The sequence below is a fragment of the Cryptomeria japonica genome, chromosome 11 (assembly GCF_030272615.1).
Source record: "Cryptomeria japonica chromosome 11, Sugi_1.0, whole genome shotgun sequence".
Classification (NCBI taxonomy): domain Eukaryota; kingdom Viridiplantae; phylum Streptophyta; class Pinopsida; order Cupressales; family Cupressaceae; genus Cryptomeria; species Cryptomeria japonica.
Genome location: NC_081415.1, coordinates 667,592,819 through 667,736,997, shown reverse-complemented (window position 1 = coordinate 667,736,997; position 144,179 = coordinate 667,592,819). Strand labels below are relative to the sequence as shown.

Here is a 144,179-nt window from a genome sequence, read left to right as displayed (position 1 = left end):
TGAGGACTATATAGTTATTTGAAGCTAGATAGTCAATTTCTTTGAAAATATTTTAAACAACAAAGAGGGATCAAGGTTATATGATCAAGAGACTTTCTTGCAATTTATTCCTAATATTATATCCAAGTAGCAGAATGAGGGATTAAATGCCAATATTTCCCTCTTAGAAGTAGAGACTGCCCTGAATCAATTACATTTAGATAATGCTCTGGAACCAGATGGTTTTCCAACAGTTTTTTTCTGAAAGTGTTGGAACATTCAAGGCAAATATATGGCTGAGGATCTAGAAGCAATAAGAAACTAAGGGAAGCTGCTTAGAGAAGTCAATAATTCATCTATAGTTCTCATTCCTAAAAAGGATAAAACTTTGAAATTGGAGGACTTCAGGCCAATTTTACTTTGTAATACATTATACAAAGCCATGACCAAAATAATAGTGAATAGGCTTAAACATTTGCTCCTGGATATTATTTCAAAAGAACAAATAGGTTTCTTCCGAGGTATATCAATATTAGATAGAATTATTATATCCCGACGCAATTCATACTCTTTAGAATACAAGAGAATTTGGAATGCTGATAAAGCTAGATATAAAGAAAGCATATGATAAGGTAGATTGGAGATTCTTACGTAAAATACTACATTCTTTTGGTTTTAATAAGAAATTAATAAATTGAATTTTTGAATGCATCTCAAATCCTAGAGTCTCCATTCTAGTAAATGAGACCCTAAAAGGTTTCTTTGAAGTATCAAGAGGCTTAAGGAAAGGGGATCCTATATCTCCCTTTCTCTTTATTCTGTTGGTGGAGGCTCTAGGGAGAACTATTAAGAATGATCACTCCTTAGGTTTAATAAAAGGTATTAGAATTTCTAGAAATATTGTGGCTACTCATCAACAATTTATGAATGATTCCCTTTTCTTGGGAACAACCAAAAGAAAGAAATCCAAGCAATTTCTAAAAATATTAATATCCTATGAAAAGGCTTTGGGATAGGAAATTAACAAGTAAAAAATAGAGGTTTTCTTCTTCATGACCTATTAGGAAAAGGATATAGATATATTGGAGGTTTAAAATTTAAAATTTAAGAGAGGTCAAATGCCTTTCTCTTGCATGGGCCTTCCAATTGATAAGGGAGTTAGGAATATAAAATTATGAAACCGTTTGAAGGATAAGATAAATAAGAGATTAAAATCTTAGAAAGGGAAATAGGTCTCGTGGGCGAGCAAGCTAGTGATGTTGAAATCAGTGATATAATCACTCCTAATTTATTTTATATCTTATCTGTCTTTGACAGCTGGTGTTAATACATATTTAATCTATAAAATGAGGAATTTTTTCTGGCAAGGAATAGTGGAAAAAGTGTTGGCAATAAGGTAGAAGATTGAGGGGGGGGGTGGGGGGGTTGAATCGGTTTTCTCAAAAAACTTTGCTTAATTCAGATCAGATAATTAATAGTGAAAGCATAAATCAATACCACATCAATAACACACATAACACCAAGATTTTTTACTTGGAAAATCCGGTCAAGGGAAAAACCACAGTGGGTTCCTACCCACAATATGATGATACCCTGTTAGAAGTAAATGAAATATTACAATGCAGAATGCACATGCATTCAGACACACTACCTACAACAAATGGATACAACCTTGGGAAGACTCATTCAAACATATTTGGATTACATTTGAAAGATCATGAACTAATAGAATAGCATCTCCTCATGCCTAGTTACAGTTCTGGTTAAGTACATAACACATATCCTTCTCTTTCTCACTTCTTCACACTCCTTTTCACAACTTTATTGCTTTTGAAAGATCCAAGGATTATTCACACACATAGCTACCTCTCTCACATGAAAATTAGATTTATTTATACATATCATTGAACCTATCTTTCAAGATCAGCTCAACACACATCATAAATTACAAAGATATAACCATACACACTACAATATCACACACGAACCAAAAAAATATCAGCTAAGACATAGTATGGACCTAAATCAACACCTCGAACATGAAACACCTCCAATAATTATACCTTGAATATCTGCAACATGCTACAATCAATATGTCGCCCAAGAACATGAAGAACACCATCGGATCAAGGAAAATCATCAATAACGTGCTCACCGATCAATGTAGACCACCAACATGAATAACACACAATATAGAAACATCCACAAGAATAATAAATTACCATAGAAACAACCACACCAACACCACTTACCAGAATTAAGGTCATCATCATACCAAACTTCAAGAACATAACTACACTAGCTGACAAACTGAAAGATTCACTTGTGGACCAACAGATCATGCACCATCTGAATTTAGGACACACTAGAATGTCCCAAACACTGGCAAATCCGCAAACCAAGATATTTCAATGCGGAGAAAAATCCAGAACACTAATCAATACCAAACAACTGAAAAACCAACCACAATACCGGATCTCATAACTCAATTAAATCTCCAAGCGAACCACTAAAACTTGAGCTGAATCAAGTAGAGATACTTATATCAAAACCCTTTAATCTACAATGACTCATTTGCAACATATTGATGAAATCCTCACTTAATCTAACTACAACATTGAAACACACAAAGGAATATGTTGACATCAATGACAACAACAAATTCTAGCAAACTTCTCGACAATATCCAACAATCTCCCCATTTGGCATTGATGGCAACACATGAATGTGAAAAACAATCAATGCAAAGAAAGAAAATAATCATCTCCCCCCTAGATCATGCACACAACTAAACATAGGTTTTTCACATAGCTCTCTCTCCCCCTTTGATATCAATGCTAAAGGCACATATTGCACAAATCTCTCCCCCTTTAGCAAAAACTCCCTCTCTCCCAAAACTGAACATCTGACTAGTCCCTCTGAGTAGTGGTCACCATTCATCAATCTGTAATACCCTAAAAATGGTCACCCAAACCATGGGCCCCTAATCTCGACAACATCACCAAGGTCCTAACCAAAGGCAATTCAAATTAATCTTGAGCACACAATTAATTTCTAAAATCATCAATGTCACATGGCAAATTAATCACCCTAAATTAATTAAATATTTATTTAATTAATTGATCCTTCCGAGTAAATCATTTTTAAAATCAAATATCTCATTTAGTCAATTAAATATCCTAGTATATTTAATTAAATAAATCAATTTGCCATTAAATCATCAAGAAAGAGGAATTGGAAAATTATGACAATAAATCTTGAAAAAGGGAAACCAATCAAAAAAGGAATTAATTGGAAAAAAAGAATTAAAAATTGAGAAAAGAAATCAAATGGAGATAATCTTGAAAATCAAATTAAAAATTGAAGAAATATCTCAAGAAAGTAATTAAAACATTTAAATATTAAAATTGAATGAAATAGAGAATAAATCAATTTTTTCTGATTTTATCTTAATTTTAGTTCAATTTCCTTTAAAATTGAGAAAAGCAGCCAATCACATCAATTCACTTGGATTGTGCTTCTTCTTGGAAAATCTTGACTGCTCATCAACATTTGATCTTAGCCGTTGGTTTCCTTATGAATTTTCTATAAATTGAGCCTTCATATCTCATTCAAGGATCCTGGTGAATATATTGTTATTATGTTGTTTTTGCTCTAGGTTCATTAAGATCATATTGAGATATTGCATATTAATTGTTGCATGTTTGTTCAATCATTTAGCTTAAAAATTCATTCATAGCCTACATCATGTTAGCTTAAATCTTGCATATCTTGCACTCATCTAGCTTAATCTTGCATTCATTTAGCTCAAATCCATGCTCATATAGATTAAAAATCCTTCATTTAGGTGTTGTCTAGTCACTGGATAGCTTAGCAATTTGAGAGCAATCTAAACTCACATTTACTAGAAGGCAAAAGGTCACTTTCCAATGGTTTATTGTTCATTATTGATTATTGATTTACTAACCATGCATCTAATGACTTATTGAAGTGTTGTGTCTTACAGCTTGCAGATACCTTAGTCCAGTTTTCATACACATTTCTAGCGCCCACTGTGGGGCTCAGAATTCTATCCTTTGGCCTCAAAATCACTTTTTATTATCTTACAGGTCTTGTCCATACAGCCTCTGCTAAATATCGTACGATTTTACTTCCTCCATCGTACAACATTCTGTCAAGACCTTTATTTTGTCATGTGGTTCTGCTAGAAAACTCGTACGATTTTCTACTCCGGTTATTCGACTCTATGTTTTTTCATTCAGGCCTGTGAGAGTACTCGTGTGAGAAGGTATAATCTGTCGTACAAATTTTTTATTTTATCGTTTCAAAAATAGTGTACTTGCCAAGGTTTTTTTGTGAATTAAATTTTGATTTTACTAACGCTGATGCTAACCTTGGTCTATCTTTTGTTTACCTGAGATTTTTACAGCCTAACAAGTTTCTTGTAGGACACTTGGTAGAGAATTTATCAATCAAACATATGCGTGTCAAAGAATGAAAACAACATGACTACTAATGCATTGTTTTTGTAGGTTGCCTCAAAGAAAATGACCAAACTTTGTGTTTTCTTTAAAGTTCATTTTTTTTAGGAACTTAAATTGCTATCTGATTAAAGAACAAATTTGTCTTTCATGTTTTCAGAAAAATCAAAGAGGTAGGAGAGTATGCTCTTGTCTTTTACAAACAATCAGAAATCTAGACCCTCGAATATTTTTCTAACTTTTGAGATTTGTATACCTTTAGTAGGCCTGTCATAGTGGGAAAAAGTAATCACCCTGTGAGAACGACCCAAGTGAGTACAGTTGGACCTGAGCATTCCAACTCACTATAATAAATAGGCCTCTGGTGATTAAAGTCTTAGAGGATGAGATTATTTGAGTTTTCTCTTTGAGATCTCTCATATCGAGCATTTTGTAGGGCCTTGCGGTCTCAATCACGTTTACATGACTACAACTTGTTTCGGTACCTTGTCAGGCTATAGGCCTCAATCATGCTTGTATGACTTCAAGGGGTAATTTCAAATGAAATTCTTGACTAAGAACCATAAGATAGAAGTTATCTAGTTCACCTCTGAAATGGGGATAATCTTTGTGCAAGAGAGATAGTAACTCTCCCAAGACACTTACCATATTGTGCCCCCATTAGCTTTTGGAGTCGACTAATACGACATTGAGAATCCATTGCATGAGACTCAGCGGCCATATTCTGATTAGCTATTGGGTGTGTACCTAAGTCAGCAAGCAAAGGTTTTCTTCTCTAAGCCAACTTTCGTAGGGTTAGTGTGTTGTGATTGGAATTATTATACATCTTGCATGTTTTCTGTGTTTTCACCCCTAAAAATGAAACCGAAATACTAAAATTGGAGGAAACAAATCAACAACTTAGTGATAAAGTTTGTCCATGTTTAAAACTGGTCTCTGTTATTCATCGAAACATCAATCCTTATAAAAAACTAGCCCTTGTCAGTCGTGAAAACTCTGTATGTCAGAATTTCATTTTTGCCTAGTCTTATGCCATACGAGTTTGTTGAATTGTCGTCCTACTACATACTTGATGTCATACAATCTTTCATTGATCCTAATAGTTTGTCATCTGGCTTTACAAACTCTATCGTATGAGTCTGACAAACTGTCACTTGTTCTCTTACAGTCCGTCGTGCGAAAATATATCACAATCAGTAAACTGTCGTCTGGACCTACAAAATCTATCATACAAAATCGGGCAGCAACTCGTATGAAAAAAACTATCTTTATCATCTAGAAATTTCTAAACTATCATCTGGACCTGCAAAATCTGTCGTACAAATTCCTGCTCTTGTCAATCAAAATAGTCTACAACCAGCGGGCACAAAATTGGACATCGTAATTTTGAGCATAAACAATCTTGATACTGTACCCTTGTCGTTGTGTTTCACAATTTTGTCGATCATCTCTCAACTAGTTCAATCAACTTTATCAAACCAAAGTTACCTTAGATAACATCTTATACAGGATAGATTGTTCCTGAAACCAGACCAGATCTTAGTTACTTCCCTCAATCACTATGTTAAACGAACAACTAGCTTCAATTTGATCTTGACTTTTGCGTCACATCTATCTCTTAGTCTCGTTGGTTTTAAATGTCTGTTCAAACCAGAAGTTCTCACAACAAAACTGGCAAAGGTAAAGGGGCATCCTTTTCATCACAAGACAATCCATTCTTTGTAGAAGAGCCCTTCTCCAATAAACATTCATCGTCAAATTTACCAATTTTTATCAGCCCTTATCTCCCATCATGTCCGGAGAAAGGCAAGAATGACAAGCTGCTTATGACAACCTCAGCACCCATGCCACTGATAGTGATTCTTCATCAGACAAATCTGTAGCTTCTAAACCTACATAAAGTAGTATAAATAAATGTCTAAATGATAAGCATTTCTAAAAGATGATGAAAGTCATCATGTCTAGAGAAAAAGAAGACTATTTTCTATAGCTAGCAAAGCAATGCGCCAAACTTCCTATCAATTATAACGTTGTAACCCTCATCACTAAAGAGGAAGATACACCTTTAGGCCTGGTAAAGAAATCGTTGCAAGCGTTATAGACTGAAATCACATAACTGAAAAATAAAGATAAATCATCAAAGCAATATTCTCTGGACACAATATGCCCATTTCCATTTGACTAAAACCTTTACATTCCTCCATTTCCCTCAAAAGTAGAGTTGCCTAAGTTTGACAAATATGATGGAAATGCAAATCCTCAAGACCATGTCAAAGAATTTTGTGCTTTATGTATGAAATTCATGCACGAACAAACATATCTCATGTGCCTTTTCCCGAGAAGTTTAGGAGGGCAAGCTATGGAATGGTTTTCAAGCCTACCTATGGGAATCAAAACTTTTGAGGAATTAATCCAATTTTTTCTACAACAATACTCCTATAACATTCATCATCGAGTCACTATGATTGAGCTTTGCAACACTAAACAAAAAAAAAGAGAACCGTTTGTCACTTTTCTTCAACATTGGAGAAAGATGTTCTCTAGATATTCACGTCCTATTCCAGATTCTGAGAAGATGGATATCTTTGTCAATAACCCGATCCTTGAATTGGAATATAGTATCCAAATGAAAGTATATCCTTCATTCAACAAAATGGTAGATAGTGCCCTCAGAATAGAAGATGTGCTCATAAAGAAAGGAGATATATCACTTTGGAAACAAACGTTGCAAGGTTCCAGTTCTAAAGAAAAGAACAAATACTAGAAATACAACAAAGATAACATCATAAATATTGTTAATGACGGAGTGGTAGATATTTTTCAAGCAAAATCAAAATCCACAATATTTAGTCTAGCTAGTGGCACACAAGCACTCAAAGTAGCTAGAACTGCAACAGAAAATCCTCCGAACAAATCAAAAGAGTGGTTTAAAGAGAAACCTTGGCTTTCAAATCCTAAACGCGAGTTGACTCCTCTAGATGAATCATATGAATCAGCTTTTAAAACTTTGTTATCAAATGATTTGATAACATTGCCAAACAATTTGAAACCATATGACCCAGAAATTAAACCCAAATGATGGAGAGAAAACGAATACTGTGAATACCATTGAAACAAGGGTCATAACACAAACAACTGCATGAAGCTTAAACATGAGATTCAAGACTTCATCGATGCTGGCAAAATTGTAGTTGGAAATCACATGACTAATGTTGATCACAAGGATTTTAAAGATCCCTTACTTGCTTATGAACAAGGTGATTCCTCAAAATCCAAGGGAGGTGCTAAAGTCAATTATACCTACACTAACAATGACAACATGATCAACATGATTGAATCTTCCCAACCTGGATATTGCAATGTGATCATCATCAGAGATAAACAAAATCAAGCACAAATTGCAAATGTTGTGACCGTGCTCAAAGGAAAGTTACTCTCCAAGGAGCTAGTTCCTAAACTCCTGCTCAAACAACATCAAACCTACCAATTTCCTCAAACAAACAATCAGACATAGTCACGGGTAAATCTAAACAGCTGGCTTCATCATCTTCTCCTGGCTATAGCATTGTCTAACAATTGAAAAGAACTAACACTCAAATTTCCATTTTGGAACTTCTTAAGATCTATGTTGCTCATAGAGAAATCCTGGACAAATCTTTGCACACTAATAATGTCCCTAAAGATTTATATGTCGATCGGTTTCAATCTATGGTGGGTCACCTAACTTTGCCTCATTATCTCACATTCTTTGAAGAAGATGATAATTCACAGAATCACTCGCATAACCAGTGATTTCACATCAAAGCTATGATCCATAAACACTGGGTTAAACGTTTTTTGATAGATGGAGGTGTTGGGTTGAATACTTGTACCTAGAATTTACTGACACAACTAGGATTTTCTAAAAATTTCATTGTCCAACAAAGAAAATAACAATCTAAGCTTATGATGAAGAAGAAAGAATCTATAAAGGTTTGGTATTATTATCGATCAGGGTAGGACCTATGGAAAGAGATGTTATCTTTCAGGTGCTCGATCTTCCTCTTTCATACAACATCTTACTAGGTAGGCCATGGATTTATGAAATGAAGGCAGTACCATCTACATATCATTAGTGCTTGAAATTTCCTTATAACGGAGTTGAACTCAGTATTCCTACTAATACAAGCTATACCTATAATACATTAACGTAGAGTACTAATGTTTTTGTTACTCATAACAGGGTAGCCTCTGCAACTGAAAGTTCAGAAACTCTGATGAAATATTTAGAAAAGAAATTGAAAATCACACATACTAGCATGGATGGATACAAAATAGAATCTGTACTTTCACTATTGTCTCTTCCTCCATCACTGAAATAGTCTGGAAAACCGTCAAAGGTTATGAAGCCACAAACTTCAACTCCAAATATCATTTATGATGGTACCTTTATACAATCTTCTACATCCCTTATAGATGAAATAGAAGAGGATGTTGTTCTCGAATGTCTTTTCAAAGAAGATAGTAAAACCACAGAGATACGACATTGTCAAATCTCCCCAACACAATATGGTCCAGGCTATAAGATGATTTAACACATGGGATATTCAGGTACTTGTCCTCTAGGAAAGTATCAAGAAGGTATTGCTGAACCTATTCATCTACAAACTAAGTCTGTAAATGATAAAGTTGGACTCAGATACTATACAAGAAAGTCATCAGATCAAAAACATACTTCTCACCATCAACCTAAGTGGAGGAAAAAGGTATTACCTTCAACATCACAGGAAATCAATACCCAACAAACTCAGAAAGAGTATGACGATGAACAAGAAGAATTGGCAACCCAAAGAGAGGAAGCAAATGGTAATCAAGTTACTATTGTATTAGCTATAACACTACAAGAAGTAGACGTCCCAGACGATATGAGAGAGAGGTAGAAATAATTAGAGAATTATTTGCACCACTAAACATTTTGGTCACATATACTAGTAGACAACAAGTAGATGATTTAGAAATTGATTCAAATGAGTATGAATGGAGTCCAAATCATCTCTCAGATACATCTACTATAGAAACCCCTAAAGAATCCAGTGAAATCACAAATGATGCACAAGAGTTGATGCGCTTAAAACTGCAAAAGGAAATAGAAGAAATCAAATTAAAAAGACAAGAAGATTATGAACAATAACTGAAGGAAGAAAGGACACAAGAAAATTCTTCACCTACTATATCTCCCTCTAATAAGACAAAAAAAATCAGGTATGGAACTACACATGAAAAATTAGAAGCTACAGAAGTAGAACCAGTCATTAGTCCAAAAGCAGTTGAATGGAGTAGACGACAGAGACTCATGGAGCCATCAAGGTTATGCCAACAAGTATGTCAAATACAAGTGATCAATGAACCCAATCATGAAGGAACTTACAACATTAAGATGTAGATGTTGACAATATACACACTTTTACTCAATCACTTGAAGAAGAGTCAGAAACTTCCTCTTATGACTCTGATGACTCTGACATAAGCTCTATTTATGACAATACCTATTCGGCATTACACTGTGACTACTTTTTCATGAATGTTGAGATTCTATTTGTTGACCCTATTACTATCACACCACGATATATAGTCCATTCTAATGTAGGGGATGATGCTAGTGATAGGTATGTTGGGTTAGGTCCACTAAATATTAACATGCACTTCGATAATCATGTTGGAACCCTTCTTGGTCTTGAGACACTTACGCAAGGTAGTCTTCTGGAACTCGACTTGTCGGTCTAAAGTTATGATGATAATACCGTGAACTCCCTTGAACCTATTCAAACTTTATCCTTGGTACATCCTGAACTGATTGACTGTACTATTTACAACCAACCTTTGAATATACATACCTTCGCCAATGACTACTCGTTAGCCTGCTATCTTAATGCAGTTGAACCTGTACGTTAGGAAATAGGAAATCATCACAAACAAGATAAACATTAATCATTAGCTCAATCACAAAAAACATTCATTGCAATGATATATCCTAAACAACACTCAATAGAGACATGAAATAAAAACATTCAAAATTAAAGACATATGCAAACCAATAGCAAATTTGAATGCTCCTTCATGCGGCTCCATTGTTCTTCTTTCCTCTTCAAATGGTTTGGTTGTGGATCTCACCTACAAGTGCACACACACAACTGAAAGCAAGTAGACAAGATTTTTGATCAAGAGTACTAGAAGCGTAAATTCGATAGTCTGATTACCAATTCGGAATCAAGGGGTTTGATTGAAGAAATTCATCCAATTTATAGACAAATTGGAGAGATGGATCAAATTAGCATGATTCAATTCAAATGGAAATTGCAAATCAATTATGTCAATTATGACAAATTATGCACTTTCTATGCAAAATTTGTTGATTGATAATTTATGACAAATTATGACAACTTCTATGTCAAGAATTGATTGATTGTCAATTATGACAAATTTATGACAAATTGTCATGTCCTTTCCATGAATTTAGGAGAGAAATAGGAGGAATTTGAAATTAGGAATTAGAAAATAAGGAAATTAGAGAATTAAGAATTTAGGAATTAAGAAATTGATGGAAATTAGAAATTAGGTAAATTAATTAATAATTTGTCATTTATTAATTAATTCACAAAGAGGAATAATTAGCCAATTAAATGAACATTTAATTGCAATGAGAAGACTTAGGATAAATAAACAATTTATTAATCCTAGAGGAAGAAATGACACACAAGGTTAAATGATGAAATCACGAAACCCTAGAAGACGAATTAGCAATGCGAGAATGACAATTAGGTCATGACAAAGGATAATTAATATCGATTCGATTTGATTTTGGATTGATAAATGACCAATGTGATAAATGATTTGATTGATAAAATGCGCCAATTGACGAGGAACAATGACTAATTGATCCAAATTGACATAATTGAGATAGACAATGATCGATGGCAAATTAATCGCCAAATGACAAAATTGACAAGATGACAAGGGTTGATGATAAATAGATTGCAAGACGACAGGATTGACAAGAGGACAACGATTGATGACAAATTGATCGCAAGATTGACAGGAGGACAAAACCCTAATTAGGATTGACAATGTCCAAATAAGCACGCACATTGATGCAATAAGATAGAATCGATTAAAATCATGATCGGATAGTGTTGTTGACAAGACCAAATTTGAGAGCGAGATAACTGAAGAATGTAGAAGAATGACTCGATGTTCGCAAATGATAAAAACCAAGTACGAATCATAGGAGAAATGTTAATGCAATGCAAAAACCTAAAATGAGGCAATGCGCAAATGTTAAAGTATGACTCCGCAAGCGTTGACCATTTTTAGGTGTCTACATTTTGCCCCTCTTTGAGACAATGCGATTTTAAGCGTTGTTTCAAAGAACAGTAATGAAAATGCCCTAGACAATAATAATGACATATGCATGCCCCCTCGAGGAATTGGTTGGAAACATCCAGAAAAGAGGCCAATTGATCGATAAGAATGATAGAAAATGATAGGATCAAACAGACTGCCAAGATTGATGGAAGAAATGTTAGTAAGAAGAAATTAGACAGAGGACAGGTAGAGATGAAGAAAAACTTGCTTTCAGTAATGCACTTTGTAGGTGAGAACCTTTATTTAATGTAGCAAAGCGGATGCAGAGCATCATGGCATTGAAGGCCAGAGCTGGAATGCAACCCTTTTTGCAAAAGACAAACACAGCATAGACAAATAGCAATCACAAAAAAAAGAAAGGACCATGAACCATCCCGGTCACTCTAAATCACTCAGTGACATCATCGAGTAACATAGGAACATGATCGAAGATAAATCAATAAAAAGATAAGATGCACAAAATTCCAACAAATCAAACAAACACCTTGATCTGCATTGTCAAAAGTTGAAAGTGCTGATAGAACGATCATGTTGTCTGGTTTCAGGGAATGTGGTACCCCGTCTAAGATAGGACATAGTCTGGTTTCGAGTATACCACACCCTATATAAGACCCATGATAGTAGAGACAAGGACAAATGATATTGATGCTGATGTTCGATTGATAAGACAATGTTGATCAGTTTGAATGCTTGGTTGAACAGTTCATCTGTGAATGCGTGATTTCATTAAAGCACAGTGTATGATTGCGTGTCAGTGGAGGTATGCTTAGTGATCTGTCTATGCACAAAGGGATCATTTATTGACAAAATGCAAAATGCCAAAGAAATTGTTTTTGGATGTGGAGTTTCTTTAGGACATTATTAGATTTTTTTGGATTATTTCAGGACATTTTTGAATTTTTATTTTTTTTGAATTATTTCAGGACATTTTTCAATTTTTATGATTTTTTCAGGACATTTTTCAATTTTTTTAATTTTGCCCCCAGTGTCTAGCAAGGCAAGGAATATGACAGGTGAATAAATAGGCTTGCTGAAATGATGGTGGATAGAGGGAAGACAAAGGCCTTTCATCATGGAGACCATACGGATGCAATTTCCAAGGGCTATGGCATGATGGGACAAGAGACTGGATATGACAATGTAAAGCAGTGACATGGCAGAGGGACATGTCAAGAGGTGTTTGAAACCATGTTTAAATTTTGCGTCCTTATGTCAGATCAAGATCAAGGAATGAAATAGAGTGTATGGATAGTGATAAGATATGGATAGGATAAGTAAGACCAAGAATGGATAAGGGACATGGACTGAAGGTCGGGATAGGATACGGGATAGTGGCAGAAAGTTGCAATAAGCTAGGGAATATGGATGAAAGGTTATAATAAGCAAATGGATAAATACCAAAAGCTATGATGGACTAAAAGCTGCAAACAAGATGCATAATGCTCATGATGATCCTCAGCCTTGTCAAGATCAAAGGTGGAAAGAGGAAATGGACATGAGGGACAATAGGATATGAAGGGTAATAGGACATGATAGGATAATGAAGGAGGAAACCTGCCCCCAAGTGTGGTGTGCAAGAAGTTCATAAATTACGCATGATGCCTGTTTGCCAGGTTTTCATCATGGTACTTGCCCAAGGCGCCTGTTTGCTAGGTTTTCACTAGTGGACGAATTATTTTTGCTATACTTTTTTTCTTTTTTCACTTTTTTTTTTTTTTCAATTTTTTTCTTTTCAATTTTTTAACTTTTTTTTTTTTTGATTTTTTGCATTTTGACTTTTTCAATAGAAGATGGACACATGATAGGGGATGGAAGAAGGACTCAAACATCTCTTTGTTTGGATAGTAGCCTTGAAAAAAAAAATGGACCATGACCTTTAAAAGTATGCTCAAAGACATTGGTAGGATAAGGATATGGAAAAAGAGATGAAACTAAGGCGAGGATTTATGCAAAGGATTGGATCAAAAAGGGATGGAAGGATGGAAAATATGCATTGGATAATGGATAGGGTATTGGAAGAATTGGGCTTTAGTGGATGGAAATGAAGGCAAGATCGACGTTGGCACACACCTTGAGGGATGATGGACTGATGGAGGAAAAATGGATCTCAGATTGTGAGATTTGGATGGAGGAAAGGCTATGGATTTTGGAACATAATGGCCCAAAATGGATAAAGAAGGTGGTGGAGAAATAGACTTGGAAGGTTTAGATGGAGGAATAGCAATTTTGGATGCCAAGTTGGATGTTTCTTTAGGCTTTTGTGCTTCAAGGAGCTGCTTAGGGATCCACATGGTTTTTGATTTTTCATGCTTTTGTGGTTCCTTGGAGTGCATTGCTTGCACAAGGGATTTAGGAACCCATATATATTTTGACTTTGCTTTATTTTGCTCAGTGGGCCTTTGTGGCCTTTTGGATATATTTTTTTCTTTATAGATCATATTGTTCTTTGTTTTGACATGTCGATTATATTGGACATGTTGATCCTTGAATACATGTGGATTTTTAGACTTATGACTTTTATGCTTGGCATCCAAATTGCTTGGAGGGGGAAAGGAATGCATGGATGGAAATGAATGAAATGGAGTTATTTTGGATTGATGAAATTTACTCAAGGATGTGTACCTTTTCTGTCCTTGCATAGAGAATGAAGGAATATAAGGACCTAAGATGGATGGAAAGTATGATGGGGAAGGTGTATGCTTGGATTTTGATGGAGGGATACCAACGTCTTGAGAGTGAGTTGTGTAGACATGACCCTTAAGATCTTCTTTGACATGAAGGGATTCTTGCTTATGGAGATCTACTCCTTTGCCTTTATGAATATCTTGACTTGTAGGATACTCTTTGCTTTGAGAAGAAGATGCGAGTCCATTATGAGGTGGATATGATAGGAGAGAAATAATGAGATCTTGAAGTGGACTGGATTGCACCAAAGTGGAAGAACCCATTATGCATGTCGAGGGTTCATGAACATCTTGCACTGACACGTTAGAATCATGAAGGGGATTAGGATCATGAGAGGGACTAGGATTTTCTAGTGGACATGGTTCAATGACAGGCTCTTCAAAAGATGGAATGGGAGAAATAACGGGATCATCAAAAGAAATGCGATCTTGGAATGGATATGCTAGAGCATTAGGACAAGGAGATGGAGGAACAAGTGGATCTTGTGGGGGATCTAAAGGAATGATAGGGTCTTGTGTTGGAAATGAATTTGGAAGGATACTTTGATCTTGACAAGGAGGAAGATCATTGGATTCCTCTTTAAAGGTGCTTTGCTCTTGACTTTCAATGGGATCATCATAAAGGATGGAAAGGATATCTTGATCTTTCTTAGGAAGTGGAATGTCAGTGGGATTTGAAAGGACATTTTTTTCATGAAATGGAAGGGGATCGTTTGGGATTGGATGGACTGGGATATCTTGATCTTGCTCAGGGAATGGAGTGTCAATAGGATCTTGGATAGGATGGACAAGAATAGGGGAATCATCGTGAGTGTTTGGGAACATGGGATCTTGGTCAACAATTGGATGGGATGATAAGGTTTCAAGATTGTGATCTTGATCTGTTTTAAGACACATTTCTTCATGCTCTAAATTACCCTCTTGACATGGGGTTGGACTTTGGATATGCATGGAGGATTCTGACAAGGGCTCAATGTTTTGGGATGAAGGAAATGCACTTTGAACACTTGTGATGGATTCTGACAAGGAATCAATGCTTGAACATGAGGAAGAGGGACTTAGAATAGGGTCCTCTAAAATAGGTAATGGCAATAAAGTGCATGGTGGCATTGGATCTTGTATTTCTGAAACATGACAAGGATGTGCATCATGAATTGGATTCTCTTGGCAATCAATTATGGATAGCTCTTGGATAATTGCATCCTTGGGTGTATTGTTTGATGAGGACAATATGGAAGGTTCTTGTGAAACTTCTAAAGGTATAGGGATAGATGCCACTGGAGAGTCAATTTGTTTATGGGGGGATGAGGCATTGCTAGACATAAGTGTATTATCTTGATCTTCTTCAAAGAACTCACTTGGTAGTTTCCTTAAGATCATTGCAATAAAGCCACCTTTCTTTTGAGGTTTTGACATAGTTGTATCTGGAATTTGAACTTGTTTGGAAAGAATTTGGTTTGATGTCATGTTTTGATTTCGAACTTGGTTCAATTGTTCCGACATGTTTGAAACTTGGCTTGGTGTGGGCTGCAACCTTTGTTTTTGAATGTTTGGTTGTTGTTGTTGACATTGATATGTTGATTGAACTTGTTGATATTCCACCATTGGTTGAACCATTTGTTGACATTGTATAGTTGGTTGGACATATTGTTGAAATTGAACCATAGGTTGTATTGGTTGAATATGTTGAACCATTGGTTGTGTTGGTTGAAAATCTGATTGATAGTAAACACCTTCCTGTTCTTGTTGTGGAGGCACATAATGTTGAAATTGATGTTGTCTCTTTTCTTGAAATTGTTTCATCATCTCTATTTGTGAGAGGAGAGCTGGTATGTCTGATTGTTCAAGAAGAGATCTTACATCAATTGGCTCAATTTTTGGATTTCGACCTGGAAACCTTTTAAACATTTTGGACATTTGTGATCTATTCTTCTCAATGTTTTTCATTCTTTGTTCCAAAATCTCATTTTCTTGAGCTAGTTTCGCCTCTAGTTTTTGTATTTGGAGACTTGTTTCATCATAAAAAGTTTGATCAATGTTGCTTTGTTGTTGGGTTGAATAGAATTGTGATTGCATTGTCGGCTGATATGTCAAACTTTGTTGCATCATTGGTGCTTGGAACCTTGTTTCAATAGACATGTCACTATGCAAATGCAATATTTTTGGAATTTTTCAAGGATAATGTATGATATGCAACTAAATGCAAACTAAAATAGATGAGAATGCAATCTATGGCAAGAATGCAACCTATGTTTTTGTTGTTTTTCAAGATTTTGACAAACTTTTTGGAATGCAAATCTAAGAAAGAGACCCTTGGGAAATTGAAATGATGTCTAGACCTCAAAGGACAAAAGGACCAAGTAACAAAATGACAATGTCTCCCCTATATGCTTGGATACTAAGCTAGGTTTGACCAAATGACATGGATGACAAAAAGACAAAAGTTTGATAAGGTCAAGACTTCCTAACAATGACTTTAGGGTTTATCAAAGATTTGGATTACTCATGTATGACAAAACCTAATTTTGGCACTATATGCAAAGGGACATTTACTATGCAAGTGACCTTAATATGATATGATAATGACCTAAGCTTAATGAAGAGACCTAGGGTAAGCAATGTAAATGTATGACAATGATATGACTTTAATGCAAGAGGACATATGCAAATGGATGACTCTTATTGATATGCAAAGGAGTATGACCTAGATGAAACCTAACCTTGGTACTTGACAATGAACTTTGCAAAATGCAACCTAGGATGAACCTAAATGTAAGTGACATGCTTGTTGAGATAAGATTTTGAACAATGTTTGCTAACCATGTTTGAAGGTGAGTTTTGAAGTTTGTTGGACCTTTGTTGGATGAATGTCTCTTGTGTTTAATCCTATGCTTTGAATCAATTTGCTTTTGCTTTTGAAATGGGATGCAATTCAACTTTTGACAAGCAAAGAAGACAAGATGTTTTAACATAGACTCAAGACAGTCATGCTCATTTCCACATTTCTTATGGTAGGCAAAGACATTAGGTACTTGAGAGGTAGACTCATTATGGGATTCAAGGAGAATACATAGATGCTTGACCCCATGGGCTCCCCTCCACGGCACTCACTTCTCAAGGCAGCTAAGCATCAGTCCCCATGGAAATCTCCCCATGGCGAACTTAGTATCTCTTCCAATTATCCAAATTTGTCCTTCTCAAGCAACTAGAAGGGTTTTTTGGCCTCTAAAACAAGGTGTTTAGTAAGGATTTCTGTTAAATTTTACTCCTTGATGTCACGCAAGCGTGATTGAGACATTAAGCCCATCAAGATACCAAACAAATGTAGTCGCGCAAGCACGATTTAGACCAAGAGGCCCTACTTAGATGTTGATATGAGAAAGAGTTCAAGGGTCATCACTTCCCATGTAACCCTTCCTTCAAAGCTTTCGCTCATCAGGTATTTGTTTATAGTGAGTTAGAATGCCAAGGTATTCTAGCCGTACTCACTTTGGGTCATTCCCTTCTCACGATTATCACTTTCTTGCAAAAGCAAATGGTCGGGAAGGCAGGCCCTCTAAAGGTGACACACAATCAAAAACATGAGCATGGTATTGAAGATCTGGATTTCTGATCACCCTAAGAAGGATGAGAGCATACTCTCCTACTCCAATGTCAAACTCAACAATCAAAGCAAACATATATTGATTCCATCCTATTTAGAAATCATACTAGGTGCCTAAATATTAATTACAAACACAAAGTTTAGTTGTAGTCCAAGGCAACCTACAAAACCACCAAGTTAGAAGTTTGATATGTTTGATCTTTGACTATCAAACCTGCATAAAATTCATTAGTAGTTTGTGAAATAATTCTTTGTCAAGCATTTTGCCACAAAGCTACCAACAATGTTAGAGAATCAAGAGAAATGAATCACCATCAAAATTAATCCATAAAAGATGTGATTCTTTGTCCTCTTAGATTAATCTACGTGAAATTTATCAAATTTACCATCCTAGATTAATCTAGATAAAATTTGCATGAATGCATGATTAATTTGCCAAGCTAAATTAATCTAGATGAAGGTTGCATGATTTTGTTTTTTGAAAATTTTGACCATTTACAGCAGCATTTTTAAAAATGTCATAACTTCCTCAATATTTATCCAAATCACAAACCATAAAATGATTTGGAAAGGTAAAAACGTGATCTAATATACCCAGAAATCATTTATTTTAATTCTGCATGAAATTTTTTACGTGATCAATTGATTATGACTATTTTTTTTTAGAAGAAAAATCTGCAATTTCTCCACAAAAAAATCTGCAACTTTACAAAACATTCAAAAAAATATTAGATCCAAGCATGTTCACGTCGGGTTCACCAATTAATGTACGTTAGGAAATAGGAAATCATCACAAACAAGATAAACATTAATCATGAGCTCAATCACAAAAAGCATTCATTGCAATGATCTATCCTAAACAACACTCAATAGAGACATGAAATAAAAACATTCAAAATTAAAGACATATGCAAACCAATAGCAGATTTGAATGCTCCTTCATGCGGCTCCATTGTTCTTCTTTCCTCTTCAAATGGTTTGGTTGTGGATTGCACCTACAAGTGCACACACACAATTGAAAGCAAGTAGACAAGATTTTTGATCAAGAGTACTAGAAGCGTAAATTCGATAGTCTGATTACCAATTCAGAATCAAGGGGTTTGATTGAAGAAATTCATCCAATTTATAGACAAATTGGAGAGATGGATCAAATTAGCATGATTCAATTCAAATAGAAATTGCAAATCAATTATGTCAATTATGACAAATTATAACAAATTATGCACTTTCTATGCAAAATTTGTTGATTGATAATTTATGACAAATTATGACAACTTCTATGTCAAGAATTGATTGATTGTCAATTAAACCAAATTTATGACAAATTGTCATGTCATTTCCATGAATTTAGGAGAGAAATAGGAGGAATTTGAAATTAGGAATTAGAAAATTAGGAAATTAGAGAATTAAGAATTTAGGAATTAAGAAATTGATGGAAATTAGAAATTAGGTAAATTAATTAATAATTTGTCATTTATTAATTAATTCACAAAGAGGAATAATTAGCCAATTAAATGAACATTTAATTGCAATGAGAAGACTTAGGATAAATAAATAATTTATTAATCCTAAAGGAAGAAATGACACACAAGGTTAAATGATGAAATCACGAAACCCTAGAAGACGAATTAGCAATGCGAGAATGACAATTAGGTCATGACAAAGGATAATTAATATCGATTCAATTTGATTTTGGATTGATAAATGACCAATGTGATAAATGATTTGATTGATAAAATGCACCAATTGATGAGGAACAATGACTAATTGATCCAAATTGACATAATTGAGATAGACAATGATCGATGGCAAATTAATCGCCAAATGACAAAATTGACAAGATGACAAGGGTTGATGATAAATAGATTGCAAGATGACAGGATTGACAAGAGGACAACGATCGATGACAAATCGATCGCAAGATTGATAGAAGGACAAAACCCTAATTAGGATTGACGATGTCCAAATAAGCACGCACATTGATGCAATAAGATAGAATCGATTAAAATCATGACTGGATAGTGTTGTTGACAAGACCAAATTTGAGAGCGAGATAAATGAAGAATGTAGAAGAATGACTCGATGTTCGCAAATGATAAAAACCAAGTACGAATCATAGGAGAAATGTTAATGCGACGCAAAAACCTAAAATGAGGCAATGCGCAAATGTTAAAGTATGACTCCGCAAGCGTTGACCATTTTTAGGTGTCTACAGAACCAATGGACTCTTACACCATTGAAAAAAGTGGGAACATGACTAAAACAGGCATCAAGTATCTTAGTCACAAAAATTAAAAAAAGAAAAATAAGTGATCTGATGGCGAAAACCACATTGTGGCGGTGTCAGAATAAAAAATAGTGAAAATAAAGGACGTACCTAAGGGTGAAAACCTCTCTGGGGTACCTGAGGGTTATATACTTGATATGCTGCCAAGTCACTTTCAAGAAAGGTCTTCAATATTGATTGAACCAACTCAACCAGTAAATATTGGAAGTCAAGAGACCACATATCATCTATCTAGCTCAATCATTACCAGCAGAAGAGTTAAAAGATTTCAGCAACCTCTTTTCAGAGAAGAAGATTAACTTTGCATGGACATACTCTGATATGCCAAGCCTAGATCTTGATCTCATCATGCACCATCTCTTTATTACACCAGGAGTTAAACTAGTCAAGAAAAAACTTCGTAAGATGCATCTTCATGTGGCATTGCTAGTCAAAGTTAAGCTAGAAAAATTGCTAAAAGTTGGATTTATCATAGCTATAGACTATGTAGAATGGATATCAAACATAGTACCTGTATCAAAGGCAAACAAATCTATTAGGGTTTGCACATACTTCAAAGATCTCAATAAAGCATGTTTGAAAGACGATTTTTCATTGCCCAACATTGATATGATAGTGGATATGACTGTTGGGTAAGAGATGTACTCATTAATGGATGGATTCTCTAGTTATAATCATATCAAAATAGCTCCTGGGGATCAATAAAAGACAACCTTCACCTGTGCATGGGGGACCTTTTGCTAGATAGTCATGCCATTTGGGTTAAAAAATGCAGGAGCAACTTACCAAAGAGCAATAACCACTATCTTCCACGATATGATGCACAAAAACATGAAAGATTATGTTGATGACACCTTAGTAAAGACCATGAAGAGATCCACACATATCCAAGAACTAGGCCTCATACTAGATAGAATAGAAAAATTCAAGCTTCAGCTAAATCCTAAAAAGTGTGCATTCAGAGTGACATCAGGGAAATTGCTTGGTTACATTATTTCAAAGGAAGGAATTAAGGTTGATCCTAAGAAGGTCCAAGCCATAATGGAAATGCCTCCGCCCAATAATATCAGTCAAATGAGAAGTTTACAAGGACATCTCCAATCAATAAGGTGCTTTATATCTTATCTAGCAGATAAAGCTCAACCCTTCACAAAAGTATTAAGGAAATGAGTAACATACAACTAGGATGAGGAATGTGAGCAACACCTAAAACAGATCAAAGACTATCTTTCTAATCCATCCATATTGATGCCACCAATTCAAGGTAAACCATTGATTCTATACATATCAGCTACCGATACATCACTGGGGGCACTTCTGGCACAACAGGATGAGAATAAAAAGGAAAGAGTCATATATTATATCAGCAGGACCTTGGTGTCCTATGAAATGAACTATACTATCATAGACAAAGCTTCTTTGGCATTAGTCTTTGCATCATAGAAATTAAGACACTACATGTTAGAACATTCAATCAAGTTGGTGGCTAAGATTGATCCGCTCAAATATCTTCTCAGAAAAGAAACACTTATAGGAAGATTGGCTAAATGGGTCATGGTTCTTATGAAATTTGATATTGAATATGTAGAACACAAATCCATCAAAGGACAGGTCATTGCAGACCAACTTGTTGATGCTCCACTTTAAGATAGCCAACCTTTGCACATAAAATTTCTAGATGAATCAATCATGCACCTTACTCAATAATCATGGAAGATGTTCTTTGATGGGTCTTTCACTCAACATGGTTCTGGTGATGGAATACTTTTTATTACTCCTCAAAGATATTCAATCCCAAAATCTTACAAGATTCTCTTCCCTTGTACAAACAACATTGCAGAATATGAAGCTTTGGTAAATGGGATCAAGCTGGCTATCGAATGGAAGGTTGTTGACTTATACATCTATGGAGATTCTCAGCTAATCATCAACCAAATTAATGATACATATCGGAATCGATATGGGAAACTAATGCCTTATAAGAGAATGGTTGATGATCTCAAGAAATATTTTACTTTTGTATCATTTCAGCAGATTCCCAGATCAACAAACAAAGCAGCAGATTCTATGGCCACCTTGGCATCTATACCAGAGTTACAAGAATCTAATTTTTTCTTTGAATTCCTGGTGGAAGAGTTACATTATCCTGCATATGATTCTCCTAAGTCCCAGATAGTCTGTTCTATTATTGGACATGACTCATCTCGCTACAACCACATTTACTCTTACCTACGTGATCAAGTTATCCCTGATCATCTTACCCATAATGAGAAAAGGAACCTAATCTAAAATGCTTCACGGTACATCATCATCGCTAACGACCTATTTAGGTGAGGTTTGGATAGTACTTTTCTTAGGTGTCTACAAACTAAAGAGTCCCAACGTGCATTATCTGAATTCCATGAAGGTATTTGTGGATCCCATTCAAATGGTCTAACTTTAGCACGGAAACTACTAAGGGTTGGATACTACTGGCTCGATATGGAGAAAGATGCTATAAAGTTTTCTAAAACTTGTGAGAAGTGTCAGCTACATAGGAACCTCATACACAGTCCAGGAAGGGATCTCATACCCTTCATTACACATTGGCCTTTTCAACAATGGGTGTTTGATCTCATTGGCCAAATATATCCCGCATCATCTAACGATCACAAGTTTATTATAAATTCCATTGAGTACTTCACTAAGTGGGTAGAAGCGGTTCCGCTGATTAAAGAAACTAGTAAACAAGTAGCTCTATTCATCCTTAACTATATTATTTGCAGGTATGGGATACCTTCATCCATTGTGACTGACAATATAGGACAATTCAAAAACAAAGATCTAGATGAACTCTGTGAAAAATTCAAAATAAAACAACACTGGTCATCCATATACTACCCTCAAGGTAATGGACAAGTTGAAGCATCTAACAAGAATATGTTGACTATCTTACACAAAACAGTAAATAAATCTAGAAAGGATTGGCATCTGCAGCTCAATCTTGCACTATGGGCTTATAGGACAAGTATCAAAACACCTTGTTGGGACTCATTAAATTTGAGTCAAGTTTAGAGGCCCATTTCAAAATTTTGCTCTGCATTCCCAAATAAGTCAGTTTGAAGGGCCTAGTAGAGAGAGGGTAAAATGGAGCTAGTTGATTTTCAAAGGGTAAGGCTTGGGAAATGTGTCCTACACCTTTCATTTGGCCTATGCAGTGATGTGCAACTTTCAAATTTCAGTATGGATCAATTTATCAGGTACCAATTTCAAGGGGTGAGCTGAAAGTGCATTTTAGGCACAAATGCAGATGTTACTAAGTAGCCTACTTTGGGTGTTTATATATTTTGCCCTGTTGACTGTCATGAAGAAATTAAAAATGGATTGAATTCTATGCATAAAAGTGTATCTCCGTGCAAAATTTCAAGTCTTCATGAATCCATTTGCCTAGTTTACCAAGCTTGATCTGTTTGCAGTTTGTATGTTTTGACAAGTCCCTGTTTCAGGACCTAGTCGGAGCCCTGTTTTGCATAAGTGTAAAAGTTGCCTCAGTGAATGTCATGTCATAATATTTATTTCGGGATATTGTTGGTATAAATGAAAATCTATGTTTCCATTTTCAATCTCCTGCCAGTCCGTTTGATCGGTTTTCAAAAGGGTTTCTTAGGCCATCTATTTCAGTGATCCGTACTTTCATTGCTGTATCAGTTAAAGGTGCTATTTTCATGAGCGCGCCGTTTGCGCCCAGTCATCCTTTTGGTCTAACTGAGTATTCTAAGTTTTAATATGTACTTCAAGGTACCTATGTCTCAAATTTGAGTGTCTACGGAGGTCGTTTGATATTTTTAAGAAAGGCATCATGAGTTGCCTGAGCATTGACTTTAGCAGGTCCGCAGTGCCGACAAACCCAGTTGGTCATTTTCGACAATTAATATCTCTTCACTCGGGATTCATCTTGAAAAACTGTTTGGTAGAGTTCATGCTTGTATGTCAGAGTACACGCCTGTCAGATGGCGAGGTCTAGAAAGGGGTTTTGACCAATTTGAAAATTAAGTCTCCGCGATTAAATGCGAAAATGTGGCGCAAGTGCCCGAAAGTTGCAAAACTCAATTTGATGATCCGAAAATGGCGCCGATTGATTTCAGAGGTATGTTTAAGGTTCTTGAGGCAATTCTAAGGTCAGTTGAATGAAAACAAAAAAAAATTTAGTCGGACCCACTTTGGGGCCCGACCTGGCTCATGCCCGCGCATTAAATTTTATGGTGAAATGTTCTTTTTTCATGACGAGGCATATCAATACTGGCTCAATTGCAATTTTTCAGTTGGATAGTGAGAAAGCCAAAGAAACTTAAGCAGATTGCAAATTGGTAATGCATAAACTCCCCCATTTTGGCGTTGAGAAAGCATTAAAATTCTGAAACCAAATGCATTGGTATGGAGAAAGCCATTAAGCTCTGAATATTTCTGCAGTTTGACCCTTTACGTGGAGTTTTGGAGAGCAACATTTGACTAAAGCAAAGGCAACAACAGAAATTTGTAACCCAAACTCCATCGCTTTGGCTAGTCCTCCCTGCGTAAAGGCTGTTTGGAGGCCACATGAAACTTGCAGCAAGTGCAAATTGGAAGTCCCGCGTGGATGGTGCAGGAGAGGGAATGTGGTGTGAAATCCTTAGAAAGCTTTCAACTATGCAAATAGTAGTCAAAATCCCCCCACGTGTTGCATTCTGAAGCATTTCCCTTTGTGTGATATGTGGAGAGGCATTAAAATAAGCTTTTAACCAATGCAAATGGCAGGTGTGAAGTTCTGTGTGGGGTTTTCTGAGGTCTCCCAACAACTACATCCTTATGCATGGTGGAGGAGAGGCAATGTGAAGCAACAATAAAGTTTTTAGAAACTCCCAAGCAAACGATTTGAATGCCATAAGCAACATCTTCCCCTGCGCTATGGAGAAATGACGACATAGGAACTTTCAGGCAAATGTAATTACCAGGTCTCAGAAAGCTTCAAAATGAAGTCCCAGGTTAAATGCATATATCCCACATTGGTGGTGGGAGCGAAATTTTTTATATTTATAAGCAAGACTTCACACTACCATAGTGTCAAAGCCTTCAAGGCTTTTGACGGATGGTGCTAGCTGGGCACTCGAGTGGACCCCACGCGTGCGGGCATGGATCCCAAGGTAACCAAAGAGGCTGACAAGTGGCGACCAGGTGGACCCATGCAAGCATGGATCTCGAGGCAATGAGTTTTGCAGAGAAAAGGCGAGTTAAAGGTCGAGCAAGTTGTCGGAGATCTACGGTGTGCATGGATTCATGAAGGGAAGACGCTCGAAGAATAACCATCGCGAAATAGCAAAAAGTATGTGAGAAAAATGAAGTGTTAAAGACCCTATAGGTTCAAAATGATCCAACAGCCTGCGTGACTTCATGACCCAAAGATGCAAGCTCGTTAGCCATCGCGAAATGGTGAAAGACAGGTGGCAGGTCTAGGTGGAAGTCCAACTCGCAGGTCCCGTCCAGTGGTGATGATGTGGCACTGAGGTGGTGATGATGTGGTGATGACATGGTGCTGAGGTGGTGATGATGTGGCATACACATGGCAATCCTGTGGCAGTGATGAGGCAGATACGTGGTGGATCAATGAGGTGTCATCTAAGGTGGCACCCAGTGGACCCTATCAGCGAATCATAGGTTGCCACATGGCAGGGTGTCAGGGGTAAAAATGGATGAAAAATTAAAATTAAATGATATAGTTTCAACTATATAGAAAATCCAAAAAATTTAAATGATGGCCCGCATAAAGTGGATTAATTTGCTCAGAGGGTTATGTTTTCCCGAAATGACAAGTATTATATACCGTTGGAAAGCCCTTGAAACGAGGAATCCAATCACGAAGTTTGTTTCAAAAAATATTTGACATTTTGAGAGCAGTTTCCACGAGAAGGAGAATGGAATACTATTCAGCTAGGGAAGAAGGCATCTGGCAATTTCGGTTGCAGACCTAATCTTTTCCCTCTTCTTCTTAGTCTCTATTCTTCTCATTCGAAAGGATCTCAAGAATTTTGTAAGAAAACTCTATCATGAAGTCAGGAATGTTTTCTTTCTGTCATGAGAGTCAATTCCTATCCAAGTGTTGAAAATTTTGCTATCCTTTTATCTTTGTGTAAGTCCTGATCTTGTCATGTTTTATAAATGATTTTATAAATTCTCACAACAGTGAGTGGCGACTCTGAAAGATCTCTGCACTAGTGTGCATTATTGTAAAAAATTTAAAAGATTTGGTGAAATTGCATCAAAGATTTAGCAGCTGCTTGGGGTTTTATGATTGTAGATCCCAAAGAATTTATTGAAGATATTTTCCTCCATGAAGGAGGTGGCAAATTTATATGAAGATCAGTGTATAATGTCAGAAGATCTTAGAAAGATCTTACCAAATATCAGAGCAGCAGCAACAGAAAATTTACTCCAAGTATTCCTCATTGTTGAGGTAGTTATTTGCTCCTTATTAGGTGAAAAAGTCGCCATAAAAAGGAAAATAAATTCATACTTCACATATTTCCTATTTTGAAAAGTTTCAGTTAAAGCATGGGTGAAGTATTTTGAATAATAGAGAAGATAAACTCCAGCTGCAAATAAATTTTATTGGTTGAAAATAGTGAATGTATTCAGGCAAGATTGCAGCTAGTAATGGATTGTTGTAGAAATTTCTCTATTAAAGGTTATGTGCCATTTTGTTTTGATGGCATACCTGGTTACCCAAATCAGATTCCAAGTGACATTAGGAAGTATTTACCATTGTTTAATGGGGACCAGTTACAATCAACAAGAATGCATGTGCAAAACTTTATTGATTTAATGAATGACTATGAAATCTGTCATGAGGATGTTTGCATGAAGTTGTTTGTGCAGAGCTTGAAAGGGGATGCCAGGATTTGGTTCTCTTTTTTGTAGGAAGCTTCTATTCCCTCATGGGAAGAATTAGTTGCATCTTTTCTTGAGCAATTTGCTGAGAGAATAAACTTTAATGATGCACTGAGGAAATTGATGGAGATCAGAATTGAGGAAGGTGAGTTAGTGTCGGCCTTCAATGTCAGATTTTCCAAAGCATTGGCTGAGATCCCACAAGGGCATAAACTAAATGACGAGGTGTCTTTAGTGATTTATTTGGATGCCTTTGGAAGTAAGATGAGTTACAGATTGAGGGATAAAGAGCCAAAGACATTACATTAGGCATTTTTGACAGCCATGGACATAGAGAAAAATTTAAAATATGGCATTGCTAAAAGACTTGTATCTATAGGTGTCTGTTGTCATAGTGTTTGTAATGCTGCAACTAAGTGTGAAGTGAGGAATAATGTTCAGATGTTTGGTGTTCATACTTGTGTTGGCAACCACGATAATTTAATTCCCTATAAAAATCAGAGTTGTTTGGTGCAAACAATGGTTGATCCTCACTTAGATATTGATAATGTCACTTGTGTTGAGGATGAAGTAAAAGTATTTTCAGATTTCACTTCTTATAATCATGTTGATGATCTTTCTAATTTGAAAGTTATGCACAAAGTTAATTCAAAAAATCTCAATGGTACACATGATTGCAATGAAAATATAGCACACATTGATGAACAAATTTTTAAAGAATGTCACATGGAACAACAAAGTGCAATGCAATTCCAGAAGATTGAAGAAATTAGGAAAGCTCTCGAAGTTGTGGAAAAGAAGGTTCAAATGTTGGAGAGACTTAGAGTTATTGATAAAGACCTTCTGCAATATGGTGAAGAGGATTCTCTAGAAAAGGAATGTGAATTGAATACTTATACATTTGATGAACAACATGCTGATCTAACAGATGGTTTTATGATAGAAAATTTAAGTGAACATGCTAGATATTCATTAGATGAAGTAAATGGTAGTGGTATTCATCTTTGTTCTTTGACTGGTGATGAGGGTTCTATTGGTAAAAGGGATCAATTGTGGAAAGATAAGTATGACTATCTTGATTCTCAAAATGATGTTCATAGGATGAAATTTTGTGGTTGTGAAACATGGAACACTAAGGATAGTTCCAGCCAAGTTTCATTTTCTTCTTTGTCTGATGAAGATGATTATGATGATCAAATGGATGGTATCTTTAGCAAATTTTCTAATGTTTTATTTGATGTCGATATAGATACAGACCAACCACTTCATTGTCATAATGTTCATAAGGGGATTCTTCATTTGGTTTCTAACCCTTTGTATAAAGAAATAAAATAATTGATCAGCCAGATGTTGTAAATGATGAACCAGTCCATGATGATGATACCATTACATGTAGCAATGACATATGTTAGGATGGATATTTTTGTAATGTGTTGCTTGCCAGTGTGTTTGAACCCCATCTTGAAGTTTTTCATGTGAATATGAGTGAATGTGCAAATCTTACTTCAAATTATATGCTTGAGCTAGAGTTATGTTCATTTTTTCAAGAGTGGGATGTTAAAGATGCTGATTTATTTCACTTAGTAGATGATGAAAAGAATGGATACGTTTCAGTAGTTGATAATGAAAGTAAGGTTCAAAATTATGTTCATGATGGGTATGCATATAATGTTGATTGGAAAAGCATGCAGAAAGATGTGTGTCATAATAGACGCATTTTTTTGATGATCAGTGTTTGCTTCAGATTGTTTACATTATTAAGTGATGAGAATCAGATTTTTGATAAGGGAAAGAGTTGGTTTAGACTTTAGTGGCAGGGAGCCATTTTATAAGTATGTTTGTATATTTTGTATAGTTCCTTTGCTTTCGGTTGTGTGGTTTTCAATAAGGTGCCCTGTTGTTTGGGTAGAATAAGGAAGCCCTGTTTTTGAGAAGAGAAGAGATGAGTTATCTGTTTTTGGGTGGTCTCCATAACCATAGATTCGAGATTCTTGTGTTGATCTTGAAATTAACCATCCCCAATCAGAGCCACACTTTTGTTAGTCTCAAATTTTGATTTCCCTTCTATCCTTCCTGTAAGAAATAAAGTAACTCTGTTTGCATATGAAAAGATCAGGGAAATAGAACTCAAGAGTAACATATAACAAGGTTTTGAGACCTTCTACACTTTGAACTTATCTAAAGTTTCAGGTGGGTATACCTTCTGTGAATACTTCCACACTTTAAAATTGAGATCCACAGTAAACCAGTGCTGAAAACCTGTGGATTTAATCACCTCAATGAAACTAAAACACTAAAAGAAAAACTTGTATTCATTTTTAGTATTTATCTTGAAGAAAAGATAGAAAGAAATCCTACAATCTGATACCAGTGCCTTATCCGGGTCATAAAGTCACCTAAATCAAGCAAGAGTTTTCAAAACTGAACATTCTTATACATTTCATCACTTCAGCTTTCATGAACCCCATACATGCCTAACATATACATAGGTCCTTTCCCACTTAACTAAAACAGTTCATCAGATTCAAAGCAGCAAACAGTTGATCTACTAATAGAAATATTTCATGCACATTTAATCCCTCTCCTAAAAAGAAAAGCTAGAAATATGTCTATAAGATTGCCTTACAATCCATGTTCATTTGAATAACCCTAGATTACTCAAAATGAAACTAGCAAATTAACGAATGCACACCAGAAGACAACACAGATTTAGGCTTGAAAAGTATTGATTTTTATTTTCATATTCATTTTGAAAATTTTACATAATTCAAAGTAATCTTTGAGAGAACCCAAAAAAAAGATAGATATATTTTGCCAGAGGTTTTTAACAAAATTCTTGTGATCCTTTTCAAATGAGAAGAATAGAGACTAAGAAGAAGAGGGAAAAGATTAGGTCTGCAACCAAAATTGTTAGATGCCTTCTTCCCTAACTGAAAAGTATTATGTTCTCCTTCCCATGGAAATTTATCTCATAATGTCGAATATCTATTGAAACAAACTTCATGACTAGATTCCACGTCTCGAGGGCTTTCCAATGGTGTATAATACTTGCCATTTCGGGCAAAAATTAGCCTCTAAGCGAATTAATCACTCATGTGCCTCTATCATTTAAATTTTTCAAATTTTCTATATAGTCTCAACTATATATTTAATCTGATTTTAACTTTAATTTTTCAATCCATTTTTGTCCTGATGTCCTGCCACATGGCAACCTCTGATTGGCTAATGGGATCCATGGGGATGACACCTCACTGATTTGCCATCTGGACTGCCTCGTCATCGCCACCTATGCGCCATTGGACTATCATCTGTACGCCACATCATTGCCACATCATCGCCACCTATGTGCCATTGGACTGGACCTGCGAGCTAGACCTCCACCTGGACTTGCCACATGTACGCTATGTGTCTTTCACCATTTCACGATGGCTAACGAGCTTGCATCTTCGGGTCACGAAGTCACACCGACCGTCGAATCTTGCTAAACCTGCAGGGTCTTTAACCTTGGTTTTTTGCACATGCTTTTCACTATTTCATGATGGTTATTCTTCGAGCATCTTTCCTTCACGAATCCACGTGCACCATAGATCTTCGGCAACTTTCTCGATCTTTAACTCACCTTTTCTCTGCAAAACTTGTCTACCTCGAGATCCGTGCCTGTGTGGGTCCACCTGGTCGCCACTTGTCAGCCTCTTTGGTTGCCTTGGGATCCATGCTCGCATGCATGGGGTCCACTTAGGTGCCCAACCAGCACCATCCATCAAAAGCCTTGAAGGCTTTGACACTTGGTAGTGTGAAGTCTTGCTTATAAATATCAAAAATTTTACTCCCACCACCAATGTGGGATATATGCATTTAACCTGGGACTGCATTTTGAAGCTTTCCGAGACCTGGTAATTACATTTCTTGAAAGTTCCTATGTCGCCCTTTCTCCATAGCGCAGGGGAAGATGTTGCTTATGGCATTCAAACTTGTTTGCTTGGGAGTTCCTAAAAACTTTGCATTGCTTAAAAACTTTACTGTTGCTTCACATTGCCTCTCCTCCACCACACATAAGGATGTAGTTGCTGGAAGACCTCAGAAAACCCCCAGTAAAACTTCACACCTGCCATTTGCATTGGTTAAAAGCTTATTTTAATGCCTCTCCACATATCACGCAGAGGGAAATGCTTCAGAATGCAACACGTGGGAGGCTTTTGACTGTTGTTTGCATATTTGAAATCTTTTTGAGGATTTCACACCACATTCCCTCTCCTCCACCATCCATGCAGGACTTCCAATTTGCATTTGTTGCAAGTTTCATGTGGCCTCCAAACAACCTTTACACAGGGAGGGCTGGCAAAAGCGATGGAGTTTGGGTTACAAATTTATGTTGTTGCCTTTGCTTTGGTCAAATGTTGCTCTCCAAAACTTCACGCAAAGGGTCAAACTGTTGTTTGCATTGGCTTGAACTTATTTTAATTCCTTTTACCAGCCATGCAGAGGAGAAAACATCATGCAGAGGGGAGGATTAATTGTTGTTTGCTTCTACACTTTGCATTTGCTAGAGCCTTCTCATGGCCTTCAATGCCATTCCACACAGGAAAGATGTTTGGCTAGGGTTGTTGAAGGTTCCTATGCAAATAACCACATCTGAAAGTTCAAAAAAACTTTTGAACAAATAATATTGAGGAGGAGGTCACTTGCTGGCAATGCACTAGTTTTGAAATTTAACGGGCTTTACCCATGCCATGCACTTCACACACAGCAGGGAGGGTTTAGCAAAGGTATTGGAATTAAACATTACATCTATCAAATGTATTTGCATGTAGAACTTTTAAAACCTTTACCCACACTCAATATTCAGAGCTTAATGGCTTTCTCCATACCAATGCATTTGGTTTCAGACTTTTAATGCTTTCTCAATGCAAAAATGGGGGAGTTTATGCATTACCAATTTGCAATCTGCTTAAGTTTCTTTGGCTTTCTCACTATCCAACTGAAAAATTGCAATCGAGCCAGTATTAATATGCCTCATCATGAAAAAAGAACATTTCACCATAAAATTCAATGCCCAGGCATGAGCCAGGACGGGCCTCAAAGTGGGTCCGACTAAAAAAAATTCATTTTCATTCAAATGACCTTAGAAATGCCTCAAGAACCTTAAACATACCTCTAGAATCAATCGACGCCATTTTTGGATCATCAAATTGAGTTTTGCAACTTTCAGGCACTTGCGCCACATTTTCGCATTTAATTGCGAAGACGTAATTTTCAAACTGGTCAAACACCTTTCTAGACCTCACCATCTGACAGGCGTGTACTCTGATATACAAGCATGAACTCTACCAAATGGTTTTTCAAGATGAATCCCACGTGAAGAGATATTAATTGTCAAAAATGACCAACTGGCTTTGTTGGCACTGTGGACCTGATGAAGTCAATGCTTAGGTAACTCATGATGCCTTTCTTAAAAATATCAAACAACCTTCGTAGACCCTCAAATATGAGACATAAGTACCTTGAAGTACATATTAAAACTTAGAATACTCAGTTTGACCAAAAGGATGAATGGGTACAAACGGCGTGCTCATGAAAATAGCAACTTTAACTAATACGGCAATGAAAGTACGGATCACTGAAATAGATGGCCTAAGAAACCCTTTTGAAAACTGATCAAATGGATTGGCAGGAGCTTGAAACTGGAAACATAGCTTTTCATTTATACCAACAATATCCCAGAATAAACATTCTGACATGACATTCACTGAGGCAACTTTTACACTTATGCAAAACAGGGCTCCGACTAGGTCCTGAAACAGGGACTTGTCAAAACATACAAACTGCAAATAGATCGAGCTTGGTAAACTGGGAAAATGGTTTCATGAAGACTTTAAAATTTGCACGGAGACACACTTTTATGCATAGAATTCAATCCTTTTTCAATTTCTTCATGAAGATCAATAGGGCAAAACATATAAACACCCAAAGTAGGCTACTTAGTAAAATCTGCATTTGTGCCTAAAATGCACTTTCAGCTCACCCCTTGAAATGGGTACCTGATAAATTGATCCAAACTAAAATTTGAAAGTTGCAGATCACTGCATAGGCCAAATGAAAAGTGTAGGACACATTTCCCAAGCCTTACCCTTTGAAAATCAACTAGCTCCATTATACCCTCTCTCTACTAGGCCCTTCAAATTGACTTATTTGGGAATGCAGAGCAACATTTTGAAATGGGCCTCTAAACTTGACTCAAATTTAATGAGTCCCAATACACCTACTGGGGCTACACCTTTTTCTTTAGTGTATGGATCCGAAGCAGTCTTACCTATTGAGGTGGAAATACCATCTTTGAGAGTTTCTTTGCAAGGTCTTGTTACTGATGAAGACTCTAGAATATCTAGATTGCAAGAACTCGAGTTGTTGGATGAACGTCAACAAGTGGCGTTAGATCATCTGAGAGCATATCAAAAGAGAATGTCTAGAGTTTATAACAAAAAATTTTGACAACGAGAATTTCAAGTTGGTGACCTTGTTCTGAGGGAAAATCCTAAAAATCAACAGTTTCGAGACAACAAAGGGAAGTTTGAACCCAACTGGTTGGGTCCCTACATTGTTACTGTGGTCTTTGGCTTTGGTGCCTATCAACTCTCAACGTTGGAAGGAGAACAACTCCATGAAGCGAATAACACCATCCACTTGAAGAAATTCTCCACTTAGTATTCTCTGCTCCAGCAACCTATACAACTAAAATGTCCTAAAAAAAATCATAAAAATCATAAAAATTCTTGAAAAAATCCTAAAAATCATAAACTGACTTGAAAGAAAATCCTGAAAAATCAAAAAATTTCCTGAAGAAATCCTTAAAATCATAAAACGTCCTCAAAAAATCATAAAATGTCCTGGAAAAAAAATAAATAAATAAAATAGAAGAGAAAAAAATAGAATCTTTGCCAAGCAGATGAAAACTTGGTAAATAGGTGCCTCTTATACTGAAATGCTCCATCTACCAATGCACAGTTGGCATTCCCTGTTTTCATTCCCGCTTTCCTGCATCTTTGTTTTTGCTTGTACATATCTTTTAGTCACTTTCATGACATCTTGGTTCTTTTGAACCCTCCTCGCTTGAAACCGATCAAATGTCCTAATCTTAGGGTAATCGACTAAGAAATTTACGTGTCCTAAGCAGTATCAACCAAGTCATCTTTATGTCAGTAGTACCGGGTCATCCAATCTAAGTCACTCATCCATCTACAAACTACTCAAGAGTTTAATCACTGAGTAAACAAGCAAAACAATATTACTGAAAATAAATCACTAAACTATTTGAGATATGATTGAAAATTTTCTTTGTATGTTGTCTTTTACATTGGTTTTCGATTATTATTCCCTTTGAGTAACTCGAGGAAGTCTATCTTGACTAAGAGGAGCAAGGATTGGGGGCATAATACTTTTCTTTGTTTTGTGCTTGTAGGAATGAATCCGGTGATCTGGAAACATCTAATTAGCAAGGTGTTTGTGATAAGTGCCTTCACATCAAGGTGAAATCGCCACACATACCTCGACTCTGCTTATTTGTATGCTACAGGGAGGTTGGAGTCATTTCTTTGTCTATTTGAGGGAATTTTTTTATGTACAATCTGGATGCATGCGTAATCTGCCCAAGGATGTGAATGAAAAAAAGGGTCATTGCGGACAAGATAATTAATATTGCATATATAAAGGAAGGAACTTTATTTTGCCTACTATGTTGGTAAAATGCTCAGTGATGAAACTCAAGCATTCCAAATCTAGTGACTAGGTTTAGGTTGCATTCATTCTAAATTTTATGCATTTCAAGTGATTTCGGCATGATAATAATGATCTCTTTATCTTCTTAATGAGAGTTTGAAACATCATCATTTCTCTGATCGAGTACTTGTGTATTGAGATGTTAGATGCATACATGAGCATCTTATATAGATCCAAACATTTCATTTTACTTATTTGCATTCATATTATTATATGAATAAAAATAAACATTTGCATTACTCATTACTCATTTTCATCATTTATTTGCATATGAAAACAAATAAACAAAAAATCAACATCCATACACATCTCCATTGCATACATCTATACCAAAAATATATGCATACATATAGAATAAAGCATATAGAAAAACATCTCATAATCAATCAACACAAGTATGATAAAATCAAATCAAGATCTCGTATATATCATCATAAATGTCTCAAAGTACAAATGATATCAACTGTTATATACAATGTCTCTGTTGGCATTATGTGAACCGACATGAGGACATAATGACATTGTGTATTTTCATTGATGTCAATATGATGAAAAGAAGAGAACCGGTATAACACTGTGAACCAGTATTTGTGCCAAAGGAATCGACATTTGTGCCAAAGTGAAGCGGTGTGCTTGTTCAAGGTGAACCAACATATGGTTATGGGAACTGGCACATGGAAGCGCTGTATGACTACTGGTTGGTAGTTTCAACTTCAAGGTTCCCGGTTGAAGTGCTTCAAGCCTGTGTGTCTCAACTGGTGACTTTGTGTGATGAGTTAGCATGGTAACGAAGAACAGATCATGTTGCCACGTAAGCCTTGTGCGCGTGAAGGATCTTGCATGAAGGAGATTGTTCCTATCTACCTCAGGAATGTGTGGTCTATAAATGGTGATAATGTATGATGGGTTATCAGCCGCTATGAAATCGATGGAATATGGATGATGGAGATTGGATCAAGACTGTTGCATTTAATGCAGTGTGCTCAACGGTCAGGATTGAACCATTTGAATTCCTTAACGTAACAGGTTTTAGGGTTTAGGGTTTATGCTACCAACCTATCTGTTTTCCTATAAGGTCGATGTTGTGATTCTTTCTGAGTCTGTTGGCAAAAGTTGTGTGTGTATATCCAAGAGAAGAGATACATAATTCTTGCCAGACCAAAGGAGAGTAGTGATACTTGCAGAGTGTGAGTGCAGAAGGTGAAGAGGAGCTTAATCGGATCTGCATTGGCATTGAGTGTTGTTACCAGATCATTGTAATACTTGTTGATCTCTAACCACTTCAACAGTTGAGAAATCCCTTAACAGGGTAGCTTTAACAGGCTTGCTCTAAATCCTTTAACAAGGTGACTCAAAACCATTGAGTTCTTGAAATCCTCTAACAAGGTAACCTTTAACAGGGTTTAACCCTTAACCGAGTATTCTAGCCATCCCTTAACCAGGTGATCCCTAATAGGATTGGTTCCTAACAGAACCTATTGTATTAGTCTTTAATCAGACAAGGCTCCTAACAAAGTAGAATTCTAAAGAGTTCAAAAACAAGCTTGTGGGTATTCATCCCCACCATGGTTTTTCCCTGTTGGGTTTCCACATGAAAAATATGTGTGTCATGTGTGATGTCTTCTTCATGTGATGCTTTGTTGTTTTCTCTCAAGCGGTGAATCTTGTTGATCTAGTTGCTCATATGTATATCTTTGATGGTAGATTATTTGTTCATGCATTAGGGTGAAAAGGAAATGAAGTGTTAGATTGTATGAGAAGATAAGTGTCAATTGGTTTATGCTTGTCTTAGTTATTCTGGGTTTTGCCAGTTGTACTCTGTTTGAGGACCGATGTCACTATTTGTCTGTCAATGTTTGTCTGTCAATGCACAGTGTCTGCAGACAAACTGGTTCAAGACTGTGTTTTTGTCTGTACTGATTCACCCCCCCTCTCAGTACCACTTGGGTACTACTCGTTCATCATTATGTTATCAATTGGTATCAGAGCGTCCTCCAGGTCCTCTGTGCTATAAGCTTAATCGCTCAAGGTAAAGATCCCAGTCTAATGATGAAGAGGGAAGGTCCAAAGTTTAACAGAGAGAATTTTAGTATATGGAAAGACAGAATGAAGATATACATCAGAAGCATGGGTGCTCAACACTGGAGCTATGTTGAGAATTCCTATGTTGCCCCTACTGGTACTCTCACCAATGACCAAAAGAGAGAGATGCAGGAGAATGGGCAAGTCATGGAAGCCCTAATTAGTAGTTTATCTGACATTGAGTTTATTGATGTCCAAGATAAGGTAAATCCCAAAGAGGTATGGGATACTCTTGAAAATATCTATGGTGGTGATGAGCATGTAAAAGAAGCTAAGGAAGAAAGCCTTAGAGGGAAGTTTGAAGATATGCGGATGGTTGAAGGTGAGACCATTCAACAATATGGAATAAGAATCAAAACCGTTGTTGGAGATATCAAGAGTGCGGGTGGTAAAATAGAAGATTCCACTGTGGTAAGCAAAGTCCTGAGATCCCTATTGCCGGTCTATGCAATAAGGGTTGTTGCTATTCAGGAGCTGAGATCAATAGACAAGACTAAGGTATCCCTACACTCCATCATTGCAAAGTTGACAACCTATGAGCTAAATAGTTTTGATGGCAGTGTTCAAAAGACTAAATCAGCTTTTAAAGCTTCTGTTGTACCATCCAAAAAAGGAAAAGAAGCTAGCACTAGTGGTGAACCAAGATAGTGCAGAGAAATGGATGATGAGGAGATTCTGATGGCATTTGAAGCTCTCCTTGGTAGGAAACTTCCTAAAGGAATTGGAAAATAAAGAGGTAAGCTTCCTTTGAAATGCTTTTCTTGTAACCGGATAGGACATATTGTTGTAAACTGTCCTAATGGCGACAACAAGGACATACCGGAAAGGTTCAAGAAATTCAAAGGAGGAAACTAGAGAAACTGTTTTGTGGCAGTTGATGAAGGTGTCATAGATAAGGAATCAAAGGATGAAGAAAATGAAGATATTGTGTTTGTTACTGTCAAGGAAGATGTGTTAGACAAGAAGGCTCTTGTCTCCCGGTTTGATAATTCCAATGAGTGGATCATTGACAGTGGCTGTTCTCACCATATGACTGGTGATCGGAGCAAGTTTCTATCCTTGGAAGAGTATGATGGTGGTGTGGTTCGCTTTGGCAATGATGCACCATCCATGGTCAAAGGCAGAGGGTCCATCTCTCTGAATGGAAAGAGCAGTGCTGACAATGTGTATTGGGTTGATGGTCTCGAACACAACCTTCTGAGTGTTGCCTAGCTAAATGACAGTGGCCTCACTCTAGAATTCAAGAATGGAGTTTGCAGAATCAAAGGAAAGAATGGTGAATTGGTGGCCACTGGCATGCAGACCAAAGGTAACCTATTTCAGCTAAATGCAAATATAAGTACATGTCTTATGGCTAAATTTGATGATAGCTGGATATGGCATAGGAGACTCTGCCATGTAAACTTTGATAACATTGTGAAGGCTAGTAAGATCAAGGCAGTTAGAGGGTTGCTGGTGCTAAGAAAACCAGATAATACCTTGTGTAGAGAGTGTCAATTGGGGAAAATATCTTCCTCAACCTTTAAAGGTAAATCTTTCACTAGTGACAACTTGCTTGATCTTGTGCATACTGATTTGTGTGGTCCTATGAAAACTAGAAGTGTGCAGGGTGATAGGTACTTCATGATTCTCACTGATGAATGCTCAAGAATGATGTGGGTCACATTCTTGAAAGACAAGTCTGAATCCTTTGTAAAGTTCAAAGATTTCAGAGCATTAGTGGAGAAGGAAAGCGATAAAAGGATCAAGTGCCTGAGAACTGATCAAGGAGGGGAATTCACTTCCGATGAATTCAACAAGTACTGTGAAGAACATGGCATCAAGAGGCAACTGTCTGCCCCCCAGACTCTACAATAGAATGGCCTAGCAGAGAGGAATAACCAGACTGTGGTTGAAGCAGCTAGAACCATGTTGATTCAAGGAAAGGTAGATCACACCTTTTGGAGAGAAGCGGTGAGTACTGCAGTCTACACAATGAACCGGGTACTCATCAAGAAAGGTAAGGATAAAACTCCTCATGAGTATTGGACCGGTAAGACACCTGTGGTTAGCTACTTTAGAGTGTTTGGTAGCAAATGTTACATCAAGAGGAGTGAACACCAGAGCAAATTTGATGCGAAATGTGATGAGGGAATATTCCTAGGATATTCCACCAAGAGAAAAGCTCTCAAGTGTTTCAACAATAGGACTCAGAGAATTATGGAAAGCATCAATGTAAGAGTTGATGAAACCTCTGAGAAAAATGAGGAAACCGACAGTGAGCAAGCAGTAAATGAACCGGTTGCCAGTCAACCAAGTACCAATAACAGTGTTCCTACACTGGTAGATGTAGATGCTGATACCGATGGAGATGAGGATGAAGAAGAAAAAAAAGAGGAATCTATTAAGACCATTCCTCGATATGTCAAGCTGAATCATGATCCTAAGCAGATCATAGGAGATAAGGATGCAGGAATCCTTACAAGAAGAAAGGTCAGAGAAAACTCATGTATAATCTCTAAATTTGAGCCTAAATCATTCAAAGAGGCTCGTAAAGATGAAGATTGGATCAAGGAAATGGAAGAAGAACTTGACTAGATAGAGAAAAATGGTACATGGTCTTTGGTACGCAAACCAGAGCATAAAAATGTCATTGGTACCAAATGGTTTTTCAGAAATAAGCTGAATGAGGATGGCATAGTGAATAGGAACAAAGCCAGATTGGTGTGCAAAGGATATTCTCAAGAAGAAGGAGAAGACTATGGAGAAACATTTGCTCCTGTAGCCAGATTGGAAGGAGTCCGTATGCTTCTTGCATATGCAACTTTTAAAGGTTTCAAAGTATATCAAATGGATGTAAAATCTGCATTCCTAAATCATGTACTTGAAGAGGAGGTGTATATTGAGCAACCAGATGGGTTTTCCCTATCTGAAGACAGTGACATGGTATGTAGGCTACATAAAGCCTTATATGGTCTAAAGCAGGCACCTAGAGCATGGCATGAGCGTCTGCATTCCCATCTTGTGAAGATTGGATTTGAGAGAACACGTGAAGATAGCAATATCTACTTGAAGTCTGAAGGAGATCAGATCCAGATCTGTGAGGTATTTGTTGATGACATTATCTTTGGTGGAGATGACAAGATGAGTCATGAGTTTGATGATGAGATGAAGAAAGAGTTTGAGATGTCACTCATAGGGGAGATTAGGTTCTTCATTGGACTGCAGATCCAACAGATGAAAGATGAAATCTTTATCACTCAGTCTAAGTATGTAAAAGAGGTGTTGAAGACCTTTGGCATGGAAGATAGCAAACCGGTTGGTACTCCAATGGTGACTGGTTGTAAACTATCCAAAGAAGATGACTCAACATTGGTCGATGAGAAGGAATACCGATCAATGATTGGTAAATTGCATTATGTAGTTCATAGTAGACCGGATATTGCACATGCAGTTGGCATTACTGCAAAGTTCTAGAAAAGTCCAAGAGAATCCCACTTGGTTGCAGTCAAGCAGATTCTTAGGTATCTGAAAGGAACTATTGACTATGGGTTATGGTATCCATACAATAATGATTTTAACCTGAAAGTGTTCACAGATGTTGATTGAGCTGGTAATGTAGATGACTGGAAGAGAACAACTAGTGGTGCATTCTTTCTTGGTGGTAGACTGGTCTCATGGATGAGTAAGAAGTAGAGTTGTATGTCTCAGTCTACAGCAGAAGCAGAGTATGTTGCAACTTTCATGAACTGCACACAGACGATTTGGATGAAGCATATATTAAATGGCTTCAAAGTTCCTGTATCTGAACCGGTAAGTATATTTTGTGACAATACTAGTGCAATTAATATCTCCAAGAATCTGGTTTTACATTCTAGAACCAAACACTTTGAGCTTAAGTATCATTTCTTGGGGGAAAAGGTTCAGAACAAAGAGATTGCACTGGAACATGTTTCCAATAAGGAGCAGTTAGCAGACATATTCACCAAGCCCCTCCCAAAGGCTACATTTATGTACTTAAGAGGTGAATTAGGGGTGTTGCCCCTTCAAGAGGTAAACTAAAAGCATATGCTCCACATTAGCCAGGTATTGCATAGTCAAATTTATTTTAGATTGATGTGTTGAAGGATGCTACTCCTCAGGGGGAGCAGCATAATGGAATAGGGAAGCTTGTTCCTTCACTTTGGCATTGTTGTCAAAGGGGGAGAAGATGTGAAGCGGAGAAGATATCTGCAGAAATTGGGGGAGAAGATATGAAGTGGAGAGATATCTTTGTATATTTCCATCAATGCCAAAGGGGGAGATTGTTGGCATTATGTGAACCGGCATGAGGACATAATGACATTGTGTGTTGTCATTGATGTCAATATGATGAAAAGAAGAGAACTGGTATAACATTGTGAACCAATATTTGTGCCAAAGGAACTGACATTTGTGCCAAAGTGAAGCGGTGCGCTTGTTCAAGGTGAACCAGCATATGGTTATGGGAACTGGCACATGGAAGCGTTGTATGACTACCAGTTGGTAGTCTCAACTTCAAGGTTCCTAGTTGAAGTGCTTCAAGCCTGTGTGGCTCAACCAATGAATTTGTGTGATGAGTTAGCATGGTAATGAAGAATAGATCGTGTTTCCATGTAAGCCTTGTGCGCGTGAAGGATCTTGCATGAAGGAGATTGTTCCTATCTACCTCGGGAATGTGCGAAGTCTGTAAATAGTGATAATGTATGATGGGTTATTAGCTGCTATGAAATCGATGGAAAATGGACAATGGAGATTGGATCAAGACTGTTGCATTTAATGCAGTGTGCTCAACGGTCAGGATTGAACCGTTTGAATTCCTTAATGTAACAGGTTTTAGGGTTTAGGGTTTATGCTACTGACCTATCTATTTTCCTATAAGGTCGATGTTGTGATTCTTTCTAAGTTTGTTGGCAAAAGTTGTGTGTGTGTATCCAAGAGAAGAGATACGCGATTCTTACCAGACCAAAGGAGAGTAGTGATACTTGCAGAGTGTGAGTGTAGAAGGTGAAGAGGAGCTTAATCAGATCTGCATTGGCATTGAGTGTTGTTACCAGATCAATGTAATACCTGTTGATCTCTAACCACTTCAACAGTTGAGAAATACCTTAACAGGGTAGCTTTAACAGGCTTGCTGTAAATCCTTTAACAAGGTGACTCAAAACCATTGAGTTCTTGAAATCCTCTAACAAGGTAACCTTTAATAGGGTTTAACCCTTAACCAGGTATTCTAGCCATCCCTTAACTGGGTGATCCCTAACAGGATCGGTTCCTAACAGAACCTATTGTATCAGTCTTTAACCGGACAAGGCTCCTAATAGAGCAGACTTCTAAAGAGTTCAAAAACAAGCTTGTGGGTATTCATCCCCACCGTGGTTTTTCCCTGTTGGGTTTCCATGTGAAAAATATGTATGTCATGTGTGATGTCTTCTTCATGTGATGCTTTGTTGTTTTCTATCAAGTGGTGAATCTTATTGATCTAGTTGCTCATATGTATAGCTTTGATGATAGATTACCTGTTCATGCATTAGGGTGAAAAGGAAATGAAGTGTTAGATTGTATGAGAAGATAAGTGTCAACCGGTTTATACTTGTCTCAATTATTCTGGGTTTTGCCAGTTGTACTCTGTTTGAGGACCGGTGTCACCGTTTGTCTGTCAATGCACAGTGTTTGCAGATAAACCGGTTCAAGAGTGTGTTTTTGTCTATACTGATTCACCCTCCCTCTCTCAGTACCGGTTGGGTACTACTCATTCATCATTGTGTTATGAGTCTCATCAGAGAAAACATCGAATAATGCTACAAAAATGGGGTATATAACAAAATTTAGGAGATATAACAAGGCTAACTCTCTGCTTCTCCCTCATTGCCAGGTGGAGGAGGATGTGGTGGCTGCTGACCGACATCCTTCTTGGGTGCCCTAGCTCCCTCAGATCGAGCCATATACTATGGATATGGAACAACCTACTGTGCCACTAGGACTGCTATGCTATATGCTGCAACATAATAGGCTGCTCGACTAGTCTGATGTAAAACCTCCTACTGAAGAGCGTCTCACTCAGCTTTGACCTCAGCGAGCTGACGATCACGCTCAAATCTGACCTCAGCAAGCTGATGATCACTCTTAGCTCTGACCTCAATGAACTATCAATCTCTCTCTGCTCTCTCCTCTGCAAGCTATCCATCATGCTCAACTTTGACCTCAGCAAGTTGTTGGTCTCACTTTGCTAGTGGTGTCTGAGCCACTGTCAACTATGCTTGCAAACCTGTCAATCACGATCATAGAGACTGCACTGCAATTGGAGATCCATGCTCTCTCCCTCCATCCCCACCTCCCTCTCCACCGCACTACTCCCTCTGCTACCTAACTGGCCTAGGTGCTTCTCTCTCCTCCTCACCTCCTCCCTATGCTGCCCTAGCACCTCCACTCTCTGCTGCCCTAGCACCACCAGCCTCAACCCCAGCAACCCCTAGGGACCCACTGGTGCAGGGCACCTAACACTCCAAATATGAAATTCTTGTTTTATTTCAAGTTTGCGAGTTATCTCAGTGAAGTAATAATAGAACAACCATTTAGGACTTAGTAGAGCCATGGTTGAGGTGCCCAAGTTTTGGTTTGAGTCAATTGTGTTCAGGATGCTGATAGCCTAAGCAGTGAGGTGCTTAGGTAGTTCACAGGTAAAGTACTACAGATGAATGTATTCATGTATTAGGGGTCAATTGAGTTGTGTTTAGGTCTTCTAGGGTGTTTGAGGACATTCAGGAGTCTTAAAATGCATTAGAATGCAAAGTTGCATCTTGGAGCAAAAAGTTGTAAAAAGTTGTTGAGCAACATTTTGCAATTTCTTGCAAAAGTTGCATTTTTTGGTTATAGGCATTAAAAGTTGGTTGAATTGACTGAAATTGGAGCATAAAAGCCAAAATTCACTTTATTGTACAGGTTGGAGGATTGGAAATGCAAGAGCAAGTTTTTGGATTATGAAGCAAACTTGTTTCCATCGGTTTTTGATAGTTTTACTCTTATTTTCATTGCTTGTACGGTCCAGTACGGACAAGATGGTGTAAACTCATTGAAATTATTGAGTTTTCATTGTACTTGTCTTCATTAAGGTTGATTTGTAGGTTTGATTGTCCTAGGTTGTAGAGATTTCTTCCATTCTTTGCAACTAGGTGTAAAACCCTTGTAAGTAGGGTTTAAGAGCAAGAAAATGGCTCTTACCTAGATATTCTCTGATGGCACTAGTTGAAATCACTAAGAATTATAGGTTAGGGTTTGTACATAGCTTTAGAATAGGGTGTGTCATTTTGCAGGTCTAGGAGGAGGAGAAACAATGAAGCCCTAGGCTCACCGCTATGAGTAGGTGAGTTAGGACAACAAGGAAAGTGTGATTTATGAGCACATGGGGATTGGTGCATGACAAAGTGTCATATGAATGGAAATCCCTCTGAGTTCCTTTGAATATTCCCACATTTTTTGGAGCAGGAGATTTGACTGGTGAAGTGTTTTAGTCCCATCTTACCAAGTCACCAGGTGAGGCCTAAATCCCTCAAAATAGTGTAGCATTGGAAACCCCACTTGCACGAATAACCCAAATGCACTTTTCCATTATTGTCTATAACTTCTAAAAGGGTACTTGAATCCATGATTTATTTTTATCCTTGTTTGGGACTTTTACAAACTAATAACCCAAAACTACCAAGGGAGGGCTAATGCAATTAGGCCTATTTTGGAACTGGTAGAGACCTAGAAGGGTTAGGAAGCTAAAGCGATGGGTTTTGTGATCCTAAAACCTCAAAAACTTCAAAGAAACTTGATAGATGCATTGGGAACCCATTGGGAGTGGTTGTGTTTTGAGATCCTTGCAGGAGTGGTTGGAGCCTGAAGTAGAGTGTGAGTGCTTGAAGTGGCAACCTCAAGGAGTGGAGTTGATTGTCTAGAAACCATTGGCTATACCTAGGAGGAAAGTCAAGAAGGTTCATACCTTGGAGGTCTCATAATCATAACCCCTACTAAGTTCCATTTGTTGGACTTGACTAGTTGAATGGTTGAGAAGGACAAGTCACTCAAGAAGGTGTATTGAACCAAGCTCCAAGACACTCTCTGCATTAGAGTGGCATTAGAGCCATTATTTGAAAGATTTGGTGTATGTCAGATTGTGAAGAATAAGAAGCAAGTTAAATGCCTCCAAAGGCAATGACTCCAGAGTCCATCCGGCAATTGGTGGAAGAGATGATATAAGGAAGCAGAGGAACTAGAGAGGTTAAGAAGGAGAAGGGGAAGGTTAAGACAAAATGGGTTGATGAGACTGATGAAGAAGTGGAATATGGAGAGGAACCAGCAGCAGTAGCCATGCCTCAAGACTAAAATCTATTCTTGGATGCAGTCAACTCCATTTCTAAAGACAAATTGGATGGATTACCCACCTATGGAGGAAACCTCAATGGAGAAGAGTTTATAGATTGGACAGAGGCTCTCAATAATCACTTTGACTACAAAGAGGTAGTGGAAGAGAAAAGATTCAATGTGGCCAAATCAAGATTAAGAGGATCGGGATTAGTTTAGTGGAATATGGTGCAAGAAGAAAGGCTACAAGAAGGAAAAAATAAGATAACTTAATGGGAGCATATGAAGATTAGATTCAGGTTCCACTGAGAATATTGTCTTAGTTGAAATGGTGGACAAACTCAAACTGAAAAGATTACCTCATCTCACTCCTTACAAGGTATCATGGCTCAACTGAGGTCAACATGTCTTGGTTGATGAACAAGTATGGCTGGATTTTGAAATTGGTGGGTATAAGGACAGATTACTACGTGACATATTTCCTATGGATGCTTGTCATTTGTTGTTGGGTCATCCATTGCAATATGATGTGAGAGCTACTCATGAGGGGGAAAAGAACAACTTCTTATCACCAAGAATGGGAAGAAGTACCAAATGGATCCACTACCTGATCCAAAGGAAGAAAATCAAATAGGCTCAAGTGTGATGCTAATGAGAGGTAAATATTTTCTCAAAGTGTTGAAGCAAGAAGGTCATCAAGGCCATACTATAGTGTTGAAGCCTAGAGATGAAGCTAAGGCATATCCAATGAGTGAAGTGCCTCAAGAGGTGCAAGGTCTACTCAAACAATATGTAGAAGTGATTGGGGATGAAATGTCTAATTCTTTTCCTCCAATGAGAGATGTGAATCATCAAATAGACTTAATACCAGAGGCCAATCTGCCAAACAAATCTTCCTACAAAATGACACCTAGTCAAAATGAAGAGATCACCAAACAAGTGCAAGAACTCTTAGACAAAGGGTTTATCAAGAAGAGTTTGATTCCATGTGTTCTTCCTACTATGTTAGTGCCAAAAAAGGGAGGCAAATGGAGAATGTGCATGGACTCCAGAGCAATCAACAAGATTACTATAAGGTACCGTTTTCCCATGACAAGGATTGAGGACCTATTGGACAATCTAGGAGGTGCAAGCTACTTCAAAAAGGTGGACATGAAGTCTGGTTATCATCAGATCAGAATCAGACCTGGAGATGAATGGAAGACAACCTTTAGAACTAATACCGGCCTATATGAGTGGTTGGTGATACCATTTGGCCTTACCAATGCACCTAGCACCTTCCAAAGGCTCGTAAATGAAGTCTTAGTTGAGTTTATTGGTAGATTTTTTATTGTGTATCTTGATGACATTTTGATCTATAGCAGGTTCAAGGAGGAACACCTCAAGCATATGGAGATGGTCTTGAAGAAGTTGAAGGAGGCTCAACTCAAGATTAACATTGGAAAATGTGAGTTTTTCAAAACAGAGATTGTATACCTTGATTTTTTTATTTCTTATGGATGTTTAAAGATGGATCCAAGTAAGGTAGAAGCAAAACTTAATTGGCCTATTCCTAGGGGCATAAGTGAAGTTAGAATCTTTCATGGAATGGCATCTTTTTATAGGAAGTTTGTGAGAAACTTTAGCCATGTTTGTGCTCCTATTCTCAATACCATTAAAGGAGGGATTAAGTGTCACTTTAAGTGGATAGAGGAAGCCGATAAGGGGTTTGAAATGTTGAAAACCAAGATAGTAGAGCTGCCAACCCTTAGTTTGCCTGATTTCAATTAGTTGTTTACAGTAGAATGTGTTGCAAGCCAAAGGGTAATAAGGGATGTCTTAAGCCAAGAGGGACATCCTATAGATTTCTTCTCATAAAAGTTAAATGAAGCTAAGAAAAGGTACTCCACATATGAATTGGATTTGTATGCAATGGTTCAAGCTTTGAAAAAATGGCATCACTACCTGCTGTCCAAAGAATTTGCAGTCTTCACTGACAACCATGCCCTTAGTTTCCTCAATGGACAAGAGAAGTTGAACCAAAGACACCTAAAGTGGGTTGAGTACTTATAATCCTATACATTCACTATCAAACACAAGAAAGGGACATCCAAAAAAGTAGTTGATGCACTAAGTAGGAGAGTCATGACTATGTAGGAGAGACAATTGCAAAGTGTGGGTTTGAGTGAGTTAAAAGACCTCTACAAGGATGATAAGGATTTTGCAGAGATATATAATGTTTGTTTTGATATTTTTAACACCTCACATGTCTCTTGTTCAAAATACATAATACAAGAGGTTTTGTTGTTCAAAGGTCATCTTCTTTGCATACCTCAATGTTCCATGAGGCAATATTATTCAAGAGAAGCATCAAGGAGGTCTAGGAGGTCATTTTGGCATTGATAAGACTTTGGAGTAGGTTGGTAGGTTTTATTATTGGCCCAAGTTGCAATCATAAGTGAGAAGGTTTGTAGAGAAATGTACCATCTGCCAAAGAGAAAAAGGAACCTCAAGTAATGCAAGTCTATATCAACCCTTGGTCATACCTTAGAGGCCTTGGGAATGTTTGAGCATGGATTTTGAGTTAGGCTTGCCTAGGACACCAAGAGGATTTGATAGCGTGTATGTGGTGGTCAATAGGTTCATAAAAATGGCACATTTCATAACTTGCAAGAGCACCAATGATGCCACCTATATTGCAGGCCTCTTCTTCAAGGAGATAGTCAGAATTCAAATCAACATTGTTAGTGATAGAGATGTGAAGTTTTTGAGCCACTTTTGGAGGACACTTTGGAGGAAGTTGGGCTCTAAGTTATCTTTTTCATCTACCTATCATCCACAATCAGATGGTCAGACAGAGGTAGTCAACCAGTCATTGGCTAACTTGCTAAGATGTCTTACAAAACAACATGGGTAGACTTGGGATCTAGTACTTGGACAGGAAGAATATGCATATAATGACTCAGTGAACCGTAGCATAGGTAAAAGTCCTTTTTAGATATTTTATGGATTCCATCCTAGGGGCATATTAGAGCTCAGAGATCTCAATTTAATGGCACCTAAGAGTGCACAAGGGGAGAAATTTGCAGAAGGTATTAAAAAGATTCATGATAAGGTAAGGCAGTCCTTACAACAAAAATATGAGCAGTATAAGGTTCAAGCTGAAGAAACAAGGAGGAAAGTACAATTTCAAGTAGGAGACTTAGTGCTGGTATACCTTAGGAAAGAGAGACTTCCAAAAGGGCAGCCTATCAAGCTCATGATGAAGAAAATTGGGCCTCTGAAGGTGTTGCACAAGTATGGGCAGAATGTATATGAGGTTGAACTTCCTCCTACACTGGGGATATCTCCTATTATTAATGTATGTGATCTCTATCCATACAAGGGAGAGTCACCAACAAATCAAATAGACGTGCCATCACCAGTTCATGAAGATTGGATAAATGATTTTCCACCTAGTCAACCGGTTGAGTTAGAGAGTATCTTGGATACCAAGATAGTAAAGAAGACAAGGAAAGGAGTCTACAAGCACTATATTGTCAAGTGTAAAGGGTTACCTGATTGAAATGCCATGTGGATGTCAGAGGCAGATATAATTCAGTATGGAGTGGAGATTGCAAACCTTATAACTCAAGATACTTGAGTTCTTTGTCCCAACGAAGTATGGTGCAGGGCACCTAACGCTCCAAATATGTAATGATTTTTTTCTTTCAAGTTTGTGAGTTATCTTAGTGATGTAATAATGGACCAAACATTTAGGACTCAGTAGAGCCACGACTGAGGTGTCCAAGTTTTGGTTTGAGTCAATTGTGTTCAGGATGCTGACACCCTGAGAAGTGAGATGCTTAGGTAGTTCACAGGTAAAGTACTACAAATGAATGTATTCATGTATTAGGGGTCAATTGAGTTGTTTTTATGTCTTATAGGTTGTTTTAGGACCTTCAGGAGTCTTAAAATGCACTAGAATGCAAAGTTGCATCTTGGAGCAAAAAGTTGTAAAAAGTTGTTGAGCAACATTTTGCAATTTCTTGCAAAAGTTGCATTTTTTGGTTATAGGAATTAAAAGTTGGTTGAACAAAATAAAAGAGGAGAATAAAAACCAAAATTCACTTCAATTTATGGGTTGGAGGATTGGAAATGCAAGAGAAAGTTTTTGGATTATGAAGCAAACTTGTTTCCATCAGTTTTTGATAGTTTTACTCTTGTTTTCATTGCTTGCACGGTCCAATACGGACTAGATGGTGTAAAATCATTGCAATTATTGAGTTTTAATTGTATTTTTATTCATTAAGGTTGATTTGCAGGTTTGATTGTCCTAGGTTGCAGAGATTTCTTCCATTCTTTGCAACTAGGTGTAAAACCCTTGCAAGTAGGGTTTAAGAGAAAGAAAATGGCTCTTACCTAGGCAGTCTTTGATGGCAGCAGTTGAAATCACTAATAATTCTAGGTTAGGGTCTATACATAACTTTAGAATAGGGTGTGTGGTTTTGCAGGTCCAGGAGGAGGAGAAATAATGAAGCCCTAGGCTCACCGCTGGGAGTAGGTGAGTTAGGACAACAAGGAAAGTGTGATTTATGAGCACATGGGGATTGGTGCAGGACCAAGTGTCATATGAATGGAAATCCCTCTGAGTTCCCTTGATTATTACCACATTGTTTGGAGTAGGAGATTTGAAAGGTGAAGGGTTTTAGTCCCATCTTACCAAGTCACCCGGTGAGGCCTAAACCCTTCAAAATAGTGAAGCATTGGAAACCTCGCTTGTACAGATAACCCAAATGCACTTTTCTAGTATTTTCTATAACTTTGAAAAGGGTACTAAAATCCATGATTTATTTTTAGCCTTGTTTGGGACTTTTGCAAACTAAGACCCTAAAACCGCCAAGGGAGGGATAATGCAATTAGGCCTATTTTGGAATTGGTAGAGACCTAGAAGGGTTAGGAAGCTAAATACATGGAAAATGTGAGCCTAAAGCCTCAAAATACTTCAAAGACACTTGATAGATGCATTGGGAACCCATTGGGAGTGGTTGTGTGTTGAGATCCTTGCAGGAGTGGTTGGAGCCTGAAGTAGAGTGTGAGTGCTTGAGGTGGCAACCTCAAGGAGTGGAGTTGATTGTCCATAAACCATTGGCTATAACTAGGAGGCAAGGCAAGAAAGTTTAGACCTTGGAGATCTCATTATCATAACCCATACTAAGTGCCATTTGTTGGACTTGAGTAGTTGAAGGGTTGAGTAGGACAAGTCACCCAAGAAGGTGTATTGAACCAAGCTCTAAGACACCCTTTGCATCACCCACCCTCCCCTCTCTACCGCTATCTCACTCCAGCTAGTATCCTACTACTACTAGCCCAAAGATCACCTCCTGCTTGCCTAGGTGCATCTGATCTTTTCCCCTACACTTGTCCCCACCCCTACACATGTCCCCATCCCTATACCTGACCTGGTACCTATGCCTGTGCTGGTGTCTCATCCTCACCCTCCTCTATGAGAGGTGTGTGCTATACAAGATCTATGAATCTAGGAAATGGATGTCTTTGGAACCAATCCCTATATTGGGGCAATACCCCCGCATCTACAACATCCTCCATATAATCCCATCGATGTCGTTGTAAACTAGCTAGCTCCTACATGCTCAGTGCATGGGATAACCTCGGAGCCCATCCTCATCTCTCCTCATTTCCATATAGGGCATAGGTTGTAAACTCCTATGAAATACCCTGTGGTCTACCATATTGCCTCATAACCCTTGAAGCTACTAACCGCTCAATGATGGACATCGATCTGCCAATAAGAGGATGAGTCATAAACATATCCTTCCTCTGCCCTCTCTAGTCATCCCATAGCTCCAAACCCCTATACGGTCTCCATACTACCATGATCAAATCATCAAGCTGTTTCCTCCAATAATTTGTCTTGCCCATATGGGGCTGAGTGACATAACTTGAATAGCAATATACCATAGGTTGGTGTGGCTCTCTAGCATCATCCACTATCGGCCTGCATACTGGGATGTGCTTCCACACTCATATCTAGAAAACTAGAACTCCCATTGCCATACTCTTCCTATCTCTATATGCAACCTCATGCATCTCAAGATACATTTGAGCTAAAAAAACAAGAACCCCACCCTAATCTCTTAGGATGAGTCAATAGTCTCTCGAGCATCCTAGCCCAACCACATAAAAAGCCCAGTTGTCCCCTGTTCGGCATGACAAAACAACCTATCATACTTGCTAACACACATGCTAGCGGAAACTACTTGCTATACCTAGCCATCATAACATCCCATGTAATGGCCTGCTCAATGATAGTCTCATCATGGAATATCCATCTCAAAGCTAAGATACCTGACCATTGAGTAGAAATATAATCTACCTTATCACCAACAAATGGAATCTTGAGAATACAGTAGACATCCTCAGGTATGATAATCATCTCTCCTACAGGCAAATGGAAAGTATTATGCTCTGAATGGAATCACTCTACTAATGCAGTCAACATCCGATGATTTATATGGATATCTGACATCTGTAAAAAGGTATCCAAATCCACATGCCTCAATATGAGCCCTGCCTACATGTCTGATAAACTCCAAACAAATTGCATCGTAAGCGGATACACACATCGAAACAAGATATCTAGCAGCAGAATCTACAAAATCAACCATAACATTGTCAGCATGTGATCTCAATGGCACTACAACTATGCTAAATATGCTTGCGAAGCCAAAAATACAAAATGCAAAATTAAAATTTGATATTTTGACCCTAAAACATGCTTGTTGTTTTTTATATGATTTTTCACAGAAGGGCAAAATTTTGTATGAATCAGGATCATACATCGCATGATAAACTATCACAATACAAAACAAAATTAAACATCACATGACAAAAGGGGCACTCAAGAACAAATTCATACGAGACATGGGCCCACTTCATACAACAAACCCTACATGCCCATACGATAAAATACAAAAGAGACAGTTTATCGTACGAGAAACGGTGTCTTACTATACGACAAACCATGGCACATGACTTTACATGACTCAAAAATGCAAAAAAATCAATCAAAATTCAAAATTTAAGAAATCAAATAGGCTTAAGATTGATCACTTACCATTGGGTCATAGTTCTGCGGTCAATTGTGATGTCTCTGGCGCTCAAAACGGTGCTCCTACATCATAATGGTCATTTTTCTTCACAGAGGACTTTTAAAATTTCAAACTTGGAGAGGTGTAAATGACTTGAAAATGACACATGGACCCCTTATATAGCCAAAACCCTAATTTTTCAACTTGCTCTGGTGGACATGAAAATTGTACCCTAAACTAAATCAACGGTGTTGATTCCATTTTTAAGATCGAAATCAAAATACGAGATCATCTTCCTAGTCAATTTCACAACTGTGACTACTTAGTGGTTTCAGCAAATGCTCATTCTTTCTTCAATTTGTGCTCAATTTCTCATCAATTAATGCTAAAATCTTAAAATGGCCCTCTAAATTAATCTTGTGCTCAAATAATTATCATCACCAAAAATTGCCTAAAATCATTGTACCCTTACTATCTTTCGATTTTGCTCCCAAGGGGGCATACTCATGACATCATCATCAGTGATCACATTCTCAAAGTCGAGAAATTCTTTCAAAATATTCATTACAAGTCGAGTAGCTAATCTTTATTGAACATCAAACAAGACCTTATCGCTAGGAGCATCTCAGCTTCATTGCTTCATATCAAGTTGAGATTTCTCGATCATCTGAATCAAATCAATCTCTAGGGGTATATCAATTTTGTCACATCAAATCAAGTTGATATGGTCTTCATCTAAATTAGTCTCTTAACGTTAATAAGTTTCATCGCTTTTCATCAAGTTGATTATTCATTTAAACTCAATCAAGGGTTAAAAGAGTATCTTTGATCACATGCTCAATCTAATTAGGTGTTCAGTTTCATCGCATCGAAATCAAGTTGGACAGTTTATCTTTTCTCATTGTGTCTTGATCCATCAAGTTCAAGATCAGTTTTATCTTCGCTCACTGTGTCTAGTTCAATCATGTTCTAGATCAGTCAGATCCGCTTCTTGATCAATCAAGTTCATGTTTGGTATCTTTGCTCTTCATCGGTCCTAGTTCAATAAATTTTGGGATTAGTATAGCTTTCAATCAACTCTGTTCAATTTTATCACTTCAAACCAAGCTAAATACCTCACTCTTCATCGATTCGTAATCAATCAAGTTCAGAATGGATATCTCCTAGACATCAATTATTCTTTGAACCAACGCATTGCTCACACATTAATTCAAAGAGGGGAAAATGTAATACCCTAAAAATGGTCACCCAACCATGGGCCCCCTAATGTTGACAAAATCACCAAGGTCCTAACCAAAGGCAATTAAAAAATTGGTCTTGAGCACACAATTAATTTCTAAAATAATCAATGTCACATGAAAAATTAATCACCCTGAACTAATTAAATATTTATTTAATTAATTGAGCATTCCAAGTAAATCATTTTTAAAATCAAATATCTCATTTATTCAATTAAATATCCTAGTATATTTAATTAAATAAATCAATTTTCCATTAAATCATCAATAAAGAGGAATTGGAAATTATGAGCATAAATCTTCAAAAAACGAATCAAAAAATGAATTAATTGGGAAAAAAGAATTAAAATTTGAGAAAAAAATCAAATGGAGATAATCTTGAAAATCAAATTAAAAATTGGAGAAATATCTCAAGAAAGCAATTAAAACATTTAAATATTTAAATAGAATGAAATAGAGAATAAATTAGTTTTTTATTTATTTTATCTTAATTTTAGTTCAATTTCTTTTAAAATTGAGAAAAGAGTCCAATCACATCAATTCACTTGGATTGTGCTTCTTCTTGGAAAATCTTGACTTCTCATCAGCATTTGATCTCAGCCATTGGTTTCTTTCTGAATTTTCTATAAATTGAGCCTGCATCTCTCATTCAAGGATCCTGGAGAATATATTGTTATTATGTTGTTTTTGCTCTAGGTTCATTAAGATCATATTGAGATATTACATATTAATTATTGCATGTTTGTTAAATCATTTATCTTAAAAATTCATTCATAGCTTACATCATGTTATCTTAAATCTTGCATATCTTGCACTCATCTAGCTTAATCTTGCATTCATGAAGCTCAAATCCATGCTCATATAGATTAAAAATCCTTCGTTTAGGTCTTGTCTAGTCACTAGATAGCTTAGAAATCTGAGAGCAATCTAAACTCGCATCTACTAGAAGGCAATAGTTCTCTTTTCAATGGTTTATTGTTCATTATTGATTATTGATATACTAACCATGCATCTAATGACTTAGTGAAGGATTGTGTCTTATAGTTTGCAGATACCTCAATCCACTATTCACACACACACAATCCAAATCACAAGATATGTCTGTGAAATGCACCAGATTGATGTAACACAATGCATCTTAATTATCATTAGGAGGGGAAATTACCCCTGAATTCTCTCTGAGATACTCAAAAGTATCATTAGACAAAGGCTTAGTGAAGATTCTTGCAATCTGTTCCTTTGTAGACACATACTCCAATCTAACTTCCTTATCATTCACCTTTTCTCTCAAGAAAGGAAACTTGATTGATATATTCTTAGTCTTTGAATTCAACATGGGATTCTTAGAAAATTTCGTAGCACTTGAATTATCACAATATATAGCAGCTGACTCATCATAAAAAACTTTGATATCCTTTAGCATCTGGTTCATCAACATCGGCTAAGTAGAATTGCTAGTAGCAGCAATGTATTCAGCCTCTGCAATAGATAAATAAATAGTATTCTTCTTCTTACTTATCCATGAAAGCAATCTCTTTCCCAAGAAAAATGCACCACTACTAGTATCTTTTTTGTCATTCACATCTCTAGCCCAATCAACATCAGTAAAAGCACTCAAGATAAATTCATCATCTTTAGGATACCACAAGCCAAAGTCAATTATCCCTTTCAAATATCTAAAAATCCTTTTGACAACTACACCATGAGATTCCTTAAGATCAATTTTATATCTAGCAACAAGACATGCAACATTCATAATATCTAGTCTAGTCTGAGTTAAATATAGAAATCCACCAATCATAGATTTGTATCTAGTCTGATTTGCCTTAGGCGATTCATCATCCTTAGTCAACAAGTACATCTGATCACCATAGGAGTACCAACTGGCTTTGAATCATCTAAACCAAACTTCTTAAGCAATTCCTTCACATACTTGGACCGACATATAAAAATGCCTTTATCAAACTAAGTAATTTTGCAATCCCAAAAAGAATTCCATCTTTCCAGTCATAGATATTTCAAACTCATTCTGCATATCATCAGCAAACTTATTCGACAAACTATCATCTCCCCAAAAAATAATGTCATCAACAAATACCTCAACAATTAAAATGTTATCACGATCAATATTGAAGTACAAATTACTATTAGTAGTACATTTAATGAATCCAAGCTTCAACAAATTCTTATCCAATTCTGCTTACTAAGCTCTTGGGGCTTGCTTCAATCCATACAGTGCTTTTTTCAATCTGCAAACCATAGCTTCCTGATCTGTCAACTAAAATCCATCAGGTTGCTCAATATAAAATTCCTCTTCCAACCCACCATTAAGAAAGGCTGACTTGACATCCATCTAATAAACTTTGAAATCTTTGTAAGCAGCATAAGCAAGAAATAATCTAACAACTTCAATTCTTGCCACCAGAGAAAAAGTCTCCTCAAAGTCAATTCCTTCCATCTGAGAATAACCCTTACAAACAAGTCTTACTTTGTTCCTAACATTTTCACCTTATTCATCCAATTTGTTTCGGAAGACCCATTTAGTTCCAATTATATTTTTATCCTTAGGTCTGGGAAAAAGAATCCATGTATTATTCTTTTCAATATAGTTAAATTCTTCTTCTATTTCTTTAACCCAATTTTCATCTTTGCATGCTTCATTAACATCCTTACATTCAATCTTAGAGATCAAGCAATATTCTTCAACAATTCTTTTTTCTGGCCATCACACCTTTATTCGTATCTCCTATTATCTAATTTTTTGAATGATTCAATCTCACATACCTGAGAGTATCTCCTATTATAACACTGGTAGGCCTTACTCTTAGTAGAATAACAAACAAAATTTCCTTCATCACATCTAGCATCAAACTTCCCTAGATATTCATCTCTTTTGATATAGAATTTACTTCCAAAAAATATGAAATATCTAACTGTACGAACATGACCAAACCATAACTCATAAGGAGTCTTACTAGTATCACCTTTGATATGCACCCGGTTAAGAGTGTATACAACAGTACTCACAGCTTCTCTCCAATAGATATGTGGAACATTTCTTTCTAACATCACAGTTCTAATAGCTTCTTTAACTGTTTTGTTCTTCCTCTCCATAATATTGTTTAGTTGAGGAGTTCTAGGTGTAGATAACTGTCCCTTTACTCCATGCTCTTCACAAAATGCATTAAACTCACCGGAAGTGAATTCACCACCTTTGGCAGATCTCAGACATTTTAGTTTCAATCCTATCTGATTCTCAACCAGGGGTTTGAAAATATTGAAATTCTCCAAGGCTTCAGACTTCTCCCTTAAGAAAGTCACCCACATCATTCTTTAATAGTTATCAATCAACAACATGAAATACTCCCTGTAATCTTCTCACTCTAGAAGGACCACATAAATCAGTATGCATAAGGTCCAATAATCCATTATAAAAATGTTGTTTGTTTTTGAAATCAACTTTTTCCTACTTCCCTAATTGACATTCCTTGCATACCAGATTAGTTGGCTTTACCAACTTAGGAAGATCTCTCATTGCTTGAGTAGAACTTATCTTAACCATGCAATCAAAATTCACATGACACATCCTCATATGCCATAACTAACTTTCATCAATCTGAGTAATCAAAAAAAAATTACCACTAGCATTGAAGTGGATGATGTTACCTTAGTCTTTGTCCCTAATGCAATCTCAATTCTGAAACCATTTAAGATTCTACACTCAAAAGATTATTCTTTAGACCTTCTAAATACAAGACACCATCAATATTATGCTTACCCTCAAGATAAATAGAACCTATGTAGGTCCCGAGGACAACTGAGAGGGGGGGGGGGTGAATTCATTGTCTAATAAATTCAAACCAAAATCTTATTAACCAACTTAATGCTTAATACTGGTAAGACAGTTAAATGTGTCGGTAAACAGTGTTAACAGGAAATGCTATACCGGTAAGAATTAATGCATGAAACATAAGCACAAAGTCAACCACAACACATGACACAAATATTTGTATGTGGAAACCCTATAAGGGGAAAAACCACGGTGGGAAACGTTACCCACAATCAGATGATACTACTGCAGATAGTAAGTGTACAAAGAGGGGTCTGCACATGCAGAAAGGCCAACAGCCTAGAGCTCACTGCTCAAACACAAATGGGAGTCACACTGACTACAGTTGGATGGTTAAATCCAATGAGAATGTACTGCACAAAATAGCATCTTCATATGCTGGATTCAGTATCGGTGTAATGCTGATATGCTTCTACAAAAACCTAACTTCACCTTCAAATGATGTCTTCATGTATATCTCTGTTTGATCTCACATATATCCTTCCTTAAATCTTTTTTTTGCATTCCACATTTGATCTTACAAATAAGATCTTACATTTATACCATACCCTAAGACCAATTTAGTAGGTCGGCTCTACAAGATATTACAATAAAACATTTTACAAATAATACAATATCCGATGCAATAACTGATTGAACATGTCGGCTTAATGCTTTTATAACAATAATAAATCATCTCCATAGCGTGCCATGCTAATCTGGAAAAGATAAACCTGTCGGTGTAACCCTAGATAACCTGGACCTATTTACCAGTAAAAGCAAATATGCAAATAAGAATATACCAATGATATTACTTCAAGGAAAAGTGTCCACATGATGTCTTCGACATTACCAAGTGTCTTCCATGTCATTGCAGGTACTGATGAACATTATATCTTGTCGGTTAACCATATACCGATGATTGTTTGAATAGTTTACTGATTGCCGGTGAATGTTGCTGGATCTCCAAAGTAGGTGTATTTAGCAGGTGTTGACATCAATGACAAAACCATACCAAAATACCAACAATCTCCCCCTTTGGCATTGATGGCAACACAAGATGGAAAAACCATCAAAGTGCCAAAATAGAAATGCCAAGTACAAAAACCAATTCTCCCCCTGGGAGTAATATGTGTTTATACAAAGATTTATTTACAATACCAATCTCTCCTCAAAAAGATAATGCATTTTTCCATATATTTTTCCTTAATGTTTTTCCATATATCTCTCCCCCTTTGACATCAAATGCCAAAGTCACAAAAAGGTCAAGTTCATACAAAATACCAACCAATTCAATATACCAACTACTCCCCCTGAGAAGTAGCTTCCTCATCAAACACCGGAATAAAAGATTTGTCCATTTAATTCTGCCGATTGATGACAATCATCAACTGTCTAAGTCTCTACCGGTGGAGGTAAGACTCCGAGCTGATCTCTGAGATACTCAAAAGTTTCCTTAGGCAAAGGTTTTGTAAAAATATCTGCAAGCTGTTCTTTAGTATTCACATAAACCAGTTTTATTTCCTTTTCTTCAACTTTTTCCCTTAGAAAATTCAGTTTGATAGAAACATGTTTTGTTTCAGAATGTAATACTGGATTCTTAGATATATCAATTGCTGCAGTGTTATCACAATATACAGTAATAGGTTCCTTGCATTTTACCTTTATGTCTTTCAACATTTGCTTAAGCCAAAGTACCTATGTACAGTTTGTTGCTGCTACAACATATTCTGATTCTGTTGTTGATAAAGATGTACAACTCTATTTCTTACTTAACCAAGAAACTAATCTCTTTCCAAAAAAGAATGCTCCTCCAGTGGTGCTCTTTCTATCATCCACATCTCCTATCCAATTTTCATATGTGTATGCATATAGATCAAAATTTTCATCTTTAGGATACCATAATCCAAGATTTGTTGTGCCTTGTAAGTACCGGAAAATCCTTTTTACTGATGATTCATGATTTTCCTTGGGATTACTCTGAAATCTAGTAACTATACATACTCCATTCATAATATCAAGTCTGGTTTGTGTCAAATACAGTAAACCTCCTATCATAGATTTGTATCTAGTTGGATTAACAGGTGTAGATTCATCCCTTTGAGATAATTTGTCATTTGTAATCATAGGTGTGCTTACCAGTTTAGAGTTCTCCATCCCAAATTTCTTGAGTAGTTCTTTCAAGTACTTAGATTGACTCAAAAATATGCCTTTATCAGTTTGTAAAATCTGTAATCCTAAAAGGAATTTTATTTCTCCAATCATAGACATTTCAAATTCATGCTGCATTTTAAGAGAAAATTCTTTGCATAATCCATCTTCTCCTCCAAAGATTATATCATCAACAAATACTTCCATAATCAAAATGTCATCATTTGTTACTTTGTAATATAAATTCCTATCTGCATTTCCTTTAGTAAAACCAATTTTTAAAAGATACTTATCCAATCTTGCATACCAGGCTCTTGGAGCTTGTTTTAGTCCATACAGAGCTTTTCTTAATCTGCAAACCATATCATTGTTATCTGTCAAAGAAAATCCATCAGGTTGTTCAATATAGACTTCCTCTTCAAGATCTCCATTCAAAAATGCACATTTAATATCCATTTGATAAACTTTGTAATCCTTGTGAGCTGCAAAGGCCAAGAATAATCTAACTGCCTCAATTCTAGCTACCGGTGCAAAGGTTTCATTGTAATCAACTCCTTCTTTCTGAGAATATCCCTTACACACTAGTCTTGCTTTATTCCTGACAACCTTACCATCTTCATTGAGTTTGTTTCTAAATACCCATTTGGTTCTGATGCTCTGCAAAAAGGATTAGAAAATCTGTTTGATGGCAACACACACAAGAGCACAAGAAACAAACGTTAGTGTTAGCAACAAAAGATTATCCTAAACAGGCATATCAAGAGAGATATTAAGCATGAAATAGAAAGCATATAAACATAGAATAAAATAGCTAATCAAGATGCTCATAGTTGCTCCTCCCTTGTTCCTCTCCTCTCTAAGTCCCAAATGAGTGTAGCTCTCAGCTTTTAGCACTAGCCATGGATGTCATATGGAGATTCAAGATGGTTGAATATGATAAGCAAATGCTATGCAAGTGTAGATAGTGATGCTATGAAAAAGCTCTATGCTAATACCAGTATAACAACAATACTCTAATGCTTCCTTTTTTGCTTGCAGAGAAGGGTTCTATTTATAGAAGAAATGGGGAAATGAAGGGTTAAGATTGAGTAATCTTAACAAGGGTTAGGATTGAAAGATATTCAATCCATGTGAGACTTTCAACCCAATCTCATGTTGACAAGTGTCACCATGAGGAGGCTTGAGAGGAGAGATAAGGGGCATTAAATGCTTGAGGGGACATGATGGTTACCCTAGTCAAAGAAATAAATGCTTTGAAGAGACACATGGGTTACATGAGGGTTAAGTTAGGGGTCAAAGTCATTAACCATGGGTGCAAGTAGAATTAACCATTAATGGTCATGTAAAAGCCATAAGTGGTTTGGAAGACTTTAGAGGTTAATTTGTTGAACACACAAAGCATTAATTGTTTTTCAAAGACTTTGGAGTCTTTAAGAAGTGACTCCAATTTGCTTAGGAATGTGACAATATTTAGGGGATGGATTAGGTTAATTAGGAAGGGTTTAGAAGAATCTAGAAGGGGTTTAGGCATGCAAGTGGATTTTGTAGGAAAATGCAAGTGGGAGAAATTCTGGTATTTTCAATTAAAATAAAATCATTTATTTCAATTAAATGGTGTAATTTGCATTTGGATAAATATTCAAATAAATATTAATTTATTTAAATGAGAAAAAGGAAGATAAAGCATTAAAATGCTTGAAGACTTTGAGGGAAACCATTAAAGGCTTGAAGACTTTAAGGAAAACCATTAAAGTCTTAAGAAGACTTTAAGGGAAGCCATTAAGTTTGAAGACTTTAAGGGAAACCACTAAAGGCTTAAGAAGACTATAGAAGGAAGCCATCAAGTTTGAAGAATTTAAAGCCATCAAGTTTGAATAATTTAAGGGAAACCATTAAAGGTTTCAAGTGGGTGAGGACAAATAGGATTTTAAATAAATAATTTATTTAAAATAGTTGTGCAACTTGCTTTTGTAGGAAAATACAAGTGGGTGGAGGATAAAGGTGATTTAAATAAATTATTTATTTAAAATAATTGTGCAACTTGCATTTGTAGGAAAATGCAAGTGGGTAGAGGATAAAGGTGATTTGAATAAATGTTTATTTATTTAAATGTGAGAGGTGGGATTTTGGGGGATTTAAATAAATATTAATTTATTTAAATGTGAGAGAATATTTAATTAAATAAATATGATTTATTTATTTAATTAATGGTCTGAATTTGGTTAAGTGAATTAAATCAAATAAATTGAATAATTTATTTAATTAATAGGAGAAGAGGGTTAAGATGAATTAATTAAATATTAATTTAATTAATTATTAATTGATGGTTAAATAATCAAATAAATACTAAGTATTCATTTAATTAAGTGGACAGATTTATGTGACTACAGGTTTCAATTACATTTTTATTTTCAGGCCGGGGAACTAATGTCCAAGTATTATTTTTCTCAATTTGTCCTAATTCTTCTTCCATAGCTTTAATCCAAAATTTATCTTCACATGCCTCATTGATAGATAATGGTTCAATTTGAGAAATAAGACATACTTCTTCATTTGCCAATCTTCCTCTTAACATGACTCCTTTAAATTTTCTTCCAATTATCTGATCTTCAGAATGATTCAATCTTACATACCAGGGTGTCTTAGTCTGTTGTTGTTCTTCAATTACTATGGTATCCTCTGATGATACCAGAGTAACTGGATCATCATTCTGTACCGGTGGATTTATTGTTGGTTCATTTGTCATAATTTCTGTTATCGGTTCAGAGTCTATATACCTTGAAGTTCCTCTGAATTGTTCATCAATCTTTACATTTGTACTCTCAACAATTTTCTGTAATCTTTTATTAAAGCATCTATAAGCTTTACTCTTAATGAATAACTAAGAAATATTCCTTCATCACTTCTAGGATTAAACTTGCCAATATACTCATCTCTTCTAATATAACATTTACTTCCAAAAATTCTGAAATACTTAAGAGTAGGAGTATTACCAAACCATAGTTCATGAGGGGTCTTACTGGTTTCACCTTTGATGTGAACTTTGTTGAATGTATAGACATCAGTGCTTACTGCCTCTCTCCAGTACACATGTGGTAGATTTGCTTCTAATAACATACTTCTTGCTGCATCCAAAATAGTTCTATTTTTCCTTTCAACAACTCCATTCTATTGTGGTGTCCGAGGTGCTGATAACTGTCTTTTGATTCCATTTACTTCATAGAATGTATTAAAATCTCTAGATGTGAATTCTCCTCCTTGATCTGATCTTAAACATTTAATTTTCTTGTTGGTTTCATTTTCAACCATTGCTTTGAATAGTTTGAACTTCCCAAGTGCTTCTGATTTTTTCTTGAGAAAAGTAACCCAACACATTCTAGAATAATCATCAATAATTAGCATGAAATATCTATCACCTTGTAAGCTTTTAGTTCTAGCCGGACCACATAAATCAGTGTGAATTAAATCAAGAGCATTATTGGATTTTTCTAGAATACTTTTGAAACTAGTTCTAACTTGTTTTCCAAATTGACATTCCTTGCAAATTGTATTCTGAGGTTTCATAATTTTAGGTAGATCTCTAACTGCCTTAGAAGTACTAATTTTTACCATGCAATCAAAATTTACATGACATAGTCTTTTATGCCATAGCCAACTTTCATCTATATGTGCAATTAAGCATGCTTTTTCACTGTTATTCAAATGAAAGCTATTACCTCTAGTCTGATTACCGGTTGCAATTTCCAAACCAGTTCTATTCATGATTTTGCATTTTCCATTTTTAAATTGTAACTTAAAACCTTTCTCAACTAATTGACCAATACTTAAAAGATTATGTTTTAATCTTTCAACATAGTAAACATTGTCAGTGTTATGTTTACCATCAAGAGATATTGAACCCTTACCTTTGATTGAATAGGCTTTGTCATCTCCGAATCTTACTAAACCTCCATTGTATCCTTGAAAGTTCAAGAATTTGCCTTTGTCTCCAGTCATGTGATGTGAGCATCCTGAGTCAATAATCCATTCATCCTTTGATCCAACTTTAGCTGCTAGGGCTTGTTCTACTGGTTGAGAAATAGGTACCGGTTGATCTTCTGTTATAGCAACAAAGACCCATCCGTTGTCTGCTGGATCCTCATTAGAATCATCAGTCACACCTTCATCGGCAATGTAACAAGATTTATCTTTGTTTTTCTTAAATCTGTATCTCTGATATTTAGAATTAGGTTTGTATGTCCTTCTAGCTTCTTCTCTTAGTCTAGCATGTCTATCAGGGCATCTTGAAGCCATATGACCAATATTATTGCAGTTGAAACATTTAAAGGGTGCTTTACCTTCATACTTACTTTCAATTGGACCTTTTGGCATTTTTCTTGCAAATAGTGCTTCAAGTTCTTCAAGCTCTTCATTCTCCTTCCTGGTTTCTTCAAGTTCTCTTGCATAAAAGGCTCTCCAGTCTGATTTGTCAAAAGATGGAGTAGATGATGTTGATGCTTTGAAGGCCAAATCAATTTTTATAGTAGCAACATGACCAAATTCCTCAATTTCAAAAGCTGAAAGTTTTCCAATCAATGTATCCCTAGTTACTGATGTATTAGGCATTGTTCTCAACTCATTAATAGCAGTAACCTTCATTTTATATGTCGGTGGTAAACCTCTTAAGATTTTTGAAACAATCTCATCTTCACTCAAGGTTCCTCCACAACATTTGATACCTAAAACAATTTCATTTACTCTTTCCATAAAAATAGAAATTCTTTCATCTTCTTCCATTTTCAAATGTTCATACCTGACTCGGAAGCTTTCAAGTTTTGCAATTTTGGCTGTGGAATCCCCTTCATTCAGTGTTTCCAAATGATCCCAAATAGCTTTTGCAGTAGATCTATATGATAATCCCATGATTTTTGATCTGATAATGTGCTCAAAAGTGCTTCTCTTGCTTTGCAATCATTTTCTTCATCTTTAGCTAAAGTAATAGGAGCAGGCTGGCCAGCTACAGCAGCAGTATAACCATTCTTAGTAACTTCCCAGATGTCTTTACCAATGCAATTCAGATGTGTCTCCATTTTGATTTTCCATATTCCATAGTTGGTTCCATCAAGTTTAGGACTATCCTTTCTGAAATAATTAGTAGACATTGGATCTCCTCAAGTTGTTAAACTTCTGTAAAAAAAAGAGGACTAGGCTCTGATACCAATTGTAGGCCCCGGGGGCAACTGAGAGGGGGGGGTGAATCAATTGTCTAATAAATTCAAACCAAAATCTTATTAACCAACTTTATGCTTAATACCGGTAAGATAGTTAAATGTACCAGTAAACAGTGTTAATAGGAAATGTTGTACCGGTAAGAATTAATGCATGAAACATAAGCACAAAGTCAACCACAACACATGACACAAATATTTGTACGTGGAAACCCTATAAGGGGAAAAACCACGGTGGGAAACCTTACCCACAATCAGATGATACTACTGCAGATAGTAAGTGTACAAAGAGGGGTCTGCACATGCAAAAAGGCCAACAACCTAGAGCTCACTGTTCAAACACAAATGGGAGTCACACTGACTACAGTTGGATGGTTAAATCCAATGAGAATGTACTGCACAAAATAGCATCTTCATATGCTAGATTTAGTACTGGTGTAATGTTGATATGCTTCTACAAAAACCTAACTTCACCTTCAAATGATGTCTTCGTGTATATCTCTGCTTGATCTCACATATATCCTTAAATCTTTTTTTCGCATTCCACATTTGATCTTACAAATAAGATCTTACATTTATACCATACCCTAAGACCAATTTTAGTAGGTCGGCTCTACAAGATATTACAATAAAACATTTTACAAATAATACAATATCCAATGCAATAACCGATTGAACATGTCGGCTTAATGCTTTTATAACAATAATAAATCATCTCCATAGCGTGCCATGCTGATCTGGAAAAGATAAACTTGCCGGTGTAACCCTAGATAACCTGGACCTATTTGTCGGTAAAAGCAAATATGCAAATAAGAATATACCAATGATATTACTTCAAGGAAAAGTGTCCACATGATGTCTTCGACATTACCAAGTGTCTTCCATGTCATTGCAGGTACCGATGAACATTATATCCTGTCAGTTAACCATATACCGATGATTGTTTGAACAGTTTACTGATTGCCAGTGAATGTTGTTGGATCTCCAAAGTAGGTGTATTTAGCAGGTGTTGACATCAATGATAAAACCATACCAAAATACCAATAACCTATACCATGACTTACACCATATTTGTCATCTCCAAATCTTACTACACCACCATCATACTTTTCTGTACTCACAAAATTACTTTTATCACCTGTCATATGATGAGAGAAGCCACTATCAATAACCCATTCATCTTTCTCTTCAACTTTACTAGCTAAATCTTTCTCCTCATTAGTGCAGCTAGAAGAATCAGTAGGCACTAGGTCATCTTCCTTGATAGAAATAAATACCCATTCATCATCACCTAAATTTCCTTTCTCATATTCATCATCTATCACACCATCATCAGAAACATAATACCATTTCTTGTTATATTTAGGCTTGTATTGTTTCCCAGGAACTCTTTCCAAACACCTTGACATAAAATGTCCTATTTTAATACATGAAAAGTATTTAAGAGGCAATTTTCCTTCATACTTACCAGCCCCTTTAGGCAATATTCTGGCAATCAACGCTTCAAGATTCTCAAGATCTCGCTCTTCTTCTTCAATCTCCTCCATCTCTTTCTCAGATTTGGATACCCTTTTTGAAGAACTTTCTCTCGGATCATATCTTTATTTTCTAGAAATAGTAGCTTTGAAGGTAGATTTTGTCTTAGGAAGAGAGTTACCAACCTTACTCAATTCAAAAGCAACAATCTTGCCAATTAGCATGTCTCTAATCACATGTCATGGTCTAGATCTTCTCAATAGTTGCAACTTTGTGCTTGTAAGAAGGAGGCAAGGATCTCAACACTTTACCAACAATCTCTGATTCTTCCAATACTCAATCGACACATTTGATATTGCACACAAGCTCACTCACTTTTTGCTTAAAGAAGTAATGTTCTCATCTTCGCCCATCTTTAGCAACCCATACTTTTCCTTCATGCTCTGCAACTTGTCAATCTTCACATGACTATCACCTTCATACCAAGTTTCCAACTTCTTCTAGATCCCATGAGAAGTCTAGAGATCCATCACATTTGTCATTTTAGAATTAGTCAAGGTAGTCAACAATGCCTCCTTAACTCTAATATTGTATTGAGCCTCATTTATCTCATCCAGAGTTGTAGGGTCATTTCGAGAAATGTTATACACATATTTAGTAATTTTCTAGTAATCTTCACCAATACAAATCAAGTGGCACTCTATCCGGATTTTCCAAAGAGTTTAGTTTGATCCATCAAATCTTGGACTATTCTTGTTATAAGTTTCCATCCTTGATTAGCTCAAGCGATCAAGCTTCTTTGGAGGAACCTGCTCTAATACCAATTGTTTGCAAGAAGGTAGAAAATTGAGAGGGGGGGTGAATCAATTTTCTAAAAAACTTTACTTAACTCAAACACAATTTTAGATCAGATAATTAAAAGTGAAAGCATAAATCAACACTACATCAATAACACACATAACACCAAGCTTTTTGATGTGGAAAACCCAGTCAAGGGAAAAACCACGGTGGGAACCTACCCATAATATGATGATTCCCTGTTAGAAGTAAATGAAATATTATAATGGGGAATGCACATGCATTCAAGCACGTTGCCTAGAGCTCACTGCTCAAAAATAACAAAGGGCTACAACCTTGAGAAGACTCACTGTCTTATAAACATATTCAGATTACATTTGAAAGATCATGAACTGATAAAATAACATCTCCCCATGCCTGGTCATAGTTCTGATTAAGAACATAGCACATATCCTTCTCTTTCTCACTTCTTAACACTTCTTTGCACTATTTCATTGCTTTGAAAAGATCAAAGCATTATTTTCACACATGTCTACCTCTCTCACATGATCTAATAACATTTATTCATACATATCATCAACCTATCTTTCAACTTCTGCTCAACACACATCATAAATTACAAATATATAACCATACACACTACAATAATACATGTAGAACAAAACAATGTCAGTTAAGACATAGTATGGACCTAAATAAACACCTCGAACATGAAACACCTCCAATAATTATGTCTCAAAAATGCGCAACATTCTACAATCAACATGTCAGCGAAAAACATGAAGAACACCACCGGATCAAGGAAAATCATCAATGACATGCTCACCACTCAATGAGTTCCACAAACATGAATAGCGCACAATATAGAAATATCCAAAAGCATCATGGATTACCACACAAACAACCGGACCAACACCACTTACTAGAATCAACATTGTTATCATCATATCAAACTTCAAGAACATAATTACACTGGCTGACAAATTGAAAGATGTTGACCATTTGGTGAAATTTATTATGTGTTACATTGATGTTTTGTCATTGATGCCAACACTAGTTGTTTGGATGCTTTACCGACACCTTTCTGGTCTCGGTAGGTTAAGTGCTTTTTGGTTAACTTGGATCCAACATGATCCGGTAGGCTCCAGTATATCTGATGATTGGTTTGTTCATGATACTCATACTCATATTTGATCAATTGGTTTTGGTCTGGAGATTGGATACTATCCTGCTTGCTTAGAAGATTGGTTTCTAGTTCCGTCGAGGGTTTCACTGACATACCTTTTGATGGAGATCTTAGATGAATTGCATAAGTGGTGTTGGTGAAACTTCTAATGGAGTTTTAGGATGTTGTTGGTGATCATGTTCGAGACTTGGCGGTTGGAGATCATTGCTGAAGTGTATGGACCTATTCTTGGTCCCAGATGATCTAGGTTTTGGACCAGCTTTAATGTAATGTGTGGATAGGACCTATTGATGTATTTTTGGGATGTCTGATGTGTTGATATTATTGTGAACACTGAGTTGTAGCTTGATGCAAGGGTTGTAGCTCCTTGGGATTGTGCCCTAAAGTCAGGGGTTGGTGCTCCTTGGATTGGTGCCCTAAAGTTAGGGGTTGGTGCTCCTTGGGTTGGTGTCCTAAACTTTGTAACTGTGTTTTATTGTGAGGTTGGATTGGAGTAGTAGACTCCGGCAACATTTCTCACCAAGGTTTTTCCCATATTGGGTTTTCCTCATATATGTTGGTGTTATGTGATGTTCCCTTGTGAGTGTGTTTGCATTTGAGTTAGTCTTCTCTATAACTGGTAAGTTTATGCATTGAGTTAAATCTATCAACCGGTATGCTCACATAGGATTACAAAAGGGAAAAATATTTGAGAACCACTGATTCACCCCCTCCCCCTCTTAGTGGTGCATTGTGTCTAACAAAAGGGGATTATCTACATTGTTCCTTGTTTCAATGTCTCGGTTGTTCTGAATTATTTCATTATGAGTTTCGCTAGTATCATTTCAAGTCTCACTTGTTCTTTCACTTTGTTTTAATTGTGTGACATCAAAGTCATGAGGCAACTTAACACCTTGATGTGCCAACATGAGAAAATACTTTTCTTTATTCATTTCCAAGACCTTTTCCATGAATGTACCAAATTTTGGATCTTGTTGTGCTTCTTTAATAGTTTCTTTAGTTATTTACTCATCATCATCATCTTGATTGCAGGATCTATAGAAAGGATTTTCCTCAACCATTGTAGATCTTTGTTTTTGCTTCTACTGTTTTTGTTTCCCCCTCTGATTTTTGGTCAAAACTGGCATACACATGATTAGGAATTTAAGATTTGATCTTGGGTATAAGTGCTAATTCACTGTGATCAAGTCAAATAGGAATGATCTATCCTATTGATAAGACAAGGATCAATCAAATTTAAAGCTTAGTCTCGTGATGAGGAATGATAGAATCCTGATAGAGAAACTGTGCCAAAGATGTAATAGTGAGATAACAATTATGCACTTAGGACAATCTAATCTCATCTATGTCTAAAGATTGTCACTTGCAAAACCAGGTTTTATCTTGTTTATGACCGATTTGATAATGGCATAAATGAATCATACTCTAAAAAGGGTATCTAAATCTATCTTTAACTTCCTGTGAAATATTGCTCCTTATCCTCTATCTGAGGTGTAAATAAATAGATGCACTAAACTATTTAACCGATGCTCTAGACTATTTAACTGATGCGCTAGACTGAAACATAAATGCACTACACTGCCTTATCAATGCGCTGATCTATTTTGAGTATATGTTAAATCAGGTTTATGTTTAATGTGATACTCTGTCTTCGTGATGTGCTTATTTGGGGTCGGGGTGCACTACTCTGTGATATGAATACACTATTTTGTGATAGTAGAGCATTAACCTGTAGTACCTATGCGCTAAATTATGGTCTGTATATGCTATTGTTTAGTCTCAATGTGCTAATCTATGATATCAATGCGCTAAAATATGGTCTGAATACGCTAGTGTTTGGTTTTGATGTGCTAATCCGCAGTATCAATGCGCTAAAATGTGGTTTGAATATGCTAGTGTTTGGTTTCGATGCATTGTTATTGGGTATCAATGCACTAGAATGTGGTCTGAATACGCTAGTGTTTGGTTTTGATGCATTGTTCTATGTCTGTGACACGCTAAATTGTTTTGTATAGTCCAGTGTAAAATAGTTTGAAGTTTAGTTTTGACTAAATTTGAGGGTGTTTCAATGGATGATATTTATAATTAATGATTCCAAAACACAGAAGACAAAGTTCAAGTAGTTGTTTTTGTTTTGTCCTAAATTCTAAACACCAAGTGTATGTTCAAGGCTCAAGTAAAGCCTGAGATTTCCACACATTTGCACAAAGAAAACAGTTCAAGTAGTTCTATCCTAAGGAGGCAGATACAATGCGATAACTCAACCCACAACCTGGGATCTTTGTAGCGCAAGTGTAAACACCCTAAGGGGGATGTCCACTTTTGTTGTTGTCAAGAGGTGGCAGATAGGGGCCTCCAGGATTGGAAGAATAACCCGCTCACCCTGTCCCCAAAAGACTACAAGTTTTCTATACAAATTCAAGGTTTTTTGTCTCTCCTCCAAGGAGCCACATGGTGAGTGTCTTGGGGGGAAAACCTACTATCCCCTTGCACTGAAATTAACACACCAAGGCTTATAAAAGTGGCTTCTACTCTAATGGTACTAGTAAAGGCATTTGTTCAGCACGTCAGGGTATAAACTCAATTAAGAGGTCTCCTAGCCTTGAAAACCAAGGTTTCATATACCTGAAGGTACGAAGGAAAGCTATTCCCAAGCACTGTCGTTGACTTTGATTTTCATCAAAACCACTTTTAATTTATAGTGGGTTAGATGAACTTGGCGTTAGCCATTCCCACTTGGGTCATTCCCCTCTCACCCAACCTTATGGGCTACTTAGGAGGGCTAGCCCACTAAAGATATTGTACTACTTAAAAGAAAGATTTGATGAGTGTAGTTTTCTGATTACCCAATGAAGGGGAGACCATACTCACCTATCACCTCATACACATAAGACATGATGTTTATTGATCCCCTAATTATACTATGTGCCTAAATTAAACAAAGAAATGAAATATTCCAATGGATACAAATAATATTAGTAGTTTCACATAGACGTTTTTGACTGCATAATGTTTTTTAATCTATCTTTGGTAGCATAAAAGTACCTGCAAAATAGAAGGGTGTAAATTAGTCTCTGGATGTTAAAATTCTGCAAGCAGAAGTGAAAGCACTAAAACAACTCATCTAAGCACTAGTCTATGTTATGAATGCACTATTTTGTGAAACCAAAACGCTAATATCTGAAGGTGAAATGCTAATCTATGAAACCAAAACGCTAATCTATAAAATCAAAGCGCTAATCTATAAAACCAAAACTCTAATCTGTAAAATCAAAGCGCTAATCTATAAAACCAAAATGCTAATCTATAAAATCAAAGCACTAATCTATAAAAGAAAAATGTTAATCTGGATGACGTATTCACCGAGTTCACCGAGTCGGAAGCTTAATGTGCCAAACTTAGTCATCGAAAATGCTAGACTAGGTCTTCGGATGCACCTGCCAAGAAAACTTGCCGAAAAAGATATTAAAATTTTGGGGCTCAAGCCCCACGGTGGGCGCCAAAAATAATGTAGTGTAAAATTTTGTGTATTAACCCATTAAATCAAACATTGAACACAACATTCAATGAAACATTACAAGAGTGAGTAAAACGAAATAAATGAATTAGAAAACTCCCTCGAATCATCTCATTGTTCTCTATTCTTAAGGACCTTGCAAGTTTAGATGTTGGCTCTCAGATGCATGATCGCAAGATGACTACCTAAGAAATGAGAGTGAAATGATGCAATTCTATAATCTAGATTATGATGTGCAATTATAAATTATCATGATAGCTATGCTAAGAATGCAATGAGTACCATTATCAAAATGCAATGATCTTATTGATATGTTATGCTATGATACTAAAACTATGAAAATGATTATAAGAATTCTGCTAATAATGCTAAGATTGATAAAATTGCTAGGGGGTTTAAGATTTCTAAGATTGCTAAGGGGTCCTCTCATGGTTGAGAAGAGAGCTATTTATAAATTTTTCAAAGCCAAAGCTGAGGTGGCAGGATTCAACAGTGAGGATTTGGTCTGGAGAGATCGATGGTCGAAAATGAGGAAATTAGAGAGGAGATCGAAGGATAGGACACTTTTTATCCCTAGAGGGACAAGTGTCAAAGAATCTCCAGCAAATGCCAACAAGAAGGCAAGTGGCAAGGAGATGAAGGACATGTGGGAAAGATGCCATGTGTGCTCAAGAGAAGATAACCAACCCACAAGAGGTTAGGATGAGGAAGTTAGAGGAGATAGGGTTAGTTAAACCCATGGTTAGGTTGGATGGGTTAGGCTAGAAAGTGATTAGGTTAGGTGGTTAAAGGTTAGGACACGTGCCCAAATTTGAATTAAAAAATTAAATTCAATGATGACGTATAATTAAATAAACAAATTAATTAAATTTACCTATTTAATTAGGAAAATAGAAGAAATGAATTCATTAGGGAGGAATTACAAATAATGAACTATATAAACAAATTATTAAATTCATTTATATGGTAGAGGAATAAAAGACTTTAATTAATTAAATAACTTCGTATTTAATCAATTATCTCCATACCAATTTTTGGTGTATAAACTTATATGTTTAAATATTTTCTTTCATCAAATTGATGACATGACATTAGAAACTACGCTATAACTTCAATGCCATTGTTTGCATATAACTATTGAATTGGGTTGTATAGAGAAGTTGCAACCTTATTAACTTGCAAGGCAAATGAATTAAATGTATACCACAACCAACCATATTTAGTTTGAATGCTTTCTTTGGGCTTTAACATAACTTGATTTACACCAACTTGGAATATAATGCCCAGTTTAAGGGTGATTCCATTTTCTATTTACACCATTAGATTTTTGCAAAAAGAGTAATTTTGGGCTATTCTTGGCATTCGATACTAGTGCTTAATGGAGAGAGGTGCACCAAAATGGAAGTTCAATATTTATCTCAAGGCCCCTTGAAGATTTTTTTATGAGAATTCCTTGCATGAGAGTTCCTATATCCTTGATAGCATATGTTAAAGCTATATATGTCTTTGGCCTCTAGATCAATGTCTTGCATGCTTGAAAATTGAAGTTTTTCTTTACATTTTACTTGTAATTTGAATAAGATCCTTTTCACATTTAAGAATCTTGATAATTGTCTTATGTATGATTAATAATATTAAGTTTTTTAGCCAATTTAGCCACATGCAACTAAGAAAATTAAATTGATTTTATAATTATAGTCACCCATAGGATAGGTTTTATACCTACCCAAGGCTTATGTTTTCCTAGTTTGGACTATCCTCCCTATAAACATAGTATAGGAGTATCTAGCATGGATACTATACAAGGAAATTTTAGAGTAACATTATCTACTACTTTAGCTTGTATACTAGCTAATTTATGTCGCATTACTATGTCATCTTCCTCCATCTTTGGCCCAAACATTATTTGCTTTACAGTCACTTATGCATACACACTTTGCATATATCATTACTAATGGCAAACCATCTTTTGAGGGAATTAATATTAGTTTACATTATATTAGATGCTTTTCAGATTATATTATATCTTGCAAGTATTTTAGATTATGCTTGAATATTAATGTAGCGTCGTAAATTGTACGCACTTGCTAGGGTGGTACAATTTCACACCTAGTTTAGCACCCGCCTTGGCGCATCTTGCACTTTGCATCGCATTTCCCCTTTAGCACTTAATTAATCAAATTAATTAGGTCTAAGGTCTTATTTCATCATCTTCCACATCATAAAGTTGGGCCCTTTCATTAAAGAGTGCCCCTTTCATTTTATTCTTCCAATACATCATTTAATCAAAAACCCTAATTAGGTCCTATTTTGAACTTGGGGGCTTGGTTTCGGGGGTCAAAACATCTTGAAATCACCTGTAACTTTAGGATTCTCTCTAAAATCATCATATCCGACGGCCCTGAAAATTTGACGAAAAGTTGTCGGGACCATGGCCCCCGGAGTGCAACATGGTCCCGGACATTTTTCCCGAAATTTTAGGAGCACGATCCAATCATAAAATAAAGCTTAACCCCAAGAAATTGGCGGGAGATTCAATCTCTAGGTCGGCCAAAAGTTGAAATTAAGACCTAGGGTTTCATATATAAGAGCTCTCTTTCTTCATTTGAAAGGATCCGGATTTTGTTTTCAGGGACCTTCTATGCAGCGAAAGAGCAGATCTTTAAAGACTTCAACAACAATCAACATCCATCCATCAAGCATTCATCAATTTCATTCATTCATTTAGGGCTTGGAAGACATTGAAGAACAATAGGAGATTACCGACTGAAGATTGGCTTGTACCCCTCCCTTGAGGGTTGGGTATGATTTCATGTTGTTTTCATGTCTTTGCATAAGCTTCAATATATCACTTATTCATGCTTTAGATCACTTGGCATCTTGATTTAGAGCATTTACATTATCATTTACAAGCAATTAGGGTTTACTTTCTAGGTTGCTCTAGTTTGCTTTCTTGCATTTTAGGACCTTGCACACACACTAGGTCTGCACACACAATACATTTTACAATACAACTTGGCTATTCGTGGAGGTGGAAATCACCGAAGTGGGGGTTTGACTAAGGCAAAACCCTATATAGCCACCCAAACACTTTTTCAGATATAAGTGCAGGTTTCAGGACTCGGACGACGCCACAAGTTACAGATCCGGAAGAAGCAAATGGAGACCAAACAACACACCAAATCTCAAAGCAAAAGACCAGGACAGGGGCGTGGGGTGCCCTGGTCCTGCCAGGACAGGGGCGCTGGGTGCCCTGGTCCCTGGGGCAGGGGCGCTGGGTGCCCTGGTCCTCCTGACAGACAGCAGTTTTTAGCATTTTTGACAGCTTTCCAGGTTGCAAAACAGCAGTTTCCGGAGCAGTTTCAGGGGTAGAATCAGGACAGTGGCGCCCGCGCCCCCGTCCCGAACATTTTCAGTCAGATTTTAACTCCGGGTATGCATTTGCATTCTTGTCTTGTCCTTGTGTTTATAGCTTTCCATCATTTAAGTTCAATTCTGTAATCTTGTTATTAGTTCATACTTGCACTTTGGGGTTAGAGATTGAACTTGCATCATTTCATCTTTCAATTACAACAAAGGAATAGAAATCCTAATAGGTAGCCTATGGCTCTCTCTTCCACAAGAAGAAGTAGCCAATTGTGTGATACCTCTAGGCTCTTTCGTATTCCACAAGTGTGTGGTTGAAAGTGAGATTAGGGCATGTTTGCTTAGTGTCACTTTTTCTCCCACACATTTTGGTGAACCCGACGTGAATCTATCATTGCTTCCTCTTGCATTGCATTTGTTAGATCTAGATCTAGATTTAGTGTGTTTTCATTAAAAAGAAAAAAAAAAAAGTGTGTTTCTTTGCATTGTGTGTTTAAATTTTATGCAATTTCAAAATGTCAGATTTTTATTTGCAAGACGTTCATATTTGTGATGATTATAAGTTAGATGAAGCTTTAGATGAATTTTTGAAACCTAAAGATACCAAACCTTCATTTTACCAAAAACTCATAAACATTGTTACTATGCCATTTCGTTGTGATGAGAAAGATAAGTCGAATGATTCCTCTCAAGGGTACATTCCTATCAGCTCTTCCACTAAATCTAGTAACATGGTTGTTTTCAATGATCCCCTCTATGAAGAGATATCTCCTTTTGAATCAAAAGATAAACCTTTTAATAGATATGATCATGCTTTGTTGAATGATGCCCTTGATGCCTTTGTGTCTCCTAAAAAACACTCCCTTCATGAGGATCCTTTTGTGCAAGAAGATGACATTATCCCTACATTTCCTAGTGATGGCCTTTCCTTTTCCAACAAAATTCCCACTAGAGATGATGAATTAATGATAAATGCTTACCCTTCTCCTAAAGTTGGTCTTACCCATAAGCATCCCTTAGAGAAAGAAGATGAAATAATAAGCAATTTCCTTAATTCTCTCTCCCCTATTGAACATATTTTGAGGAAACAGGATGAGTTTAACACATCTATTGATACTCTCCCTCCTAAGGATGAGGAATTAATAAACAATGTTATCTCCTCTCCCGAAATTGACAATACTTCAAGCATTCCTTTCAGCAACTTCACTATTTGGGATGAACCATTAGAAGAAGGTATAGATTATTCTTTACCCCTAGCCAAAGGGGATGAAATCAAGATTGGAAACTCCCTTGATAGTTTCTCCCCTTCCTTGAATCTCAATTATTCTCCCTCTAAAAATAAAGCATCTCCCTCTCCTCAACTTGGTTCTACTCATAAGGAAACCCTAGTTCAAAGCAAGATGGTTAACATCTCTTTCAAAGATCTCCCTCTCAAAAGTGAGACTTTAGAGAGTAATGTTAATCCTTCTCCTAGAGAGTTTATTCCCCATGTAGATCCTTTGATGATAGAGGATGATATGACCTTTCCTAGTATTACTCTTCCTACTAGAACATCAATGCCTATCCCTTGTCTCTCTCCTAAAATTGATCTAATCTATGATAAGATTTTAGTGCAAGAGAAGACTATCAATAATTCTTCCAACACTTTTGTTCATTCCTCTAAACCATCCTCAATCAATTTGATACATGTGAATGAAACACCTAACAAACCTCTCTTCACTGTCCAAGGTGCTTGTCCTTCTCAAAATTCTCAACCTTTAAATAAGCCTATCTTAGTAGTTCAAGGTGGTTATGCTAATGATTCTTTTTGCACTCCTAACAAACCTATTATTACTGTGCAAGGAGGTTATTCTACTAAGAGCCCTTATGAGTATGCTAAGCAAATGACTAGAGAGAGTTATCATGCGGTTGCCCATACCTATAACACAAGAAACAATAGGCAACCTAATCCTCCTCCAGTTATCCCAACTTCGCTTCCTCCTTCCCAACCTATTCTTCCTCAAGCTCCTCGTATTTCACAAGTTCTTGGTAAGGAATATGATCTCATAGAACAACTTAAAACTACTCCTGCTAAGATATCCCTTTGGGATTTGATCCAAACTTCTTCCGTTCATCATGGAATGTTACAAGATGCCTTGAAAGATTTGAATGTTCCTCCACCTAATACATCTAGTAATATAGTGTCTTTGGTTAACTCTGTGATGAAACCTAAAGCTCAAATTGTGTTTACCCAAGATGAGTTGCCTACTAGTGAAATTCAACATCAATATGATCCCTTGATGATTGTGGTTATCATAAATGACACTGCTATAAGATGAACACTGGTAGATAATGGCTCTGGCCTTAATGTGTGTAGCATTAATCTATTGCATAAGATGAATGTGGATACATCCCTTATTGAGCCTGACTCTCATCCCATTCGAGGCTTTGATAATGTGGCTAAGTCTTCATTAGGTATTATCACCTTACCCATCACAGTGGGACCTGTTACTTTGCCTACTCCTATCCATGTTATGTCAGGAAATCTAACATACAACTTGTTATTAGGGAGACCTTGGATTCACAGTATGCAAGTTGTCCCCTCTACATTGCATAGACAAGTTAAATTTATTTATAACAATAAGACATATACCTTGATAGGTGATACTAATCTTCAGGCTTGTTTGCAAACATCTACTTCCAAAGGGAGTTCTTCTAAATCTTCCTCTTCTAATGACGACTCTTTAAACAAAATACCTATGGATGAATCATCACCCTTTGATAATCAAAATTCTTTGGATGAGTCTAAAGCTCCTGAAGAAGATCCTTCTCGACTTGAGTCTACACATGAAAAGGCTTTTGATCCTAAGAAGGTTCTCGTAGAAGACGATTGGGGATCTCTTGATTTTAATCCCACCTTTGTAGGTGAGTATAGGGTTCCTCCTAGAGCGCTTAAAGTTAAAGAAAAGGAAGAAACTAAAAATCAATCAGTCTTACTTGAACCTATGAGCAATAATTTTGTGGCCGCTTCTCAAACTTCTTCTCCTCACACTTCTAATTCTGAAGAGTTTGATTCTTTGTCTTATGAAAAACCACCTTCTCTTCCTGAAATGGCTGATCGTTATGGTCGTGGTTTTCGCATTTTTGCTAAGCATGGGTATCATGGAAATGGTTGTGGCACTCATGAACAAGGGATGAAGGTTCCTCTAGAGACTAATTTTCACAATTATGCCTTTGGACTTGGCTATAATCCCTGCAAACGCACTAAAGCATCTAAAAGACCATCTCTCAATGTGAATGCTATATTTAGTAGTGATGATGATCCCACTTCAACTAAATCATCTTCTACTTCTATCAACTCTTATTCCTCTCATAAGGAAATCTTGGCAATGAACAAATCTCTTTATGAATCCCCTCAAATTTCTAAATCCACTTATGAATCTTTATCTCCTATTCATCATCCTCTAGGGATAAGGCTCTAATAAATTACACTCATCCCTCTTCTAAGATTTCTTGTGACTTTTCGTCTTCAATTTTTATTATTTTATATATGTTTTTGATCTCACTTATAGTTGAGCATTTAGCATGTCATATTCAAATACCTCATTTAGTCTATCATGTCTTTAAATAACATTAATGGCTATTATGTTGCTCATCATTATGTGACATTGGTAGCTCATATACTGGGGGCTCATTGTCATTCATGATGGTACAATTTCAAGTGCAATCATATTTTTTGAAGCAACATAATAGCCTAATTTTCTTGTTCCTAGGGGGACAAGAATGATTTCATACATCTCTTCTTTTGCTTATGTCCAAATCTCTCCCTAGAAGATTGTGTAAGTCCTTCTCATTGTCCTTATCCTTGGGAGGCAATGATCTTTCCTTATTTTTATCTAAGGATCCACTTTTTCCTATTTTGTGGATGGTGTGGACTTTATTACTTGATGTTATGCCTTGTACGCATTTGTTGTTGTTTGTTCAAGGGTTCTCTCTTACAAGAGGTGTAAGTCCTTGACTACAACCTCTTTTGCACTTGGTAAAATACATCCATAGCAAATTCACTCTCCTAATTGGGTTAAAACGAGCGTCATCCTTCATTAAGAATCACTTTCACCTCGCAAAAGAAGGAAGTATTGCATTCTTATTCTCTTCTTTGTCTTATTCTAGAAGATGTTATATTTGTCTAAGACAATTCCTCTCGGGGATAGGTGTCTTTTGTACAAAGATCTCTTCTCCTCTAAGGATCTCCTTTACACATACTATAGGATATCCCTTCTCAACTATCTTATCCTTGCTTAAAGAGTGTAAAACTCTCTTGCTTGGATCTATGACATTGTTGCATTTTTGGGGTATCTTCTTTCGTGATGAAGGTAGGTATCCTTGTTCTACTTTTCTTATGACATAAACATTACACTTTTTGAGCAATGGGTCATTCTCGGAACCAGAGCACAGACTCTTAGAGCGAGATGTCTCCATTTTTCTTTTATGCGGGGTGATTATTCTCGGAACCAGAGCACAGACTCTTAGAGCGAGATGTCATGCTTTTGTACTATACATATACAGGTTGTAGCATACTCGGGCATAGACTCCTATGAGATGTTTCTAACCTCACTTACACACACATGCACGAGGTGGAGTGGAACTAGCAGCATAAGGCTAGACTTTCTCACTCTCCTCCCTTACATGGATCACCTAGATAGACTCTAGGGGCTAGTTTTCCATGTCCTTTTTCACATGGATCACCTAGACAAGATCTAGGGGCGAGAAGTCCGTGTTTTTCTCTCTCACTATTCTTCTCATGGATCACCAATGTGTGTATTCATGCTTTTCTCCTTTCTTTTCTTCTCTTTGCATTTTGTTTCCATTTACATCCTTCATCTTGTGTTAGAGAACTCTCAAAACCTCACACTCTTTGTTGTGTTGGAATTGAGATTTAGTCCTCTTTCGTACCAAATGATTCTCCATTAGTTTTTGATCTCATACCAAATCTTCTTGTGAGCATTTGTCATCAATATTCTTTAAACAATTCGAAGTGGTAAACATGATACCCTGTTTCAACTCACTAAAATTAGCAAGCCGAAATAGGGGGGGGCATATAGCTACCCTCGAATTTTCATCACCTTCCTTAGTAAGCATTAGGTGATTTTGTGATCTAACGTGTGTTTTGTAGGGTGCGGTTCCTAACTGTGTACTGCAGATACCGCTGGGGGCTTTGTTCGACAGACTTATCGATATATCCTTTTTCAAATAATGTTTACTTTTCTGTACTTTAGCTTGCATATGCACGTAGTGTTCATATGACCGCTAAAGTGGGGGCTAAATGTAGCATCGTAAATTGTACGCACTTGCTAGGGTGGTACAATTTCACACCTAGTTTAGCACCCGCCTTGGCGCATCTTGCACTTTGCATCGCATTTCCCCTTTAGCACTTAATTAATCAAATTAATTAGGTCTAAGGTCTTATTTCATCATCTTCCACATCATAAAGTTGGGCCCTTTCATTAAAGAGTGCCCCTTTCATTTTATTCTTCCAATACATCATTTAATCAAAAAACCTAATTAGGTCCTATTTTGAACTTGGGGGCTTGGTTTCGAGGGTCAAAACATCTTGAAATCACCTGTAACTTCAGGATTCTCTCTAAAATCATCATATCCGACGGCCCTGAAAATTTGGCGAAAAGTTGTCGAGACCATGGCGCCCGGAGTGCAACATGGTCCCGGACATTTTTCCCGAAATTTTAGGAGCATGATCCAATCATAAAATAAAGCTTAACCCCAAGAAATTGGCAGGAGATTCAATCTCTAGGTCGGCCAAAAGTTGAAATTAAGACCTAGGGTTTCATATATAAGAGCTCTCTTTCTTCATTTGAAAGGATCCGGATTTTGTTTTCAAGGACCTTCTATGCAGCGAAAGAGCAGATCTTTGAAGACTTCAACAACAATCAACATCCATCCATCAAGCATTCATCAATTTCATTCATTCATTTAGGTCTTGGAAGACATTGAAGAACAATAGGAGATTACCGACTGAAGATTGGCTTGTACCCCTCCCTTGAGGGTTGGGTATGATTTCATGTTGTTTTCATGTCTTTGCATAAGCTTCAATGTATCACTTATTCATGCTTTAGATCACTTGGCATCTTGATTTAGAGCATTTACATTATCATTTACAAGCAATTAGGGTTTACTTTCTAGGTTGCTCTAGTTTGCTTTCTTGCATTTTAGGACCTTGCACACACACTAGGTCTGCACACACAATACATTTTACAATACAACTTGGCTATTCGTGGAGGTGGAAATCACCGAAGCGGGGGTTTGACTAAGGCAAAACCCTATATAGCCGCCCAAACACCTTTTCAGATATAAGTGCAAGTTTCAGGACTCGGACGACGCCGCAAGTTACAGATCCGGAAGAAGCAGATGGAGACCAAACAACACACCAAATCTCAAAGCAAAAGACCAGGACAGGGGCGTGGGGCGCCCTGGTCCTCCTGACAGACAGCAGTTTTCAGCATTTTTGACAGCTTTCTAGGTTGCAAAACAGCAGTTTCCGGAGCAGTTTCAGGGGTAGAATCAGGACAGTGGCGCCCGCGCCCCCATCCCGAACATTTTCAGTCAGATTTTAACTACGGGTATGCATTTGCATTCTTGTCTTGTCCTTGTGTTTACAGCTTTCCATCATTTAAGTTCAATTCTGTAATCTTGTTATTAGTTCATACTTGCACTTTGGGGTTAGAGATTGAACTTGCATAAGTTATATATAATAAAGAATAAGTAGTTGTCAAGCTAAATTAGGAAAATATTGTATAGATTTTTAGTTAAAATTGTAGGAAGGAATAGTGCTCAAGTTTAATATCAAGATGAATATTACTTCGTAGAAGAATTATAGTGAAAAGGGGAAAAAGAGGGAATACTTATAGATGGAAAGGTTTAATCTTGTAAGATTAATTTATTGAATTATTGTATATTTATTCTTTGTAAGAAGTTGTAGAATAGGTAGGGAAGTTAGTGCTTATAAGACATTGTACATTTAATTTCAAGGTCATCATTTCTAGTTTGAGTTTACTAACCTTTTAATTTATCACTTTAAAGTGAAAATGTATAATATGCTTTCAAAGCTAGCTATATCAATTGCTAATGGAAGTGCTTGACAATTAGCAAGTGTCTTATTTGATTTATTCATAGTTAAGTTTCCAATTAGTCAATCTTTAGAATCTATATGCATATATATGTAAATAAGATTATATATGTATTATTTATACATACATGTGATATGCCTTCTTTAATAAATATTTGCATATTCTTTTAAATGGTGGAATTTCTATTGTTTTAGTTATAATTTTGTACGCTTATTGAGACATAAATTTAGTAATCATTGGATTTGAAATGAGATGATTTATGAATATTAATATTTGAAGTTCAACAATTTGCACATTAAACATGTAGATTCTTTGTTGCTTGAGTGATAGTGTAATTTTGCATAATATCATATTAGGAAAAGAAAAGTTTTAATATCATGATATTTATCATATGCATGAAGTCAATTATATATGGGCATAAGTCTGTTGATTGTTTATCTTCATTTAAGAAAGTAGATGCTTCTTCAAGGTTGTGTGTGTATTCTATCTATAAATTCCAAGAAAGGGTGTTGAATATGGGTAAACAGAGAAGGGTGATCCTCTTTTTGGGGAAAATCACTTATCTTAAAATGCTTTGGCCAAAACTCTATTCATTGAAATAGTAGATTAGCCTAGAATTTTTTCTCGATATGTTTCTTTTCAATATCTTGGTGATAAATGCATTGCATCATCATATATTTAGATACACATGTAGATGTATCAGGTTGCACCAAGGTTTCCGCCCTATCATTGTTTCCAAGTAGCTAGGCTCTTCATGTAGGGTTAGTGGTTCTTTGTGTCTTGAAGGACTCTAGGGAAGCATATTTTTCGTGGTTGAGTAGAAAAGTGTTTAGGCCATATTCCCATCCTCGGCTTGTAGATGACCATGTGGGATGATGGTGAGCAAGAATGATTGATATGGACTTGTATTTATTATAAAATTTGTACTTCATAGATACAATATTGTATCAATACAAATTAGATGTATACATGGTATTACCCTAATAATCCCTTGAAACCTGAAATTGTATTTATGACATTATGTAATTATTGGAGTAGATTATTATTAATCCTTATTTATGTGTTAAATGAGAAATTAATTATTGTGTGAGATATTTAAGGATAAGAGCCTTACACTCCCTATCCCTCTCTTCTATCTCTATACGGTTCAATTTTATTATTTTTATGGTCAACAGAACGTAATGTGAGAACATTATAATGCACTCGCATTATGGTTTAAATTTGTCTTGTTCGAGGCTTGGTCAATCCAAACCAAATGCACTTGCATTATGGTCTCTAAGGGGAGTAGCCACTTTTTGGTCCCTCATCTTTGTGCACTTACTTGGATAGAGGAGTTCAAGATGTGATCCCAAAGAACTACATCAATCAGGAAGAACATGCTCTACTCTAAATATGTTTCTCATGATATTTTTCGCAATATTATCATGGATTGCAGGTGGTAGGATTAGGTATGAAAGATTAGGTACATCAAGATATGTATGTATTGGATGGAAAATTAGGGTTTCACAAGGTAAGCCTTGTAAACTAGGAAATGACCAAAATTTCCAAACAATTCATTAAATGATGGAAGAACTCAATTGATCCAATGCAAAAGGATCTAATGCAAATCAAGTTCTTTTTCCTTTGTTTAGTTGAAATCAGTTTGAATGTATTTGAATGCTAGATCTAGGGTGAATGATATAGAATTGACATAAAACAATAGGAACAATGAGCTACAAATGCAAAATACAGACAAAGAGCTAAGTCTGATCAAAAGAAACAAAGACTTGCCTTTGATAGAAAATTTGACTCGAAAGTGCAGGACCGTGTGGCAATTAGCAACCTAGTCCTCTGATTTTTGTCTCTACAAAAGTCAAAATTGATCCCCATCGTTTCCTCTACCACAATCTTCGTCTGCAGCTCTTGGATCTATCACCTACACACAAAACGAAGGGATAATAGTATTGTTGATAGGGGTTTGCCTAGTTCTAACCCCGGGTTTAGAATTAACCCTCGAGTTGAATTGAAATTGAACTTGAAACAATGAAGTAAATGTTGAATAATATAATTCAGATTTATTTGTTGGCATTGTGTTGTCATTGATGTCAACCAGTATGAGATGATTACTGGTAGAAGAGATGTATGTGCAACACTGTTATGAAGATGTACAGGATGTGATATCTTGGATATCAACTTGTGTTGCAGAACACTGGAAAAGGTAAGAAAGATCACAAGTTAGTGTCTAACTTGTGTAATGAGATGGAGAAGTGTTGTGAGTGGTTGCCTGTGATGAAGAGAAGAATGAATCGGTATGCTGTGAGGTTGCAGAACAACAGGACTCCCACCGGAAGAAGTTGCAGTCATCTTGAGAAGAGTCAGAGGAAGCCTGAAGTGTTTGTCACCCTGACAAATCGATAGAGGAAGGAACATCCTTGATCAGGAAGAAAGGATGTGTAGATGTAAGTATAGGAATCTGATCTCTCAGAAAGAAGATAGGAGCCTTGTGAAGGTTAATGACATGATGTCATCAAGAGTGGTAACCAGTATATGAGTCCATCTGTTATATATGCAAGGTGTTGTTGCAGAAGATTCCCCATTTGTGGGAATGAGTATACTTTGGACTTACCAGTCTGGAGACCGGTTTGTGTGTTCCATCACAATGTCAAGATGAGAACATATATGATAAGGTAACCAGTAGAATGGTTGAAACTGGAAGGGTTAGCAAACCGGAAGAAGTAAGGAACCAGTAGAGTGATTGGTCGGTGATCCTACTTGGACCGACTTGAAGTGCCAAGCTAGCAGATAGTCGACATGGAGTCAACATGGAAAACCCGTGGTTGGATAAAGATAGAATGTACAATGATAGGGTTGTTGCAGGGTTGGTCAACTTTAATGAAAAGTCACTCGAATCACGGGACATGTTGCAGAGGGATTGCAGGGGTTTGAGGCTTGAGGGCTGAAAGACAACTACGAGACAACTAAGAGATATTGAGAAGATCAAGGCGATGAAGGAAACAACCCAACAGATCTTTTTTGACTAACCAAAGGATTTGCTGTGAAGGGCGTGATCAAGGAGATGCGACTATGGCAGAGATATGCATTCAAATGTCAGAAAGATCAGATCATGCAAGACCTAATTGGATTTGGTTTGCCTCGAGGATGGTGAAGAAACCCTAACCGCCTAAGTTTTGAATTGGCATTTGGGGGGAAATCTGGGCTATAAGTAAAAAGGCCTAAGAGATTGTTTGTTGCTGCTGAATAGAGAGAATATCATGTTGTTGAGAAGTGGTAGACTTCTACAAGTAAGAACAAGATCAGTCGAGTGATTAATGAGCATCTAAGAAGAGAGTGAGAGTGAACCTGGTTGAAGCCCTCAATCGATTGGAGAGAAGAATCGGTAGTCGTTACACCAATAGAGTGTGAAACCGGTGATGTGTAGAGAGTGAGGTGCATAGCCAGCAGAGAAGCAGCAGGTGCAGAGAAGGAAGAAGAGTGAGTCAGGAGAGGAGAGAAGGTACTTCACCGACAGAGTAAGATTGTTGATAAGGTTGCAAGATTCACTTGTAACATGACAACAACTTATGTATTTGAAGTTTGCATTGTGAACACTGAGTTGTAGCTCGGTGCAGGGGTTGGTGCTCCTTTGGGTTGTAGCCCATAAATCTGTTAGGGGTTGTATCTCCTTGGGTTGGTGCCCTAAAGTCAGGGGTTGGTGCCCTAAAATTTGTAACTGTGTTTTACTGTGAGGTTGGATTGGAGCAGTAGACTCCAGCAACATTGCTCACCGAGGTTTTTCCCATATTAGGTTTTCCTTGTATATAGTGGTGTTATGTGATGTCTCCTTGTGTTTGCATGTGTATTTGAGTTAGTTTCTTTACTAACAGGTAATTCTGCATTGAGTTAGATCTATCAAGTGGTGTTGCTCTCAAAGTAGAGCTAAAAGGAAAAGATTTGAGAACCATTGATTCACCCCCTCCCCCTCTTAGTGGTACATTGTGTCTAACATTATTATAATTGATAATGGATGATGATGGAATGCTCTTTAGATGTGATCACAAGTGTTGATGCAATAACATGAATTGACATAACATGAATAACCTAATCAAACACATGTGCTTGCATGAAGATTGATGTAGATTTGTTGCTCCATGATTCTTGAAGGATGTGGTGGGATGAAATTTTGTCTTGAATACTTGATGCTTGATTTTGAAAGATAATGAATGCTTATGATATGAATGGATGTCAAAATGAATAGGAAGAATTCTCTTCTATAGGATTCCCAAGTTAATTTACCAATTAGGCCAACCTCCAATGGTCAAACTGAGACACCAAGAACCAAAATCACTAGGGAGGGGAAGTGCACCGACCTATTTAAATTAGGTCATGTTTAAGGAAGACCAAGATGCTCTAGGCATCATGATCCATCAAAAATAGGGTAGGCAAGTGGGATATTAGGGTGCACAACCCAAGACGCATGTTCAATTCTTTATGTAGACAAATGACATCAAATTCAAGGTGAAAAGGCCAAAAATGGACACACTAAAGTAGGAGCACAAGAGGTGGTGTAAAATATGTAGGGTTATAGAACTGATGATGCTACAGTGTCATTGAGAATGTTTTAATAGCAATTTCCTATCCTTGTCAACTAAGAAGGGGATTTGATAGATATGATGAGATAGATAAGTATGGATATGATTGGGTAGATTGAGGATACAATTGGGAACTTAGTTGGATGGTAGAAAAAGTAATGCTTGTATTGTCTAAAGTTGTGAACTTACTTAGGAGGTTGGAGCAATAAGTGGAAGGAGAGGGTTGTGTCATTTATTTATACAGAAGTTCAAAGTTGCATCAAAGAGAAAGAAAATATATATTAAAACCATTGTGGAAAAGTTTTTCCCTGAGTAGAGGATGCTCACAAATATGGTTTTTACACATGACACCCACAAATTTGTTTTAATAAGGCACTTTTCCAAGGAATTATGGGAATGTTTTTCACCTCTAGACACTTATTCTCTTTACTTTTCTATTTAAATTGTTTTTGTTGTTTTGATTTGTTTTATTTATTTTAGATGGGATAAGATAGATAGATTTGGTTTTAGGCTTGTTGGAATAGAATTCAGAAGGGGGACAAGTGTTGGAGGGATATAGATGGATGAACTTACATGTCTATTTTCACATTGAAAGGGTGGTGTCTCTTGTTGAATAATTGTGTCACAAGGACCATGTCAATTATCACTGGGCTTAAGAATGTTGGTAGAAATAATTCATGGATAAGAAGGATTCTCCAAAATATAAACATGATACTTGTGTAGCTCTTATGTTGTGGAAGCTACTAAGAGAAATGGAAAGTAGGCTGCATGGAAGATGATGGAAGAAGCAATTTATGGAAAAGTTGGGATTAAGTGATTGTGATAGTGGGTGTATGTTGGATAACATAGTCAATGTTTAAGAATGAGTGGATGTGAGTATGGGGTGGTGAAGCCATTAGGAAATATTGAGGAACCAGGACCAATAGTTGTACATGCCATTATGGACATTGGAGCTTGGGGTTGGATTGCTTGTCTAATTAAAAGGAAAAATGGAACTTTATAAGAATAGTACAAAACCATATCCAATGGATTGGTCTTAAAAATATAACTCAAAAAAAAACTCACACTTTGCACAAGGGAAGCCATAGATTATGTTAGACCAAAAGGCACCACTTATGACCTAGATAGGCACAAACATGACATATCAATACGTACAAAATAAGGTCATGAGACAAAAGACCACATCAATGCCTGCAAAATAATATGAGCAAACAATATCAAGGTCTTTAAAGTCTTCTTCATGGCTTGTTGTTGCACCACACACCACATGCCTTTGGTAAAATGCCACACATAGAGGAGATAAAGCACACAAAGACAATATAACCTTGGAGGGAGGAGCAATGTCTTCGTCCACCTATAGCTTAGTGCGATCTACACAAATTTAATCATAATCTTGCAAGGAAAGGTTGACCTAGCAAAACCCTTCAATTTTACTTGCATTTACCTTGGCTTTCTCCTATAAAACAGAGAGGAAGAAAAAAGAAATTCACTATTAATGTAAAATAAAATAACATTTTTAATTTAAACTCTGCAATAAAAAATTAGACCACAAACAATCCATTATGGCTTTGATATCATGTCAAATTTGAGATCTACTGGTAGAGTAGTGACACTAGTTGGGCCATGAGTGATGAACAATCACATGTCTTGCAAACTAAGTAAAAAAAAAAGTATACAAATGAGGATGAGAAGAGATGAACACAAAAAAATAGAGAATAAATAAACTCATGAGAAAATGTACATATATAGTATAAAAAGAGAAATTTTAGTCTACAAAAGTGGCTTGCAAACTCTATGCAAGAAAAAGATTAAAAGAGACACCTATGCAAGCTTATATTTTGAAAAAGAAAAAATCCATGCAAGAGAATATACCATGGAATATTCTATATTAACAGATATTTGTAGGTACCTTTGAGTACTCTATTTTTTTATCATGGTCATTTTACATTGGAATGACACTTAATGAATATTCTAAATTGGGCAGGAGAAGTCAAAAACAAAAGATCCACTATCAAATATTTCTTTAGTTTATTTGGCAGTGTTATTAGTTGGATGTATAAGCAACAAGTTATGTTCCATTCATCAATTACAAAGGTAGGGTATATGATAACTAGGCATGTCTATAAGGAGGTCCTCTAGAACAAGGGATCGTGTTTAAATGTGGGGTTGATTCAATAAGCTTTCAGAGTTATCTATGCTAGTCAAAGTGCCATATGTTTTGATAAAAGTCTAACATTTGATGTGAGAATGAAGCAAATAGATGTCTAGTATCATTTTTTGTGACATGATAGAAGGTAATGCTAAAAATATTTGACACTTTATAAAATGTCATAGTGCGTTAACGAAGCCAATTGATTCTTCGAATCTTAGGTGGTATAGTAAGTCCATGAATTTCTCAACTTGTAAAAAATAGTTGATAGTGTTAGTATTCACTTTATTCTTGTAAGAACTTTGACAAGTGAGAGAATGTTAATAAAGATGTCTTAACCTTGCATCATAATGTAAAGAACAAATATCATAATTTTCAAGCTATTAAACATAAAAATGAAGGCTCTAGAAGTTGATTTTCACTCCTAAAAAATGACAAATGGATCCTAAATGGAGCAAGATGGTTTCGCAAGCATAAACCTCTTGGAAACCTTTAATTTTAAAAAGGACGACTTATCAAGAATTTTGATAAAAAATGACGGTTTCTATAAGTTTTGTCCCCCACATTGAAAATATAAAAGCATATATGACATTAAGTTTCTTTGGAGTGTAGAGTTTTTCTTCCAAAAAGATTCTCCTCACACAAATCACAACGTTGTGGAATATTGTTTATGTTTTTGTTTCCATATAATTATATGATTAATTATATTTTATAGTTTTGCATACATCCTCTCATAGATTAGTGTAAGAAGTGTATTCCACATTTCTGCGTCCATTCACATATAAGACTCCTTCACAATAGGACATCACCATGGTTGTATAAATGTCATTTGCACTAGAACATACAAAATCAGGTGCAGATTCACCCTCCCAATGCAAAGACCAAAAACAAAGAAAATAGAACCATAAAAGAAGTTCCAAGTTCTTCCTCCTAATCTAACACAACCGAATTATAATAACATAATTGAATCGATAACCAAAAAGACTATATACCCTTCCATCACTACTCTCTTTATATATTAAAAAAAATCTCTACTAATTTGTTAAATTTAATATTAAAAAATATTTGAATATTTTATAGCGGTTTAACTAGATTTATATTAATTATAAACATATTGGTTTTATTTTTTATTTTTTTCCCAAAAGCATTCTTATCTTATTTTATGTTTCCAAACACTAACATAATTAAAAAACAATTCAAATTTCAATTCAATAAATATCATTGAGCACTTCGCAAATATGTACACCTGAATTGGTCTAATGATAAAGAATATGTACTCTTGAAAGAGATGTCACAAATTCAAATCTTACAATTGTCAAAATGAAAACATGCAATCAAAATGAAACTCTAGCAAAAATAAAACAAAATTCAAATAACATTGATTATGGGACCTGTGTATGTTTGGCCCTCGACTTTGAAATTATGTGGTTTCTCTATCTCTTCCAACCACACAAAATCCTGGCACTCCTTGTAATCTATGAGTTCTTCCCCTGCCAAAAAGACCAAATCCAACTGCTAATCAATAAATTCATCCAACAAAAAATCTCTCTCATTACTAATTTTCAATAGAAAACAAACTCAACAAAATAACCAGCATACATTTTTGATGCTGTCTTTTGAATTAAACTGTGTGCAAGTTTCTTATCAAAGTTTCGGATCACATTCTGTGATCCATCATCAGGATATAAGAATGATCACGGAGTGTGATCCAAAATGTTGATCAAAAGGATCTTATGTCTCTCTTAACATTCTTATATCCTGATGATGGATCATGAATGTGATCCGAAACGTTGATTAAAAAACTTGCACACAGTCTTATGTCTCTCTCAGCATTCTTTTATCTTGATGATGGATCACAGAATGTGATCCAAAATATTAATAAAAAAATTTGCACAAAGTCTAATCCATAAGACAGCATCAAGCAAATTATGAATTGTAGAAATCTCATATCATTAATCATACATGGTCTTGAAAGGTCCAAATAAAGATGGAGGGCATAATAGGAGGGATCCCCATCTGCATAAGGTGGAGAGATGACATCCAATACTGCACAGGATGTCAGTGCTGTGAAACAATGTATATTCCCTGCACTTGTTGGATATAATACAGAGCTCCCACTTGAAGCATTATAAATGCAGTCCACCTTCGACTTGGCTAACCTCATTCCACAAACTACAGAAAAATGAACTCATTCCCCTGTTACTAATGACAACAAATTTGAATACATTTGCAGTAAATCCTGAATCTTGTAATTCACAGGCTTGACAAAAACTGTAAGTAGAATGAAATCTTCTTACAATGCTGAGTATGATGATGTTGGTCATCCCAATCATAAGCAGCAACGTGCATTGAGCCATATAAAACCTTACTGAACACTGTCATTCCAGGGTGGTCATGCAGAGGGATTACTGCTGATTTTGACAGACAAAAAATCCCAATCTGCACCAAAGATTTCTTATATGATAGGTACCTGGAAGCTCTGCAACTTAAAACCATTGCAGAAAATGTGAGGGTTTAGTTGTATTTACCGAGAAACTGCCACATTCATGAATGTGCACATATGTGACAGGCTGAGGATGAGATGATTGTGGGGAAGCTATGAGTGTTGTGCCCCTGCTCACTCTTTGCCTCTTGTGTGCACCCAAATTACTGTAAAACAGCCTCTCTTCTTCATTGTCTGAGCTCACTCTTTCATTCCCCTGAAGCCCAACGTCTATTGGTTTGATAGCATCTGCAATTTCATTCACACCCCATAGAATTATTGTATTCTTTACTACTTATAAAGGAAGATCTATGTATTCTTCTGTAGATTATTTTGGTACGGTTATGGTTATGTTTTTGGATTATACTGTGTTTTGGTACGGTTATGTTTTTGGATTATACTGTGTGTGATTTTGTTTGCATTCATGTTTTGAATTACACTTCATGATCTATCATCAGACTGAGAGAGCTGTAAGAATAAAATCAACATTTCGGATCACTCTATGATCGATCTTCAAGACAGACAGTAAGAAAAAAGAATTCAAAAGATAGAAAACAAAAAAAAGATCTACTAAAGAGGTAAAACTCTTAGGGGTTGCAGTTATGTAGGACAAATATTTAGATATTGTTTAGACATTGAAAAAAATTCAAATTAGAGGTAATACCATTACCCATTCCTCAAACAGAACAGAGCAACTCTGTGCTTAGATCATATTAAACTAATCATAACAACCAAAAAGCCAATGTAATTGGAGGTAATACCATTACCCATTCCTCAAACAGAACAGAGCAACTCTATGCTTAGATCATGTTAAACTAATCATAGCAACAAAAAAGCCAATGAAATGAAACAAACAGACCTCAAGCAAATCAATATTTTGAAGTGGCCACAACATTAGAGGAAGAGAAAAAGAGCAGGAAAGAATAAAAACATTCACATACCAAGAACAGCCTTCAATCTGGCAATATCTGATGGTGGAGGTACCACTTCTTCAGGCAAGATTTCCCTTACAGATCTTATACAGCTTCTGAACTGCGCGGCTATCGGTCATCTTTTTGTTTTATCAAAATGTATGTTGGGATCATACCCTGAATGAATTTAAGTAACTAAAACGATTTTATAGATGAAAAATCTTCCATAAAAATTATCACTATAATCACTACTATTCAATCCTCTCCTAATATTATCATGGGGTCAAACTTTTGAACATTTCTTGTTAGATTTTTCCTCTCTGCATTTTATGCTGAGCTATGCACTATAGTAAACAATTTTTTGAACAAAGGGCATATATATATATATATATATAAAACCCCCTGATTTGGGAATCGGTATAGCTCAAAGTTTCTGCAAGTTGTAATAGCCCCTGATTTAGTAATGAAATGCCACAACTTGCATGCCGAATCTGGTCATCGCCCACAGTTTCCATCATTTAATATCTTCGAACTTTTCACTGACTAGTTATTATAATGACTAGTTAGTCTCAAGATGAGTAAGCATTTAATAATGTTCAAGTAATAGGGTAGTGGCTATGTTGGCTCTAAAACGGATCTTTCGTATAGCATGATAGCGACATGTTAGTCAATCTCAGTCATTTATTATAAAATCGACAGTGTAAAACACGCGACTAACACGCGTGTTAGTCAATCCGTACCGTCCAAGTAATAGCAACTAAAATGAATATAAAATAAGAACATTATTTAGCTAATAATTAATCAATCTAGATTTATTTTTATGTTTTTAATGGAGGATTTTTCATCCTCAGCCGAGATTTAAGTCATTGGAACTGGAATGATAAATATAAGATATATGTATTTATTATAAAAAATATATATTAATGATTAAAATTGAATATAAAAATTCAATGGTATAAATTATATTGATTTAATATTTAGGAAAACAAATTTTTTAAAAATATTTAACAATTTAAAATTAAGAATTGGAATTAATCGAATGGAAAAAATGACCACAGTTATATAATGGTTAAAATTGATTAGAAAAGTTAAGGATTTTAGTGGAAATAATTTAACTTAAATATCTAAGTAATTGAATAATTAATCAACTTAACTTGAGACGAGATTTGAAGAATAAATGTAGAATTAAAAGTTAGAGTTATCTTATATTAGCTAATAATCAATTATTTAATTATTAGTCTATTATACTCTACGCTTAAGCTAAACTTAGGCATTTAATAATATGGTAAGTATTTAATAATATTATAATTATTAAATACACTTTATCCCTTTAGGGTTTCTTTAGGGTTGCATATTCTCCTTTTATAAGGATTGTATTGTATTTTTCTATTTCATTCCCTCTCTGAATGATAATCTTTTTCTTCAGAGTCATTATTGTGCTTTTGTTTCCAATCTTCTCTTGTGACAGGTATTTTGCTTGCAGGTGCTCTTGGGATCTCTGAAGTTGTATTTTCTCAACTTATTCATGGTATCAGAGCCTACATCTATCATGGTATCAGAGCCTACATTTGTTGCTGCTTGTTCCTGATTTTCAAAAGATTTTTTTTGGAAGCAAGGGTTTCAGCTTTCTTTTTAAGAGTTTTATTTTGGATCTGGGGTGCTATTTTGTTTCTAGGCATTTTGAGCTCAAACGGACCTCATAGTTGAACTCAGAACACCCAAAAACTCCCATCTTCATATAAAATTTGTCTGATTTGGACAACTTTGGCTGTGGAAATTTTTTTATTTTGGTCCTTCAAGGCATGTTTTTTGAGAAAAATTTAAAAAATTATTTAGGCAGTTGTATGGTTTGCCTAGGTCGATCCAGTCATAGTTAAGTCACCGGTAGTCTGTAACCTGTTGGGGCCAACCTGGCGGTTACCACGGGCTGGGAGTTACCCATTGGCACCAAGCGGTCTCCTTCGCCTACTACCATTGGTCCCCGCCTCTCTGTCACCGTGGTGGTCAACTGACTCCGCCACCCCCGCGAGCTGCCCGATTGCCACCAGCCACTGCTTCGCGCGGCTGCCGCCGTTGCCAGTCACCGCCGCTCAGCCCAAACTCCACCTGCCACCGACAAGGGGGCCTTTTTTTCCTGTAAAGGGTTTTTTGATAGGCTATTGGTTTTTTTGCCATAATTTGGGCAAACGGAGTCAATTTTTGAAAAATCTTATATCGCTGGAAATCTCTTTTCGAGCTCTATTTAGATCTAGAGGTGAGTTTTGCTGATTTTTTCATTTTTGTACCTGCTTTTTGCCGTCAAAGTCAGAGCTCTTTTTTGCACTCTGGGAGCCATAACTTGGGCGAACGAACTCCGTTTTTGGCAAACGAATAGGTGTCAGAAAGGTACTGAAGAGCCCTATTCAGATTTGGGGTTCATTTTTCCATAAATCTTACTACGTACACAATATATTCGTCTGAAGATTTTTTTGCTCTTGCCTTTCATTTTGGCTCTTAGATTATACTGGGGTTTGGTTTTTCATCTTGTGGGGGGTGTTATTTTACTACTTTCTATAATTTACTTCAGAAAATAAGAACACCTAAAACTAAAAAAACCCTTCTACATCCTCTGTCTAATTTGAAAGATCACTTAATTAAAAAAAAATCAAGAGCAGGTCTACGTACAGGTATTGGTACATATGGCAGATTCTTTAGTTGAGCTTCTTACATCCCAAAACTATCACCTTTGTAAAGCTCGTATGATGAGGCTTCTCAGATCACGAGGGTTGTGGTCCTGTTTGGATGCGGATCAGCCTCAGTTGCAGCGTCCTTCCAAGATTCTTCAGCATAGGAATAAGATGGATGAGGCTATGGGTGTCATCTCCTTACATGTTTCAAACAACTTGTTTTTTCACCTTGATGGTTTGCTCACTCATCGAGCTATGTGGTCCAAATTTGATACTCTCTTTAGTACTGTCAATGAGTTCAGAGCATTACAGATTGAGGCAGAGCTCTCTTCCTTGTTACTTGAGTCCTTTCCTCACATTGAGGACTTTCTGAACAAGTTTAAAACCACTAGATTTATCCTCCACAGTTGTGGTAAAAATAAGACAGACACAGAGTGTATCTACCTGATTCTCTCTAAGCTTCGAGGTCTCTATCAGATATTTGCTTCCACATTTTATTCTACTATGGATGCCTTGGGTACACGCTTCACCATGCCTACTTTTGATGTGTTATGTGATCACTTGACTCGTGAGAAGGCTCACCTATCTCAGTTGGACACTCTCACGAGATCAAATAACAAAGCATTGGTTGCTTAGACATCTAAAGAGAACAAGAAGCAGAAACCGAAGCCTAAGAAGGATTTAGCTGCCAGTTAGAGTTCCTCCAAGCCAACACCTAAGTCTAATTATAAACCGAAGTCCTATCCCAAATAGGAGAAATCTTCTAATTCTGGCGAGTCTTCCTCCAAGACTAAAAAGAAATCAGATGAACTTTGCAGTTTCTGTGGCAAGGAAGGACATCCAGTTTCCTGGCATTGGCAACGATTAGAGGCTTTGGAGGAAGCCATGCAACAGCATCATATTTCTTCTCCTCAGCCTCCATCTTCCTCTTCTACAAGGAAAGGACATGCTCTTTATGCACGAGCTATTACTTCTGCATCCACTTGGATTATTAATTCAGGGGCTTCTCACCACATGACACACTCACAGCAGCTTGTTATCTCACTTGCTCACAGTGATACTTTACAGGTTGCAGTTGGTGACTCAGCACAACTTTTAGTTTCAGTTTTAGGTTATGTTCCATTGACAGGTGGTTGTTTTCAGGATGTTCTTTTGGTTCCTGACATTTCGATGAAGCTCCTCTCTATTTATCATATTTGTCATTCTAGCTCTAGTAAAATAGTTGAGTTCTCACCACATGATGTGGTTATTAGAGAGCTCTATGATCTCGATTTGGTTGTGGCTACTTGCAGTGTTGTTCCTGATTCTCGATTATACCGGTTTGATGGCTTTGAGAGTCCACATGGTCCAAGTGTTTCTCTTGTAGCACATGCAGATTTAGTGAGAAAAGTTTGACATGAGCGTTTTGGCCATGTCAATTATAGATACTTACAATAGATGAGCACACAGGCACTCGTGATTGGGCTCCCTTAGATATCCTATACTGATGGTGTATGTTGAGGTTGTGCACTTGGCAAGCATCAACAAGATCCTTTTCCTACAGGAAGAGCCACACGTGCTAAGGCACCCTTGGATTTGGTACACAGTGATCTTATATCATTTCTGACTCCATGTTTTTTAGGGTCCAAGTATGTGCTCACTTTCATTGATGACTTCTCTAGATGTACATGGGTGTACTTTCTTAAGTACAAGTCTGATGTCCTTGATTCATTTTGATTCTTTAAGACATTTGTAGAGAATTAGTCTGGTCTTTCTATCAAGAGGATACCCATAGATAATGGGAGAGAATATGTGAATCAGGCTTTTACAAAGTTTTGCACAGAGTATGGTTTGCAGCATCAGTTATTAGTTCCTCACACTCCTTAGCAGAATGTTGTTGCTGAGAGAAAAAATAGAACACTATGGGAGATGGCCAATTGTATGCTTCAGTCATGTTCTATGCAACCTTCTTTTTGGGTTGAGGCAGTTAATTGTACCACTTATATTCAAAATCAGATGCCTCATAAGGCATTGTGCCAGATGACTCCTGAGGAGGCTTGGTCCCATGTCAAGCCTGATGTTTCATCATTTTGAGTTTTTGGTAGTGAGGCTTGGGCATTTTTTTCAGATGCTCAAAGGAAATCCATGGAGAGGAAGAGCCGACCACTCATATTTGTTGGCTATTGTGAGGATGTTAAGGCATACAAATTGGTTGATCCTAATTCTTGAGAGGTCCTGTTTAGGCGAAATGTCCAGTTTGATGAGCGTCTTCCTTAGATGGACTCTCCATCACCAACTTCTCCCTCACTGCCTCCTCCTCCCTCTTCATCTTTTGAGGATTCCTTATTCTTTGAGTATGATGGAGATGATGGTCCACCATCCCCACCACCACCACCACCCGCAGCTCAGCCTTTGCCCAAGTGGGCCTAGTTTATAATTGATGATGTTGGTTCTATGGCAGGTGATCCTTCAGACACTCATCGTACTCGTGCACAAACATCTGGTTCTAGTATTTTGATTCATGCCATTTTGGATGATCCTCAAAAATTTTTAGAGGCAACAGGTCACCCAGAGTGGGATAGGGCTATAGATGAGGAGTATTCTTCTTTGATGAAGAATCATACTTGGGATCTTTGTACTCTTCCGAAAGGAAGAAAGTTGGTTCGGTGCAAGTGGGTGTACCGTACCAAGTATGTTGCAGATGGTTCTATTAATAAATATAAGGCTCGCCTTGTTGCGAAGGGTTTTTCTCAGGTGGAGGGTATTGATTACTCCAAGACCTTTGCTCCTGTCGCCAAGATAAATTCTATTCGCTTTGTACTTTCACTTGTAGCTTCACAGGGATGGACATTTTTTCAAATGGATGTGAGGAGTGTCTTCTTGCATGGAGACCTTCATGAGGAGATCTATATGGAGTAGCCTCAAGGATTTATGCAAGATTCCTCTTTGGTTTGTAGACTTTGGCGTTCATTATATGGTCTCAAATAGGCTCCTCGAGCCTGGTATGAGAAGATGGACTCTTTCTTTCTCTCCACACTCTTCACACGTTGTCATTCTAATCCCACAGTATATATTCAACATCAGGGGGATGATATAGTTATCCTTGTTCTCTATATTGATGATCTTATCATTACTGGTAGCTCATCCTCCTTGATTCGGGATATTCAGAGAGCCTTGATGGAGCAGTTTGAGATGACAAATCTTGGCCCCCTGCACTATTTTTTGGGCCTATAGGTTATTCAGTCTTCCGATGGGATTTCCATACTTCAGTAGAAGTATGCTCTTGATATGCTTCACAGATTTGACATGCTTGCTTGCAAACCTGCACCCACACCATTTTAGTCAGGTGTTGTTTTGTCTGCCACTTGTTCTACACCTTCTGTGGATCCTACCTTATACAGGCAATTGGTTGGTAGTTTGTTGTACCTGACACATACTCGTCTGAATCTTTCCTTTGCAGTTGGTCTTATCTCTAGGTTCTCCCATGATCCTCATGAGAGCCATTGACAAGCTACCAAATGTATTTTGAGGTACATTCAGGACACTACTGATGGTATGATGAAAGAATAAGTATCTAGTAGACTACTCAGAGGGGGGGGGGGGGGGGTGAATCAGTAAACTGAAAAACTGATAAAAACTTCCCAATCTTAAACTCAAACTCACAAAGTAAACTTTCACTGTCAAGATCAATACTCATAAGAATACTCAACATCAACCGGTTAACTATTATACCAACTTAACAGTAAAACAACTTCAATCTTGTAAATATCAAAATGCTTAATCATATATCAACATATTCCATCTCTCAATGCTTCCAGTTATCATGTCTTATCAGAATAGTTAAGTAGTCAATCAAATCAACAAATAAGATCAGAACCACAAAAACATTCACCACATGACACAAATGTTTATGCATGGAAAACCCAAATAGGTAAAAACCAAGGTCAGATGAGACTCACAAGATAGCTATCTGAACTCTTCTGAAGTTCACCCTATTAGGAGCCAAGCCTGTTAAAGCTTTTACAATAAGTCCTGTTAAGAATTGATCCTGTTAAGAATCATCCGGTTAAGGGATTTACAAAATGCCTTGATAAAAATCAAATACCCTATTAGGAGTAACCTCGATAGAGGATTTGAGAATCCAAGCTAATGGACCACCTTGTTAAAGGATTTAAGAAGTAACCAAGCTTGTTAGAGCTTACCCGGTTAAGGGATTTCAGTTCTGCTGTAATTGTTAGAAAATAATAGGTTTTCTTAATCTATCTGAATAGCACTACATTTGCTTGATCAGATCCTTTTAAGCTTCAATATGGCTTTACACAAACTATAGATCCATTCTCCGGTTAGGCAACCACACACTCAACTGATTTCTGCTAACTTTGCCAACACTTAACAAAACAACTTCATAGACCTTAAATACAAATCAATTAGGTCGGTAACACAACAAAAACCTAATTCTCTCATAGAGATTACAAACAAATCGGTTCAAGTGTGACCATTGGATTTACATAGCAATCTATACACATTCTTCAAGAAAATTCCAACCGCTCCATGATCACCGCTTCATCGAACGTTGTAACTCATCATGTGTTATGCATTAGATGCAATCCACTTTTCTCATTCCCTAGACAATCAAAAAAACGCGCCAAAACAATCTAAACTTATCCCCATACTATAATCACACATGTCACCATCATTACCGCTCATCATTAGATCTTAAAACAACAAACTTGATCGGTTAGGATTTAACAAGAACAATTGGTAGGGTTTACCGGTTACATTGCATAGAAAGGGTTTAACCTTATACAACGGTTTACCGGTTCAACTCACAAACTTACATATTGGTTTACAACATCTTCCTCAAAGCTCTTCCTACCGGTTACAATATAATATCAATAACAATAACACTATCAACAATATCATAAATACTATTACCAGTTCAATTGACATCAATGACAACCTAACATATCATTAATGCAATCTTCATGCAAATGCCAACAACTACATAGTTTGGCATTCACTATACTTCAGGATCCCCTCACATTGTTGGCTTCACTGACTCAAATTGGGTTGGTAATGCTCATGATCGGAAGTCTACTTCTGGCTTTGTTTTTTGTCTCAGTTCTGGTCCTATCACATGGTCTTGAAAGAAGCAGTCTGGTATTGCATTATCATCTACAGAGGCTGAGTACTGAGTAATGAAGTTATCTAGTCAGGAGGTTTTATGGCTTCGACAATTGATGACTGAGTTTGGGTTCCCTCCTGATAGTCCCACTCTTCTTTGGTTTGACAATCAGAGTGCCATTCACATTTCCCGCAACCCAGTGGAGCACCAAAGGACTAAACACATTGAGCTTCACATGCACTTCATCAGACAATTGATTCAGGATGGCATTCTCATCTTGGAGTACATTCCTACAAAGGAGCAGGTTGCTGACATCTTCACTAAACCTTTTGCATCTTTGTGCTATCTTCAGTTGGGCTCTATGCTTGGGGTGAAGGAATTTGTCCTTGGGGGGTCGCATTAAGGCCTTGCTTCCTTCATGTTTTTTTTATAACATGCTTTTCTCATCTCTTTTTGGAGTAGAGTTTTTTCCCATGTGGTTTTCTCTATTTCTCTAGTTCATAGAGATTTGGTTGTGATTGGGTACCTCATCAGGCCTTGTTGTCGAGACCCAAATTTGCCTTCTTCATGTAGTTGCATTTAGTTTTTAAGCTACTCCCTAAGTTAATCTTAAGGGGGGGTGTTAGATTTATCTTGTATCAGCTAATAATTATTTATTTAATTAGTAGTCTATTATACTCTACGCTTAAGCTAAACTTAGGCATTTAATAATATGGTAGGTATTTAATAATTATTCTAATTATTAAATACACTGAATAATTATTAAATACACTTTATCCCTTTAGGATTTCTTTAAGGTTGCACATCTTTAGTGTTGCATATTCTCCTTTTATAAGGATTGTATTGAATTTTTCTATTACATCCCCTCTCTGAATGATAATATTTTTCTTCAAAGCCATTATTGTGTTTTTGTTTCCAATCTTCTCTTGTGATAGGTATTTTGCTTGCAGTTGCTCTTGGGATCTTTGAAGTTGTATTTTCTCAACTTCTTCATTGAATTTATAAAATTTTAATAATTAGATGTGTTATTTATTGGATTTTGAGGAAAGAAAATGATATTAAAGATGTTACTAATCAATTCATTGATATGTTGTTATTTTATTGTTTAATGAGATGAATATCTGAACATGTTTATAAATTGATTTATAATTTGTTTTGCTTTGTATCTATGTATGTGGAATTGATCTCTATGAGTGCAAAAAATGGTTTGAAGTGATTGTCTATTGCAAGTTCACTTCAACTTAATATTTGAATATACTAGGAAAAGTGATGGCATTTACAAACACCTTTGAAAAATCTATAGTTTTGTAATATTGTCTCCCTTCAATCAAAATAATCAAATCAATTCTATGATAATGAACCAATCTTAAAGACATCAAACAAGAATGCAATATGCTTAAGATAATGATCCAAGTTGATGATACAATTAGAATGCGTTAAGATAATACTATTATCCTCTCATATGAATGCTTCTTCTAATGATTCATGTGATTTTAAAGTGAATGAATGAATGTATTTAAATACAACACCATAACACACAAGTTGATACAAACATGTACTAGGTCAACTCACAATAAATAATAGAAGGGAGTCAATACAATTTAAGTTAAATATAAAAGTTGAAGGTTCATGTCCATGGTTAGGAAAATGACTTGGGGATCAAAATAAACTTTTGGACACAAATGGTTGTGGAATTAGAATAGGATATGGTGATAAGTTGTGTTTGCACAAGAATATGTCACTTATAGATTTATTATTCAACATAAAAGATGTCGTAATCAAAGTGGACCCAAAATATAAGGAAAATATCATCAATATAATATTTTATGGTTACATTTTTTCCTACTTCAATATTCATATGAACTAAGGATTTGTTATTCACCATAAAAGATGTTGTAATCAAAGTGGACCCAAAATATAAGAAAAATGTCATGAATATAATATTTTATGGTTACATTTTTTCCTACTTTAATATTCATATGAATTAATTTATATAAGACATTTGTAAATAAATTAATTTAATTTATTGAAAGTAAATTCTTTTAATTTGTATTGTGTAGACCAATAAAAAGAAGGATTGAAAATGCACGAAGTGGCTCTTTCCTCTATCTAGGAGGTTGGAGCTCAACTTCGATGGAGCTTCAAGAGGTTATTTGAGGCTAGCCAAAATAGGATGTGTGTTAAGGGATGAGAATGGCCGAGTGATTTGGATCATTTTAAGGAAAATCGATTGATCTACTAATAACGAGGTTAAATTAGAAGCATTGGTGAGAGAGTTATGGATGTGTATAAGTAAAAGTGTTGATGGGCTCGACATTGAAGGGGATTCACTCAATAGCATTAATGGACTTAAATCGAAGGAGATTTTGAATTGGAAGTTGAAGGGCTTAATAAGAAGGATTTGGGAATGTATGGACAAATTTGTGTATTTTTCAATTAAACATCCAATAAAGTGGTTTTTTTTTTTTCAAACCAAGGTGTGGCTAAAAATGAGCTAGAACAAATTGAGTATATGTCTAAGAGTTGGGATGGTTTACAAAAGGTAATCTTAGCTGAATGGAACAATTGTCAGATGTAAGATTGGATTGGGTACTCGGTAATCTTATTGAGATTATCTTAGTTATCATGTTCTTGCCTGGTGTGGTGTCGATCAGTCTTTTGAGTTTCAAGGGCAGTCCTCAAATAGTTTGGTTTGCCTTAGGATCCATTGAGGTGGTGGTAGCTACAATTTTTTATCCTAGTTTGGTAGTTGGCTCATGCCTACCAATCTTGTTCATTGTTGTTCTTGACCTTGGGATTTGCTCCTGGACCAATTGTTGTGGCTTTTTAATCCGACTGGTTTTGGGATGCAAGGTAGTATGACAATGGATGGGAGAAAATATTTTGCAGTCAGTTGCAGATGTGAGGACGAGACTATAGACCAACAATTGTGTAGGCTCTTCTAAGGTTTCCATGAGAAAGATGTGACAAGAAGACCAAGAGAATCATTGGTGGGCAGCGTTTGGAAGGAGGGCATTTAGATGATGGCATTGTGCTAGAAATATTTCACACCAATGTCACTCTAGTAACAAGATTTATGCATCGAGCTACTATTTTTGCATATCATTTGGTTAAGGAGGAGATTGTTGAGGTAAAGATATCAATACTATTTATAAAAGTGGGTAATGGTTATTCTTCATACAAAACAATATTTAATTAAAAATATAAATTTACATAATATAATTGTTTTTTAACAAATTTTTTGTATTTCTACAATATTAAGAAGGCAGATTAAGAGGATTGAACCAGTAGAAATTGTGTAAAAATCTATTGTGATTTATAGATTTTGTGTTTTCGATAGACAGCTCCGAATGAGGCCAAGAAATGGTTTTATTGATGTCAAAGTGGCCAAGAAGAAACATATGATTGAAAAACTTTAGGTTTGTACAAGGCATAACAAATTGAGAGTATTTATGAATTGACAAATGAGATGATGACCATCTCACATGATGTATTATAATTCTTTCATGATTTAATATACGAAGCTACCCCTTTGGTAGTACTTATCTAAACCAATTCTTTTAATTTTTTAAAAGCATTCTAAGTGAAAATAAATTACAATTGCCTAAATAAATAAGAGTAATACAAATCAATCATTGATCTCTCATGTTTGGAATGTATTAGTGATTAAGTTGAAGAAACGGTTCAAAGATATTTACCTGGGTAAGTCTAAATAACTTTTGTGCTTTATTGATTGGACGAACGGATGTCATGTGTGCAGGAGCTTGCTAGTGGTTGAGCTAGGGCACCGAGGCCCTAGCTCATGGGCATACGATAGTCTGCTGGTGCGTCGCGAGGAGCGCAGTGGAGGTTGTGCAGGGAGAGGTAGAGTTGCAGGGTTTGGGGTTTGAACGGTGGGCTGCGGGCGGGGGGTTGTGTTGCATGCGGCTGGGGTATGGGGTCTTCTGCAGGTCCGTGGTTGGCCAGTGGAGTAGGGGGCTACGGTTGGCACTATTTTTTGGAGGTGTTGGGGAGGGGTGGGAGCTTGGTTGTTGGGTCTTCCTGTTTGCCCCCTTTGGGGTGTGGGTTTTTTATTTTTTGTATGAGGCCCAATGTCGAGTATTGGTGGTGAGGCCTTAAAGGCAATCCCCACCATGGATTTTTGTATTGTGGTGGGTTAAAATCCCCATCCCAAAGTATGAATACTATTAATAATCTTTTTTCCTCAAACTTGGGGTCTGGCAGTGCTGGTGGCTCTCAGATCGCGAAGATTAATAGTTGTCTGGAGAGATACAGTGAGAGGCTAAGGTTGGTTATTCCTTCAGAAATGATAGCTGAAGATGTTGAATACTTTTTAAAACACTAACTATATTGCAAATTTTTGGGGATGAGGGTTTCTCTACAGTTTTTGGAAAACTGGGTGATGCTCTACAAAATGGACAAGTGTTAGATTAAAGCCTATGGTCATATAACACACAAAAACAACAAGAAACAAGGATCAAAATTAGTGTTATTCAACCAAAAACTAATCTAAGTAGGCATATCAAAAGAGACACTAAAAACATGCTAAAGTATTTAACTAGGGAAACAAATATCACAAGGCATCTCCAAATACCTTCTAACATGCTCTTAGCTCCTTCTCCTTTGTTCCTCTCCTCTCCAAGTTCCAAATTAGTGTAACTCTCAGTAGCTTTTTGCACTATGGATGCTTATGGAGGTTCAAGATTGAAATGTTTTAACTATGCTTATGTAAGTGTAAAACAAACTAATTAGACATGGTATAAAAATGAACTAAGATTTATTTTAGTCCAAAATGACAATATATGTGATTTATGCTAAATGCTCTCTAAAATTCACTATAGATTAAATGCATACAAGTTTTCAGGATCTGGATTATGAAGAAATGGGCTCTATTTATAGAACGAATGGAGCAATGGATGGTTGAGATTGAGTAATCTCAACAAGGGTCAGGATTGAATGATATTCAATCTATGTGATGGCTTTCAACCCAATCCTAGGATGACAAGTGTCAATATGAGATAGGTTGAGAGGAGAGAGAATAAGCATTAAATGCTTGACATGACCTGAAGGTTAACTTGGGAGTTAAGGTCAAGGTTGGGTTGAGTGAATAAATTCTTTATTCAAAGAATAAAGCTTTTATCCAATGGATAAACTCTTGTGCAAAGGCTAAAGGGATAACCATGGTCAAAGCAATAAATGCTTGAGGAGACACATGAGTCATATGAGGGTTGAGTTAGGGGTTAATCATAAATGGTCATGTAAGAGTCATAAGTGGTTTGGAAGACTTTAGAGGTTAAATTGTTGAACACACAAAGCATTAAATGTTATTCAAAGACTTTGAAGTCTTTGAGAAGTGACTCCAAGTTGCTTAGGAATGTGACAATAATTAGGGGACAAATTAGGTTAATTAGGAAGGGTTTAAAAGAATCTAGAAGGGGGTTTAGGAATGCAAGTGGGTTTGGTGGGTGAGGGAAAATAGGATTTTATTAAAATAAAAATTCATTTATTTCAATTTGTGGTTGCAACTTGCATTTGTAGGAAAATGCAAGTGGGGGGATTTATGATTTTAAATAATTGTTTTATTTAATTTATTTAAAAGAGGAAAGAGGATTAAATTGAATAAATAGTATTTATTCATTTAATTGAGTGTAAATTTGGTTGAATGAATGAATTAAAATAAATTAAATAATTTATTTAATTAATAGGAGAATGTTTGAAGATGAATTAATTAAATATTAATTTAATTAACTGATGGCTAGTGGATTTTGAATCAAATAAATATGAAATATTCATTTAATTAAAATGGATAGATTTATGTGACTACATTTGCCCCTCTTTGAGACGGTGCTGTTTATCACGTCGTTTCAAAGAAAGAAAAATAGGTGTGAAGAAATATGCCCATAAAATTTTAATTTAGTGGGTGGTATGCCCCCTTGAGAGATGGGCCGAAAAATTTCAAAAAATCGGGCGATCTCTCGAAAAAGAATGAAAATTGGTAGGGTGGTAGAAGAGAATAATTTAGCAATAACGGGGAAAGAATGGGAGAAAATGGAGTGAAACGGAGAAACAACAAGCCAATGAGTACCTTTAAGTCATGCAAGAGATATAGAGCAGATGTAGTGTGTGGTTTGGATTGATGCTATACAATTGATCAAAATTGGTTGGACAATCTGGTGCAATTGGTTTAATTGCCCCGGTCGAGTCAAAGCGTGACAGTTGATGTTAGTTGGTCACTTGGACAGGATAAAGTCTGAGTAAGTGAATCAAAGTGATCTGATGTGACTTAGATAATTGATGTAATTGCCCGATGAAGTCAAGGTATATGAAGCAAAATACTCGTTGAGATGTAGACAATTGATTTAATTGTCCATTAGATTATATTTGGATTGGTTGATCAATTGATAGTGTGGGCATGGGATGGATGGTTTGCATGGGATGGATGGTTTTGGAGAATCATGACAGCCCCGTTGAGACTAGGTCATTATGATAAAGGCTTGATGTAGTCTAGGATTACCATGATCGATTACCTGTTGAGACCCGAAGATACTTGATCAGAGTATCTATTGATAGTTTAGGTGTGTGTGAGTCGATGTACCTGTGCAGACAGAGTAACGTGCTTGGCTTATAGGATGACTTAGGATAGGAAACGCAACCCCTCCTTTTAGAGATGGATGGTGATGAACGTAGCTTGATTGAGTTGGTGGGAAACGATGAAGGGATTATGATTAGGATCTAGATGGGGAGGGTGAGGGGGGATTCGATTGTTAGATAGAAGAAATGGAGGACCTATGACTCATTCCTATGGAAGAAGAGGAAAATAGAGTAGGCATTGTTATGGCTATGTATGCATCATATGCAACTATTATGAATGTATGGATGGGTGGAATGCAACGGAATGCAATATATATAGATGAGATGAAATGACGATCCATAGTACTTTATTTTTCATCATTGAGCTTTAAAAATGTTGTAAGAAAATACAAGCAACTTGACATAATGATTCAAGATGACCTGAGTATTCCTTACATGAATTTTGATATAGCAAGTTAATACAAGCAACTTGATATAATGGATCAAGTTGACCTGAGTATTGCTTGCGGAACAAACAAGGATTATCTCCTTTCATGCATGACTTGGAACGTCCTCCTTGATCTTTTGCCGGTCATATCCTAAGACAAGTTCATACCATAATTAGAGATAAACCATCATCGAGTTTGGATGAGGCGGTAGGAACCAAAGATGGAGCATTGTGCCTGTAAGTAAACAACATATATAAGTAATAAAGAATATGGATCCTCGATAATGGTTCATGCTCATATGGTCGAGGTATACATTGTAGTCATCAAACTATAGTGATCTATGACTGTATTTTGCCTATGATCACGTAGCTTAGTGAACTTCCCACATAGACACCATTAGTACATGCCCTAGAACTTCATCGGAACAATTCGCAGAAGATACACAAACAATGTTGTAGGAACCTGATATATATATATAAACGAATAAATAACCTACAAATCAACCAAGTATTTGATAGCTTAAACAAAATTTTATTGTCAAAGAAAATGTCATTTTGTCTTTGTTTTGGTAAGGAAGGATGCATCCTTGTTTAAGACAGTGGGTGCATTGATGTTGATTGTTTGGTTGATCGGATAAGTGGTCATCGTTGGAGTTTTTCGTAATGTTTGGTTGGTGTCTGTTTGGATGCATATGTGTAAGGCATTACCATGTTTTTGATTGATTTTTGATATTTATCATTTTTTTTTGGATTTTGTGAGATAGTTTTTGAATGTTTTTGGATTTTGTGAGACAATTTTCCAATGTTTTTGGTATTGTGATGATTGTTTTGAATGTTTTTGGATTTTTGAGAGACAGTTTTGAATGAAGACACAATGAATCACAAGTAATGCAGAATCCACTTCCATCAAGTAGGTTAAGGGTATTGCCCCTAGTTTTAGACATGATTATGAAAAAGTGGGATGCCAGACGCACGAAGTATTATCCTGGATTGTAGATCAATAACCAGCCATGGTTTGGATGGATGGATGAGTGGATTTAATGAATGTGGTCACAACAAGTCTGAAAAACAATGGAGCCATAGCCTTTACGAGTGGCACCTATTTGCCAAATTTTCACCACGTACTCACCCAAGGTGCCACCAGAGTGGTTGTTCACCGTTTGGATGCATGATTTTTCTTTACTATTTTGATGTTTTTTGTATTTTCTTCAGGATATTTATCTGAATGTTTTTAGTGTTTTTTCGGTATGTATGGGAGCCTGATGCTCTGTCTAGCTTATGTATAAAACTATTTGAGGTGCATGTTGTTGATTGAATCTGATAGCGGTTCTCCTTCGGAAGTAGCCAACTGATATGCCCTGGACCCAAATACAACAGTAATAACATATGGACCCAGCCAATTTGATTCAAACTTTCCGTAATGTTCTCGGTTGGGTTGGTTATGAGGATTTTCTTGAAGAACAAGATCACCTACCTCAAATGTATGAGGTCTAACTTGGTGATTATGGCTCCTACTCATGCATTGTTGATAGGCTTTGAGGTAATTATATGCAGCTTGTCATTTCTCATCAAGTAGCTTTAAGTCCTAAAGACGTGATACTTGGTATGCTTCATCATCAATGAGATTATGTAAGGAAACTTGTAGTGATGGTATTTCAACTTCGATAGGTAAGATAGCTTCTGCTCCATAGACCAGTGAGTAGGGAGTTGCGCCTGTAGGGGTTCGAATGCTAGTGCGGTATGCCCATAGTGCTAGATTCAATTGAACGTGCCAAACACAACTGGCATCATTGACTGTCTTCTTGAGGATTCTTAATATGCTTTTGTTTGATGCTTTGGACTGACCATTGCCTTGTGGGTAATAGGGAGTGGAAAAATGGTGTTGGATGTGAAACTTCTCACAGAGCTCACGAACATCCCGATTCTTGAATGGAAGTCCATTATCTATGATGATGGACATGGGTACACCATACCGACAGATGATGTAATTGAGGATGAATGAGGCGATCTGCTTGTTGGTGACTTGGGTAAGTGGAATAGCCCTGATCCACTTTGTGAAGTATTCGGTGGTGGTAATAATGAATTTGTGGCCGTTGGATGAAGATGGATGGATTTTACCCACAAGGTCAAGGCCCCATTGACAAAAAGGCCATGGTGTTGTGATTGGTTTCAATTCCTGTGCTGGTGCATGTATCAGGTCTCCATGAACTTGGCATTTCTTGTACTTACTGATAAAGTAGTAGGAGTCTTTTTCCATGGATGGCCAATAGTATCCAGTGCGCAGGAGTTTCTTGGCTAGTGATAGACCGCTTGCATGAGTATTCAGCTATGTTGTTTGTACATGGAAATGTGAGTCTATAAGACTTCGGGATGCTGTCACCTTGAGGTGTGATAAAGAGAATGCCTGCCCCCGAGCCATGTCTAGTGTATGAACCATCAAAGTATAGTTTCCATGGTTGTGCTGCTGTGATCATGAATATCTCTTCATCTGGAAAATTGGAAATGAGAGGATGATCGCCTATGAGTGGTGCATCGACCAACTGATTTGCAATGACTTCTCCTCTGATAGCTTTATGGTCCACATACTTGATGGCATATTCACTTAGAATCATCACCCATTTGGCCAAGCGACCTATCAATGCTGCTTTACTGAGTAAATATTTGAGTGGATCGATCTTTGCAATTAAGTGTACTTTATGTGTCAACAGATAGTGCCTCAGTTTAGTGGCTATCAGGACTACTGCTAGGCAAGCTCGCTCAATAGGTGTGTAATTCAGTTCATAGCCAACCAGTGTATGAGAGATGTAGTAAACAACACACTCTTTCCCTTCTACATTGTGTTGTGCCAATAGTACACCCAATGTTGTACTTGTTGCTGATATATAGAGTAATAAAGGCTTATTTGGATCTGGTGGGATCAGTAATGGTGTATTCATGAGATAATCTTTAAGCATCTAGAATGCTTGCTGGCATCTAGTATCCCATTGAAAGCGGATGTTTTTATGTAACAGGTGTGTAAATGGGTGACACTTATCTGTCAGTTGTGCAATGAATCTTCGAATGGATTGAAGTCTTCCTTGCAATGTCCTTAGTTGGCTGATGTTCTTTGGTGGTGGCATGTCCATGACTGCCTTGACTTTTGTTGGGTCGACCTCAATACCTTTGCTTGAGATAATGTATCCTAGAAGTTTCCTTGAGGTTACTCCAAAGACACATTTCTTTGGGTTGAGTCGAACATGATATTGTTCCACTCTGTCAAAGATTTTCTCTAATATTTCCAGGTGACCTTCTCTTGTTAGTGATTTTGCCAATAAGTCATCAACATAATCTTCCATTATGGTATGCATCATGTCATGGAAGATGGTGGTCATTGTCATTGATAGGTCACTCCTGCATTCTTTAAACCAAAAGGCATTACGTTCTAGCAGTATGTTCCCCATGGACATGTGAAGGCCATCTTATGTTGATACTCTGGTGCGATCTTTATCTGATTGTACCCTGAAAAGCCATCCATGAGTGAAAGCATACCATGTCCCTCTATTAGGTCTACTATTATGTTGATGTTTGGTAGGGGGAAGCCATCTTTAGGACATGCTTTTTTTAGATCTCTAAAGTCAGTACAGATACAGATGCCCCAATTTGGTTTGCAGATAGGCACAATACTGGATATCCAATCTGCACAATCAATTGGTCTAATAAAACCAACATCTAGGAGTTTCTTGAGTTCTACTTTGACTAATACTGCAATCTGAGGATGCATCTTGCGAAGTTTGTGCTTGACAGGTTTGGCTCCTTCTACGATGGTGAGGTGATGCATGACTAAATTTGAATCAAGACCAGACATGTCTACATATGACCATGCAAATTTGATCTGACATTTCTAGAAGAACTCTACAAACTTAGGTTGTTCCTCTGGAGTTAAAAGAGATGCCAGATGTATGTGGTGAGGAGTTTCAGGAGTCCCCACGTTGTATTCTTTTGTTTCCTCAATGAGAATTGTCGATCATTCCTGTTGTGCACTAGAGGGGAGAATGTCAAACCTTTCATCCTCATGCGTCTTAGAGAGGTTTTCACCATTGGATACACTCTTTCTTTTTACTTTTGTGACATCAAGTAGTGCCACGGTGTGGTTTTCACTAGAAGAGCCATGTTTTATTGTTATATTTTTGCAGCTGAAAGGTTTGGCATCTACCCCGAAGTATGCTACGTTGTTAAGTTCTATGGCGAATCCAGCTTTATGATCCTCTCTTGGTATGTTATCCCATAGTTCCAAAAAGTCAATGACCGCCTCATCATTTTGGAAAAGGTTAAGACATGGGGGATTAGGTCGGTTCCATTCGATGAGTTCAGGATGGATAATGGGCATTACTTCATCGATTAGGTTAAGTTCATTAGATGTATTAGTGAGGGTTAAGACGTTATGGTGAATGTCATTGATGGTACTCTCCTTGTCAGAATCAGGCGTAGGATGTGATGTAGGGTCTATGGAAGATGTTTCCAGCTCAAGAACCCAAGAGTTCTTTATCTGTGCTTCTCCGTAAACAGGGATGTCCTTGCGGGGTGGAGGTGGTGATGTGTCTTCCTCATCTGAAGTATTAAGTTGTATGGAATCAAATTCCCACTCATGTGAGTCAGTTTCTAAGTCACTTTCCAGTAACTGGTTACTGTACCATACTGGGATATCCTTTGAGTTAAACACTGCGGGTGTGATCGGTTGATGTACCTTTGTAGATTAAATGAGTGGTGTTGTAGGAAGGATTATGAGGATTAATGAATCTGATATGGGGAGTATCGGTATCCTTGACTCTGTTGGAATTGTCGGTGTTGTCGATACTATTGTGGGTTCTGATATAGTTGTTGTTGCTAATGGTGCTATTGATGTTATTGCTGCTGCTGATGGGATTGCTAGTTTGATTGGTGGGATGATTGGTGTTGCAGATGGTTTTGCTAGGATTTTTAGCCTCAATGGGGCAGTTGCTATGGTGTTTGACACTGCTTTTATAATCAAAGTTGACCTCTTTGTAATAGGTTGATATAGTGGTTTGTTGGGTTTCCCTTTGAATATGAGCTTAGGAAGGGTCTCCTTTGAAAGCCTAGGCTAGTGTTATCTTTGGGCTTTAATTTTGGTTGTAGCGGTTCATGTTGTCCTTGCTTGCAAGGTCCTAGAGCACTCTGACCATCATAACCCATTGTTTGCATAATGAGAAGGCCTTTGTCATAATGATCTGTGGGAAGCTTAACTTGCGGAATATCGGTGGTGATGGGATCTTTATAGATCCATTCAGCTATGTCCTCATCACTGGTTTCGTCTTCTTGACTCTTTCCAAGGATGAAAGTCATCAAAGTACATGCTGGCTTGATCAATGTCATTTGAAGTAATCATTGAGGTTTGCCATGTGTCCTAGGAGAAGTAGGCATTTGTCCAACACAAAATAGTTGGCTTAAATTGTACTCCCCATGACCTTCCTCTGTTATTTTCATCTTGAGCTTCTCTTGCTTTGGGTATAGTGGTGTTTGAACTAGAAAGAGAGGTTGGACTTACGTATGATATGGAGGAGATGGCTTCTCTATTGTTGGGAATGGTAATCTCTGGTTGATGATTGATATTATGACAATATGCAAAGGTGTTTGCATCGCCCGGGATTGTGATTTCTACACCATTATGCGGGAACTTGATACATTGATGGTAGGTGGATGGAACGGCTTGCATGGCGTGTATCCAAGCTCTTCCTAACAATAAATTGTATGGAAGAGGAAGGTCGAGAACTTGATAGATGATGTGTTTCACCATAGGGCCCACTCGGATTGGTAGCACAACAGCTCCTTTGGATGAATGCTCTGCATCATCATAGGCTTTGATTGTGATCTTCTTGCGAGGATCCACTGATTCAATTGCATATCCCAATGTTGTGACCAATTGCAATGTACAGATATTCAAGCCTGCCTCATTATCAATCAAGACTCACTTGATCCTATGTTGGTTGATAAACCCTTCAATGTGGAGTGAGGCATTGTGAGGTTGTTGGAAGGAGGAGTTGTCACTTTCAGAGAAAGTGAGACAAGGTGATGATGTTAGATTTCCAACCATGGCTTGGAACTGATCTATATTTAGGTTTGTAGGGACTGAAACCTCTTGGAGAGCTTGATCCAAGATTGTTTTATGGGATGGAGATAGGTGTAATAGCTCTAAGATAGATATCAGTGTGGACATTTTGTCTAATTGGTCCACAAGATTATACTGCTTTGGGATAGATGGGGTGCCTTGTGGAGCTGCTTTTATGGTAATCTTGCTACGACATGTAAAAATATTGCAAGTGGAGCTGGGATATTTGATGGTTATAGTTGCAATCTATTCATCGACATCATATAGGTGATTCACAGTGTAATTATATGCGGCTTGCATATAATTGGTGGTATCTATGTTTCGCCCTGAAGTGGAAGGACCCCTTTGATCTTGTAATGGAAGTGGATTTTTAAACATGAGATGATCATTGTTTGTTGTCTTTGGCTCATGTCCTTCGATTTTGATTTCACCTCGGTCAACAAGATCTTGAATAAGATCTTTCAATCTATGATAATTGCTTGTCTTATGTCCTTTCCCTTGATGGAAATCACAATGTTCAGTATCCCTCCACCATGAAGGTTTGACTTGAGGTTCATAATTTAATGTTTTGGGTAAGGTAACCATATTTTGAGAAACCAACTGACGTAATACTATTTTGATGGGTTCCCCTAAGGGAGTGTATGTTCATTTTGGTTTAAAATTTTGTTGATGTTGTCTGGGTTCCTCTTGAGATGTGTTGCAACCTTGATTTGGAGGAGAAACTGTGTTAGTCTTGGGTGGGGGGTTTTGTCTTGCAAATCGAACCACAGGTTGTGCACTTTTGATAGTTCTTGCATCCACAACCCCATCATCGACGATGTTTTTGTTTTTGTTCCAGAAGTTAGGCTTGTCACTATTGAAGCTCGGGCAAGGACCATCTTTTGGCTCATTATATATCTTGATAAGCCCTTTTTTGATGAGAGCCCGCTCACATTTTAAGCCTTTGGTGATCATGTCATTAAAAGAGTTTGTGTCTTTGATGTCTAAGTGAAATTCCATTTCGTCATTTAAGTTGGAAATAAATATTTCCACTAGTTCTTGTTCAGGTAACTGAAGAGATGTCTACTAGACATTTGACGCCATCATTGCAGAAAGACTGAAAATAGCTTACCTAGTTTTTATTTAGTGTTACATAGATCAGCCATTGTGATATCACGTTCAATGTTGTGTGAATAATGTGCCAGGAACTTCTGGACTAACTCTTCGAAGGTCCTAATGCCCCCTGGTAATTGGGAAAACCATGATGTGGTTGTTCCTCCCAAGCTTTGGGGAAAAAGTCGCATTAGGTATGTGTCCTCATATGCCACTTCGAGGCAAGTTGAATGGAATTATCTAACATGATCACGAGGATCTCTTTTTCCTCTATACTTTTCAAACTTGGGTGTTTCAAACCCTCGCGGAAAAGGTGGCATATGAAGATTCCTATCAAAGGGATAGGGACAAATGTCATTGAGTGAAAATTGATTTGTTTTTACACCACTATGAAGTTGTTGGGCGAGATTTTTGACATGTTGCCACAACATGTCTATTTCATTTGGAGGAGGAGGGGGAGGGGGATTACCTTGATGAAGGTTGTATCTGATGTATTCTCAACCTCTTTCATCCTCATTATGACTTTGGCGTTATGATGCTTGTCTTAGTTGTGCTACATCAAAGTCAGAGGGTAGTTTAGCACCTTCTTGAGCAAGTCTTAAAAAGTGAGCATCAGCATTGCTCTTGAGTATTTCATCAAAAATTCTATTAAAGAGAGGGTTGTGTTGTGCCCTTTCTATTGTTGCTGGAGTAGGAGTGTCTGGATTTTCATCATTTATATTTCCTCCAAGGGCTTCTCGGAACTCATTGATATTTTCCTCCTCTTCCTCTTCAATTTCTGGTTGTCTAGATCTTGATATGGTATGAGCCATTTTGTTTACAAGTTTTTGTTGAAGTTTGATAAAAATGATGATGAGTTGGTGATGGAATGAAAGATTGATGTTTGGTGAAGTTCTTTGCATACGGATCCTTAGCACTAAAGGTAGATGCTACCAAAGTTCTTTCTTGAATTGCTTGTTGTTTTTGACAAAGTGTGATGTGATAAGGTTTAGAGAAATCTGAGATGTGTTACAGACTTAACTACCTAGTAATGAGAGGATGCACTCATGGACTAGTTTTAACCTGCGTAGAAATGTCTCTTAGGATGAGTTTATCGTATATGTAGAGACACTCTAAAAAGTGATGTATTGTGTTTGATTCAAGCAATATTAAAATAGAACTTAGGACAAAAACCTTTTGATGTTTTGAGAGTTGGAATGGAGTGATGATATGTGAATGTGAGAATGGATGAAATGTTAACTTGAATAGAAACTTTGTGTTACAAAAGGAACAAACTCTTCCTCTTCTTGTTCAGGAGTTGGTGGTTCTTCCCTAGCTACGCTATATGTGATGCAAATGTCAGGAAAGAAGTTAGGATTGATTTTACCTCCTTTGTTTTTGTGATAAGTCAGAGCTCGATATTGCATAAAAGCTTTGTGGTTCAATGACTCTGGATCAAATTCGTTTGATTTCCATTGAAGATAAAGATGCATGTGACGTAAGAAGGCTCTATGAGAGACAAAGATTTGTCTATTAAGATAGAATAATTTCCTCCTTTTGATTAAAGCCTTTGAGCTCAATGGTCTTCTCTTTAAGTTGATGTGTTGATGAAGATTCTTCTTTCTCAAGATGTGAAGAATGGTCATATAGTTTGATGCTTTTGTTGTTGCTCTTTGTTTTTTAATCTTTTGTTGGTATTTGAAAATGTTGTGTTGGATGAATACTTGTTTTTGGAACTGATTTTTAATTTTTCTTTGACAAAAAAACAAAGCAAGCAAAAAAACACAAGAATGTTGCCTCAAAAGGCACAAATAGGTGTGGGTCTCGATCAACCCAGTCCTTTGAACTTTTTATGACCCTTTCCTTCAAATGTATTTTAGGTGTATTTCCAAAGCCTGAAGTCGGCTCAATTCGCACTAGGTCTGTAAAACGAACACACTTCAAACACTTTTTATCCCTATGGTCAAATGGCCAGTTGTGATAAATTTAGCCCACATCTTGATATTTCTTTGACTTTGGTACTACATACCTTATGAATCCCGTTGTGGCAGGTAAGGATGTGATATACTAAGTCTTGCATGAGCATAACAAATAGATGATCCCTATGATGGGGGAGTCATCACTTTCATCAAGCCACGAGTGACTTTTCAAAAAGCTATGTTTCTACTCAAGGAAATATGTATGGTGAGTATCTTGGGAGCAAAACCATCTATGCTCTTGCACTGAATTTATCACAAATATCCTCAATCAATAGAACGGGTGGGCTTCTACTTAAAGGTGTTTAGTAATTTTCTATGTCTTTGGACATAAGTTCATTCTGCAGTGACTCACTTAAGAGCCTTGTAACTTGTGGTGGGGCCCATTTGTCCTTCGGCAAGTTACATTGTAGGAATAGCTATACCCAAGGCTACAACTTTCGCTCTCACCTAATTTCTATAGCAGCTCAAAGGATTTACCACGCGAGGTCATTCCCAAGAGTGACGTGTCTCTTGGCAGGCCTCTCTTAAAAAGATAAAACTTGAGTGTTACTAACACTTGTCTCTTGCACCTAGGACCACAAAATCCAAGGAAGAGGATAGTGTGTGTTAGAAGTAGGACCACTCGACCAACTCTTTTGCACAAGTGTGCCAAACACAAAATACACTTGTTCTTTTTAACTTGTCATTGCAATGATTTTCTATCTAATTGGAGATGTTGCTCCAATGACCATGATGTTCTTTTTAACTTCAAAGGCAATATGTTTGAGTAAACTAGAATTTGAAATCCTGGTCAACTTAATGAAAAACATGTTAGCATGAAGTAAAATCGTTTTGCAAAATTGAAACAAGTTGATTGTTCTTTTTACTTGCACAAAAATTGAAGTGTGGATTGTGATTTTTAAGTTTGATGCAAGAAAGAAAATGTGTCTTGTTTTGTTTTAAGCACCAAAATAAAATGTATCCCTAACTTGCAATGAAAGCAAATTTGTGTTTTGTTGAGTTTTAGAGCACCAAAACAAAATGGATCCTAACTTGCAAGAAATGAAATTTGTGTTTTGTTGAGTTTTTAGAGCACCAAAACAAAATGGATCCTAACTTGCAAGAAATGAAATTTGTGTTTTGTTGAGTTTTTAGAGCACTAAATAAAAAAATTTGATTTTAAGTAACAAACAGGGTTAGTTTAAAACCTGCACATGAAGCAAAAAGTTAGTAAAATCCGACCATAAGGTGGGCTTCCACAAGCCTAAGAATTTTTTTTTTATTACATGGCATTTTTTACAACGTTCTGTTACAATAGCGCTACTCTATGTGAAAACAGAAGTGCTACTTAACACAAATGCACTAAAACATGGACAAACGCACTAAACTAAAAAAATTAACTGCTAGAGCAAGTGCGCTAAAACATGGACAAAAGTGCTACTTAATACTCAAACGCACTAATTCACAGACAATATCGCTAAATTTGAGACAATAGCACTATTGTAAATACAATAGCGCTAGAATATCAAATTGCAATAGCGCTAAAACATGAGCAAAAGCGCCAAAGCGCGACCTGTGTGTCAAGCGAAACAGTAAAAAGGTTAGTTTTTGTAACAAAAACTGTTGTTGGGTGTTGGTTTCACGTCGGGTTCACCAAATGATGCTCTACAAAATGAACAAGTGTTAGATTAAAGCCTATGGTCGTATAACACACAAAAATAACAAGAAACAAGGATCAAAGTTAGTGTTATTCAACCAAAAACTAATCTAAGCAGGCATATCAAAAGAGACACTAAAAACATGCTAAAGTATTTAACCAGGGAAACAAATATCACAAGGCATCTCCAAATGCCTTCTAACATGCTCTTAGCTCCTTCTCCTTTGTTCCTTTCCTCTCCAAGTTCCAAATTAGTGTAGCTCTCAGCAGCTTTTTGCACTATGGATGCTTATGGAGGTTCAAGATTGAAATGTTTTAACTATGCTTATGCAAGTGTAAAACAAACTAATTAGACATGGTATAAAAATGAACTAAGATTTATTTTAGTCCAAAATGACAATATATGTGATTTATGCTAAATGCTCTCTAAAATTCACTATAGATTAAATGCATACAAGTTTTCAGGATCTGGATTATGAAGAAATGGGCTCTATTTATAGAAAAAATGGAGCAATGGATGGTTGAGATTGAGTAATCTCAACAAGGGTCAAGATTGAATGATATTCAATCCATGTGATGTCTTTCAACCCAATCCCAGGATGACAAGTGTCAATATGAGATAGGTTGAGAGGAGAGAGAATAAGCATTAAATGCTTGACATGACCTGAAGGTTAACTTGGGAGTTAAGGTCAAGGTTGGGTTGAGTGAATAAATTCTTTATTCAAAGAATAAAGCTTTTATCCAATGGATAAAATCTTGTGCAAAGGTTAAAGGGATAACCATGGTCAAAGCAATAAATGCTTGAGGAGACACATGAGTCATATGAGGTTTGAGTTAGGGGTTAACCATAAATGGTCATGTAAGAGCCATAAGTGGTTTGGAAGATTTTAGAGGTTAAATTGTTGAACACACAAAACATTAAATGTTATTCAAAGACTTTGAAGTCTTTGAGAAGTGACTCCAAGTTGCTTAGGAATGTGACAATAATTAGGGGATGGATTAAGTTAATTAGAAAGGGTTTAGAAGAATCTAGAAGAGGGTTTAGGAATGCAAGTGGGTTTGGTGGGTGAGGGAAAATAGGATTTTATTAAAATAAAAATTCATTTATTTCAATTTGTGGTTGCAACTTGCATTTGTAGGAAAATGCAAGTGGGGGGATTTATGATTTTAAATAAATGTTTTATTTAATTTATTTAAAAGAGGATTAAATTGAATAAATAGTATTTATTCATTTAATTGAGTGTGAATTTGGTTGAATTAATTAATTAAAATAAATTGAATATTTTATTTAATTAATAGGAGAATGTTTGAAGATGAATTGATTAAATATTAATTTAATTAACTGATGGCTAGTGGATTTTGAATCAAATAAATACGAAATATTCATTTAATTAAAACGGACAGATTTATGTAACTACACTAGGCACAAAGAATTTGGGCACCGGAAGGGGAAATTGACATTATGTTGTTGGCAAACAACTACTTCATGGTTACTTTCAACTGCATAGAGGATCGGAAGTTTTTTTGAAGGAGGCTCATATTTTTACAACTAGGTGGGGTTGTTCATCAAACCTTGGCATGTGGGGTTTAACCCTTCGGAGGAGCTTCCGAATAGGGTTCTAGTGTGGGTTCGTTTATCACATTTTTTGGTGGAATGTTGTCAAGAGGATGTGTTGTGGATGCTCTCCTCACTGCTTGGGAAGCGAGTGGGATCCTCAATGCAAACCCTAGGAGAAAGGTAATGACTTTTTCTCTTATCTGTATTGAAATTGACCTTAGTAAACCCTTGCCAAATGCTATAGATATGTGTGCGGGCTCTTATTCTTGGGTTCAGCAGTTGGATTATGAGACTTTACCATTTCAGTGTCATCTATGTCATGAGTATGATCATCTACAGTGCAAGTGCCCCAGATATAAACTAGTAGTCAGCTAACCTCAACAGATGACACATAACCTAGATGGGGCTGATATAGGAAAGGTTGCTATGTCAAATGAGGTAGTAGGTGCTGATGGGTTTGTCCCAGTTAAGACAAAGAATAGGAATAGAGGACAAAATAGGTCCTTGCAGGAGAGACAGGAGGAGGATACCTTTAACAGATTCGAAGCCTTAGATGACCTTAGCTACCAGGAAGTGAATCTGGAGCTAATCCCTATGGATCAAAGTGCTTCAAGGGTGGTTTCAAGAAGCATGATCGGGTACTCTACCTAGGCTCTGCAAGTGGTTGGAAGCCAGCAAAGGGAGATGGATCCGCTAGTAGTGGTCCAATTGGGAACCACTTCTAGTGCGGAAGTAAGTTTGGCCTAAAGCCAACATGGTTTTTAATTATGTAATCAGTTTATTATCTAGTGGCCAACCTGATTGTTTATGGTCAAGGGTTTGTATATATAGATGTAAGATCTCATTGTAGATCATATATATCATGGTTATGTAAGAGGTTATGGTCAAGGATTGTAATGTGTGAATAATGTAATATCATTTAGGTAGAGGAGTTGGTTGATCATTGGATATTGAATTGGGTTTATGTAAGAGGATTTAGTCCTCTAGTATTGAGCTTAATAGGAACTATACTCAGGCATAGGAGATGCTATATTTTGCAGTTCAACACTTCTCCATATTATAGTTTGGATTTATATGTAGTCAATGAGACTCCTTTTGTGATGAGAAGTGTGTTCTAGGTTGATGGCCTTCTTGCATGTGCAGGCCCCTTAATTGTAATTCACACACTTACTCTAGAAGTATTATTTGACTGTGGGTAGGCTTCCCATCGTGGTTTTTCCCTTTACTAGGTTTTCCATGTAAAAATCTTAGTGTTGTGTGGATGGCTTTTATTCTATGATTATTATTTATGCTTAACTGATTAACTGCTATTCTAGTATTAATATTTTGGGTTCATGTATTAAAGTTTAAATTGCTAATGGTTCTTGTAATATGTGACAATTGATTCATCCCCCCCTCTTAGTTGTCTTCTAGTTATCTAAAATTTCTAACAATTTGTATCAGAGATTTGGTCCTCTCTACAGAAAGCTTAACCACTTGACAAAGATCCTATGGCGACCAATATTTTAAGTTCATCCAATTTTTCTAGAGATATCTTTCAAAGGGATATTCTGAGGCTTGATTGAAGAAATTAGACAGTAAGGAAGATTTGGATGGAGACTCATCTGAGATGACTTGGAAAGGAGATTTGGGAGATCACACGGAATGGTGTCACACCCTATAATCTAGTTGAAAATCCTCCTTCGACAAAATTGGACAAGGAGCTTGAGAATGATTGTAGAGCAAGAGAAGCCCTCTTGTGTGCACTTTTTGATCAGCAAATAATGGGATTAACTGACAAATCATTTGGAAAGGCTATATGGGATAATTTGGAGACTCTTAATGAAGGTGAACCTATAGTGAATATTGCTAAACTTGATGGTTACTGGGTGAGATATGAAAACTTGAAGATGGAAGAAGATGAAAGGATTATTGCATTCATCGAAAGGGTAAATGAGATTGTTATGGGAACTCAATGTTGTGGCGGAACTCTGAGCGAAGATGAAATTGTTTCTAAAGTCCTAAGAGCCCTACCACTAGCTTATAAAATGAAGGATATTTCTATCAACAAGCTGAGATCAATAGCTAATTGATGTAGAGTGGCTAGGCTCTCCTATTAGGTTTGCTTACTCTTGATGCCTCTTTAGACTATCTCTTGAACCTTCCAATGGTTCCACACTTACCAACCCTCCAAGGTTCGTAGAGCCCACTCTTACTGACCTTCCCAGGTTCCTTAGACTATGGTGACCACCTCTTGTTTTATGAGTGTCCAACACTCCTTAATAGAGACCTTCCTTTCCCAACACCTTCTCACACCTTGACCAAGAGCCAATCCCCTCTACTATAGGATATTCACCCACACATGACCAACACTCTTAGGGATTATTTTCCTTATTTTACCAACCCTATCCCTTCATCTAGGACATTGGAGTTTACCGATTCCAAGCTCTAGGGCCGATCTTCTCTTTTAGGCCTACTAGGAGACCTAGTTCAATTAGCCCAACCTGCGAGGTATTTTGCAATTATCTATCAGAAGTCCTAAACACCCCTATGAAATCTTTACCTTTTCAGATACCCTTTTAGAAGATTCATACAATATCACAAAATTAGACATGGGTTTGGTCTCTAACCATCCCAACCCTTACTAGGCCTAATTTCCTCCTTTTAAGCCTACAAAATAGGAATTGGCTTGAATATATTCACTAGTCCAATTGCTCAAGGAATCTGATGATTTTTTTAGGTCTGTGCATCCATGAGGATGTCCAATACAACCTTGTCTAAATTCCATCCATTGGATTTATCCATCTAGGGCCTGATGTCCATAATCCCCAATGCTTGCCAACTCAACGTGCCAAGCCTAGGGTATGGTGGCAAATCTGAAGTTTAGCCTCCACTGTCTTAAAACCAAAAAGAAAGCATAATATACAAGGCCACCTAACATTCTGTAGACACCTAAAAATAATTATTTTAATTATTTTTAATTCCTGACATAATTAATTTATTAATTATGCCAATTTTAATTCTCCTCAATATTAATTGATTATCATTAATATTGTCACTATAGTTTGTGATTGATTGATTTAATAAATCAACCCCCTTTTATTCTTCTATAAATATTCAATATTAAATCCTCTCAAAATCCTCCTCTTAACTAACTAATTTCAATTAATTAGTTAACCTAAGTGATTCCTACAAATCATCTTTTCCTAATCCATCATTAACCTAATAAATTCTTCTACAAACTCCCTAAGCTCACTTAGTATTATTCTTCTAATTTTTAATTCCCTCCACTCATTCTCTCTCCTAGTCAAATGCTCCTAAAAGTATTATCTATCCTAAATCCCACCTAACCTTTCCTCTAATCCCCCTCCTAATGAGTTGCTAGTGGCTAATCATCATGATTATCCGCAAAGTCAACTTCTTGTCCCTTCCATCCAACCACTTTCCTTAAATGCCCTTTTCCTAGGTGAATGTGAGATTTTTCAAAATCTCGCATTCCTCTAGACATCTCATCTTCCAAGGAATTTTCAATTCCTTCTTATTCCTCCAATCCCCATGAACATCCCTTTTTGAAGAATTTTTAATTCTTCCTCTCCATCCCTCAAGAAATTTCCCATCCCTTGCTCTTCTCAAGGCACATTGGGAAGTCTTCCCAATGTACCTTGAGGAGTGTAGAGACAAGAAATCCCTTTAAGACATATCTCTTGGTCTCCACACCTCCTCTTGGGCCTTGTATGGGCTCACAAGGAATCCTGACCCTCCATCTTGGGTTAATCCTAGCCCTTCATTTTTTATCCTCTCTCCCTATAAATTGAGGACTCCATCCCCTCATATATCATCTCCAATTTTAGCAAGTTCATACTTCTATTTTGTGCCTAGAAAACCATACTTGCATCCTCATCATGCCAAAATTACCCTTCATCCATACTTATCCATATTATCCATCTCATCCTTCAAATCCATTTTATCCATTTGTGCACAATGTTGGAGAGCCAACCACATCAAACAATATAGGAGAAAATCAACATCACAATGGAGGAATTTGGGCACACTTTGACTTCATCCAAGCTCCATCCGAGGAAGAAGGTAAAGATTTGCAAGTTAAAAGGTATTAATCTTTATGTTTTCATGTGAGTTGACTTATGCTTTTATGATTTCATATGTTTTTGTGTTTTTATTTACATACTAACCATCCAAATCCACCTTCCACTCTTTTCCCCTCTTCATTCTAGCATTCTCGGTGGGACCCACGTCCCTCGAAACTAATGCTTTTTTGAGTTTTTGCGAGTTTACAGGTCACAGGTATCAGAACAACGCGAGCGATTCAGGTTTGGCATGATAGACATACCTCTTTGGTGTGTGCACAGGAACATCACCACGAGCGCAAGTGCATCAGCGTGGCCACTCTCAAAAATTCAAATTTTATCTTTCTTTTTGTTTGGTTTAAAAATTTCTCTCTGTTTTGTTTGTTTGACGCATGTGTGGTGCATGAGCAGTTTGTTTGACGCATGCGTGGTGCAGGAGCACCTAAGACTTAGACTATCTAGGTTTTCAATTTTGGCTTGTACTGACTCTAGCCAAGTCAATAATGAATAAGGACTCCAGGAGGGTCCAAGAGTTAGAGTTTTGAGTCAATGTAGGCCTAGGTTGTGTTCATACTTCTTAGGTTTGCATTTTTGTGTAAATAGTGAGTTTGAGTAGGTAATTGACCTTTTTGATGGTCAAAAGTGTCAAAACTTGGTACAAGAATTAGGGAGGGTTAAATTAGTATTAGGAAAGTTTTAAAAGTCATTTTTAATGACTTTTAATAGGTCTTATAGGTTGGAAAGACCAAAAATGCAAAAATTGCAAAGTTGCAAAAAGTTGTCATGACAACTTTTGAAAGTTGTCAAGACAACTTTTGTCCTGAAATGGTTAGCGATGGAGTTAGGGATTTTTCAATTCCCTAGGATGAATCCAAAAATGGGAAAGCTATAAGAACCCTCTCTAGCATGGTTACTAAGTGTTAGTCAATCAAAAACTAATCTAAAAAGGCATACCAAAAGAGAGACTAAAAGCATGCAAGCATATTTAACTATCAAAGAAAACATGATGAGGCATCTCCAAATACCTCCTAACATACTCCTAGTTCCTTCTCCCTTGTTCCTCTCCTCTCCAAGTTCCAAAATAGTGTAGCTCTCAGTAGCTTTTTGCACTATGGATGCTTATGGAGGATTGAGATTTGTAGTATAGCTCCAAATATGTGAAATAAAAAGCTAATGCTATGCTAGAATGATATATTTTAACCAAAAAGACAAGATTTAGTTATGCTATGCTAAATGCTCTCTAAAATGTCTATAGTCTAAATGCTTACAAGTTTTCAGGATCTGGATTATGAAGGAATGGGCTCTATTTATAGGAAAAATGGAGAAATGGATGGTTGAGATTGAGCAATCTCAACAAGGGTCAGGATTGAATGATTTCAAATCCATGTGAGGGCTTTCAACCCAATCCCAGGATGACAAGTGTCAATGTGAGATAGGTTGAGAGGAGAAGGAATAAGCATTAAATGCCTGATATGACCTTGGGATTTTGAGTCAAGGTTGGTTGAATGAATAAACTCTTTATTCAAAGAATAAAGCTTTTATCCAATGGATAAATTCTTGTGCAAATGTGAAATGGATGAATATGGTCAAAACAATAAATGTTTGGGGAGACAAGATTGAAATAACCATAAATGGTTATGTAAGAGCCATAAATGGTCATGTAAGAGCCATTAGTGGTCTTGGAAGACTTTGGGGGTTAATTTGTTGAACACACAAAGCATTAAATGCTTTTCAAAGACTTTGGAGTCTTTGAGAAGTGACTCCATTTTGCTTAGGAATGTGACAATAATTAGGAGATGGATTAGACTAATTAGGAAGGGGGTTAGAAGAATCTAGAAGGGGATTAGGTTTGCAAGTGGATTTGGTGGGTGAGGGAAAATAGGATTTTATTGAAATAAAAATTCATTTATTTCAATAAATGTGTGGAAGTTGCATTTGTAGGAAAGTGCAAGTGGGGGGGGGTTTTAAAATGATTTAAATAAATGTTAATTTATTTAAAAGAGGAAAAGGGGGATTTTAATTAAATAAATTGATTTTATTTATTTAATTGATTGAAATTTGATTTAATGAATGAATTAAAATAAATTGAGTAATTTATTTAATTAATAGAAGAATGTTTGGGGATGAATTAATTAAATATTTATTTAATTAATTTGATGGTTAGTGGATTTTTAATCAAATAAATACGAAATATTCATTTAATTAAAATGGACAGATTTGTGTGACTACATTTGCCCCTCTTTGAGACGGTGCAGTTTATCGCATCGTTTCAAAGAAAAACTGGTGTGAAGAAATGCCCCATAAAATGTAAATTTAATGGGTGGTATGCCTCCTCGAGAGATGAGCCGAAAAATTTCGAAAAATCGGGCGATCTCTCGAAAAAGAATGAAAATTAGCAAGGTGGTAGAAGAGAAGAAGTTAGGTATACTGGTGGAAAATAGAAGAAATTGGAGGAAACATGGAGAAATGGGGGGCTCGGCAAGTTCACGGGGACCACAGCGATGAGCGGGGCGAAGTTACGGTGACGGCAGGGGGGTATAAATGGGGTGAAAGGGGTGAAAATAGGATCATTTGTAACCGCGACCAGTTGAAAACGAGAGCTCTGACAGTGACATTTGGAGGAGCAAGGAGGAGTGACGATGCCGTTTCTGATCACCAAGCACCGATTCAAGCGAGTCCGACGGTTCCAGCGCCCAGCCGACTACGGACCAGTGGTACGCAAATTCGAAAACTCAATTTTCAGGCATTTTTAATATGTTTTTAGCTGAGTCAAAGTCAAGTCGGAGCAAGAGCACTGGAACTATGATTTTAGCGCTTTTGCTCCATGGATTAGCGCTATTGTGCCGCAATAGCGCTATTGGGGGTTGGTTTGAGCGCTCTTGTATTCATTAGCACTAATGTAGGCAAGTTTTAGTGCTTTTGTTGAAGTAGCGCTATGGTAGGGTTAATTGAGCGCTATTGATGTGTGATAGCGCTATTGTATAGCGAGTTTAGCGCTTTTGTTTTTGTAGCGCTGTTGTAGAGCTTTTTGAGCGCTTTTGATGTAGTTGTAGCGCTATTGATGTTGTTGTAGCGCTATTGTGTTGTTGTAGCGCTATTGTGTAGAACTAGCGCTATTGTAGATAAAATAGCGCTTTTGCCTTAGGATAACGAGATGCCCCAATGTCGGACAAAATAAATCTCCTAATGCTTAACGAGTGATGGATGGCGAGGTGAAGTGGGAGTTGTTTTGAACCATAGCAGCCCGATGAGACTTAGGTCATTTGTTAGGATAAATGCCTGTTGAAGTCTAGGCGGCCATGATTGCTTACCTGTTGAGACCCAAAGATACTTGATCAAAGTATCTGATGATAGTCTAGGTTTAAACTTAAGAAAGTTTGATAACAAAACAACTGATGGTGGTTGGATGAATGTCTATGTGCAGGAGGATCTGCGCGTGTTGCAGTTACGCGAGCGCCACCCCGCGACACAGGGATTGCAAGATCGGTTGACACAGATAGAGATAGACTGTATTGCAGCTACTGGCCTCTACGAGGTGATGCATATGCCCGTGATTTGGATGAATCACAGCCTGATCACAGCATTGGCAGAGCGATGGCATAGTGAGACGTGCACGTTTCATCTAGCTCAGGGAGAGATGACGGTGACCTTAGAGGACGTGTGGCGTATCCTTCGGATTCTGATTCGGGGGGAGCTGGTGAAATATGATCGATCCTGGGGGACGGTGTCTTGTCAGAGGATATTTGATGAGGATGTATACATTGATGATGGCTCGATTGCATGGGAGGATATAGCGGCACTATATGAGCCCCTTCCAGCAGTTTTTTCAGGGATCGTGGGAGGACTTCTGTGTCCAGACAGGCGGTCACATGGATTGGCGGTGGGATGGGGACAGGTGATAGAGATGATGGTGACTGAGGGCACCCGATATGCCTGGGGGCCGTGCATGTTAGTGCACATGTATCAGGAGCTACACGAGGTAGTGTACAGGGGGAGAGGTTCGCTTGCAGTGGGCATGACGCTGCTGCATGTGTGGGCATGGAAGCACTTACCAGTGACTCGACCAGTGAGTCTCAGATTCCGAGCCGTGGACCAGCCATACATGTTTATGTATAGTGGCATGATGAGTCAGCCCCACTTGGGGAAGTTAGAGTGGTGGCGGCGGACATTGGATGACCTAGATGCAGTGATCTGGCGGCCATACTTGGAGTGTGAGCCATGGGAGGATGATGCAGAGGCACTACCGTATTGCTTCATGACCCGATTCCTCATTGGGAGGACCGCTTATCATGTGGAGAGACAGGTGCCAGGATGGGTGATGAGGCAGTTTGGGCGGCAGCAGGGACTGCCTAGCGGATCAGGGGAGTATGCACGGGTGATTCAGGAGCGGTATGCATGGGGTCTAGTGCTACCGTATGATCAGGCACTAGCAGAGTTTCAGACACTGCAGGCGAGGCCATGGGACTTACGATCGAGGGTCGTTGATGCAGGGGTGACAGCGGAGTATACACAGTATCGGGCGGCGCACCCGATCCTACGGATATCAGACCCAGTAGAGCCGATCCCAGCGTTTGAGGATGAGAGGGGACGGGGACGAGGACGGAGAGCAGGAGGTCAAGGAGGAGGAGGAGGAGTGGATGGAGGTGGCAGAGGAGATGGAGGTGGCAGAGGAGGTGGGGGAGGAGGAGGAGGAGGAGATGGAGGAGGAGGAGATGGAGGAGGAGGTGGAGGAGGTTTGGGGATGCCGAGGCAGCGGAGAGGGAGAGGTGGACTACCTCTTCAGATATCACAGGGACCTTTAATGCAGGGAGGAGTGCAGCTGAGTGGGAGGGGGATGGAGAGAGAGATCCCAATGGCTACAGGTGTAGGGGAGGGTGGTGCAGGGGAGGGATCTAGTGGAGGGGGTGATACAGGTGCGGCAGCCATGGACATGGGGGAGGGAGCTACTGGGGATCTGCGGGTGTATATGATAGGTTATTTGCAGACCCGAGTGGAGAGATTAGAGGAGGAGATAGCAGCTAGGGATGTGCAGCTATTTGCACATGAGTCAGAGCTGACAGTGGTGCTGCGGGAGAGAGATACTGCGGTGGAGAGATTGGCGGAGCTACAGGAGAGAGTGCGGACTGGTGCACAGGGGCCTTCAAGGGAGATTATGAGGGAGATGCGGCGAGCACAGGCGGAGATAGAGTACTGGCGGGGGTTATATGAGCAGGTGGTACCGATTAGCCAGCGAGCTCTCAGCTATTCACAGATGCGGCAGGCCAGATCCGAGCGATCACAGAGGATGCAGAGCAGTGGGGGTGTGATGGGTCCTCTACGGCAGGAGAGATCAGGGGATGCAGGAGGGAGTGGGGGTTTGATGAGGCCTCCACGGAGAGATGGATCAGGTGGTGCAGGTACCAGTGGTGGAGTAGGTAGAGGTGGTGCAGGTACGGCATCTGGCCAGAGCAGCATTTGAGAGAGCATTTTTGCATACATGTATTGTATCATTGTCTATTTTTGGACTGTATCTTGGATGGCTCTTGGCAGCCAATTTTGTAGACTTCATTGTACTCTGATATATGAGATGATATATATGAGGAGATCCCATATTTGTGATGATTATGTATGTGATTATGTATGGTCGTTTATGCATGATGATGATTTATTGCTTAGATGTATATGTATACATGTATGTATTTGATGAGATGTTTCTTTTATGCATGTTTTTATGATGATTTATGATGTTGTATACTGACATATGAATGCAAGTTTATATGTGTATGATGTATTTGATTTGTGATGTAATGCTTTATGTACAAAATGCCATGATGAGGATATATGCTTATGCTTGATGCATGAACAGGATTTTTGATGTTTCCTATTGCAATGTAATGATGAGATGATTTATGTGATGATGTTTGAATGAATGATGTTATGTATGAATATGCATCTAGATGTGTTTTAGATGAATGTAATATGGAGAAACAAAATGTAAAGTACAAATGTTTATATGATGATGCCTAAATGAACGCAGATGGATAAACAAATGTAAAGTACAAGTGTTTATATGATAATGTGTTTTAAATGCATACGGATAAACAAATGTAAAGTACAAGTGTTTATATGATAATGTGTTTTAAATGAATGCATACGTAAAATGGATACATGAGATGGTATGAACCAATGTTTTGTAAACAAATGGTCTTATGAATCTAAAATGCATTAAATATGAAAGCGGGATGATACTATAACTAATATTTGTAATAACTGTACCTTAATACAATTAAAAAGAGGATAATGAATGCGATGTGAAATGAATCCTAAAAATGAGCATAATAAGATACTTAGTAATGAATGAATGCATCTTTGTAACTAAATGGATAAATGGATGTGTGTAATAATAAGTTGATAAGATGATAATGGATAATTTACACTGGATGAAATGTTTAGTAGATGATTTAAAACAACCAAAAACAATTTGATCCCATGAATGAATCTAATTATTTATAATTGATGCAATGATGAAAATGATTTTTAATGAAAACTAATGTCAATAATGAACTATATGCAATGTTTTAAGTTTAAAAATGACATGAATGGACATAATGCAAGATGCACCTAAATGCAATGATGATATGACCATGAGGAATGCAAGGTTTTTAAGACTTTGCATGATGCACTGATGATGTATCAGAGTACTCGGTCGTGATTTGTATCCAAGACCAGCTTAATTTTCTTATTTTTGCATATAAAACATCTATATGAATAAGTGAACGGATGGGTGATATGCAATGGAATGCAATATATAAACAGATGAGATGAAATGACGATCCATAGTGCTCTATTTTCATCATTGAGCTTTAAAATGTTGGAAGAGAATACAAGCAACTTGACATAATGATTCAAGATGACCTAAGTATTCCTTTCATGGATTTTATATAGCAAGTTAATACAAGCAACTTGATATAATGGATCAAGTCGACCAGAGTATTGCTTGCGGAACAGACAAGGATTATCTCCTTTCGTGCATGACTTGGATCGTCCTCCTTGATCTTAGGCTGATCATATCCTGAGACAAGTGCATACCGTACTAAGAGATAACACCTTTATCCAGTTTGGATGAGGTAGGAGGAACCAAAGGAAGAGCATTGTACCTGCAAACAAACAGTATATACATAAAGAATAAAGAATATGGATCCTTGGTAATGGTTCATGCCCATATGGTCGAGGTATACGCTGTAGTCGGCAAGCCGTAGTGATCTATGACTGCATTTTGCATAAGATCACGTAGCTTGGTGAACTTACCACGTAGACACCATTAGTACATGCCCCAGAACTTCATCGGAAATAATGCGCAAATGATACAAAACAATGTTGTACGATCCTGATACAGATAAACGAACGATTGTACTCACAAATCAACCAAGTATTTGATAGCTTAACAGAATTTTCTTGTCAAAGAAAATGTCATCTTGTCTTTGTTTTGGTAAGGAAGGATGCATCCTTGTTTAAAGATAGGTTTGGATTGTTGAAGTTGATTGTGTTGGTTTGATTGGTAAATGGTCAGTGTGTGAGTAGTTTGTCAATGTTTATTTTGTATCTGATCGGATAAATATGTACAAGGTGTTGCCATGTTTTTGTGTGATTTTTTGATGGGTTTTCTGATGTTTTTTGGATTTTGTGAAACAATTTTGAATGTTTTTGGTATTTTGAGAGTCATTTTTGAATGTTTTTGATATTTTCTGATGATTGCCTAAATGAAGAGCGTAATGATATATAAGACAATGTAGAATCCACTTCCATCACTAGGGTAAGGGTACTGCCCCCAGTTTGTAGACCTGACTATGAAAAGGTGGGATGTTAGACGCATGGAGTACTTTCTTAATTGTAGATCAAATAACAAGTCGTGGTTGGGATGGATGGATGTATGTGTACATGAATGTGATCGCAACGATCCTGAAAGATACTGGAGCCATTGCCTTTACGAGTGGCGCCTGTTTGCCAGGTTTTCACCATCGTACTTACCCAAGGTGCCACCAGAGTGTTTGTTCACCGTTTGGATGCATGATTTTTCTTTACTTTTTTTTGAATGTTTTTGTATTTTCTTCAGGACATTTTCTGAATGTTTTTGGTATTTTTCTGATATGTAGGGGAGCCTGATGCTTTGTACACCTTAGGTATAAAACCGTTTGAGGTGCATGCTATTGATTGGATCTGCGAGTGGTTCTCCATCTGATGTAGCCAACTGATATGCCCCGGACCCGAATACAGCTGTGACAACATATGGGCCCAGCCAGTTTGATTCAAACTTGCCTTGATGTTCTCTGTTTGGTTGGTTGCGAGGATTTTTTCGAAGAACAAGATCACCTACCTCAAATGTACGAGATCTAACTCGGTGATTGTAGTTTCTACTCATGCGCTGCTGATAGGCTTTGAGATGATTGTATGCAGCTTGTCGCTTCTCATCTAGTAACTCCAAGTCCTGAAGACGGGATACTCTGTATGCTTCATCATCGATGAGATTATGTAAGGAAACTCGTAATGATGGTATCTCAACCTCAATGGGTAAGATAGCTTCAGCACCATAGACCAATGAATAAGGAGTTGCACCTGTAGGGGTTCGAATGCTAGTTCGATATGCCCATAGCGCCAGATTTAATTGAACATGCCAATCACGACCGACATCATTGACTATTTTCTTGAGGATTCTCAATATGTTTTTATTGGATGCTTCGGCCTGACCATTGCCTTGTGGGTAATAGGGAGTGGAAAAGCGGTGTTGGATATGAAATTTCTCACAAAGTTCACAGACATCCTGATTTTTGAAAGGAAGACCGTTATCTATGACGATGGACATGGGTACACCATACCGGTAGATGATGTAGTTGAGGATGAATGAGGCAATCTGCTTGCCGGTGAATTGGGTAAGTGGAACAGCTTCGATCCACTTTGTGAAATATTCGGTGGCGGTAATAATGAATTTATGGCCATTGGATGAAGATGGATGAATCTTACCCACAAGGTCGTGGCCCCATTGACAAAAAGGCCATGGTGTTGTGATTGGTTGCAGTTCCTGTGCTGGTGCATGTATCAGGTCGCCATGAATTTGACATTTCTTGCATTTCCTGACAAAGTAGTAGGAATCCTTTTCCATAGATGGCCAATAGTATCCAGCTCGCATGAGTTTCTTGGCTAGCGATGGACCACTTGAATGAGTCCCGCAAATCCCTTCATGTACCGCTTCCAAAGCCTTTGTTATCTCACCTTGTTCCAGACACCGAAGGAGAGTACCATCAAGACTGCGTCGGTATAGGGTTTCGGCAATAATGGTATATCGAGCAGTTTGGTGAATGAAGGTTTTTCGTTGGTTATTTGATTGGTTGGGAGGAAGGGTATGATCGCGAAGATAGGTGTAGAACTCACTGTACCATGGGGATTCAGAACCGACAAGGTGACATATCATGTTGGATTCAGGGATATCATAAGCGGGAATCCAAAGCTATTCTACCAAGAACTCGTAGCGTGTTGAATTTTGCGGAAGATCTAGTAGAGATGCGATGGTAGCCATAGCATCAGCAGCTCGATTCTGATCTCTTGGTATCTTCTCAAAGGTGATAGTAGTAAATGATGTCTTTAGAGTGTCCACCATTTGCTTGTATGGCATGAGTTTATCATCTTTGGTCTGATATTCATTAGTTGCTTGTCGAATGACCAGTTGTGAGTCGCCATATACTTGTAGTTCTTGTAATTTCCATTGTATGGCTAATCTGAGTCCTGTGATCAAAGCCTCATACTCTACTATGTTGTTTGTGCATGGAAATGTGAGCCTGTAAGACTTTGGGATGCTATCACCCTGAGGTGTGATAAACAGAATGCCTGCCCCCAAGCCGTGCCTAGTGTATGAACAATCAAAATATAGTTTCCATGGCTGTGCTATTGTGATCATGAATATCTCTTCATCTGGAAAATTGGAAATAAGAGGATGATCGCCTGTGAGGGGTGCATCGGCCAACTGATCTGCAATAACTTGACCTTTGATAGCTTTACGATCTACATACTCAATGTCAAATTCACTTAGAATCATCACCCATTTGGCCAAACGACCTGTCAATGCTGCTTTGCTAAGTAAGTACTTGAGTGGATCAATCTTTGCAATGAGTTGTACCTTGTGTGTTAATAGATAGTGCCGCAATTTAGTGGCTGCCAGGATTACTGCTAGGGAAGCTCGCTCAATAGGTGTGTAATTGAGTTCATAGCCAACCAGTGTGCGAGAGATGTAGTATACAACACACTCTTTACCTTTTGCATTATGTTGTGCCAGTAATACACCTAATGCTGTACTTGTTGCTGAGATATAAAGTAACAATGGTCTACTTGGATCTGGTGGCATCAACAATGGTGGATTCATGAGATAGTCTTTAAGCACCTGAAATGCTTGCTGGCATTTGGTATCCCACTGAAAGCGGATGTTCTTGTGTAGCAGGTGTGTAAATGGGTGACACTTATCAGCCAATTGTGCAATGAATCTTCAGATGGATTGAAGCTGTCCTTGTAGTGTCCTTAGCTGACTTATATTCATTGGAGGTGGCATGTCCATGATTGCTTTTACCTTTGCTGGATCGACCTCAATACCTTTGCTTGAGACAATGTATCCTAGAAGCTTCCCGGAGGTTACGCCAAAGACACATTTCTTTGGGTTGAGTCGAACATGATATTGTTTCAGTCTATCAAAGATTCTATCTAAGATGTGGAGATGTCCTTCTCTAGTGAGTGATTTTGCTAGTAAGTCATCAACATAATCTTCCATCATGGTATGCATCATGTCATGGAAGACGGTGGTCATTGCTCTTTGATAGGTCGCTCCTGCATTCTTTAGACCAAAAGGCATTACATTCCAGCAGTATGTGCCCCATGGACATGTGAAGGCTATCTTATGTTGGTCCTCTGGTGCGATCTTTATTTGATTGTATCCTGAAAAGCCATCCATGAGTGAAAGCATGGCATGTCCTGCTGTTAGATTCACTATGATGTCGATATTTGGTAGGGGGAAGTCATCCTTAGGACATGCCTTATTCAGGTCTCTGAAGTCTGTACAAATGCGGATGCCCCCTTTTGGTTTGCCGACAGGCACAATATTGGAGATCCATTCTGCATAATCAATTGGTCTAATGAAACCAACATCTAGGAGTTTCTTGAGTTCTATTTTGACTAGCACTGTAATCTGAGGATGCATCTTACGAAGCTTTTTCTTGACAGGTTTGGCTCCTTCTGCGACAGTGAGGTGATGCATGACTAAATCAGGATCAAGCCCAGGCATGTCCGCATATGACCATGCGAAGTTGATCTGACGCTTCTGGAAGAACTCTATGAATTGAGGCTATTCCTCTGGAGTGAGAAGAGATGCCAGATGTATGATATGAGGGTTTTTAGGAGTCCCCACATTGTATTCTTTGGTTTCCTCGATAAGAATCGTTGATCGTTCCTGTTGTGTACTAGCAGGGAGGATGTCAAACCCTTCATCCTCAGGCGCCTCAAAGAGGTTTTCACCATTGGATACACTCTTTCTTTTTACTTTTGTCTGATCAAACAGTGCCACAGTGTGGTTTCCACTGGAAGATCCATGTTTTATTGTTATATTTTTGCAGCTGAAAGGTTTGGCATCCGCCCCGAAGTATGCTGCGCTATTAAGTTCAATGGCGAATCCAGCTTTGTGATCCCCGCTTGGTAGATTATCCCTTAATTCCAAAAAGTCAATGATAGCCTCATCGTTCTGGAAGAGGTCAAGGCATGGGGGATTTGATTGGTTCCATTCGATGAGTTCAGGGTGGATAATGGGCATTACTTCATCGATTAGATTAAGTTCGTTAGAGGTATCAGTGAGGGTTAAGACAGTGTGGTGAAGGTCGTTGATGGTACTCTCCCTGTCAGAATCAGGCGTAGGATGAGACATAGGGTCTGTGGAAGATGTTTCCAGCTCAGGTACCCAAGTGGTTTTTATCTGTGCTTCTCCGTAAATAGGGATGTCTTTGTGTGGCGGAGGTGGTGATGTGTCTTCCTCATCTGAAGTGTTAAGCTGTACAGAATCAAATTCCCACTCATGTGAGTCGGTCTCTGAATCACTCTCCAGCATCCGATTGCTATACCATACTGGGATGTCTTTGGAATTAAATACGGCAGGTGTGATTGGTTTATGTATCTTTTTAGTGATTGGTGCTGCAGGAATCGTGATGGGATCGGCAGTGTTGATTTAGTAACTTTTGTTGGAAGGGCTGGTGCCATAGATGCTGCTGCGGGTTCTGATATAGTTGCTGCTGCTATTGGTGTTATTGATGGGATTACTGGTTCGTTTGGTGGGATGATTGGTATTGTTACTGGTTGCTGTGGGTTCTGATACAATTGCTATTGTTGATGGTGCCGCTGATGGGATTACTGGTTTGTTTGATGGAATGAATGACATTGGTGACAGTTGCGGTGGGGTTGTGAGCCTCGATGGGGCAGTGGGGATAGTGCTTGATGGTGCTTTGATTATGAAAGGTGTCCTCTTTGCAGTAGGCGGGCAAAATGGTTTGCTAGGTTTTCCTTTGAATCTGAGTTTAGGAAGGATCTCTTTTTCAAAGCCTAGGCCAGTATTACCTTTGGGCTTGAATTCTGGTAGCAGAGGTTCATGTCGTCCTTGTTTGCAGTATCTCAAAGCACTCTGACCATCATATCCCATTCTTTGCATAATGAGGAGGCCTTTGCCATATTGTTCCGTAGGAAGTGTAACTTGCGGTTTGTCAGTGGTGATGGGATCTTTATAGATCCATTCCGCTAGGTCCTCATCTTGTGTTTCTTCCTCTTGACTCTTTCCAAGGATGAAAGGCGTTAAGGCACATGCTGGCATGATTAGTGGTTGCTGGAGTAACTGCTGTGGTTTACCATGTGTTCTAGGAGAAGTGGGCATTTGTCCCGCACAAAAGAGCTGACTCAAGTTGTATTCTCCAGGACCTTCCTCTGCGAATTTCATCTTAAGCTTTTCTTGCTTGGGTATAGGGGTGTTAGAACTGGCAAGAGAGGTGGGACTTACATATGATGTGGAGGAAATGGCTTCTCTGTTATTAGGAACTGTAATTTTCGGTTGATGGTTGATATTATGGCAAAATGCAAAGGGATTTGCATCGCCCAGGATTGTGACCTCTGCACCATTATGTGGGAACTTGATACATTGATGGTAGGTAGATGGAACAGCTTGCATGGCATGTATCCAAGGTCTCCCTAATAATAGATTATATGGCAGAGGAAGGTCCAGAACCTGACAAATTATGTGCTTTACCACAGGACCCACTCGGATTGGTAGTACCACAGCTCCTTTGGATGAACGCTCGGCATCATCATAGGCCTTGATGGTGATCTTCTTGCGAGGATCCACTGATTCTATTGCATATCCCAATGCTATGACCAACTATAGTGTACAAATGTTTAGGCCTGCTCCATTATCGATCAAGACTCGCTTGATCCTGTGTTGGTTGACAAAGCCTTCAATGTGTAGCGAAGCATTATGAGGTTGTTGGAAGGAAGAGTTGTCACTTTCGGAAAAAGTGAGACAAGGGGATGACTTTAGATTTCCAACCATAGCTTGAAACTGGTCCGTATTAAGGTTTGTAGGGACTGACGCTTCTTGGAGTGCTTGATCCAAGATTGTTTTATGAGATGGCGATAGGCGTAATAGTTCTAAAATGGAAATGAGCGCAGGCGTTTTATCTAATTGTTCCACAAGATTGTACTACTTTGGGACGGAGGTGGTGCCCGGTGGAGCTGCCTTGATGGTGACCTTGCCACGACGTGTAACAACATTGCAATTTGAGGTGGGATTTTTGAAGGTTATAGTTGCAATTTGTTCATTGACATCATACAGGTGATTGACAGTGTAATTATACGCAGCTTGCGTATAATCAGTGGTATCAGGACCTCGTCTAGAAGTGGAAGGACCCCTTTGATCTTGCGATGGAAGTGGGTTTTTGAACATCAGATGATCATTATTTGTTGTTTTTGGATCATGTCCTTCAATCTCAATTTCTCCTCGATCAATAAGATCTTGAATGAGATCTTTCAATCGGTGACAATTACTTGTCTTGTGTCCTCTTCCTTGATGGAACTCACAGTGTTCAGTATCTCTCCACCATGCCGGTTTAACTTGCGGCTCATAGTTGGATAACTTAGGTAGAGTGATCAAATTATGAGAAATGAGTTGTTGCATCACTGTTTCAATGGGTTCCCCTAAGGGAGTGTAAGTGCATTTTTGTTTTTGTGGATGAGGTCTTGGTTCATCCTGAGATGTGATGCGACCTTGATTGGGAGGACCATTTGTATTATTTTGAGGTGGAGGATTTTTTCCTGCAAACTGAACTACAGGTTGTGCATTTTGGACAGTCCTGGCATCCACAACTCCATCGTTGACGATATTCTTATTCTTGTTCCAGAAGTTTGGTTTATCGCTATTGAAGCGTGGGCGAGGAGCATCTTTGGGTTCATTAAAGATTTTGATGAGTCCTTTTTTGATGAGTGCCCTTTCACATTTTATACCCTTGGTGATCATATCGTTAAAAGAATCGGTGTCTTTGACATCCAGGTGAAATTCCATTTCTTCGTTTAAGTTGGAAATGAAAATTTCCACTAGTTCTCATTCAGGTAACTGAAGAGAACATCTGCTAGACATTTAGCGCCATCGTTGCAGGAATACTGAGAATAATTCACCTGGTTTTTGTTTGGTGTTGCATAGATCAGCCATGGTGATGTCGCGTTCAATATTATAAGAGTAATGAGATAGGAACTTCTGGATGAGTTCCTCAAATGTTCTAATGCCACGTGGAAGTTGGGAAAACCATGATGTGGTTGTTCCTCCCAAGCTTTGGGGAAAAAGGCGCATTAGGTATGTGTCCTCATAAGCCACTTCAAGACAAGCAGAATGAAATTCTCAGACATGATCACGAGGATCCCCCTTTCCTCTATATTTTTCAAATTTGGGTGTTTCAAACCCGCGTGGAAAGGGTGGCATATAAAGATTCCTATCAAACGGATAGGGACAGATGTCGTTCAGTGAGAATTGATTGGTCTTAACACCACTATGAAGTTGTTGGGCGAGATTCTCGACTTGTTGCCGCAACATCTCCATTTCATTAGGAGGAGGAGGTGGTGGGTTACCTCGAGGGATGTTATATCTGATGGGATCTCTACGCCTTTCCTCCTCATGGCGACTTTATCTTTCTGATGCTTGTCTTAATTGGGCAAGATCAAAGTCTGAGGGGAGTTTGGCTCCTTCTTGAGCGAGTTTTAAGAAGTGAGCATCTGCGTTGCTCCTTAGTATTTCATCAAATAATCTGTTAAAATGAGGGTTATGCTGAACCCTTTCGATTGTTGAAGGAGTGGGTGTACTTGGGTTTTCATCATTCCCATTTCCTCCAAGTGCCTCTTGAAATTCATTGAGGTTGTCCTCTTCTTCCTCAATTTCTATTTCTCGTTGCCTTGATCGTGATCGGGTTTGAGCCATTTTGTTTGCAAGTTTGTTTTTGAAGTTTATTGAAGATGATGATGAGTTGTTTGATGAAGGATGGATGATTTAGTGGATTGGTGGTATGTAGGTCCCTAGCACTCTACGGTAGATGTAACCAAAATTCCTTCTTTAAATTACTTGCTGGTTTTGATAAGATTTTGGATGTGATAAGGTGTAGAGGAATCTGAGATGTGTTACAGATTTTGACTACCTAGTAATGAGAGGATTCACTCATGAACTAGTTTTAACCTGCGTAGATGTGTCTCTTAGGATGAGCTTATCCTAGATGTAGAAACAATCTAAAAAGTGATGCGATGTGTTTGATTTCAAGCAATATCTAAAAGAGAATTTGGGACAAGAACCTCTTAATGTTTTGAGAGTTTTAGGATGGATTGATGATGGAATAATGATGTATGAATGAGATGATGGATGAAAATGTTTTCAACTTCAATAAAAACTTTGTGTTACAAATGGAACAAATGCTACCTCTTCCCTTTCAGGCGTTGGTGGCACTTCTCGAGCTGTGTTGTAGGTGATACAGATGTTTGGGAAGAAATTGGGATTAATCTTTCCTCCTTCATTTTTGTGATAACTCAGAGCTCTATATTGCATAAAAGCTCTGCGGTTCAATGATTCAGAATCAAATTCATTTGTTTTTCCTTGAAGGTATAGACGCATGCGATGTAGAAAGACTCTATGGGAGACAAAGATTTGTCGATTGATATAGAAGAATTTCCTCCTTTTGATTAAAGCCTTTGAGCTCAATGGTCTCCTTTTCAAGTTTATATTCTGATGACACTTCTTCTTTCACAAGATGTGAAGAATGGTCATAAAAGTTTATGACTCTGTGTTGTTTGCACTTTGTTTTTGGTATTTCTGGTTGTGTTGACGGATGTTGGATGAGTACTTTGTTTTTGAAAGTGATTTTCTGATTTTTCCTTGACAAGAAAAGAAAGCAAGCACACAAACACAAGATTGTAGCCTCAAAGGCACAAATGAGTATGGGTTTAGATCAACCCAATCCTTGGACTTGTTTTTGACCCTTCCTTTAGATGTATTTTAAGGTGTATTTCCAAAGCCTGAAGTCGGCTCAATTCGCACTAGGTCTGTAAAACGAACACACTTCAAACACTTTTTATCCCTATGGTCAAATGGCCAGTTGTGATAAATTTAGCCCACATCTTGATATTTCTTTGACTTTGGTACTACATACCTTATGAATCCCGCTGTGGCAGGTAAGGATGTGATATACTAAGTCTTGCACGAGCATAACAAATAGATGATCCCTATGATGGGGGAGTCACCACTTTTATCAAGCCACAAGTGACTTTTCAAAAAGCTATGTTTCTACTCAAGGAAATATGTATGGTGAGTATCTTGGGAGCAAAACCATCTATGCTCTTGCACTAAATTATATCTCAAATATCCTCAATCAATAGAACAGGTGGGCTACTACTTAAAAGTGTTTAGTCATGTTCGATGTTTTTGGACATAAGTTCATTCTGCAGTGACTCACTTAAGAGCCTTGTAACTGGTGGTGGGGCCCATTTGTCCTTTCGGCCAGTTACACTGTAGGAATAGCTATACCCAAGGCTACAGCTTTCGCTCTCACCTGATTTCTATAGCGGCTCAAAGGATTTACCGCTCGAGGTCGTTCCCAAGAGTATCGATCCCTTGGCAGGCCTCTCTTAAAAAAATAAAAATGTGAGCGTTACTAACACTTTTCTCTTGCACCTAGGACCACGAAAGCTAAGGGAGAGGATAGTGTGTGTTAGAGGTAGGACCACTCGACTGACTTTTGTGCACAAGCGTGCCAAACACCAAATTCACTTGTTCTTTTTAATCCAGCATTTTGCAAATGTGATCTAACTATTTGGAGATGTTGCTCCAACAGCCATGGTGTTCTTTTTAACTTCAAAGGCAATGTGTTTTTGTAATCTAGAATTCAAAAATCCTGGTCAACTTAACAAAAAACACGTTTTGCTTGAAGTAAAATTGCTTGCGAAATTGAGACAAGTTGATTGTGAATTTTATTTGCACCAAAATTTTGAAGTGTGGATTGTAAATTTTTAAGTTTGATGCAAGAAAGAAAATTTGTTTTGTTGATTTTAAGCACCAAAACAAAATGTATCCCTAACTTGCAATGAAAGCAAAATTTGAATTTGTTGTTCTTTTTACTTTGCAATAAAAGAAAGATGAATGTTCTTTTTAAGCACCACAAACAAGTTTTAGGTTCATTTTATGCACTCCAAAGTAAGATGTGAGGTTGATTTTAACTTGTGCAAGAAGGGAAAATGAATTCTTTTTAACCAACTTTTTAAAGAAAGTAAAAAGAAAGATTTTTATGGCATCTACTAACTCCTTCTCCTGCACACAAAAAGATTAGAACCTGCATCTGGTCAATGGTCAAATGTTAGTGTGGGCTTACACAAGCCTAAATGTTGATTTTGGGTTACAAAGCGAACTGGACAACCCTCTGTCACAATAGCGCTATTCTGCTTTTATACAAAAGCGCTAATTGATACAATAGCGCTAGTCTGCGGTCGCAGAAGCGCTATTTTACACAGTAGCGCTAAAAAAATAGGAAAATCCGAAAGGTCAAAAGCGCTATAATGGTTTCAATAGCGCTATAACTGTGACAAAAGCACTAGAAAGGAATCAGTAGTGCTAAAACTTTTTCATTAGCGCTATTATATTGACAATAGCGCTAAAAGAAAATGTTGCAATAGCGCTAGAACGTGTTCAAAAGAACCGAAGCGCGACCTGTGTGGCAGTTTCAACAAGCAAAATTGTTAATTTTCAAAAACAAGTATCAGAAGGTTGCGTGTTCGATTCACGTCGGGTTCACCAAATGATGCCCTCCTAAATGGCACAAGGTTAGTCTAAGATCAAAGAACACAAAACACACAAAGCATTAGTGTTAGTCAATCAAAAACTAATCTAAAAAGGCATACCAAAAGAGAGACTAAAAGCATGCAAGCATATTTAACTATCAAAGCAAACATGATGAGGCATCTCCAAATACCTCCTAACATACTCCTAGTTCCTTCTCCCTTGTTCCTCTCCTCTCCAAGTTCCAAAATAGTGTAGCTCTCAGCAGCTTTTTGCACTATGGATGCTTATGGAGGATTGAGATTTGTAGTATAGCTCCAAATATGTGAAATAAAAAGCTAATGCTATGCTAGAATGATATATTTTAACCAAAAAGACAAGATTTAGTTATGCTATGCTAAATGCTCTCTAAAATGTCTATAGTCTAAATGCTTACAAGTTTTCAGGATCTGGATTATGAAGGAATGGGCTCTATTTATAGGAAAAATGGAGCAATGGATGGTTGAGATTGAGCAATCTCAACAAGGGTCAGGATTGAATGATTTCAAATCCATGTGAGGGCTTTCAACCCAATCCCAGGATGACAAGTGTCAATGTGAGATAGGTTGAGAGGAGAGGGAATAAACATTAAATGCCTGATATGACCTTGGGATTTTGAGTCAAGGTTGGTTGAATGAATAAACTCTTTATTCAAAGAATAAAGCTTTTATCCAATGGATAAATTCTTGTGCAAATGTGAAATGGATGAATATGGTCAAAACAATAAATGTTTGGGGAGACAAGATTGAAATAACCATAAATGGTTATGTAAGAGCCATAAATGGTCATGTAAGAGCCATTAGTGGTCTTGGAAGACTTTGGGGGTTAATTTGTTGAACACACAAAGCATTAAATGCTTTTCAAAGACTTTGGAGTCTTTGAGAAGTGACTCCATTTTGCTTAGGAATGTGACAATAATTAGGGGATGGATTAGACTAATTAGGAAGGGGGTTAGAAGAATCTAGAAGGGGATTAGGTTTGCAAGTGGATTTGGTGGGTGAGGGAAAATAGGATTTTATTGAAATAAAAATTCATTTATTTCAATAAATGTGTGCAAGTTGCATTTGTAGGAAAGTGCAAGTGGGGGGGGTTTTAAAATGATTTAAATAAATGTTAATTTATTTAAAAGAGGAAAAGGGGGATTTTAATTAAATAAATTGATTTTATTTATTTAATTGATTGAAATTTGATTTAATGAATGAATTAAAATAAATTGAGTAATTTATTTAATTAATAGAAGAATGTTTGGGGATGAATTAATTAAATATTTATTTAATTAATTTGATGGTTAGTGGAGTTTTAATCAAATAAATACAAAATATTCATTTAATTAAAATGGACAGATTTGTGTGACTACACTAAGATTGGTGAATGTGTTTTGCAAGCTTAACAATCTGAAACTAGTCATTTTCAGACTAGATGGCAGCATTTTAGGTTGATTTTACTCATTTTGCAATTGAAAATGGATTGAATCCATTGATCCAGAAATGGATTGAGATTATCTTGTGTTTTATTATGTTTTTGGTTCAATTTAGATCTTTGTAGATACTATTCATTAGTGTTTTCTTGCTTTAGTTTGCAAAAAGCAAGTTTTGGCTTTTATATAACAATTTTCTTGTAAATATGGTTGCCCCATGAGTTCCACACGTGCTGCCATCACGACTTGTTGGGAAATGGAGGAAAACCATCTATATAGTGTACATATGTAGGTGCAAGTACTGGAGAAGAGATTAAGTATGACTGTCACCTTGTTCAAGGCGAGTCGAGGAGCAACCCAACTAGAGGAAATAAGGTGAAAATGAAGTGCCAAGTGCAGGGGTGGATGTCAGATCACTTTATAAGATTTTGAATGGGTCCAAGGAGTTGAAAAAGAGTTTCCAATGCAAGGAGGAGCCTTGAAAATTTTATTTGTTGCACAAACCTCAACTTGACGTGTCACTACCACCTAGAAGGCCTTGAAACCCTCCAAAACCCTCATTTTGGGGTTAGTACATTGAA

At 37.2% G+C, this 144,179-nt stretch overlaps 1 protein-coding gene across 1 annotated transcript; it reads right to left on the bottom strand.

Annotated features, from left to right (window-relative positions):
* Positions 1 to 90,554: 90,554 nt before the first annotated feature.
* Positions 90,555 to 92,890, bottom strand: LOC131078995 (plant cysteine oxidase 4-like). The gene is made up of 4 exons (XM_059214243.1): positions 92,631 to 92,890; positions 91,505 to 91,938; positions 91,170 to 91,379; positions 90,555 to 90,697 (listed from the first exon to the last, which is right to left on the bottom strand). The coding sequence occupies exons 2-4, from the start codon at positions 91,701 to 91,703 to the stop codon at positions 90,576 to 90,578; spliced, it is 531 nt and encodes a 176-aa protein (XP_059070226.1). The 5' UTR covers positions 91,704 to 91,938; positions 92,631 to 92,890; the 3' UTR covers positions 90,555 to 90,575.
* Positions 92,891 to 144,179: the final 51,289 nt, after the last annotated feature.

Excerpts from the sequence above, each read along its gene's own strand:
- LOC131078995 (XM_059214243.1), bottom strand. The coding sequence starts at position 91,703 with ATGGTTTTAAGTTGCAGAGCTTCCAGGTACCTATCATATAAGAAATCT. Across the intron at positions 91,380-91,504 it reads ACATCATCATACTCAGCATT|TTTGTGGAATGAGGTTAGCC; the intron begins GTAAGAAGATTT and ends ATTTTTCTGTAG. Across the intron at positions 90,698-91,169 it reads TTTGGACCTTTCAAGACCAT|GGGAAGAACTCATAGATTAC; the intron begins GTATGATTAATG and ends TCTTTTTGGCAG.